Source organism: Micrasema longulum, unplaced genomic scaffold, assembly GCF_059751315.1.
Source record: "Micrasema longulum isolate JH-2025_06_02 unplaced genomic scaffold, ASM5975131v1 h1tg000260l, whole genome shotgun sequence".
Taxonomy (NCBI): Eukaryota; Metazoa; Arthropoda; class Insecta; order Trichoptera; family Brachycentridae; genus Micrasema; species Micrasema longulum.
Genome location: NW_028277464.1, coordinates 24947 through 169125, shown reverse-complemented (window position 1 = coordinate 169125; position 144179 = coordinate 24947). Strand labels below are relative to the sequence as shown.

General features: G+C 32.3%; 5 protein-coding genes across 17 annotated transcripts; 2 read left to right on the top strand and 3 right to left on the bottom strand.

The window, feature by feature from the left end:
* Nucleotides 1-13325: 13325 nt before the first annotated feature.
* On the bottom strand, nt 13326-51393 carry raptor (regulatory associated protein of MTOR complex 1). The gene is made up of 26 exons (XM_088223955.1): nt 51106-51393; nt 50607-50709; nt 49135-49256; nt 46799-46918; nt 45353-45499; nt 43346-43584; nt 40728-40910; nt 40018-40211; nt 38070-38311; nt 36359-36433; nt 35575-35655; nt 35317-35493; nt 33399-33555; nt 32830-32929; nt 32140-32303; nt 31451-31563; nt 29096-29240; nt 27777-27994; nt 26449-26524; nt 24690-24822; nt 22217-22500; nt 20693-20812; nt 19625-19814; nt 18794-18910; nt 18385-18513; nt 13326-17599 (listed from the first exon to the last, which is right to left on the bottom strand). The coding sequence occupies exons 1-26, from the start codon at nt 51286-51288 to the stop codon at nt 17533-17535; spliced, it is 3879 nt and encodes a 1292-aa protein (XP_088080081.1). The 5' UTR covers nt 51289-51393; the 3' UTR covers nt 13326-17532.
* A 2874-nt stretch (nt 51394-54267) lies between these two features.
* On the bottom strand, nt 54268-57991 carry lt (vacuolar protein sorting-associated protein light). The gene has a single exon (XM_088223954.1). The coding sequence runs from the start codon at nt 57852-57854 to the stop codon at nt 55269-55271; it is 2586 nt and encodes an 861-aa protein (XP_088080080.1). The 5' UTR covers nt 57855-57991; the 3' UTR covers nt 54268-55268.
* Nucleotides 57992-60356: 2365 nt separating this feature from the next.
* Nucleotides 60357-76377, top strand: LOC148283126 (DNA polymerase nu-like). 8 transcript variants are annotated; one of them, XM_088223947.1, is made up of 14 exons: nt 63236-63361; nt 63438-63528; nt 63690-65174; nt 65607-65759; nt 65830-65968; nt 67249-67483; nt 68149-68390; nt 70160-70290; nt 70360-70460; nt 72293-72401; nt 74118-74275; nt 74998-75171; nt 75906-76055; nt 76179-76377. In XM_088223947.1, exons 1-14 carry the CDS (start codon nt 63238-63240, stop codon nt 76283-76285), a joined length of 3399 nt encoding a protein of 1132 aa, XP_088080073.1. In that variant the 5' UTR covers nt 63236-63237; the 3' UTR covers nt 76286-76377. The 8 variants fall into 8 exon arrangements, 6 of the variants coding, with proteins under 6 accessions (XP_088080073.1, XP_088080072.1, XP_088080074.1 ...); XM_088223946.1 differs by having other exon boundaries at nt 72221-72401; XM_088223950.1 differs by lacking the exons at nt 63236-63361; nt 63438-63528 and having other exon boundaries at nt 65171-65306; nt 72221-72401.
* Nucleotides 76378-77080: 703 nt separating this feature from the next.
* Incenp (Inner centromere protein) lies at nt 77081-141863 on the top strand. 2 transcript variants are annotated; one of them, XM_088223940.1, is made up of 20 exons: nt 77081-77314; nt 77961-78096; nt 79163-79383; nt 80707-81007; nt 81693-81860; nt 82872-83009; nt 83203-83330; nt 83789-83909; nt 85652-85742; nt 86980-87247; nt 128429-128603; nt 129519-129681; nt 132408-132549; nt 132765-132893; nt 133655-133809; nt 134279-134435; nt 136002-136150; nt 137027-137136; nt 137309-137416; nt 139803-141863. In XM_088223940.1, the coding sequence occupies exons 1-20, from the start codon at nt 77228-77230 to the stop codon at nt 139997-139999; spliced, it is 3144 nt and encodes a 1047-aa protein (XP_088080066.1). In that variant the 5' UTR covers nt 77081-77227; the 3' UTR covers nt 140000-141863. The 2 variants fall into 2 exon arrangements, with proteins under 2 accessions (XP_088080066.1, XP_088080065.1); XM_088223939.1 differs by having other exon boundaries at nt 137306-137416.
* LOC148283125 (beta1,4-N-acetylgalactosaminyltransferase B-like) lies at nt 91064-127314 on the bottom strand. Of its 5 annotated transcripts, XM_088223943.1 has the most exons (9): nt 126993-127314; nt 119839-119920; nt 107190-107259; nt 104686-104749; nt 101871-102182; nt 95288-95427; nt 94006-94203; nt 92136-92294; nt 91064-91335 (listed from the first exon to the last, which is right to left on the bottom strand). In XM_088223943.1, exons 5-9 carry the CDS (start codon nt 102147-102149, stop codon nt 91149-91151), a joined length of 963 nt encoding a protein of 320 aa, XP_088080069.1. In that variant the 5' UTR covers nt 102150-102182; nt 104686-104749; nt 107190-107259; nt 119839-119920; nt 126993-127314; the 3' UTR covers nt 91064-91148. The 5 variants fall into 5 exon arrangements, with proteins under 5 accessions (XP_088080069.1, XP_088080068.1, XP_088080067.1 ...); XM_088223942.1 differs by lacking the exon at nt 107190-107259; XM_088223941.1 differs by lacking the exons at nt 107190-107259; nt 119839-119920.
* Nucleotides 141864-144179: the final 2316 nt, after the last annotated feature.

The following is a 144179-nucleotide window of genomic DNA, read 5'->3' as shown; positions in this document are numbered from 1 at the left end:
AGTCTTTTTTAACATAGTTTTTGCTGTAGTAAGGTTTCATTAAGGCAGATATTTTTACTTCAATGAAAACTATCTAAACTCACATAGTAGTTGTTTTTACTTGTAATAAAAACGTTGTATGTGAAATTGTTTTAGTAACGGAAACCAGACAAAGACACTTAACCGTTTTTCCTTGTATATTCGTTATTAAAAACATAAACTTCAGTTGAAAAATAATCACTCAAAATCATTTAAGTTATTTTCTTTGTAAAGATTTGAGAAGAAATGCTATATATACGTTTTTAGTAGCTCTACGACTGTCTGAAACTCAGTTAAAGGCGGTAAAATCATTTGACCGATTATACCTGTATATAGAGGATAAAAATTTGAAGTTAGTGGTATTCATAACTTAAATATGCCAAAAACGTAGTTAACCGGTTTTCCTTGTATACCCACGATATTTACGTTATTAGCTATACAATGAAAGCATCCACCCCTTTCCCAAAACTGTTCATAAAGACTTGAGTCTTTCTTCAGTTTCGCATATCAATATCAATTTTTTTTTAAAACTAATTAATCGAAAATTTAATATTTCTTTACAATCAAACCGCGAAAATAAGAAAACAAATAAACTTTAAAAACTTTCATTGTACCCCTCACTGCAGTATTGTCAGTTTGTGATCAATCAAATACACATGGTCAGCACAATCACCTTTTTCTAATTTCCCAGTATGACTGTGGAGGAATACAGTGTTAGTTCCAAATTGAGACCGCGGCCGCACGCTCCAGATCCCGCATCGGAAAGGAAGAAGAACGTAGTAATACAAACAAATCAATAAAACGACACGAAACCCAAATACATATAGGAAACATTAGAATAATTTGCCCTTTACAACAATCAACAGAAGAAAAACAATACGTATCTATAACAAATCACAGTGGAACATCAAATTATCAAGACACTACCGGCAAAATCCTAACACAGATCCTAACATGATCCATATCGAACTCAGCTATAGTTATTAGCTATAGTAACAATTTCCTGCGTGTAAACATACGACAATAACTTACGACCGCTCTCACCCCCCCCCCCCCCCCCTTTACGGCTCCACTGGCCTTATGGTTTATCGTTGAACTTTTATTCATAAGTAATTATTTTTATTAGATTTTTCCATTTTTTTTATCATCCAAATATAATATTTAGAATCAATTTGTTACAATGATATAAAAAGGTTAAACGTTATATTTTTCGTCCGAACCCTGGGGCGGATACCGATCGCGAAATAAATGGTTATCAAAATATTAGTATTCAAAGGCTTATTTAAATTTCAATCAAAGATTCGGAACATGGGTGCTTCGGAACATACTAGAAGCTGAGGCTTTCGATAAAAAATAACATTTTTATATTTTATTTCTTATTATAATATCAGCTATTCCAATCTTATTTCGGGGATTATTTTTATGGGTATGATATTTCAAACGAGAAACCGAGATACGTGAATACCATTCAAATCAAATCTGTTCTAGGATGGAAGGAATATTCGCGAATAAAGTGGTTTGTACTGCTTATCTAGCAAATTATTTATTGGAAATGAAATCTATGAATTTCATTCAAAACTAACCGCAAATAAAAATTCTTCATAACGAAATCGCATAATATGGTATAGGTACACGAGATATACTCATTCAATACGACTCGTAGTACTTAACATAAAAAATACATTAACTATCACAATACAATTGTATTTTAATATTTTCTCGTAAGCTTACCCTAAATTTTTATTTATTTATTTTTTTATTCCCGAGCAGTTTTTGGAAAAACTCAATTAGGAACGAGCATAATTTGACTTTAACGATTATGTACAAAAGCAGATTTTTTTAATACGAATTAATAACTTGAACGAAAAAATCATTATGAATTATTTTTGAAATTTAATGCGAAAAAAAGTATCAAAAACTACATTAATATAAAAAATTACACAACACAATAAATCAATATTATTTATCATCTATTAATAAGTATTTAATATTTTATAAATTCTCGAATCGTCGGTGTTTGTTCAGCTCATTACCTTTCTGGTTTTGTACACTGATAACAGAAGGAATCTTGTGGACTTTATAGAAATTGTACTCACTTTAAAATTCTTCCGTTTATGTTTCTTTTATGAAGCACTTCACTTTTACTATTGCACAGATACCGGTGTCGTGTAGATGTTGATGAGATGTATGTTTTAGGCTGTTTATGGAACACTAGTTTTACTTTGCCAGAAGTATCCAGATGCAGGTATATGATAAAGACTTATCAGCGTAATACACAATGTGACTTGTTCACTAAACGGTAGGACAACAATTTGAATTAGGAAGGATGTAGGTAGAATCGGAATATTTACAGCCGTAAATGAGTTGCAAGTATAAAAAAAATAATTTTAGTACTTAACAGTCAGACTACACCGGCTCGGAAATGAGTATGGAGATATTAATATGTTTCGTTTTCCATTGTCAGTTTTTTGAGTAAAAATTCTTACGGCGATAAAATCAAAATAATGTTCATTCATAGAATTAAGAATAGTCCAGAAGGAGCGTAGAATCATATTTGAATACAGCGGACTGTGTCCAATAATTCCCCCACTCCGGCTTACTTTCGCCGCGCGTATTCGTGAAGTCGCCGGGTAATGTTTCTTGATGGGAAAAAAAAATCCCAACACAAATGTTAGGTGAAAAAAAAGTAATCTGTTAATTTCTCTAAAATTTTATTGTGCGCGCGGAAACGTCGATTGACACAGCAGATTAGATAAGCAAAGGGTCATTTAATAAGAGTAATTGAATTAATGAACTTTGAACTTAAAATATAAAACAAATTTTATTTGACATAAAACGGATATTTTTATATCATGTGAAATAATATTTTATGTTTTAAAGATAATGTCGTTCAAATGTCCCCCACGGCGTTGTTTAATCCGAGGTCTAATTTTCATTGGTTCTTTTATTAGATGAGCAAAGTAGGGTAAAAAAAAAAACTGGTTTGCTTACCTACACTTAAATTGTAGGTACCTACTGTATACTTTATTTTTTAAACACATTTAATTATGTACCTACGTATTTCTATGCAATATTGTATCTTTATAAATATAAAGCATAATGTCATTTGATACTCTATTCTTATTCTTATTGTTAATTATTTTATTTTTTATTTTATACCGGGGCTAGTGGACCCATTTTTGACTTAGTGATTTAAAAAAGGGGAAAAAAGCTTCTTACCGACAGAACATTTTTCGAATATTGTGATATATATATTTGATTTTGTGATCATACAATAAAAAAATTAAAACATGTGCCTATATAGAAGCAATTATGTTTACAGAAAACCCCGTCCGGTGAGTCGACCAACCCCGGGTGGGGGGCAATTAGACTCACAGTATTAGGTTAGTTGACTCATTCCAAAATGAAAGGATGATGTTAGATAAATCAAGTAAAAAATATTAAAAGACAATATTTATAAGAGTGAGAGTGTGTTTGTACAGTACAATAAAACAAAACAATAATTGTAAAAGTAAATAATCGAAAAAAAACTTTCTTTTTGGATTTTATTGAAAATGGTAACGGTTAAAATTTTATGTTTAAAAAAAGTGAACATCAGATATAGGTTGGTAAAGGATATATCAATTAATAGATATTGTAATTATGCATTGGTTGCAAATAGCGTTCCCAAATTAGGTGAGTCGAGTAACCCCAATGCCGGTAAGTCGACTAGCCCAAGTCGTCAGTTTTCATTTAAAAGCATTATTTCTAGTAAATGACTTGTCCGACAAAAAAAAACAACTACCGCTTTTGACTCACGAAAGATACCAAATTAGCATTTGCTATACGTGTATATGATCTTGTATACTTAAGGGATACTAAAAAACAATGAAATAGAAGTAAAAAAGTTACACACAGAAGTAAAATCAGCTCTAAGTTAACCGAGTTGTGCGTTGCGATCCAAAGGAACACAAATACTATTCCGCACCGGCCACGTTCCAGGCGGGAAAAACTTAGAACGCCCTCTGCTGAGAATCGGAAGAGTTATCACCGACGAGTCTACTAAGGCCTATAGTCTACTAACCCCGGTGCCCCTACTGCTATCGCGGCTCAAGAGATTCATTAAACCAAAGTAGGGGTAGTGTGTCTATTCACACCCTTCACATTGATCGAAGACAATTTAAACATGTTTATGTTAGGATCTCGGAGCACCTATATGCAGAGGTTTGTACATGCTTGAAATATAGTCGATTAAAAGAATTGTAATTTAGAAAGCATGTTCTTTAAATTTTTTAAGTAAAGTAGCAGAGATGTGCGAATCTAAAACGAACTTTACAAAAAATATGTTCAGCTCAAATTACGTTCGGATTTTAACCACCGGGGAACCAAGTTCACATCCTGGGAAGGATAGGGAACATCCAACCTGTTGGGATGTGGTTGAAAGGTTCGGAAACTTTCTAAATTCAAAATTCCGCGGATTTCCGGATCCGTCGTGTGTTCGATCCCTAAAGCCCAATCCACATTTCAAACTTGCCTCAGGCAAAAAGCAAAAAGTCCTTAATGTTATTTTCTTTCTATTTCGTTTATCTTCTTTCAACTTCGGAGTAAAATGTTTCAAATATAAGCTACGAATCTGTCGGGATATGGGGATTTTTTCATGAATAATTTTGTATACGTAAGCGAGCTTTTACGCGGAAAATTAAATTATATAAACTTCTTAAAATGATCGCACACAATTTGATTGAAATATGTAAACTCTCCTTGTTATCTCGTTCAATATTGGTATTACAAATATATTTTTGAGTCTTCTGTTCTTCGTTTGGTAAAATAATTATTTGTACTTCCGCAATTGTTATAAGACACGGCACTGCATAAAATTAAAATTATGTAATGTTTTTTTTATTATTATTTTTTTATTTTCTTTTATTTAGGAAACATACAGTACAGTTACAAAGTTTAACATTTTACACAATTAGACTTAATTCTAATGGACCAGTGAAGTTTCCATATTAAAAAGCAATTATATGTTAGGTTAATTATGAAAGTATAAAATAGAGAAGGAAAAAGAAAAGCATAAATGAAAGTTGTTTAAAAATTAAAATTGAAGTGGAAAAAAGATATTTTAAAGGGAAAATTCTTGTAGAAATTCATTGTAATTTAGTATAGAAATAAAAAAACGATGGATTCTTAATAAAATATAAACATTATTTTTATTTTAAAACAATTACAGAATAATTCATATTACTTGATATTAGATAAATTGGAAATCCTTTTAAAATTTGAGGGGCGGGCGGCGTTACCAACTTCATGATTAATTATTCTCCTAAGAAACGAAACCATGAGGGAGGAGGGGTGGCCAGATATTTGCTGTCCACTCAAAAACCGTGACCAAAATTTAACAATTGCTAAAAAGGTCATAAATAAAACCATTTCTTTATTGTAATTTGATTATCTAAGTGTTTAAAAATCGGTAGAATTCGGTAGATCGGTTGATTGCGCCCAAAATCGGTAGAGTTTGCAATGCTGGTGGGAGGGAAATGATTCCACAGTCAACCCGCATGGACAGTATGGACACTATATGAGTAAGAGAAGAATGAGGAATTTTACTCGGCTTTTAATATTATGTAATACATATTTATTTATTTCTACGGATCACGCCATCAACAAAGTATACAATAATAATCAAAAACAATTATAATGAAACAAAAAACAAAACACCTGTACACAAGTGAAGAAAATATAGATGCATAAAATAAAGAAATTTAAACAAGAAGTTACAGCATAGGTATGCAGCAAATTAACAATAAATAAAGAGTTTAAATCTAAAAAGTATTGAAGTAACAGAGGCGATTTATCATAGTATAAACAGTCAAACAAGTATAACACCTAGTTCATTTTTTATAATTTAGGAAAAAAGTTATTAAAAAGTTATGATTATAATTTGTATAAAGATAAATGAAATAAATCTAAGTTTCCATGTTTGTTTGCTAACATGTGGAGCTATATATAATATTGCACTTATTTGGATATTTGATGTCGCTAAGGTAATTTTAACATCGACTAAACGGCAACAATACACTGGTGACGTGTGAAGGAAATCGTCTAAATAATTATCACTTATAAATAAATATAAAATGTAGTACATTATTTTTCTATTGCCTACCCTGGTTAAAAAGTCTCTGCACGCGACTGCCTGTATGCATTTCAAAACAGTATTTTTCTTTGTTAAATACCACATTTCCAGCTATCCATGGAAGCTCTCTCTTTAGCGGGATTCTCGTTAAATCCAAGAAATTCTCTTTATAATTCCAGCGCATTCACACAAGCGTAATTCACAGTTCCTAGTACCTATCCCGTACCCGACTACCCAGTACCCAGTACCCAATGGGTGGTGCAATCCGTTCACCACATACAACTCATTTCAAAACATCGCTTTGCAACTGAGGACCCGGTATAGAAATTCTCTATTAGGTATCCGGTTCGTGCAATAAAACACAACTCATTGAATAAAAAATGGGTGCACCCGAGATGAGATGCAACGTCGCGCGTCGTTTTAATGAAACCACTCTAGATTAACACAATCATCCCATCATCGTCATTCCCCTTTCCGCGCCCAGTGGTGCATAGGGCAACGCATTGGTAAACCAAACGCAGCGTATTTTGATCATTTGTTACATGAGTTTCAGGTGCCAGTCCGTAAACAATAAAGTTTAACAGTTTTTTTTTTAAATATATTTGGACCCCTGTATTTAGTAGCCTTACGTGTCATGTACAAGGCTAAGGTACTCGAAAAAAATTGTCGAATACAATGTATTATATTAAATAGAAAACGATGAGTTGCTTCTTAGGTCGACGCTCTAGGTAAAATCATTAGGCGCATGTGTGTGTCATTAATCTATGAACGTTGTCCTTCGCAGTCCCAATAAGTTAAAAATCGTTTAAAGATGTTCCAAAACATATAAAGAAAATTCAATTATCAATATCCCTAAGTTCTTTTTTTGTTTTTAGAGGTGTCTAAGGGCCCAGTTGAGCTACAAAAAGTTGAGGTCAACTGTCAATAAAGTTTAAAATTAAATAATTGTTGCCTTTTCGACAAAATAGGCTAAATAAATTGTTTTACCTATTTCCCTTTTTCGTGTGAACCCATTTCGTTCATTTTGACAGAAACATGAAACTCTTTATAACGTAAGTTTTTTGGGGTAAGTAGCCCTAAGTCAGTGAAACCAATATCAGAACCTTCCAGAAAAATATTTATTATGTTTTTAAACTATTTTGCAACCAGTAAACCCATCCATTTCTCCTTTTCCAGACATCTTCTCACATAAAAAATAGTAGTCTAATTCTAGCGCACTATGCATCGTGAATTACTGATTTTTAAAAATCATGCTACGGGATATTTGTATATCCGAGTATTATTATGTATCATTGACTCTACAGCCTGCTGTGAGCCTTGGCCTTCTCCAACGCCATCTCCCTTTTTCCTGGCATGTACTCCTCTAGTCTCCGATGCCAATAGTCAACATCCTGCTGCACTCCATACAACCATCGGAGTTAAGATCTACCAACGCTACGTCTACATGAGAACTTTGTGTGAAATAATTTATTAAGAACTCTCTTCACTCATTCTTTTTCGTGCCCTGCATCGCTACCTCCCAATTTTAATAAATTACACTATGTTGAGCTCATTTAAGATGTTGCAGGCTTCTTCGTTGAACCATATTCTCTAAATTCCGTTTTCCCACACAGCTCCAAATATATTTCTTAATGTTTTCCTATTTTTATATTTCTTTTTTTAAAATATGCGCTTAGTTATTTTTATTTAATGATTCAGCTTTTCTTTTGATCAGAATTGAAAGAAATGAAAAACAATTGCTTTGAGTTGTATCTTGTCAGAACAATATGTAGGTATCCATTATGTTGCTTCGCGAGCAGAACATTCAAATGCAGAATATGAAGGCGTATGTAAGTTGTTCTGGTATGAAACACAGTAACATCATAACATTTTCTTTGAAATGAGAAATGTTTTGTTTAATTTTGGGCCATTACGAAGTAACAGAAACACATTTATCGTCAGCGAAAAATTTAATGAGACTTTATTGCTCCCAAAATTTGTTTCAAAATATGCTTGACGACAATATTTTTTTGGGAAACATTGAGTTTTCAATTGTTCTCTTACGTTTATCTTTTGTTTAAACCGTGTATTTTTTATTACGCATAGTACGTGCTGTAAAGTAAAACTGATAAAATCATGTACTTATACACACGCACAGGCTATGCCGATGTGGGATTTTTTCTTTTATTTTTTTCTGCTTTATTTTATGTTATGTTCGTACGCTATGTAATGTAAGAAATTGTTTTCAATAAATATTTTTTTAAATAAATTAAAACGTGAACACGACATTTAAGATGAAAAATAATCAAATAAAGACGAATATTAAATTAAATTTCAACTACAATACGCATCAAAGAAATAGAAGAGCGTCAAATAATTTAACTTGCGAACAACCTAGGAGAAAAAGAAACAGTTTTGTGAATAAAGTTTTACAATTTACTTTCTAATTACTACGCACAAAACATGTACGCCCTCAAAAAACACCTTAAAAACAGTTCTTACAGCCTAATGTGACGAGTAATATGTGATGTTATTTTGTCGACTTTTAATAGTGTCATAATATATTATATCCCCTCATACCGGGTTGTGGTCCCGTGGCTAGTGTCTCGGACTCACAGACCAAAGGTCCGTGGTTCGAATCCCACTCTACCCCAACTTGATTCCATTTTCTAATAGTGAGTTATTTACAACTCGTTGAAAATGGCCCTCAAAATTAAATATTTGGGTAAATCATAAGAACGCAAATATTTCATTTAAAAAAAAAAAAAAAAAAAAAAATACCAGCACTTTTGCTGATTAGGAATATTTTGTGCAAATGAAATATGTAACGTAAAAAAAAAACATTAAAAATATGAATACCTACGTCCTAGTAATGTGCGAATTAATGTGAACACAGACAGATACGTTTTGAATATAGTTTTTTTTAAAGAAAATATAAATCTCTCCGTTTTATTCAATAGGAGATATACGAGTATGTCGACGCGCCTGAATGTTTAGTGTTTTTTTTTCATCAAACTAAGCCGAAAATTATTTTTTATTTTATGTCTCGTATTTTCAATGTGATTTTTTTCAATTTTTTAAATTACACCACCCGTGACGTTACGAGTTTAATTCAGTGAGTTTTCCTGACACTTAAAAAGAGAACCCCGTACCCTTCAAAACACGCTAAACATGGCTACCCGGAAACCGTAAATCTATCACAACACATAATTGATTGGCTATTCTAAACACATGTTGGCCTGATATCTGAAATAAATTATTTTTTACTCGAACGCATTTTTATCAATTTTTCATTCATTTTCGAGAAACTTCGCCGCGCAATTAAATGCTCTAATTCTTACGGCGTGTAAGAAAATATTTTTTATGTCCAATTTTCTGTAGCACTGAACTTCTTCATTACAGCTTCAATCACCTTGACGTTTGTCATACAATATATATTTCTTATGTTACACAAAAATATTATAACTGTCTATTTATTATAGGAGCGAAAATTCATTAACATTTTCTTGTATACCGGCCAGGCCATGTCTTTGTGGAATTTTTTGTTTACTATTTTTACTATTAATATATATTTCATTGCAATGTAATTATCCTTTATTTTTTGAATACTCTGTTTTACCTCTAATGTATATTAAAAAAAATAAAATTTATAAAAATATTTTTTTTTTTTAAACTAGCCTTTATCCCTCCTAGGATTAATATCTCGTGAGCTACGAAACGAATCAAAAGATTCACCTCGATGTTCTTGAAATAGTTCAACAACTTATTGGAAATATGACCAGGGCCTCGACTACAATGGGAAGTTAATATTTATCTTCAATTTTATCTACAAAGTAAAATTAAGTTTTCTGTATGAAAAGCAGAATACGCATGCATTTTTTCTTCTATATATGTTTAATTATAGATTACCGGCGAAGATACTTTAAATGTTCATGCAAATATACTCATTTTCGTACACAAATATCGGTTTTTCTTTATATAGTCGAAGATAACTCTGTTAACTTCCCCAATGGTGATTACAATTACAATTACAGATTACAATTAATCGGGGCCATGGTGTTGAATCGTGCTGGAAGATAAGTCTCCAACAGCTTGTTTTATTTATATCTAAAATCCACAAAAACACTATAACTCGGTGAACGTGACGAGCAGAACAACCGACATTAACAAAAACCTAATGCATAATAACAGGTTACGAGATTTTTTATATTAATAGTTGTCGAAATTGTTTGCAGCAGAGTACAGTACGTTCAAATGTTTAATAATTCTACGTTTTTTTTTTTTTTAGAGGAGGTCAACAGGTGGGATAGAGGAGGTATGGAAGGAGGTAATGAAAAATACACAACACCAAGACCAATTGAGAAAAAAATCTTTCTTGGATTTTTTTCTTGCAACTGGCGGGAATCGAATCCAATGTCAACGTGTTAGTGGCAGAACATTTACAAATAAAATATTCTAGTGTACCTACTAACACGAACGAAATTTGTATGTTTACTTGATGTTTATATACTCGAACAGAACGGATGTTTACGATGCTAATAAAATATAACTATCAATTATTAAAAAATGAAAATTTCCTTCATAATTTTCAGGTTTAAAAACGAGCACGTGCAAAACGGCTCGCAGTTGGCGTCACGTGACTTTGACGTCACAAGTCATGCCCGCCGAATACGTTTCTAATGAACATTACGTACAAGCATGGTGCGGTAACGTAATACGAGCCATTTGTCCTATAGGGCGCGAAACATCTCGTTTACAGGTAATTCAAAGTATGCGTATTTCAAACTATTATAAAAAAAATATCTGACGTACGTAGAAAATAATAATACCGTTGCCATCGTAATTTTTTGCTAATTTAAAAATGATAGTAAAAAAACGTGAAAATACTCTATTGTATGGCAATACCTCTTTAGTATAATATAACAGTATTTATCGATATTATTCCTGGCTGATTACTTGTTTTTCCTATCCTTCCTTTGACCCATACATCAAGAAATACAAAAATAGAAGATTTGGAACAAAACAAGCAACATTTTCAACGTTAAAAACATTGTCTAAAAATTCTTGGAATCGTTGCGCGTCGTTGTAAAAGTTATCATAAATCGTTACATAATTCATAGTGAACTTCCATCACCTAGTGCCCGAAACTGAAGAACATTCTCATTGTATCAAAGGTAGGTCCATTTCCGTGTTCCTTTCCTTTCTTTAAGTATTTCCAACCTTTTACAAAAATTAATGAAATTCGTTTTTTCGCTACGGTCCGCTTTTCGTTGAAATACCTCTATAAAATTAAACACATTTCCAAAGCACGTTTTGTGGGGTTATCTTTTATCCTTATTCTCGCCTATTAGTTCGCTAATCGTAATGGTGCGTAAATGACGACATAATGCAAAGAACCATTTTTTTATCCTACAAAGAACACAAACACTAAATTATAATATGGTGAACTAATGCAATTAGAAATATTATTCTTGTGCCTCAGAATATTACAAATCTTTTAAAAAATTAGCTGACAACATTACAAATCATTTTTGCTAAAAAATAATAATAGACTAATAAACTCTGGGACTTCAAGTTCACCGGGAAACGGATACCTACCCACTGTCATCTGACAGTGCAGAAATTTAATCATAAATTTCCTGTGTAAACAATTGATTGTGAATACATTTAATTGAACAATATATAACAATCTGGCGATACTAACGGATATAAAATCGCTGAGAAACACGGAATTAGTACATGACCTTTAAATCCCACCGGGAAGTAAAATGAACACTGGATGATAACAATAAGTCTATAGTTAGTCAAGTCAGGTCAGCCTCGGTCAGCCTCAGTAAGTTCATACAGTCAGTTCCATCATGTAGTCTCATAGTTTAGTACTTACACGGTTACTAGCTAATGTAAAACGATTACGTGGGTACTCTTTCTGTTACTCTATTTATTCATCATGTAATAAATACGCCTCAATGCATAACATTGTTTTCTTCTGTCAACCTCCAACTGGGTAGGAGCTCCTGTGCATCAAAATACATCAAATCCTACAATCTCATTACTATGCTAGCGGCGCACTACTACATATATGCGAACACGATACACATAAAAAAAACATGTTTATATTTTTATGTGTATTATTTAATATCATTTTTTGGTAGATATAATATGAAGTAGATAACATACTTTTTGAAAAATAAATTAAGTACCTATGTTAAATGTAAATCAGTTTTTTTTACTGGGGTGAATAGAGGGGGCAGTTGCACCAAAAGAATTGAAAAGTTGGAAATGAGGTCTGACTTTTCTTCATACAAACGTATTCCGTATTATCTTTCTGGATTATAGCATTAGAGCAGTGACTGTTATGATCTTTTTAATTAACATGGATGTTTTGTAGCTAAAGATCCAAAAAAAAGGTTCATGGATTATACTGATTACAGAATGAAATAATATATTGACCCTTCTACGTATAATGTAGTAACCCACAAATTGTCAATTTTGTTTTTTTAATGTATTTCATCTATATATCCTTTAATTCCAACGAAGAAAAAAAGATATTTTATAAATTATATATTAATAAATAAATAAAATATACAGAATAACAATGTACATTATCATCAGTGCTTCTTATGATTATGTACATCGTTTATGAGTATCAAATAATTATCATATGTTACACATACATTCGTACAATAAATTACTTTGTCTTTTACAAGACATAATATTGTACGTCATTCACAAGATATTTTACTTAACATCTTTTCCGAAGTGTAATATCGTAGGTGCATTTTTACAAAAACTGTAAAAAAAAATCAAATATTGTAACTGATATGAAATAAGATATAAAAATAAATACGTATTTTTCAAAAATCAGTCTATATTCAAATTTATACTGGACAAAAATATCTTTAAATCCTTCTCCTGTAAAATCATGTTTTGTGGGTTACGATATTATACATTGGAGCTGTCGATATAAGCGATGAGTTTACAACATCGAATATCAATTAGTTCATTTTGGCTGCAATATGCTCACATTGTGATGCTTTTTAATATAGCATACCTACCTATGTGTGCGGAAAATAATTAGCTCTAAATGAAGGTAATCAAACAAATTAGCTATTAGCCAATGTCTTCAGATTTTCCTCAGAAACCTTAGAAGTTCAGAAACATTAGGTTAGAATAATACAAAAAACTATCTTTTATTCTTAAATATTTTATTGCCAGCTTTATACAGATATATGTGATCATATATATGTATTAAAAAACATAATTATTTTAATTATGTTTTACAAATTATATGAATAAAAATTGACAAAATAACTTAAGTTAGTCCTGAAATAGTGTATAGCTAACATAGCACATTACGAATGAAAGCAAAATTATAAAATACATTACATACATACAATATGTACATATATTTAATATTAAACCTGTTAATATTATATTATAAATTTGTGTACATTTATTATTTATATATTTATTTATTTATGTACATGAATTTTTTACATTCAAATTTTAAACATTGGTATGATACATTAAAAAAATATTTTTTGGTTTTCATAGCATTTAGTTTTGCAAACGGCAAAAATACAATCGGACTTTTATATCGAAGTGATGGTTATCTATGGTGATGAAGTATCGTTGTTTTGTTTTAATATTAATTCATTTTTCCAGTAAGAATTTACCCGAGGGTTTGATATTTTTTGGGAGAACTGAGAATTTTTCCGGGGGAGTGGTATATTTTAGTAGTAGCGTGGTAGTAGCCTATTTCCCTTCTCAGCTTTCCAGCTATCCCTATGCCAAAAATCAATTCGATCGGTAGCTCCGTTGCGACGTGGAAACACAAACAAACAGACAAACACACTTTTGCATTTATAATTTTAGTGTGGATTTACATATATGTGCAATTTGGTACTAAATATTGAGTCGACAAATGAAAAATCGAGATGACTACACAAAATTTAAGATTTGAAAACAGTCCAATGCGCGTGTTCACGAAAACAAAACAATAAATTGCAACAAAAAGAGACTTATTAATTATTATGGTAATAATTTAACACATTTGACTAAATACAAATATTTTTGGATGACTTACACAATTCACATGTTTTAAAATGGCTCAACACTATCCAGTAGCATTATTAGGAAACATTTTCAGGTCAAATCCCCATCATTACTTTGTAATTATACAAACACATTTATCGTCAAACTTTTACTCTAAGGCATAGCGTCGTATCACTGATTATCATTAAGATATTTTGAAAATACACTTAAATAATATATAAAATATTCATATTCTATGTGTAAGTATCAAACAGAAATGACAAATCTCAATTTACATTTTTTGTTTTTTTACCTCATAAAATCAACTATTAAATAAATAAAATAAAATCATTGCATTGTCAGTATGAATTTTCAATCATGGACATGTATTTATTTTTATATCCAAACTATGCACAATCTTTGTCATATGGAAAATCATTGTTGATTTGTATTAAGTGACTAACTGTTGTTATTAAGCGATAATCATATTGTTTCTTGGTGTCAGTCTCTATAATGGATTATGATAAAGTTAAGAGGTTTTAGAGAAGTCGATCAATTTTTTTTTTCAGATATAAAAACATTAATTTTCAACACAAACAAAATATATTTTGGTAAATGTATAAATCTATTTCATAAATTATTTAAATATTATTTTCAATTAAAATACATATTATTCTCCACTCATTTGAAACAAATATGCGTCCTATATAAAAATATAAAAAAATCTAGTTTTTACATTACCATTCCAATAAGGTAACTCCTTCAAAATTGTCCAAATAATATCACAAAATCGACATTTTCAAAATTATGTTCAATTATGTTTTAATCAAGCTTAGTATTGAAAAAACAAACAAAAAAACCTTCTTTAGATGGATTTTTATAAGAATTTTGCTAACATTAATTTCGATGACATTACCCTGTCGTATGTTGAAAAGATCAACTTACCAAGATAAACAAATATTTTTGTTTATTTCAAAGTGTTGATTTTTGAAATAATATGCAAAATCATACATTTCACATTTGTTTCCTAAGTACATATAATCCTAAATTCAAATATGTAATTTGAAGTTTAATTTTAAATTGTAACAAAGGTAAATTTACACCTCTTTAATCAACTCTTCTGACAAACTGATATTTTCAATATACGATAGTCAAAATACACCTAATTCAAATATTAATATTCATAAGTTTCACAAAAATCCCCTTATCAAGAAATCTCCTTTTAATTTTATCAACTTAAAATTTTCTGAAAGAAAGAATAGCTAATATATAATGTGAAACAATTAAAATTACGTACAAGAGTATAAAAATCCCGAGTGCTTAGCATGCCGCATTTTCATTTCTCAAATTTGTTGGTATTCCATACAACATAAAATTATTTTCAAATTGTGTTTGCACTCGTTTCGGGCAATGCTTTTGTTGACTTTAGCTTAGCACGCAGCTTCTAAAGGATAACTGTGTCGCTATGGGAACAAAATTAACCATGGAACTTTTCAGAATTACCTTTATATAAAAATGGTTTTTTTTTACCAAGGATACCATACCAGTAGATAGAACATTACATTTAATTTCACCAATGATTCAATAATTATGTTACATAGTTTACTAATGTAATGAAGTTTAGGAACTACATGGACAGCACAAACGCTTTGATGACAGTATGAGGATAATCAGCTTTCAACAATTTTATCAATAAAATTACATCAAAATTTTATTTTAATAAATTGAGCTAAAACAGTCAAAGCCAAAAATATAAGCAATATTAAGAAATGTACAAAAACATTGCCACATCATTTTTAATATTTTTTTGTAAAACCATAAACATTTAGCTAATGTTTATAAAAGCACTTTTATTCATTATTTAAAGGATTTTATCATATTGATGTCATATTTCAATGTTAATTAGAAATATTCATACAATTTTAGTATACATAACGATAAAATGCAATCAGTAATCATTTTGTCACCAGAAGCAAAATATATAACAGCTCAAAATTTATAAGCTTCAATTTTGAATGAAGTACAGAAAAGGTGATGTTTTTCACTTTAAAACATATTTCTTTCAAAATGTATTTTTCAAACATCAAATTTAAAATCACACACCTGCATTATATTCGTAGTGACTAGATTAAAATGATGTTTATACATTACGTTTCACTTTACACTTTAAACTTCTTTCCTACATTGTACATAATATAATTATTTTATTTAATGTAACACTAAAATAATGTGCGAGTGTAGAAGTAACATCTTCAAAAATATAATCTATGTTTAATTGTTAATGAACACAATTGTTTATAATATTTTAATGCAGTAATATAGCTAATATTATCGATTTGTGTACATATTAGCATAATATACATACAAACGTATTTGTTGAACAGCATTTTCTGTAGTATAATACGTACATATTATATTTAGGTTTTGTTTGTTTAATTTACACTGTTTTTATTATCCTAAGTAAAGGCATAAATAATTGGTGACTCACATTGCAGTTAGGTGTAATCAATTATTATACAATGATAACACTAGAAAGGACTTATGTTAATTATACCTATGAGCATAAGAAATCAATTAGCTGCTGATTGATACAAACTTAAGTCTAGTAATCCTAAGTATTAATTAACAGACTGAACAAGAAATGGAGAACACTCGCCAAAATTATTCAATACAATAACAACAAAATCTTTAGTGTCTTGTTACCGAGTCAGATTAATCCAAAATATATATATATATATATATATATTCATTAAGGCGTGAATTTTGTAGGAGAATGCAAAATTCATAAAACTTCACAAGTTGAAAGATAATTTTATTGAGACGATTGTTCGAAGTTGTCGGCGGAAAACTAATTTAAAACACAAAAATATGAAGCAAGCCATCAATAAAATATTGGACAAATTTTGGTAAAAGTCTTAAAAGATGAAAAAGATCGTCCGGTACTTTTATAAGCTGAATAGAGAAATTAAAAAAAAAACATCTAAACCGCAAAGTACAGCCATAAAAGACTCCTTTTTAATGCTGTTTTTTGACAATACGAGCAATCACTTATTTCAAATACATTTTGACTATATTTTAGATGCACTCTTGCTTACAATAATCATATTGCCTGACTAATAAATAGTAATTTACACCACAAATATTTTTTAATAAATACATATGTAAAACAATGCGATCAATCTTGTTTCCATTGCTATTTTTGTGAGTTAATTTAATTTTACGCGAACCACTCATTTCCCTTTAATCTGAGTTGAAATTTCATCATATGAAAGTAATGCTTACTTCAGTATTAGCGGTATCGTCTGTGGAAGTTGAGTAAATGCACTGTTTCATGTGTCAGGTGACTGACACGCAAAGGCTAGAGGAAGAGGTATATAGTAATGCGAATATCACCTGCGGGGATCGGTGCTGTATACAGATACTGTAGAATCTCTAGCACCCACAGCCAGAGCGCATCTGAAAATAGAAACATTTTTTAAACCTAAAATACTATTTTATATAACTAAAAACTGCATTTTTATAAAATGAATTTCCTTACAATTACAAATAAACAGTAATCAAATTAAAAGATGTTTTGAGAATTCCCACAGCTTATTAATTATCTTAACTGACATTTTTACCCATATTTTTATCTATTGAAAATGTTGCTTTTTAGTAGATAAACAATATTTTAATCGAAATTCAGAAATCCGATAAATTTAAGGGGTCTACAAAAAAACCTATTTACTAATTTTTATTGTATGAAAGTGTCTCCCTTTTTTATACAATTACATAAAAAATAATAAGCATTATTATTTTATCAAAAATTTAGATGTTTGAGAGGTTTTTATATTTAAAAAAAAAAAAAAAAATGGCTTGACTTGAGCCAATAAGTTAATGACTTATGGGTTTTCTGAAAATTACAATTAATTTATTATTACATTATTTTTCTGTCAGCAAAATTAAAATGATATAAATGTTCATCTGAATATTTACAATAAAAAACAAGACTGAAAAGTAAAATATCAATTGTAACAGTAGAGATAGAAAATATTATATTTGTTGGAAAACTTACAAATGTATTTTTATAACTGTTTTTTTTTATTTTATTAGGCCTAGTGTTTGAAATCAATGACTATACAAAAAAATTATGTCTAAAGTTGTCACTTGTCTAGATTAGCATTTAGAAATGGATATAACAATTACAGAAAGTAATTAAATATTTATTATAATTAAACATATTTAAATAATGTATGAATTACCTCTCCGGGTGGAAGGAGAGACACGAAACAGGCCCAATGCGTGGCCCCATAAAGCCTTCGTGGAATTTGATAGAATTGAGAGTTGATCCACTCTTGTTGTACACTCCAATAAACTGATTAGAAAATCCACTGAAAATAAAACGAAATTTTAATGAAAGATTTTGATAATTAACCCATTTTTTACAAATTACAAAATAACTAATATTTGTACATTTTGTTTTTTGTTAGGAGTTCAAAAAAATAAATTGTGAAGATTTTACTTAAGTTTAGGTACAGACTTTCTAAAATAAAACTAAATATTTATTAAATGAATTCATATCATTTTTAAGTGTACTGAAATATTTAATTTACAGTTTACATGCTAAGTACATGGATATAATAATATGTTGTCAATATTTTAAAATCTCACCAAGCAAACACATCAGCATACTGATGCACAGCCATTGCAGTCATTCCCTGGGACGTCCTTATACAAGCTATGTTGGAAGGTTTTCTCAAATCGTATATTCGAACCTCGCCAGAAATGCTTGAAAAATGGAAAAAAGAAAATAGTACAGGTAAACAAACATAAGTATGTAAGTCAAACTTATTCGAACACAAAATTAATTTGAAAAATATTTTATTTTAAATTACTATGTCACAGTTTTAAAACATATTTTATTCTGAAAACAACACAGAACTCGAAACAATTTGAAAAAAATATATTCCAAAATAATATTAATTTACAAAGCCTGTTTTTAATTACATATTAAAACTTTCAGGAGTATTAACCATAGTTATTATATACTACGGGGAGAGGTGAATGTTTCAGACTCCTAAAAATGAGAATAAAGTCAACTCGGAACAATCTACCATAAAGGAGTACAGACGTTTAATAAGTTGCCGCATCGTTTCGTCGGATGGCGATGGTGTTTGTTAAAAACAAACATTCATATGGGCAGCTAAAGTGTCATCAGAGAGTATGAATTAAAATCAATCTTCTTTAAAATCATTATTGTATACAATATGTATTAATAAAGTATTAAAAGTAATTTTGGTTTTCGTACAAATATCTGCAAATTTTTATATCGTATTTAAAAAACATTAAATAATTATGTTACATTAACAATGTTGTGTTGTGTTCTATAAACAAATTAGTATTATAAATCGAAGATAAAAAAAATGGGACATTTCAATATTTTATTGCATTAAGAATGAGTAAAATAAATAATAAATTGTTAAGTTATGATATTGCACTCACCATCCGGTTATGAGATTGTATCCTGAAGGGCCGAGATGAGCCTGCAGGAGAGCACTCTGGTGATGGTGCTTGTACACCTGGGGGCCAGGCCGACGGACTCGGGAGTCCCATATACGCAGAGAGCCATCCGCGAACCCGCACGCCACCATGCGCCCGTGTCGCGAGATGCAAGTCGCTGCGCAGTCAGCCTCTGGAAATGCAAGACGCATTCCAGTTAATACAAGACTCCCTCAAAAAGCGTACTGTGATTATGATCAAACCCAATGAGGAAGTTCAGAGCTTTATCAGTTGCAATAATATTTGTGTATTTACTGAGATAATATAGAGTAATCAAACTAAATAACACTATTGTGCAAGGTAAGATGATTCATTTACGAACTAATCTCTATGATTGAAGTAGTGCATTCAGACTCATTGAGATAAAATGCAGAATAGAAGCAGCCCGAACAGGATTTAACAAAATGAAAAATCTTCTTTGTGACGATAATATAAACCTTAAGCTGAGACAACGAATGGTTAAATGTTATATATGGTCTGTCTTACTGTACGGTGTAGAGGCGTGGACTCTAAAATTTAATATTATAAACTGCCTTGAAGCATTTGAAATGTGGATCCACCGTAGAATGTTAAGAATATCTTGGACCGATATGATAACCAACAATTAAGTATTACGTAGAGCCAATACTAATAGAGAACTATTCACCACTATTAAGCTCCGTAAGATTTCATATTTTGGCCATGTGTTGAGAGGTGATAAATATGCCATGCTTCAGCTTGTCACCAAGGGAAAGATCGAGGCACGTAGAGGGGTCGGAAGAAAACAGCTTTCCTGGCTTCGAAACATCCGAGCATGGACCAGGATTAGAACTGTGGAGGAGCTGTTTCGCACTGCTCAGGATAGGGAAGCTTTCTCTCAAGTGATCGTCAACGTCGGGGGGACCCGACATGACACGTGAAGAAGAAGAAGATACAGACTCAGAGGCAGCAATCTGTATTCTTTTGTTTACAATATTTAAACTAACAGTAGTCTAACATACATATTTAAACAGAAAAAAACAGTATATTTACCCGTATTAATGTCCACAAGTTTTCTCTCACAGCACGCATCCCATAGCTGCACTACACGTGCGGCACCAGCCACTGCGAGAGTTTGGCTCCACTGTTGCCATTCCATTACCAAGCCGGGACCTGTTAATTATACATTGAATTTGTAAATAATTAGTAAAATTCTTATAAAATAAATATTTTTAACTCTTAAAAGACCATGCAAAAAATCCCTCTGGAAATGGTGCGGGACATTGTGTTACATAAGGCAAAAGATGATGATAAAAAAAAATTAACACATACATATCATATGCTGTTAAATAATCTTTTTTCCATAATTTGTAAAAACGATAATTTAGGCCTGCCCCTAAGCAAAATGTGACATCCTTATTGAAAATAATAATCTTGTATTTTATATAGACTCATGTGACATCATAGCCACGGGTTGATAAAAATACAAATATGGTATATTCATGACTGTATTGATTATTAAACATGGTAATACGTATGACTTAACACAAGCAAAAAAAAAAAACATTCGACCGGAGTTCGTGCAACAGTCAAAACAATGGGTTTCTCCGGACGAAAGTACTCCGAAGCGTCTAAAAACGCAACAATGGACGGGAAAGGTTATGGCCTCCGTATTTTGGGATGCGCATGGAGTAACATTTATTGACTATCTTGATAAAGGTAAATCCATAACTGGTGCATATTATTCATCATTATTGGATTATTTGAAAATTGAAATTGTAGAAAAACGGCCGCATTTGAAGAAGAAAAAAATTCTCTATCATCATAACAATGCGCCTGCTCAGTCATCGTTAGTTGCGCAAGCAAAATTGTACAAAATCGGGTTTGAACAGGTTCCTCAACCACCGTATTCGCCTGACCTGGTCCCCAACGACCTCTACCTGTTTCCAAGCCTGAAGAGATGGCTCACCGGTTTTACTAAAATAAGGAACTCATAGCTGAAACTGCGGCCTATTTTGGAGAGCTTCCGAAGGACTACTTTTTGAACGGGATAAAAAAGTTAGAAAATTGTTGGAAAAATCATTGTATTTACTTACAAAATTATTAATGTTTGTTGTTTTTAAATAAACATTAGAAAAAATATTAAAACTAATTTAATGAAATCATTGAAAATAAGTTAAAATATTCAACATTCCCATCTATTCCACTTTTTACAATTACATGAAACTTTTTTGGCAGTAATAATAATAATATTTTTATGTAATCATTGCATTTTTATTCTGATTTTTCATTTCCTAACTTTAGCATTTTCCTTAATTTTACACTGTTTTTTGTTGCTCCTGTGAAAAACGTAAAAAAAAGGGGTTTTACGGTAATCTCTTTTTGCCTTTTCTTGCACATAAAATACTTAATTAAAAGGCTGTTTTCCCTGCAATGGCGCCTAGACTAGCATCTGAATAGTAAGAGCGATTGATGTACCGATGCAGTGCCCTATGCACCGCACCTATGGGTGTGGATAAGTAGACGATAACGGTGAAATAGAAGGATAAATTAATTTATAATTAAGGATTTATCTACCTGTGCCTTTGGAAGCTTGGTTCGTAGGCAGCTGCGAACTGGGTTCAGCCAGGGCTCTCCAAGCTGTGACCAAGCGGGGCTCCCTGGCAGCCGCTCCTCGAGTCCCCGTGGGGGCGAGCCCGGGTCCCGGGCCGGGCCGGTACAGGGCTACCGCCCCGCAGGAAGCCCCGCACAGGAGCAGGCGGCCCGCGTCATGTGCATTCACATACTGCAGGGCGGTTAGCCGGGCTCCCGGACGCCATTGGCCATAGGAAAGCTTGGCGCCTGTGCCCCAATCCCATATACTGAAATTTAAACAATTTTAATATTAGAAATTAACAGAAGAAGATAAAAAACATAAGAAAAAAAAAAGAAAGCACGAACTGATATTGTATTAAATAGGTGCGAAGGTTTTCACGGTCACTGTTATAAATATTATGTATCTTTTTTGGGTAATACCGTGTATGTTGGATGGTTCCCAGCACTACATATGACAAAAACGAATAGATATGTGCCTACTGCCGGCTGCGACACAGTACAAATTACTAGTACATAAACATAATTATTCTTTCCTACAAAACTAGAAATGTGCCTACTGCTGACTGTGACACGGTACAAATTACTAGTACATAAACACATACATTTCTTTATAAAACACACAGTTTTCCCTGAAGATGGCTCCTGCAATGGTAGCCGAAACGTCGGATCAAATCCAACATACACGGTATTACCCAAAAAAGATACATAATATTGTATTGTTTAAATACCTTATTGGACATGATAGATCCGTGCACTATGTAAGGCTGTGAGAAGTTAGTAAGCAGAACTAGCAATGGTCCTGGTGCCGGCTCTTATGTATGAAAGCAAAGTATGGAATTGAAAAAACAAAAAAGTAGGCTGAATGCTGTCAAAATGCAATCTCTCAGGCGAATGTGAACAAATGTTGCGATCTGTGTATTGTGTAAGGCTGAAGAGTTCTGCGTTGGTTTGGACATGTAGAGCGAACGGACAACGAAAGAACAGGTAAAAAGATTTACGAAGCTAATGGATGCAGAAAACCAGAAAGTGAACAAATACTTGAAGATGAACATGTCAAAAGTCGGAATAATTGACGCGCGTGGATGATAAGATGAACGAATGTAGACAGGGAGATATGAGATATTCTATCCTCTCTGTCTACCCCTACAGTGAAACGGTGTGATGGTTTGTTTAGAACATTTAAATGTATGGCAAAACTTCTCCACAATGTATGAAAAACATATAAAAATTGAGACCATCTGTCCAAGTGAGATCCACCACCACACCATCAAAACGCTTGTTATAGGAGGCTGCTGCGTCCGTTCTCGGACTTCCATGTTAGTTATGAAGTCAAACAACCTTATGCCTAATATTCTGCTCTGCTGAGCCAAAAATTCGTAAGATAAAAAATGTAGTTTTGCATTTTTTTGTAATGGATATTTGACAGCCTCACATATTTACTAAACCATCAAGTCATTTCTGTTTCTCTTTCTTTCAAAACATATCTTGAATAAAAGGAAATCAGATTGGCATTTTGACTGAGTATAGACTCGAGTTCCAGACAGCACAAATCGTGTTTAAAGTTGCTCCAGCAATTCCAAAGCGGGTTGCAAGCTCTTTTTGCAAGCCACCATCCTCAGTTAAGTGAACTCCCAAATATTTAAAGCTGTCAACTATCTCAATCTATGGAGGGTGATCAAGGTCAGGACAGAATTTGTTGTACACAATTCGGGTCTTTTTAGTATTAATATTAAGACCCAGACAAGCGGAGTTTTCCTGCAGTCTGTCAACAGTTTCCTGAAGATCACCAATAAACTTTGGGGGAATTCACTTCTACACCTTGGTCAGGTAACAATGATTTACATAATATAAAATTAATGAAAAATGTAATCCTACAGGATTACAATTTGAATTATTTAATTCCAAAAACACGTACAACATTTGCTCAGAAGAATTTCTCATTTGTGGCCCCAAGAGTGTTCAATGTCCTGGATGAACATATTAAGTTCTCCAAAACGAAAGCCATTTTCAGGAGGAGTGAACAAGTCAGGATTTTATCTAAGAGAAGAGACCATTGCAGGAGACTGCTGCGAGGTATTGCATAGATTTATATACTATTAAGCGTGTTGTCCAGATGCCCTTTAAAATATATGTATGTATATGATATTATAATTTATTTTTATTTGAGCTATTATTTAATTATGTACATGCTTCCACTTTCCATTATGTTGTATCCCAACTCAACACAGGGCCCTTGGCCTCATAGAGTTTGGGATACGTTATTATTGTATTTTATATCTACATACCTACAATAGGTAAATAAAATACACATTATAGAAGCAGAGGATTATGAAATAAATTTCTTATTTCATTCACATAAAAAGTAATGCTATTTCAAAATTGTATAAGTATCATACAGTACAAATTTAATGAACACTTGTAAATTGACAAAGTATGATAAACTTGTTATACATACCCAAAGGAATCTTTAGCTGCTACAGCAATATGTTGGTCATACGGATGGAAAATAATGACTGAGGGTGGTAACGGACTTCTTGCATTGAATACTTGCGACTCCAACTTGCTCAGCGACATCCGATTTTGTTCCTCTGTTAGTTGAAAAAAAACGGTTTTTAATAAATATGTAAATAAAACTGAATTAGATTATAATAATTTATGTAAAAATTATGTATGAATCCCATCGAAAGGGTGCTGAACCCTGTTTGTTTCCAAATTCATTGGAAAGGACGTAATGGAATGTAATGTGGCACCAATTTTCTGATCACACCCCCCTATCTATCTGCACTTAATGGTGCATAATAGGGAAATATCACATACTACGAATACCGATAAAAATACGGTAACACCTCGTTTCTACGTTCCTCAATTTTACATTTTCCTGCTTTTTACACCGAAATGTTCAGGACCCATTTTTCTTGGTACATTCATATTTTTTTTTCATTTTTATTTAGAATTCATTGATATGTCGAAAAAGCCAAAATTACGTCGTAATAATGGTGCCGCGGTCCGCGCGCCACTGCAAGTGCCACGCGAATGAAGAATAAAAACAGGTAAACAATTACTAAAGGATAAATTATTGTCTTAACCTAAATTCAAAGCAGGTGCAGTTTAATTAACCCTTTTGTTTAAGTGTCTTCCTTTAGGGTTAGTTTAAGTTTTCATTTTAACAAAAACGTCATATTGACTTGTACAAATCATGATACGCAGTTAATAAACGCTTAGGAACAATAAAGTTTCGATATCAATAAATTGCGATGTTTAAAGAGTAACAATAGAAATATTTAAAATTATAAAAAAGATGGTTTAAAAAGTTGTCATAAAAGGGTGAAACAATTTTGCAGCGATCTATATGACAGTTGTTTTAAGTGATGCCATAGAAAAAAAGTGATACCGTATGAAAAAAATATACTAACATTTAGGGGAAAAAATATTGTACGTTATTTTATGCAAATTCAAAATTTCATTTTCGTTATTTTTTATTTACACAAAATAATTTTAAAGTGCTGTTTTTAAATCAAATAAAAAACAGATTAATTATTTGAAAAAATACAAAATATAAAAATATTTTTAGTAAAACCATTGAAAATAGTCAAAAAAATATTAACAATCCTGGTGATAACACCGTTTTTACGACTTTTCTGGAAGTGTATGTACACTAAAGTGTAGCAAATCATTTTTATTTTTATGTAATTCCTATTTTTCCCATACATTTTCATTTCCTCACTTAACCGTTTTCCTCAGTTTTACACTTTTTTCCTTGCCTTAAAAAACGTAAAAAGGGGTTTCACTGTATATGGATTTAGAAAAATGAATAGTGTTTTCAAAAGAGTGGAGTAATGTTTCGTGAAGATGTTATATTTAAATTTAAACCGTCAAAAACAAAGTTCACAATTTACATGAATCATGACATATTGGGCGTAGCAAATGTAATGACCATTAAAAATTATAAATTCAAAAATATTTTTTATGCTATTAATAAGTAGCAAAAAATACTTTTTTACTCGACAGTTTTTCATAAATTGTAAAAAAAGTGATATTTCCCTATGTATCCAACAAAAATAAATGTGTAAATTTTTTTGCACTTTATATTCTCTACATTTGTAAAATACCTGAATCAACTCTTTTATCTAAAGTAATACCAAATTTTAAAATTAAATTTTACTTTTTTAGGTTACTGTTGTTCCTTATTTTTTAAAAGTCAACTCAGTTCTTACCTCTGGCTTCTTTTCTGAGCGTTTTATTTCTTCCATACCTCCATTGTCTTTCTTGATACATACGGCTTTCTATGTCCTGCAATAGAAACATAAAATAATGAGATATAAAGAATAATAAAGAATAATATAAATAATAAAGAATAATGTTTTTATCCCGAAAAAATATATCACTATCGTGAAAGTTTTTATTGTTAAATAACAAAACTAACTATCTAATTTCTTCTTAATACCACAGGAGCGAAGCTGCGGGTGAAACAAGTGAATAATAAATACAGAAATGTATTAAAAACATGAAATATTTCCTGAAAAATACTGTTCACATTTGTTTTAAATGTAAAAATGACTTCTTTAAAAAAGAAAAGTACCTTTTTATTTCCTTCGTCTTTGGTGAGAGATCGGTTTATTTTGAGAGATTTCATAGGATATATTTTCATTAAAGCCCAAGGCATAAAAATTACCGCATTTCAAAAATACACTTTTCTGGGTGGGGATTGCAATCGGATGATACGGAAGCCATACCATATTTTCACTATGAAGGTATAGTTAAACATAAATTTTCCAGAGAGATTATGAAGATACACTATGAACTCTGTATCTTTGAGTTTTGATGTAAGTACATGAATAGCTATCAAGACACTGCGTGGTTATCTACGGGCTGGGAGTGACAACAATCATGTTCAAACAAGCACTTTTTGCTTTAAAAATTTATTTAAACATTAAATTGTTTTTGGGTCGGCAACTTTTTATCGCAGAAGCCTAATAAAGGAAATAAGTTGATTTTAATTTGACATTGAGGCAGAAAAGCTTCATAATCAAGGTAGCAGTGACAGTGCCATCTATTGGTTGAATTTAATAATTTGAGGTAGTAACAGCAGGCTTATTCTTTCACAATTTCGTTTGGTAAGTTCGTTAATTTGTCATATATATCCATCTCACTCTAACGCGATCAAAACTGTATTTCGCTCTCTTTCCCTCTCATACGATATGAATGAATTTAAAAAACTAATTTTACAGAATAAGGCCACAGGGTATGTGTCAGATCATGACGTTAGAAATAACATTGCCGCAAGATGCAATAGCAATACATCAGAAGAAATATTGCCCCTATGGAATTTAAATATTTTTATTTAATTTTAGGTAAAAGCAGCTTCATAATACCTGGGTGGAAAGAGATAATAGAAAAATTAAGTATACCGTCTAGATACATACCGATAGATAGAGTTTGTAAAAATCTCCTTAGCATTGTTCTACACTGTTTTAGTCATAAAGCGTATAAATGAATAAAAAGTGATTTTTATGCTTAAAAGAAAATTAATCTAGCTACCGACCTTCTGCCACTGTTCGTCATCGCTAGTCCCGGCGAAGTGGCTGCTGGCCCACGTGACGAACTGGGTGCTGACAATAGGGCGGCGCGCCGTCCCCTCCCCGGCAGCGCTGCTGCTCCCGCGTGGCGTGCCCGGGGGGCCCCGCCCCCCCGAGCCGGCCGAGCGGGCCGCGCCCTCCTCGGATATGGTGACAGGAAGCACTGATCGGCGACTGCGGTTACCTATGAAATAAGAAGGATTAGTGAGTGATAGACGAAGCCCTCGGTCTCGGGCGATGGTTTGTTGGCATATATTTGCCTGTCATACCTAAACAAGACCATTACCCCGGCTCCCGGGGGACCGAGTCACCTTCTCAGTTGTGCTTCTCACAAGCGCTTCGGTACGGCGGAACAGGTAGACGGGGCACAAATCTTCTCTCAGGCCTCCCGAACATACTTCGGACTATGGGCTGTTGGGAGACAGCGGAGTCGGGCAGGACATTGTGTTGAGGTTGGCAGCGGAGGGAAAATAGTCAACGGTGGTATCCTAAGCCCTAGTTAGCAAGTGGAGTTACTGTCTCGGCATCAGGTGACAACCGGCCGTAAAAAACAAAACAACAAATGTGCTAGTCCGACGTGTAGGCTGACGATTAGGAGGGCTGGGGGATATTTGGCCAGGAGGAAGAAGAGTTTTAGTTTCCTTTTAAAAAAAAAAAAAAATTTAAAAGTGATAGACGAAATTAGACGAAATTAGACATAGTAACTATAATTACAACGCAAATCATCATCATTCCCCTTTCCACACCTAGCAGTGCATAGGGCACTGATATGTAATCGAAGCAAACACAGCATATTTCGATCATCTGTAACACTTCAAGTGCCAGTTCAGAATAATTGCAACATTGCATTTTAAACAACCTTAGAAATCAATATTTCACATTCTACCAGCCAGGAATCGATCCCGGGAACCCAAGAATGGTAGGCGAAAACGCGAACCACTAAACTACTAGGCAGACATATTATCTCCACTCGATTTCCCTTTTCAGCATTTTTACCTGAGAGTAACCACTGAGTCGAAAACACTTGTCCAGGGTTCTGGTCTATTTCACACACAAAACTGTATTCATGTATTATACAAAAAATGATCTAGGACCTACGGTAACAATAATTGGAAAACCCTCCTCGTGACGCTTGAGTCTCCAAAGATATCAATGTTTCTCGCAGCGCCTTTGTGTAACTTGTTATACTGTCTACACATGCAAGATAGAGGGTTATAAAAAATTATCAACTCTGAATATATTTAGTTAACATAGTCGTGAATAAATATTGTTAAAATTTGATTACCTGGAAGTGGTAAAGTGCGAGCATGATCATTCAAATAGGTGGCTCGTGTATTCGGAGAAGGAGGGAGCGATGAGCTGTTGCCACTGCTGCCACCGCCAAACCTTCCCTCCACACACAACTCCCGAGATAAACTTAGTTCCAAAACCTTAAAAAACAAAACATTTATTTTACATAAATATAATCAGCGTCATCCTCCTTTCTGCACCCAGTAACGCATACCGCCATCATACGAAGAAGGGCCGTAACTACGTCGGAGTAAATTCTGAGGAAATTAGCGTCGACACCGCGAGCATACAACGAAAACTGGCCAAGTCAGAATTCTTGTTCTCTTAGTTTTGGTTCACTTTTGATTTTAAGTTTCTTTTGCTTTACACAGTACAAAGCATTATCAATGTATGTAAGTGTTTTGATTTTGTCAATTTTTCCTGTAGCAGATGTTTATAATCTCAATCAATATACAATTGAAGACGTGAGTGAATAAAGATGTTATGTGACAAAAACAAAAAGCAAAGATATCTGAGGTTAAAGTTTTGAACACCAGTACATTTTTTTTATTATTGCTAATAGCAATATCTTCCAGCCAACCAAAAGATAGGCTGGTCAAAAGAAGAGTTGGTTAAAAATTTGTACTAAAAAATAAAAACATCTATCAAAAGATACTGTGGCGCCTCCGTCATAAACAATCCTCAAGGACCTACCGAGGAGCGAAACCACGCAAGCGAATGCAGCTCGTTAAGTTACCAGCCTGCGGTTCAATACCCAGCCGGAAGTAGAGGGCGACCAGAACAAAGGCTATAAAAGGCGCGAAGTTCAAGGCCCGTCCTTCTCTCCTTGTCCGAAACTCAACTGCAGTACTTCCTCACATAAAATTAGTCTTCTATAAAACACGTGTTAGATATAAATTCGAAGTAAGTTAGATTTTATTGAACGTGTAATAAAATATCTTTGTATTACACGCCAGTTTTCTTATAAAATAAATAGTGTTATCCATGTAAGTAAGCCGTTCTTATTTCTTGTGTGATAATATATATGTGAATCCTTTTCCCCGCCACCTTCTGAAAAGAACGTAGTAGGGTGTTGAGCGAGAGGCCATAAGGCACCGACGGGACCGATTGCAGGCTCCGGCAGGGACGCGAGGCCCCGAGCGGATGGATGCAGGTAAAAAGGACGATTGCCTAATCCTACCTCACGCACACGCCTGTGCGTATAAAAGTTACACACAGCGTGTACAGAGAGACCCCGACAGGTAAGCCAAAGGCCGCAAACTACCCCCACAATACTTACATGAAAAAAAAACTAATTAATTAAAAATAACAGCTGTTTTTTAATGGGGAGATAAGGTGTGCTCATATTAACTTAAATAAAAGTATATTATGTTATACATATTAAATGATGAGGAATGTGGAATCAGATAATGAGTTTGGAAGGAGAAAGAAAGAGGTACCAAGGAAAGAAAAGGAATTAAAGATATATTTTTAAAAACAATAAAATACAGGGAGTTCGGGATTCCAAGGATACATAGTAATGTTTCAGGCATTGTATTTTATGCATTATTCATAAAATAACACTTTTATTCGTTCTCGAAATCGGTTTTCTGCAAAAAAAAACCACCGTACTATGTCTTGGGTATCGCAAGTCTGTCTAATTTCTTGATTCCGGATTCTGTCCTTTAGGGTTTTTGCTGCCCTTAGTACTTTCATCTCCGACCTTCTGAACAGAATTTTCGCTCTCACCGTATCTGCCCTTCAGTGGCAAATCATCAAAATAGGCAATTATGCACAGCTTACCATTATATTTGACTTTCGATAATATTTTTTTATAGTAAATATGTCTTTGGGAAAATACATAAAATATTTTTTATTTAATATAAATTACCAACACTATTTATATCTTCCTATAAAAAAATATCTATGAAGTGCGCCCAGCCTGTTCTCAGTGAACGATGAAACTAACTGATTACCTCAGCTTATTCATCCATACAAAAAAGTACACTGTATTTAACATAGTGTACCTTACGCTTAAGATACCAGTCCAACAGCAATGAAATATTGGAAATAAAAAAAACTTCAAAATCAATATTCCACATCCACCAAGACAGGAATCCAACCCAGGACCTCAAGAATGGTAGGCAAACGTGACAACCACTACACAACAATGCGGACTTATCTCCACTTGATTTTCTTAGTCAGAATTTTCACCTGAGGCAGCCATCGAGTCAAAAGCACTCGCCTAGGATTCTGGCGCATAAGAAACACAAACTGTATTCTTTATCTGCCTAGACACAGGGAATACATAAATATACCTTACACTATTTTGTTCATATGAATTTGATTTGTGAATTTGAATGTTATTTACCTGATTTTTTATAAAATTGACTACTTTATTGGCCATATCAGCAACTTGCGGGTGGGGATCTAATCCTAGAGTGGACATCACAGACCACAGCTTCATATACACCGACCCAAAACCTAAAAAAAACATTCAGGTTGTAAAACCGTGAATTTTGCCGATTTTGACATAAAATGAACATCATACACATTAATGTTTTCAATTTTTGTAACACTGAAAATTATATTTTTTTACCCTGGCAATACTTTTAAACAACTCTTTAGTGTATTTTTTTACAGCAAAAGCAACACATTGCAATCTTCCAGAAGGTTTTAATGGTTATTGTTTCTATCAAAAATCCATGAGCGTGAATTACTGAGTCCAGTTATGCAACTTTTTCACATTTGATAACAAGATTTTTTTAAAGAAATTACATTGTTAGAAAGATAAATAATTGTTAAATTGGATTTCATAACATATCTCTGTAAAGTTATTTCTTTAATCAATAAATATAATCATTTAATAATATTATAATACATATTTATTAATTTTGTAAAGATTTTTATTTATGATTTTGGTTTATTTTTATCACTCTTATTATTTGTGAAGAAAAATTAAGTTAACGTGGTGGCCAGGTTTGTCTCGGGTCTCAAAAGGTTAAAAAAAAAACACAAAAAAATATTTTTTAAATAGGTTAACTTAGCAATCATGATTACCTATTGTGGGAAGTCCCTGCAGAGTTCCACTGGAGCCGAGCGAGGATATGGAGCTGGAGCTGGACACACGCATGAGGCGTTCTGAGGGGCTGGACGGTAGGCTTGTGTCCAGGGCATCTCTCCCAGTGTCCACGGCACCACCCGAATACATGCGGCTTCTCTCTCTACCAGAAAACCAACTTTGTGAACATTTTATTTTATTTATTTAATACATATATTGAGTTTTGCCTCTTATTACGTTTCTGTAGATGTCCATATTGAGAGAAATTATAACTTTTTTTCATGTTTTGTGGTTTTTTTGTCTATTCCTGGATCTATTATTAACTCTATGGTTGCTTTTTCGTTTCTGACATGTTGTCTACCCTGTCCTGGACACCATAGAAGAGTTCTTGTCTCATAAAGTCTTTATGCAAAAAATCAACCATAGAGTTAATCATAGACCTGAAAAAAAATCTCTCAATGTGGACTCCAGACATCATTCAGAACACAATACAAAATATTTTTACTTCAATTTTCTGGATACTCTAATCGCTCTATTAAGTCTCCATCTAACATGGCTCAGCCCATTAGTCCAATTATAAGTAGTTTGTAAGTATATAGTTGAGAATATTGTTCATTGTTTCAGCATTAAGCTAAAACCAACTTCCGTCATTCAAAATGCACCAATAATTGCTTTAAAAAAATAATTACCTGCTTCCTCCACGCTGATGTGTTTGCCCTGGTGATCTTCCTTCTTGTAGAGAAACAGCTATGAAGTGTGGTTCAAACGTTAGCACCAACCATTGCAAAGCTGTAAATATTTTACATATTCAAATAATATATTTTTTCTAATAATTAGAACCCCGTTCAAAAAACAATACAATATATATTCTTTAAATATTTAAAGATTAAAAGTATTATTTAGACAGATAGATATTTCAACAGAGAAGGAAATTCTCAAATTATTTCATGTATATTATGTTAATTTTTGTGCCGTAAAAGAGCTAAAGACCTTATTTTTATGTATGTGAAACTTCTTCAAATTTAACCCAACTAGAATAAATCTATCATTATTTTAATAGATGTTTACATGTATATCAAAGAAATTCATTAAGAGCAAATTCCCATACCCACTTGCTAAAAAATACATATTTTCAATAATGGCCAAAACACAAGAAGCAGCTAATTAAATAGCCTCTGTAAACTTTTTTATTCACTCCGCAAATAATATATCCATCAAATAATTAAAGGTAACATCTAAACAATAAAAAGATGCCGACCCGCTAAAAGCTCAGCTCGTACTATGGGGCTCATGTCCTGATGAGCAATCTTGGCCAGCGTTACGGCAACTTGTTGATCGATACTATTGGCATGGTCCGTCCTTTCCCGCCCGGAAGATATGAATGTTCCGAGTGCATACACTCCAGCTGCACGCACCTATAATGTTATATAATACACAATGATTCAACACATTTTGATAATAAATTCTAAAGCCAGCTAAGCAGAATAGCAATTTTTGTAAAAAAAAAAAACCTTTACCCTTTAAATTAGTAAATTTATAGAATGTACTTATTTGTACATTCTATAAATCCGGTTTGTTTTCATTTACGCAGTTTATGCCTATCCGGAAATAAATAGATTGGGATGATTACAATCAGAAGGTATTTATTTTACATTAATGTATTCATTTTTTTTTCACATTATAAACAACGATTAATAGTAAAAATAATGTTACCTCACTTTACCCGTGCCGAGGACACAAAACAATATACTTTCTTTTTTTTTTTTACATGTGAGAATACACAAAAGAGGACTTAATATACAGAGAGAAATAACAAAATGTTCAGACAGTTTTAAACACTTTGTATTTATGTTTATATTTCATTTATGTATACCAATATTATTAATATTACAAAACGCACAATAAAAGAACAAAAACCTAACATAAACTATACGTTTGTGAAGCAGGTGATTCAATATTGGTTTGGGCGAATGAGACAATCTATTTTACTTCTACCCAGCTCCACTATCCATCTTTTAATAGTATTTTTGAACATTTTCTTGTTATTAATTGTTTTAATGGACAGTGGAAGTAGGATATAGATTTTAATTGCATAATACTCAAAATCACTTTGTCCGAAAGCGGTATTATTTTGTATTTGTTTAAGTTGTCTTTGTGTTGAGGATCTAGTGATTATATTATTTGCATGTGTTATATTGTTGGGGTTGTCTTTTGTTTGAGTAAGAATAGTTTTTGAATCTGTTGGCGAGTATTGTTTTAGTTTTCTTGCCATATTGCTTTGGTGTCAAAAGTTGTGATTTGTGGAATAATTCTACAGTAGATGTCTGTATCGGGACTCTTAAGTATTATTTTAACTATGGATTTTTGTGCAACAAATACACTATTTAAAACTGTGAGGTAGATAGACATAGTAGAAAAGTTACGTATAATGTCTCGATACATACCGATAAAGATAGCGTTTGTAATTGCCCCCCTGCTTATATTTATTTATTAACGGACATTGTCCATGAATACAATTTAAAGGGTTTAAATATTACAATAAAAGAATAGTTTAAAACATGAAAAAAAAGAAAAAAAGAAGCATTGACAAACATAAGGGCCATCAAGACAAGATCTGGACTATTTATTTAGTGCTCGTTTAAATCGTTGTAAACTTAAACCAAAAAAGTCCAGATCTTGTCTTGTCTGAAGACGGGAATAGAAATAGAATTTGTCAATTGATACATCTAGAATTCAATATTATCAATTATATATATGCATGTTGTCGGCCTCGCGGTGTAGTGGTCGGCGCATTTGCCTACCATGCAAGAGGTCTCTCGGGTTCGATTCCCGGCATGGTTGATATTAAATATTTATTTAAAAAGGGTGTTTTTACACTAGAATATTTCATAATCCCTGGATCGGTTCCTGAAGTCTAAGACTGATCATCTTACTCTCATGTAACAAAAATTATCAAAATACGCTGCAATTGGTGTACCAATGTAGTGCCCTATGCAGCATTAGGTGTGGAGGAATGATAATAAAATTGATGTATGAATGTAATTATTAACGTGTATCTTACATACTCACGTAGATTTAATTTACATGACGCTATTTTATTGTTCGCTTGCTTTGGTTTGTGGTAGGAATTTGTAGGTTGGATTAAAAAATTTAATTTAAATAAGTTTTTTTATTACCTCAGGAACAGGGTCTTCTAATAATCCATAGAGCTTTTCGTGTGCCATATCTCTTACCCCTGACCATCTCGCCTGGTCATAACCTTTCCATAGGCGGCCCAAACAGATGGCGAGCCACTGACGAAGCAATGGATTCGGATCTCTCAACTGCTCTAAGCAAATAGAAACCAGAGAACCCTAGAAAAAAAAATTCCATAAATCCCCAATCTTAATAAGGAGATAAACAAGTTAGGGTGCTTTAATTTGTATATTTTATACCTGTAATGCAGCTTCTTGACCTGGTAAATAATTATCAACAATTCCAGCAAGAACAAATGCAGCCAACGTTCGATGTTCACTCTAAAAAAAGCAAGAGTTGAAATTACAAACTTTGAAGTAATCATTTTATAACATTCAATTTACAAAGTTCATTTTGCTAAGAAACAATTTTGTTGAAACTCTTGTGTGGCTGTGATGTCACACTAGTCTACATAGGATACAAGACTTAATATATTTCTCTTATTTATTTTAATGATGAAGTTGTATTTTTTGTAATTTTCAAATGGACATTTTCACACCGGAATTGAAGAGTAAAATTTGTATAACTATGCTGGATTTGAATACAAAAAATATTTATCATTGCAACGCGAAGAATGAATGTGACTAAACAGCAATAAATCTGTGCAAGAGATAGCACGAAGATAGAACTCGTAACAAGGAAGACAGAGACACAGTTCTGTGGCTGATGTTTGTGTGAAACAGATTCAGTCGGTTAATGACAATGATGGGGGACGCACACATGCGAGATAATCAGCGTTTTTATAATTTTTAAATTTATTTTGCTTTAGGGCTAAATTTATGTTTATTTTTATAAATTATGAAACAGTATGTCCCCATCTTTTGTTTTTTTTAATGTCTGAACTTTAAAATATTCCAACTTTTGCTTGTGGTAACACGATGTTACATCACCACGCACAAAGGAATTATTTACCACAGTCTTTTAAGATTTAGTAAATACGATTTAAATAAATTAACAAGATCCATAATATTATGTATAACTTACTGGAATGGTTACATCTTGTAGAACAGAAAGGAAATACTTGTGTCCTTTGGCATTTACCAAATCTGCTTGACAGCTCTGCAATAATTGTTAAATAAACATTAGTCAGAAAAGGACATTATTATGATATTAAATAAATATAAAATTTAATTCATAAAACCATAAAATTATTTGCTAGCTAACCGCAGATATAAAATGTAAATTTTCCATTTTGCACGAAAAGATCAAAATGAAAATTGTAATACATAATGCTGAAAATACTCATAATCAAACCCTTATCCTCATCTAATGGTGCGTAGGACACTGCATTTGGAAGTACATGCTGTGTGTCTCGATCATGAGTTACAGGAAGATAAGGTGATCACTCTTAAAAGTCGTTTACACGTGGACAATACACTATTGTTTTTTCCCGGGACTCAACAATCTGTAGGACAAAACATTGCTCTAAGACAACGTCACGGAGATAGACAGGCAGGCTATCCCTTCCAGGAGTCGAACCCAGGATCTCAAACATGGTAAGCTTTTTTTTATGTATTTTTTAATTGTTTTTTATTTTATTTCTAATTTATTTTTAATGCTTTATAAACAGTAAAAACCCCTTTTTACGGTTTTCAAGGGAGCAAGAAAAAAAGTGTAAAACTGAGGAAAACGCTAAAGTGAGGAAATGAAAAATGTATGGAAAAAAAAGGAATTACATAAAAAATAAAATTGATTTGCTACACTATAGTGTACATATACTTCCAGAAAAATTGTGATAAGTGGAAATTGACAATATTTTTTTAACCTATTTTCAATGATTTCACTAAAAATATTTTTATATTTTTTTAAACAATATTATGTAATCTGTTTTTTTATTTGATTTTAAAACAGCATGTTAAAATTATTTTATGTGTAAATAAAAAAAAAAGAAAATAGAATTTTGAATTTGCATAAAATAACAAAAAATCATTTTTCCTCTAAATGTTGAGAAATTTTATTTATACGGTATCACTTTTTTTTCTAGGGCATCACTAAAAACAACTGTCATATAGATCGCGGCTTTTTGAACCATCTTTTTTATAACTTTAAATATTTCTATTGTTATGTTTTAAACATTACAATTTAATGATATTAAAACTTTATTGTTTCTAAACGTTTGTCAACTGTGTATCATGATTTGTACAAGTCAATATGATGTTTTTGTTCAAATGAAAACTAAGACTAACCCTAAATGAAGACACTTGAACAAAAAGGTAAATTACACTAAAATTGCTTTGAATTTAGGTTAAGACAATAATTTATCCTTTATTAGTTGTTTACCTGTTTTTATTATTCATTCGCGTGGCACTCGCGGTGGTGCGCGGGCCGTGGCATCATTATTACAACATAATTTTGGATTTTTTGACACATCAAATGAATTCCGATTTTTTTAAGCTTGAAACCGGGGTGGGTTATGAAAAATGTGAAAAAAATTAATTCGAGGGAATATTTGTATGAGAATGTATGAAGAAAAATGGGTCCTGAACATTTCAGTGTAAAAAGAGGGAAAACGTAAAATCGAGAAACGTAAAAATGAGGTTTTACTGTAAGTAATTTACCTAATACCTAGTTAAATAGTTAGAGCATTCTGTAACAAATGATTGAGATACGCTGGGTTTGGTATATGAATGTGATGCGTAATGCAACATCAGACGTGGGTAAGGTCGGTAAAATGTACTTTTTACATTACACTCACCCCGTCAACAGCCATGATCTTAGCCCAGATGAAGACCAGGAGAGGGCGCAACTCCTTGGCCGAGGTCTGCAGCAGCTTGACCATGTAGGGGAAGATGCCCACGCTGAGGATGAGGTTCACCGCCCAGGGTCCGAGGGCCAGGAACTTGCCCAGTATCTCCAGGGCGCGCACCCGGTGCATGGTACTGAGCAGGACTTGCAGTACCATGGGCAGTTGGTCGGGCGGTGGCCGACTAGGGGAACCTAGAGAAATCAAGCAATACATACATACAAACACATGTTTTCTCCATGGCAGAGCGTCTCTGCACTTCAAAGTAAATTAAGCTACGTCACACAGGCTATTGCAAAAGTTGCCAATCTGCATTTTGAACAGTTTAGATGTAGGCCCATTGCTGGTGAAGTGAACTAACTGACCTTTGAAGGGTAAGGTAAACTCACTTGATCCAAAAACCTTTTTTTCCTTATTCTTTATGTACATGTACAGAAGATTGACCATTTTGTCAGTTGGTTCACTTCGCCTGGGGTGGTATTCTGAATGCAAAAGTGCGCATAGAAAATACATTTTTAATGCGTATTTACATTCTAAATACACGCTAACAGAGCCATCTATTCGCGCGCAATTCCATTCAGAATACCAGCCTTGCAATAGGCTCATGTAGTAGACAGAATAATAAACACTATCAAATCAGTGAACACAAAATTCTGTAATAAGATCAGGGCCCCGATTACAATGGGAAGTTAACAGAGTTATCTTCGACTGTATAAATAAAAATCGATTTTTGTGTATGAAAATGAGTATATTTGCATGAACATTTATAGTATCTTCATCGGTAACCTATAATTGAAAATTTAAGCATATTCCGCCTTTCATGCAGAAAACTTAATTTTACTTTGTAGATAAAATTGAAGATAAATGTTACCTTAATGTAATCGGGGGCCCTGATATAAAATATGTAAATATATTTGCACCACAAAAACGCAGAAGCAATCGATTATTTGTTAAATTATTTTTTCTGAATTACATAATAATTTTATTAAAAAATTAATACAGAAATATGGCTCTTTAAAAATATTTGTGTAAAATCTATGATATAATCTTCTATTTTAAAAGCAAAATTTTTAATTTAACTCTGAAATCCAAAAACAAATTTAGCTAAAATTCGATAGTAGTTTGTTATAGAACAATAGGGAAATATCACATACTAGGAATAGCGATAAAAATATATGAAATGGATTTAGAAAAATTATTTGCATTTTCAAAATCAATATGGATATTGTGGAGAAATGTTCTCATACAGAAATTTAAAAATTAAATCATTAAAAAATATGTCTCTACAAAAACATGACATGTTTGGCCTTGATAAGTGTGACATCAAGATTTATGACGATGTTCTATTTTAATTTAAACGGTCACAAAGTTCAAACTTACCCAAATCGTGACGTATTAGGGGACGTGGACAATGGACCATTTTCACAGGAATTCAAAATTATAAATTTAATATAACTTTACTAATAACATAGTATAGTATTAAGTATCTATTATATCATTACCGTACTATTGTGTATATGACTGTTGATTTCTGTAAAAAAAAATGAAAAAAACACAAACTATTTCGTAGACTTTTTTTGTAAAAAAAATAAATATTTTTTTAAAGTGATATTTCCCTATTGTCAATGTTTATTTATTACTTATAAGACATATGTGTGTTTTTTAAATTTTGTTTATAAAATTGACATTCATATTACAGTTCAAAAATAAACATAATGTATGGTTGTGTAAAAAATATAAACAAAACTTGAAATATGTACTCCTTTTTAAATATAAAAAAATATCATAGATTCACTCTCATATTCCAAAATGTATATTTTCAGCAAAGTTAGAATTGTAGATGCAATCTTACTATTTGGTAGCATGATTAATCAGAGATTTGTATTGCAAATTATCTCACCTAGATCGAGCCAAACTTGGAAGGCGGTGAGTTGCTCTTCGAAGAAGGGTGAGTGGACATAAGGACGCTTGTTCCCCAACATGCCTGGCAGTTGTGCTAGTGCCAGGTCCAGGGTCTGCTCCCAAGCCTGCCACATCGGATGACCAGCCATTGATGGCATTGCGGGTGAAGACACTGGCGTACAATTATATGACCTGAAAACATTTGTAGAGTATAAACAAATGTATCTTAAAACTTTCTCTCTTAGGGTGGTATAATATTTAACTCTTAAAACCGGCTGGCTCAAAAAATACAGTGGTGGGTCCGATTACACCCTGTTTTAAAAGTCGGTCGGTCTATTGTCATTTTTGTGGGTTTTTCAATATTACTTAATCATCAAAATGTGCTGTCGTTCAATAAGAAGACATGTAGTAAAGTTTTGTGTTCTATTTTCCATGATTTTGTTAAATTATTATTCCAAATATCCAGCAAGGTGACGATTTAACACTCCAGTAATAGTAAGCATATGACATCTCTAATCAATGCAATAAATTTGATTTGTTTTCTACTGTCTGTGCCTAAATGAATGTAAAAAATCCTTTGATTTTAGACATACATAGGTTTTAAAATCTAAGCTGTTACCTTCCGACCAATCGATACAGAAGTTGGAAGGAAATTGCAACTATTGAATAAACAATGTCTACTTCTTCATGAAAATATCAATGTTTCACCTTAGGATCCTGTCAGCCAAAAGGAAATTTCTGCAAAGACTAGCTGTGAGTAAATCTGCCCTAAAGAGTTGCTGGAACAAATCAGGTGGCAGTGTATTCCAAGCTATCGTATCTGTTATAGCTGTAAATATCCAATTAAGTTCTCCGATCATTGTCCTTCTGTCGGTTAACTGTCCGGGGATTCTGGGAACAAAGTTAATCAATATTAAGATGACAATTGTAAAGATTGATAGACTAGTTAAAGGGTAAATAAGAATCGGGAATGTGCTTTTAATAATTTTGATAAAAAGCATCAATCAAACTCCTTGGTTTATTTTTACTTTGTGTTACACACCATTAATCACTTTTGTCCAAATGGGCATCTTCAAAATGAACAAGAACCATTCTTGAAGATGCAAGTATAAAATAATAAAATCTTCATTTTAATTTGAATTTAGTGGGTTGTATGCTGGTTTTATTTTTGATTTATTATACTGCCTCCGTATGTTTAGTCAATATTTTATATAGAGATATGTATTTTAATTGTAATTTTACTTCACTGATACCATTGAATATATAAATAATGCCACAAATGACGGTTATAAAACATCATTTTTATTTAGTGATGAGAATGGCGTGGTATATAATGTAGATAGTAAACTACTAGGAAATGGGAATAAAGTTGCATTTGAGGGGTAATTTTAAACTTATGACCTAAACTGTGCGACACTAGAACATTTATTGTACTGCAACAAAACCTTTAATTTACAATTCAGCATCCTTAATAAGACATAAAAAACAATTTTGTTAGTTTGTGGTCCTGTGGCTAGTGTCTCGGACCACAGATCAAAGGTCCGTGGTTCGAATCCCACTCTACCCCAACTTGACTCCCATTTTCTTATAGTGAGTTATTTACAACTCGTTGAAAATGCCCCTCAAAACGAAATATTTGGGTAAATCATAAGAACGCAAATATTTATTTAAAAAAAAACATATATATATATATATATTATTTAAAATATCTCAACTTCACTCACTTAAAACACTCGCACGTCAAAATGAGAAGCTTGACCATAATATGTATATCACGGAGTAATTACTACAGCTGGGTAACTTGGAAATCAGCATTTGTCAGTTACCCACTAAAAACACATTTTTTTAACCTCCTCCATGATGCTACAAAAAGAAAAGTCATGCATTCAAATCATCATATGATTTAACAAGTCACAACTTTCTTATTTGTAGTATTCATGGAGGAAGGTACAAATATATGTTTTTAGTGGGTAACTCAAAAATGCTAATTTTGAAGTTAAGGACCTATAGTCTTTAAAATAGTCCAGATCTTGTCTCGATGTCCCTTATGTTTGTCAATGCTTCTTTCTTTTTTCTTTAAATGTTTTAAACTACTCATTTATTGTAATATTTAAACCTTATAAATTGTATACATGGACAATGTCCGTTAATAAATAAATAAATAAATAAAATATAGCTTGATTAAAATGACAGCTGTCAAACTAATGTCATTAGTGATGGGAAATTACTGATCATTGATCGAATCGATTTTATCAGTTTTTTCATGCAAACATGAAACTCTGTTTCCAAAAATTGATATAAAAACGCAAAAACAAGCCTATTATAGTGTGTTTAAGACAATTGTTCACCAAAAAATAAGACATTTATAATTTTTTTCATGAACAACATCACATTAATAATTTTTTATTTGATCAATTTACATTTATCAATTTGTCCCATCTCTAACATCTTTGCAAAATGATGTAACCTTGTAAGAACATCGTTAATAATTAGGTTTACTTCAGTTTTCTTTTAGTTTTAAAGCTGATTTTATGCATTTATGTTGATTTATATGTCAAGCATTGTATTAAAAAAAAAAAAATTAACATGCCAGATACAAATGATTTTTCGTGTGTCAATATATTCACTCCTTAGACGTTACTACAAAGTTATGTCGTCACTTTTGCTGACAACTGTCATTCTTATCAAGCTATATTTTAAGGACTATAGTAGTAGTAATTACCCCACGATATTATGATATCATAATTAAGACAATAATATTATTTGTGTTGTTAACTAGGATGATTTTTTAGCTAAACATTTAACATCCCTGCACGTCTTGCAGCTATTAAACACATGGGCAGTTGGGATTCTAGTTCCTTGTGTACAATAAAAAATATCTATATTTTTAAAAACTGTATTGCTAGAAAATTAAAGTTGCTTTAAATAGGCATCTAACATTTCTGACACAACCATGAATATAAATATATTGTATTAAGTTATAACATTTACAACTACTTAATGAATGAATGAAACATCGGATTATTTTCCCCTCTGCCAAGGAGCCTAAAAACAGTGAACGAAATCTCATTAAATGGTACTGTCGATGTGTTCCTACAGCAAGGGTAAGCATTCAAGAAGCAAGCGGTGTTGTCACTCCTTATTCGCGATGACACACTTGCCGTGTCCGCCTAGATTATGCCATAATTATACCTTTGAAAATTTAAAATAGTTTAGATTAAGTGTTACTTTATAATAAATACTCAATAATGCCAATCTGTTAGGGCTTTCATTAGCCTGTTGACTGGCTTAAAAAAAAGAAATTAAATGTGAAAAAAAAAAATTACTTGTCAATGTGTTCGATGGTAGTTGGTGGTGTGATCTTGGCAGAATGATTTTGCATCACAAACCACTTAAGTGCCATCTTAATGGGAGTGGTCAGGCACGATGTGAACAGATCTGCTGGAAGCTCTGGATTCATAGGCAGTATCTGATTGGCCGCACACGCAGCCAATTGGATGCAGTTCTTGAAAGAGGGCGGCGCTGCTGGTGGAGAATCCGACTGGCTAGCATTTTGACGCGACATCTGAAAATAAAATCCTGTAATATGTATTTAGATACTTCGGCCACATTATGAGGCAAAATAAATTTTATAAGGAGCTACTTCTCGGACATACCAAAAAGAGTTCACATTTTACACAGACTTCTTTTTTTTCCAAAAATAGGCCAATGTACGCCTCTGTTCCCTAGGCGAATGGTTCGTATTAGTATTAGTATAAATGCCACCATTTTAAAAATGTAAACAAAAAACTGCTTTTTTATTTTCCCGCTGGTGTGTAAGTGAACCCACAAGAACTCATCAGGCAGAAAGGATAAAAAATGCTAACGGTACTTGGACTTACTTAGATATAGGGCTGATAACTTGGCAGGACTTACAAGTTCCATCAGGCGGGAAAGGGTTAAAATCATCATTTTTTAAAATAAGAACCTGAGTAATAAAATCTAAACGGGCGGCTAACTTAGGACCGATGCCGCTGAGCATCGGAATCGGATGACGTTTATGAAACTATGTAACTGCCTAAGTACCTAATTGGTGTTTTCCCCGGCAACATTGAAAAAATATTATACACATGGTTGAAATTGCGTGTAAAAAATCCAAGCTTTGTGAACCCAGTAAGTACCCGCTCGGCACCACATTGCAATTTACAACCTATTTTGTAGTTTATGAATAACATCCTTATTTTGGGGGTTTTTACAATGCTTTTTAGTTTTTAAAAATGTTTAATGGTCATTGCATAATAAACAGTACGAGTGGCTGATGTCAGATCAGTTAAAAACTAACCCTTGATTTATAAACATGTCTACTAACAAGAAGAAGTTTCTCTCGATTCGTGAGAAAGTGGCGATTATTTGTGAAATAGAATGTGGCGCGAAAAATTTTGAGGTGTGTAAAAAATTATCCTATCCACAGTGTAAATATTGTGGAAAAATAAGAATGTTTATTTAGCTGCATTTTAAATTTAGAAAGTAGTATGTTTGTAAGCATTTATTATAATTTTCCTTAATAGTTTTATTTTTTTAATTATCTGTATGAACTAAACGTGTATTTATCTGTTTACTCGGTGACAACATGCAATGGCGATTGGATTTTAAAAAAACCTTTCTTTAGTGTAATGTTTAAACCTGCGGGATCACGCTGTCCTGGAAGGCCGTCAATGACGATCTTTAGACTTTATTCGGCGAAATTAAAGGGCGCTGGTTTGACATGGGAAGAAGCGAGAGTGCTGGCTGGCGATAGGGTCTCCTGGAGGCAACTAGTGATGTCCACATGCTCCACTTAGGAGCGGATGTGGAAAAGAAGAATAAGTGTAACGAGTAATGCTTATAATGAGAAAATTCAGTCGATCCCATCTTCCTCGTAATAACCAAGTTTGACTGTGTATATATGAAAATAAATAATAATGTAGAAAGAGAAAGATCAAGAAAGACGTGGCATGATCAGATAAACCAAAATCACAAGTCTGTTTATGTAGAAGTAGACAGAATGAAGGGCATTCATGACAAGATGTATGAGTGTCGAAGATGCTAGGAATGTATACCAGGATAGAAGTGTGTGACATTCCATCCCTCTGCCTACCCCTACGGAAAATGGTGTGATGGTAGTAGAAGTAGTAGTCATGGGAAACATTATGTATTTAGTGATCTTATTTCACAAAGGAATCCCCAAAAAATATACACTAGGCAATAATATTCATTTTGCCTACACACACTGTCGTATATAACTTTTGTATTAAATCAAAAAAAATCCTGCAAGTAGAATTTGAGAAACAATAATAATTTCAATAAATGGGTACCTCATAGTCCTTTTCATGTTGTTCAGCAAATATTTTAAATTGTTCAACAATAACCCCAGCATTTGAACAGTCGTATACATAAAGTGATGGAGCTCCCATCCAAGTTTGTAGCTCATACACTGATAGAGGTATGTATTGAGTATATGCCTGAAAAAAAGTCATCATTACAGGAATAAAATGAATTATTTCTTTGCATGGTTGGTTTACTACAGTATATAAGAAACTGCTGACTATATTCCTTCATAATATTAGTCACAGGGAGTCTGAGAAATTAGTGATAACTGATAGATGGTTAACAGATGTTTACAGTATAAATATTGACAAGTATTCAGTAATGATGTTAATCTAGAAATAGTAACACAAAAAAGGGATTTGGGGATAATTTTTAATGATAAATTATCGTTTATTCCTCACATTGATGCGATCACAATCTAGGGTATGAATGAAATGTCTCGGGTACTTGCAGCAAACTGTAAAGGATTTTTATTATATCACTACCCTCAAAATACTGTTTAGCACTGCCGCAGTTAGAAGTAACATAGAATTTAATTTAACAATTTGGTCACCTTATTATAATGTTCATATATTAAATTTAGAAATAGTAAAACATAAATTTCTGAGATTCATAAAGTACAAGCTTAATATACGCACTGAACAGATTGACAACGGCTTTCTATTATGTACATTTAATATTTTGACCCTCACAAGAGAAGAATTATTAACGATCTTATAAATTAAAATAAAAAAGCAAAAGTAAAAAATTGGAGGTCCCTGAGTTAACAGGTCTTATCAGTATTCAGGTACCTGCTATCAGTACAACACATCAATCTATATTCTTCCAAGTCAAAGTTATTCTTTCAACTCTCCAATTCTTAGATTACGCCAGCTCGGTATTAAGTATGGAGGGATTTATATTTTTAATTTTTCTCTGCATAATTTTTAAATCAAATATTTATATACTCGAATACAATTTCCATATTCAGGATTTTCAGTTAAGAGTAGCCATCGAGTTGAAAACACTCATCCAGGGTTCGGGTTATATTTTACACACATAATTATATTCTTTATTTTGCCCAGATAAAAGAAAAAAATATTTATTTTTACATTTTTTTAAGCATTGAGAAAATTTTCATACTTATACAGAAACTTATTTGCAATTAAAAAAGGTTTAAATAATTATTAAAATGGTGAGTCTTCAATGCATGAAGTTATTATGCTATATAAATATTTAAAAATCTAGTCACAGACTATGTTGGACCTTGAACTAAGATGCTTCATACATAGTTCAAAAGTCAAAACATACCTCTCACTAATCGAAGGTTACTACATATAGATAAAGAGTCTGTATAATACATACGTATTACTATATTTACAAAGTTTACATTTCAACAATTCTGGATTCTGTGTTGCAGAAATCTAACGGCATGATATAATAATATCACTTACTCTATTAAATACCCAAATCTCTCCCTGACTGGTTGGTTTAGGAACCCCGTGTCCATTGTAATGAAAAAGTACTCTCTCATCTTTTGCATTACGTCGTAACGAACAGCACAATTTTTTAACCTAAAAATATTATTTTAATTAGTACATAAACACATGAATTGTAGATAAATATTTTATAACAAAAAAACTAATGAAAAATTACTAAATGAAAGTAAATAATTTTTAAAGACAGCAAATCATATTTTTTCAGACCTCAGTGAATAAATTCAATAAAAATAAATTTAATATTAAAAATCATTGTTTAATTATTTGAATTTATTGCTTGAATCAGACACTAATTCTAGCTTCCCGTACACATCCTATAGAAATATTAAAATCGTGTTACAATATTAATGGTCTAATTAGTTTGATAATTCTTACAAATGACCTCTAGGGTCAAATATCAATTAAATATCTTCAGCAAATATTTTTCGACACTTTTAAAAAAATCCATCTGAAAGAAAAAATAATTACTGGATAATGCATTTAAATATTTTTGAAAATATGGAACAACAAAAGGAACTTAAATCAATTGAATATCATACGAAGACGGACAATTTTAAAATATGAAATGAAGGCACTGGAGTGACACGTTACTACTTATTATTTTTTTGTACCTCGTTACCATAGACACAACACTAACTGGCAGCTGTCAAAACGTAGAAAAATGTAGTTAAAAATATACCTAATTGTCTACTAATTCAATAAATTGGATTGTATTTACGAATTAAACAATATATCTGTTTTCTTTTTCAATTGCAGTGCAATAGTGCTTTCTCATCACACACAATGGAATATTTCTACATAGAATCGTGTCTGATAATGTTGAAATCCCATTAAAAATGAAGGCACGGAAGGCAGTTACTCACAAATTGAATGAGATTTTCTTCGCGCTAGTAACGTGCCTATTTAATTTTACCTCATTAAATGAAGGTCCTTCCATTCATTCATTCATCCCAAAAAATGGCAGTAAAATTTTAAGTTATCACATAAACCAGCCAATGACAGGTCATAAGTTATATAAATCAATTATAAAATCAAATTATGAATAAGTCATGGTTTGGGTTTATTTTTATAATTAACGAGCAAACCCAGCAATGCTTTGCTATTGCTAGATTTACGTACTATATACACTTGTATATAGATTAAATGAACACAATCGAAAGTTTGATTTCAATATTATTGTATTTAGTTCAAATTGAATATGAACATTTACATTATTATTTTTGTGTTTCGGATTACATAAATTGTGAGGATATGCGGTGACAGGGAATTTTGATAAATACGTATTTGTAGATTATTATTCTGCCCCTGTCAAGAAGTGTGCCACTGTTGTATGAAGAAAAGTCAGTCTGGGTTTCCTCTTAAGGCTAAACATTGTTAAGTTTACTTAAAAACTTCATTTCATAATGCTTTTATGTAACCATAGAATCAGATTCGGTGTTCTTATATAAAACTATAAACCTATTAATACACATAGACGCACCCTGAGCCCTCTAAAATTATGGCACTTAACTCATACCCAAACGCTCAGTCATGCCCAACATGTATTTAGTCGTTCTTTAACAGCCAGCCAGGTTTTGACCTGAACTTGACATTTAATTTGAAACCAAAATGCCTGATTGTGTCGTGAAAGAGTGTAAAAACCATTTGGATAAATGCAAAAAAAATGGCGTAACTTTTCATTGATAAGTAGGTACCTAGGTACTTGTTTATGATTGAATTCTAAACCTTGAAATAATTCGTTTTCATTTACAGATTTTTTTTCCAAGAGTCAAACTCCTGTCTTCTTACCAAAAGAGGTGCACTTGAAGTAGGAATATGATTTTCAAAAAAGTATAAAATGTCAGTTAGTATAATTTTACCATTTTCAAAAATCCAGTTAAACAAAATTAATGGGTAGAAATTATAAGAAATTTAAGGAAAGAATCTGATCGGGATCCATAAAAAACTAATGTTGTTTGTAAACACTCAAGGACAAACTTTTCTATTTAAGAAAAAATTACATCCTCCCAAGTTTTTAGTATATGCATTCTCGTCGAATGAAACCTTGGTAGGTCGATGAATGGTAGGACAAATCAAATTGAAGATTTTAAATCTATAAAAAAACCCAGAGTCCCTATAAGAAAACCCCTCATTTTGAAAAAAATGCACATAAATCAGTCCAGTAGTTATTTAGTCTATCAAGGACACACATAAGAACATTGCCTTTTATATATATATAGATAGATTAAATTAATGATGACGTCAATGAAATGTTTATTATATGGACTACGGAAAGAGGGAATTTGATTTACCTCATCACTAGTAGGATCTAATGATTGTTTATAGCGGGCTCGCGGTTGCCATTGTTCATACTGCACCCTAAGGTTTGTTCCGATTAACTCCAGGGACTTGGCGGGTGAGAGTGAAAGAGGATCTACAAAAAACAATAAATTACACGTTACTATTTGTAAAATTACAAATTGAAATTACGATCGAATTCGTTACATAATTCTACATATTATTAATGATAATTTAGAACAAAGTTATTAAATTTATTAATTATTTATTTGTAATATTAACAATACCCTCTAGAGATGGTGCTGTAATGTCGTGTTACATTCACCCTTTGATCCCTAAACATAGATTTAGTCGTTTTTGAGGATTTTTCTTTTTGAATTATGTTATTTATAGCTTGAACACAATTACACATTATTCTTGATTAAAAAAAAATAGTATAAATTTATACTAAATAGGTGTGAAGATTTTCACGGTCACTGTTATCAATATGTTTCTTTTTTGGGTGATACCGTGTGTGTTGAATTTGTTCCGACGTTTCGACTACCATTGCCATCTTCACTAAGTTTACCCTGAAGATGGCTCCTGCAATTATAGCCGAAACGTCGGAACAAATCCAACAAACACGGTATCACCCAAAAAAGAAACATATTGATAAATTTGCTGTCAGGGAATAGGGAATCAAAAACATTTTTTGCTTTGTGGTATGGCATTTTATACTTATTTATAAATTTGTATAAATCACTTCAACTTTTGAGTTCTACGACCAGTTTCAAGGCTAAACAAGCTTCTTTAGCAAGGTATATTTAACTAATGAATTCTATCCTATTTTATTTTAACAGTGATTACTAAATATATCATCGAACATATGGAGCTAATAAGTAGTCTTTTTGTCATGTTGTTCTTCTAAAGATGGAAAGAGTGAACTGAGGTGGGTAGAATCATTAAAACTAGAGAGGATTGGACTAAAGAAATTATTGTTTATTTGGTTATTTATTATTTTTTTCTTATTATTATTATTCTAAGATTTCCAAGTTGTTTAAATTTAATATTTTATTTTCAACAAGAACTTTTAATCCTAAAAATAGTATAGAACTCATTAGTTAATTATACCTTGATAAAGAAGTTTGCGTAGCTTTTAAATCGGTCGGTAGAAAAAATAAGTGGTTAAAAATAAAGTTGTTTCATATATATTTTGGTTCATTTATAAATAAGTAAGTGCAATATTGTGATTATTTGAATGCATGATTTGTCTGTTCGCAGTATTCATGGAGGATACAAAGATGTGATATTAGTGGTAAACTTAAAAATGCTGATTTTGAAGTTAGCTAATTGTAGTAATTACCCCACGATATGAAAATGAAGAAAATCGTCTAAAGAAGAAGAGTAAATGTGTCTTCAGGGGTGATTAAAAAAGAGATGAAGAAAAAACATGTCAATTGTCCATAGAACATAATTATGTGGTCATATTTAAAGAAGAAAGTATTACCTATCCAACATTCCAGTCTGGCGCAGGGCTGAGTTTTGACAATATCGGGAGGATCCACGCCAACATTCAAACATAATACCAAGGCGACGCAGTGTGTTTTATACTGAAAAAATACAATTTAAAAAAACCAATTCAAGTCTCATTTATTAATTACTAATATCTACGTACGCAGAGTACTTAATCAGATAACGATTAGCAAATAATTTAATTGGATAACAGGATACTTAGAAATGTTAAAATTTCACATAAATTCATGTTTGACATATTTTCATCGAACCGACCATGAAAACTATTATCCACTATAAAAATAAACTAAGATTAATTTACGAATTCCATCGAATAAACATACATAATATGTTTCTTTACAGATAACTTCATTAAGCGCTAGTTCTGTCAGAAGGCAGTTTAAGATGAAAAATAATACAGGATAAAACGACAAATAATACTAGATATAATTTTTAAAACTTTTAATTATTCATAGATATTCATTTATTCAAACCTTTTCTTTCATTCTCCATGTCTGTTCGGTATTTTTTGCGCCTTCAATGGGTTCACAGTGTCTATCGTCCACGAAGCTCAAGGGAAGTTCCCAATCAGTAAGTTCATTTGAGGGGTCTACTTTGTATCCTTCAGAACTTTCGTCTTCCTCATCAGAAGGTAAATGTGGAGACATATCTGTCATCTTCGAAAATCAATATAAATGTCACAATTCTTTTATTTACGTCTTCGTAAAATTCATAAACAATCAACACGTGACAGACATTCAAACATTTTTCTAATGTCGTATAAAAAAAAAACTCGATGCGGCTATAAGGTTTAAATAAAAGTAGCCAGTGATTAAGAGCGTAAAAATTTTAAGAAACCTACTTAGAAACAAAAAAAGGGTGTATTTGTTAAGGGTAAAGTTAGATAAACTATTAAATCTAGGTTTACCCTAATGTATTTCAGCTTTAAGGTACAGATATATATGTAGGCGTAATAAATATAGCGTAATAGGCGGCCTCCGTGGTTTAGTTGTTAAGATGCTTGACTCACGAACGGAAGGTTCTGGGATCGATTCCGATGACTGTTGCCTGCTAGTACTTGCATAAATATGTGTAAAAAATCATAAATAAAAAACATCAGTTCTTCGCATATATTTAATGAAATATTTTCGGACAACAAATAATGTATATTGGTAAATGGTGTAATAAAAGGAATCTAAAAAAAAATTAAACAAAGCAGGTTTCTGAAAAATATTATTAAAGTAAAAAATTTCAAACTGTGTTTAAAAAATGAAAAAAATAATTAACCGACATTTTTTTTATAAATAAAGAATTAAAAAAATACCTGACGTGTTGCTGATAGTTGTTAAATATGTATCTAATTTAATTACTTTTTTTAAAAAAAAAACGTCAGCAACCCGCTGTTTAAATTATTTTTATAAAATTTGCTAAAACCAAAAAAATTAAAATAATACGATGAATTAACGCAAGCACATTTTTTAATCAATTAAAATTATTCAACCACTAGGTGCCGCAAGTGGCGATTGTGGGAAACTCTACAAATATCATTAAACACGACAATCCGGAGTTGTGTTTTTGGGTGTAGTCATCAAATATTGCTGTGAAAATACATTTAAAAAGTATATAACAAAAAATGTACGTCTGTTCTGTAAACCACCCTCCAATGTTTTACCCTTGTTTATGAATCTCACCCGCGAGTAGAAACTAAATAAATTAAACCAAAAAAGAAAATAATAAATAAATGTCTACCCACCTTAATTTTACCGGACTGAGTGGATTGGCACAATACGTGTGAAACAGGCCTCTCTCTTTAGAATTATAATATATAAGATCAGATTGCATATTTATTTTCATGATTGCTTTTAATTCAATTCATAGTTTTTTTGGAAACACATATTCTTTATCTACATGAAAACAGAAAATAAAATATTTATTTATCGAAATCCCGAGTAAGAATCGAAATGTAAACATTTCATCCGTAGTAAATTATTAAAATAAAAGAAAATATTTGAAATATCAGAAGTTTGTGTACAAATATAATATTATTATTTTAATGACTATCATAATTATTTTATCAACTTATTTTATTAATGTGTATGGTACTCCAATTTTATAACTAAATAGTTTATGCTATATTGGCTATGCTTCGTCGTTTTCATTCTAAGTTTTATCCACAGACTACAGAAGTTTTGTCCGTGGTCTTAGAAAAGCGGCAATATTAGAAAAGAAAAAAAAAATTAGCTTTACAATTTCAACTTTTTAATACATTCTTTTAAATTTTAATACGAAACAAAGGAGGAGAGTATACAAGGTAAAGTAATATGATATTTTTCGTTTATACTAATGATATTTCTGCATTATGTACTGTCTCTTATTTTTTTAAATTTCTGTGTAAATGTGCAATAATTAATAGCCTAATAGGCGTGGAATTTTGTTTCAATGTACCAAAACATTATTAAAACATCTGTTTTTGGATACTGGAGATATATCTTAGTAATATTTTAACATTCTTTAAAAGAAGTTAGTAAATTAAATTGATGGCTGTTTACTTCAATAGCATAAAATTTATTATCAAAATGCACAAGTACGCTTATTGATTTTAACTCAAGTTAGGATGTACATTCTAAAATACATAATAAAAAAAAATAATCTATAAATATTAAATCATCCAGAAAATGTTTTTTTGATGAAAAATAAATATTTGCATTCTAATGACTATTCAATATTTCAAGTTTTGGACCATTTTCTTTTAGTCGTAAATAACCGTGTTAGAAAATAGGAAAACAAGTTATGGCAGAGCAGGGCTCGAACCTCTTGATCCAGGGTTCACAAACTTTCTTTGTGTGGTTATTTTCTTTTTCTTCTCTCCTCATATTTAAAGCCTATAAAATGCCTATAAAACTTTAATGTCAACTTTTACACACAATCAAGGTGATGGATGAGTCTCTTTGGAAAATGAAAATTGAACCCACAACCCTTTAGATTTGAAAAAAATGCAAATACTACTGATTCAAATAACTTCAACCAGTTAAAATCGACAGAACTTTTCAATACAGTATAATATTGTGGGGTAATTACTACAACAAGGTTACTTCAAAATCAGCATTTTTGAGTTAACCACTAAATATACATTATTGTATCCTCTTCCATGAATGTTACAAACAGACAAGTTGTGCATTCAAATCATCATAATATTACAGTAGAACTCCAGTCATGGGGATTGTCAAATATCCGGATCGTTGTCAAGAAATAAAAATGAGATGTTATTTTTTAAGGATTTTAGATCATTAAAGCAATTAACTTTGCTGGACATGCTTATGTAAGTTGACTATAATATGACTCCAATTCGTTTTATTATTTCGAATGTAATTTAAAAAAATCTTAGAGTAAATTTTGTGTTTTCTTCCAAAACATTGCCTTAATTTAATGGTAAATCCAATTATCGGGATTTCTGCATAACCGGATAACGTCTGGCACTCGTTAATACAAATAATCAGAGTTTTACTGTATTTAACTGCATCACAACTTGTGTATTTGTAGCATCCATGTGATACAGAGATGCGTTTTAATGGTCAACTTAAAAATCATGATTTTGAAGTAACCTGGTGTAAATACACTGCGATATGAAACTCCAGTTTTCAAGAAAACAATTATTGACATAAGTGCAATAGATCATTTATTTTTCAATTAAATTATTTTCAAAAATAGTAAAATCTCAAAAATATTTCATGAATCAAAAATTTTCGGTTATAATTTTTTTCATCACAGATTGTAAATTCCATTATAGTTGTTGAACTTCGACGAAAAGAAAATTGTTATCAATCTGTAAAACATTACAGGGAAAAAAAACAACTTTTAATGCAATAGTTGATATAATATTATTTACAAGAGCCATTGAACACACTATATAAAATTCTTATCACAATATTATATTCACATACCAATATTGTTATCATTTAACAAAATTATTTATTAACTATTAAATTTTATGATATCAACTTATAAATATGTAATGTACACAATCCATTTTCTATCCTTTCCATTAAAAAAAAATTGACTAACAGCAAAAAAAAAGTTTCAGAAGATTAGTAAAAAATATAAATAAAAATATTTACTTAAATCCAGCAATTGTTTTTCCAACAAGATTCATATTTAAAATGATTTTAATGTTATTAATAAGGCCTAACAAGTTTACATCTTGTATGGTCATTGTAGCTATTATTTTAATAGATTAACACTAGTTAGTATTACAAAACTGCATTGACTTTATATCAGGGTCTTACAAAAATATTTCATAACTATAACAGTGCAAAGACATGGCTGACAATAATCATGTTTTATTAACGAGAATCATAAATATAAATAGAGTAAGGCATTAACAGTTAGTACAATTATTTTTATTAAAGCACTTATATTGAGGATGTAATATTGACAGTTATTTAGAATTATGTATTAGCTAATTTTGTATGGCTACGAATCAGAAGCACTTTGATTATATTATATTCAAATGATTGCTAATAATGCCCTTACATAATGTTGATGTATTTAAGCTATATTTAATATTGTAAAATAAATTTATAATTTTTTTTTTTACCGGTACCTAGATAAAAAATTTATAATATTATTACCTACAAAACGTAACAAAAGGAGAATCGTTTTACAACGTTTTGATAGGTTTACAAAGGGCACAGGTATCGTGGTATTGTTGAGCTTCGGGTAAACATCCTATGTGGAAAGTATGTCTACAATTATAAACAATCATATCGCTAGCGTGAGAAAGATCTTTAATAATAATCTTGCAGTGACAAGCGCTGCACAGGTATTCGTCGGTAATACAAATCCCTCGCTCATGTCCTCTTATGAGCTTCTCGTGTAGATCAAAATAGTTTCTCAAGGTGATGGCTTTACAAGCTTCTTGAACAGACAACTGGAGATTGTAATCGCACATCATTTTCCCTAAAGAATCTTTAAGGTCGACTATTTCACATCCTGGTTTAATCCCTTGAATGAGTTCTCTAGGGTCAACGTAATTACCGATTCGTTTTAAAAGTAATGTTATATATTCGGGCTTATCCAAAGAATGCGTTATTAAATCGAGCCATAATTCCTGATCATCATGTTCTTGGCAAAAAATAATAGCTTGATTAATGTCTTTTAAATTTGTTATTATAATATTAAGCGCATCTTTAGTACTACCAATGCGACCTAGTAAATAAACAGTTTCAGGGTAAAATTCATTTTTTTTGCAAACATCTAAAGCGTCTTGTATAGGATAATTATCGCTTGATTTTAAGAACGTAAGAAGTTGATCTCTAGAAAATTGGGCATAAAGTTTAACTAGCTTCCCATGATACTTCCCACCAGGATCGACTTTGCTAAGAGCATCAAGATATCGGTAAAGGTAAAAATCATGCGATTTTAGTTGCTCTTCGATTACTTCTACGGGAACTTTGGTTTTATCTAGAAGTATAGCGATGGCTTTGTCGCAATTCAATTTTAAAAGAGCTAAAATTTTGTCATGAATAAAATTGTAAAGATTGTGTTGTTCTATAAGCTTAAATACTTCTTCGTGCTGTAATTTGAGATACATCGATAACGCTTTATCGTATTTCTTTTTGTGACAGTACAATACGGCTAGTGACTCCATGTAATAATTTTTATCAACCCCCGTTAAAAGCAGTTGCTCTAAAACAGCTTTTATGACCGCGCTTACATTATATAGCAATGGATTCCATTCCTTAACGAGTTTGAGAAAGCCCTGGGGATCGAATTTTAAGTATTCGTACAAAATCATTTCATAAATATGAGGTCCAAGATTCCTATCCAAAGTTGTGGGTATATACAAACTAATGGATCGTAAATTATTGATATTTGAAAACTTGTAAATCTGTTCTTCCCAAAGAGATCTTTCAGCGGAACATACTTTGGAACACAGTTTGGCCGCCTCTTCGTAGTTGTTACTCTCGATTAGTCGATCCATATGCAATATTCCAACAGAGGACACGGAATGCTTAGTCGTTTTCCCTCCAGCCTTTTCCAATACACTCATGGCTCTTTCGTAAAAATCGTGATCAATCAGCCACTGTACCCTATCATCAATATCGTACTGACTAGCGATTATAATATCTTTCGGGGAAACGATAAAAAATATTTTTTCTTCAATGACAGAAGCCAAATGATATTCGTTGCACGAGTACTCTTCGTAGCCACGTATGTTTAGAGTATCGGAAGAAATTTCCGCATATTCACAATCCTTATAATCGGCGATATTTAAGGTGGGCCTTTGCAATTTTCCAGTTTTAGGGTCTGGCTCTTTAGGATAGCCTAGTATTACTAACTGATTTTCTAGCGGAGCTAATCCGCAGATGAAGTAGTCCGTCTGGAACGTGTACATGGGATCGACTAGATACTCGGGCACGGCTCTACTCTGAACTTCTAGACTGCTCCGTTTTCTAACTACGCAGATCCTTACAGTGTCCACCCACCCGATCATGAGTGTTCTGTCAGCAGCCCACACAAGGTTGCAGCGGTAGTCCTCTATGGGGACGCGGGAATGCTCCCAGCGGATAAGACCGAGAGAGCAGCGTGCCACCATATCATACACACGCACACCGACATCACTGGCCCAGGCTACGAAGCGGTCCTGCCAGGCCACAGCCTGTACGTAGCCCTCGCATTCACATAACACAGTACTCTTTACCCGACTGAGGAAGCTCTTTTCGTACAGAGTAAGCTTGTTGTCTCCGACGAGGAAGCGTCGCCCAGAGCCAGGCTTGTGATAGTTGGGGTCTAGCGCTACCGATTTGATGACACGGCCCAGAGGCAGGTTGTGGTTGTTGTCCGTAGAGTAGAGACCGTGCACTACAACCTTTCCATCGTCAGAACAGGTAGCAATATAGTCTCCGTTGAAGTCTACAGATATAGTGTTGACGGCTACGGTGTGTATGCGTAGGCCATGGTCACGAGGCGCCGAGCGATCGCCATCGGGCGCCTGTACACGCTCGGGGGACGCCAAGTCCCTATCTCCAGGCGCCAGACTGGTAGTATTACCTTCATGATCCAGTAAGTGCAGTACTCCCCACTGGGACCCTACACACACGAACTTGGGATGCACGGCTATACAGCTGACGGCGTCTTTCAACAATATATTTAGCACGTCATTCACCATGCGATGGTACTTCAACTTGGGCTCTTCTTCCTCGGGCGGTAAACTGTCACAACTTTCAGAACCGATCTCCGCCATTATACTATGATTATTCCATTGGTTCGAGGCAACTATGCAATACACTCTCTACTGAACAATCTCAACAAAAGTTAGATTAACATATAATTTGTAAACAAAGCTGATGAATCAGACATCAGACTGCAACGACTCAAACGTCAGACGAATTTTTAACAATTGTCTATATAAATATAGACTATCAACGTTGTCTATGAATTCTGGTTGACAACAGCTGATTGGTGACTGGGGACTAGATTCGTGATATGTTCGCAGAGGTTGACAACCTTTTTTAGAAGTAAATAATTCAATAACCCAAAATAACAAAATCTGCCGATCAGTGTACCTGCTTTTTCTTCTTGAGAGGCCTTGTCAGGTCCCCCTGACGTTGGCGATCACTACAGCGAAAGCATCTTGGTCCTGCGCTACTCTTATATTCCACAGTCAAGACAACTGCTTATTTTATTGGATGTAATCGTCATAGCGATTCCTGGGAAAAAATGAAGAGAGTAGTTTTCTGTTGCCTTCTCTGGTGGATTATTTTGTTAGGTAACCATCCCTTAGCTGGTTGGTTTTGGCTTTAAGTGTTCTTTTGTTATCTATTGTGATCACCGTTATTAGTGTAATTCATTGCACAGGGTTTACGATATGGTCGCTAACGAGTTGGGCTAGTTAGTAGTGTTGCCGGCGAAATACAACTGGACGTTCGCAGAATTTTATAGAATCACACCTGCCAGCAATACGTGACTCAACGTGACTTTACTGACAGTGTGATCACCTCGACAGTTCGAACAGTAGTTAAGTGCCTACTAACATAAACTAAATTTGCGTTTACCCTAGGTTCACAGTAGAGATGTGTAGTTCGCGAACGACCCTGTCATACTGATAAGGTCAGAAACATTGAACTAGAGACATGTTTCTTTTATCTCGGTCAGTTAGTTCGCGAACTAAATGGCTCTTTGTGTCATTTGGCTCTTCGTGTCATTTGGCTCTTCGTGTCATTTGGATCTTTCATATCTTCGTGTCTTATGGATCTCTAGCTCATTTCGTTCATTCATTGAACGAGATTGTGTCCTTATATATGTGGTTAGTAGGTAGATCAGGTACCTACATAAACACTCTGTATCTATAGTAGGTACCTAAATGTTTATACTGGCTGCTTTGTTCTTTGTTCCTTTATCGATAAAATGTCGCGATAAAAATGCTATTTTATGAATTATTATTTACGTTGAGATGAAAACATTAGGTATTCGTATTTCATTAATGCCTTTTAATGTGAACAAGAGGTTAGTTTGTTCACTCGAGTTTGGGATTATATATTTTTCTGTTCAGTATAAATAATTACAGAAACAATTTAATTTATTTATTAATTCATTATGAAAAAATCATATTCACTAACCTAATAATGGCTTTTTAGACTGTGCCCGTGTTAAACCATTAATAATTTACATTAAAAAATATAAAGTAACTTAAATTAAAAAGCAGTTAAAATATATCAATTTCAGAATAACAGTCCAATCGGACGATATAACATTAAAAAATAATTACAAAAGAAACAATGTAAAAAAATATCAACCTTATTGTGGAATAACTTATTAGGTCAGTTATCTATTTTGTGCTAGAGGCCGATTAATGTTTTTTTTAAAAATTTTATTTGGGTATATTTTTTCACTAGCCTTAGTTTATTTAATAATATATATTATAACTGCACACGCTAAAAACATAAGAACCTATTTTTTTTAAATGTAAACCCGATGTAAAATGTAAAGGGATTTTAAAAATTAATTGTTTTTACTTTTGTAAATAAAAAATAAATAAACCTAGCATGAAATATAACTTTCTATAGTAAATAAAATAATTTATCTGTTTTCTACTGGTTTGTGGTATTATAATATCTAAAGAACAATACTTATTATTAAATTTATAAAGAAAATCATGCTGACAAACCAGTTAAAGGTTTAGAATGATTTGTTTGATTCACCGCTCGTACGCATTTAGCGCAAGCGAACGAAAGAACGAAACGAACTAGAGACATGAAAGACACGAAAGATATGGAGACACAAATGATACGATGATGCGAAAGATGCGGAAATATGATGACCTAAATGAGCCGAATGAGCAAAAGACACATTCGTTCAATTGAACTACTTAAAAGATTCGGTCACTTTGGTGATGCAGATCAAGTGACACGTATCCTCTCGGTGACAGAGTCTTACCCTCGTCTAGTTCACAGACAAGTTAATGACACATTAATGTAGGCCTATGATCATTCAAACGCACTGTTCATCCATATCCATAAAATTTGAAAATGGGTGCTGCAGATATTATTTAAAAGACAAAGGAATAATTGCTTTTGTGTAACGAACCCGCAAGATTAAATTTTGGGTCTATTTTAAACCTGTCATAAATAAATAAAGAAATCAACTTTTGGTAGAGTGGGGTCCGATCCTTAAATCACTTATTTGGGAATTTATGACTACCACGCAACCACAACCGAAAATTATAATTTAAAAAAATATTTACTACAATGCTTCATAGTCCCTGGACTGGCATCGTAATGATAAGACCGATGACTGATGCTTAGACTGATGTATAAATGCAGTGCCCTTTGCACTATTAGATGCGGATTTTAGAATATTTTTATTGTGCCATCTATGTAGTTTAGTCTATGAAACTAAATTACTAGTTGTTTAGTCTACGGTGTGTTGCTCATATAAAATCTGTGAGAATAGAGAATTTGGTTTGTAGGTTATGTTTGGTTGTTATTGTATTTACGCAACTGGCATTTGACGCTGACGTTGGCGGCGTTGGCGCGTAACGGTTGTATGGCTTTATTGTTATATTTTGAACCAAGATATTCCGTGATTTCAATCAATAATGCCCAAGATAAAAACTGCTATCATCCTGACTATCAGAGAAAGTATATAATCGATACACCTTACGGTTTTAACTTTAAACCCTGTTAAATACATTTAAAAAATGACAACAGAAGATGCAGATTATGATGTGAAGATGAGAGCGATTGAACAAGAGTTGTCTCAGATTGAAACAAATCTCGTAAAACTCAAACAGCGTCAGAGAGAACTAATCCAACGTCAAGATCTCTTAAAAGACCAGCGTGATATTAAAAAGTCAAAAGTACTCAGCGGTGAAAATTGGGAACGTGCTGATTTCGAGTGGTCGGAACGCCTCGATATAAGTTTACGAAATGTGTTTGAAATCAAAGAATATAGACCTCAGCAACTGGGTGCTATTAACGCGACCCTGTCAGGGCATCACGCATTAGTGGTCATGCCAACTGGAGCCGGGAAGAGCTTATGTTACCAGCTTCCCGCACTCATCAGCGAAGGAATCACAGTGGTAGTCTCCCCACTGATATCGCTTATGGAGGATCAGGTGATGAGCCTCACTAAGAGAGGTGTATCCGCCAAACTTATGACCAGTACTACTTCCAAAGAAAACACAACCGCCACTCTCAATGATATGGCAGACAAGAATTCGCCAGTCAAATTATTGTATGTTACACCGGAGAGATTTGCCAAGAGTAAGAGGTTTATGGCCAAGTTGCAGAAGTGTTTCGCAGAAGGCAGACTGCAGAGAATAGCTATAGATGAAGTACATTGCTGCACTCAGTGGGGTCACGATTTCCGGCCAGACTACAAATTCCTCGGAGTACTGTCTGCCATGTTTCCAAGTGTTCCTATACTTGGCCTCACTGCCACTGCTACGGCCAGAGTATTAATGGATGTGCAGAAAATGCTGGATATACGAGGATGCTTGATTATCAAATCTTCCTTTAATAGACCCAACTTGTTTTACCATATCATCAATAAGCCTAGCTCTACAGAAGAGTGTATCGATATCTTAGAAAATCTACTCAAGTATCGATATAAGGATCAAACTGGTATAATTTACGCAACCAGTATAAAAGACTGCGAAGATCTAACGCTCGGATTGAGGAAGAGATCTTTAAAGGTGGCTTGTTATCACGCTAACTTGCAGCCAGAAAGGCGGTCAGATATTCACGCCAAATGGTCTCAGAAACATTTTCAAGCTATTGTGGCTACTGTCGCTTTCGGTTTGGGGATTGATAAACCCGATGTTAGATTTGTAATCCATCACTCCCTCAGTAAGGCGATGGAAAGTTATTACCAGGAAAGCGGGAGAGCGGGTAGAGATGGAAAGAGAGCAGAGTGTATTATGATGTACCGCATGCAAGATTTGTTCCGTGTCAGCTGCATGGTATTCTCTTCCGCCGGAAGCTTGGAGCACCTCTATGGAATGGTAAAATACTGTCTAGAACCATCTTCGTGTAGGAGGAATATAATAGCCAAACACTTTGATGAAGAATTTGTTTCCGATGACTGTCGCAGAATGTGCGATAGGTGTTGTCAGGCCACCACACCGGTGAAAGAGTTATTTGTTGATGATTATTGCAGAGATTTGTACAAAATTATTAGATGGTCCACTAAACAAGACAGTAAAGTCACAGCCCAAAAACTTGTTGATTCGTGGTTTGGAAAGGGAGCGACTAATCTTCGTGTATCTGGTGTGAAGCCTCCTACCTTATCTAGACCGCAAGCAGAAGCTGTTGTTGCTTTTTTTATCGTGGAGGGCTACCTAAAAGAAGATTTTCACTACACAGCCTACTCTACAATAAGTTATTTAAAATTAGGTTCTAATTCTAACTTTGTTGACGAAAAATCTTATAAAATCAAGATGAAGTTTAAAAGTTTTGGGATTTTGAATACAAATGATCCCGCTCCCACAATTTTTTCCAAATCGGAGTACAGTACACAGAACAGTGATAAATGCTCAACAAAGATACAAACTCAGTTAGTAGAAAGTCGCAAAAGAAAATCTGATGGTCATTCAGATAAAGCTCCCAAAAAGTCAAATAGCTCTCGCTCAAAAGAAAAAAAGAAAAAAATAATTGAACATAGTGATTCTGAAATTGTGATTTTAGATTAGGTAATATTGATAAATAAATTTTGTTTTTCAATTTCATTTTGTGTTTTTCAATAAGAGATGAGTATAAATAACTAGTACTTCAAGTTCCATTGATATTCTTAAAAATATATATCAATAATGCACCTTGCATTACATAGCAAAAAAATAATTATTTATATGGACCATAATATCTGTTGGTACATAAAAACCTCAATTAAATTATTCATTGATTTACTTTTGAAATACATAATATGTGCATTTTTATTTATCAGGTTTTTAAAATGTAAAATAATATATTATTCAGGAATGCTGTACTTTTCGTATTTTCATTGCTATTTAATTATTAAAATATACTTATATAAATAAGCTGATAATACATACATATTATATTATTTGCTGTCCCTTTTTATTGTATAAAAGTACTTATTTTGATAAATAATTTGTACTTTTTAGTACCATGACGCAAGTAAGGTGGAAAAATTATTCATTTGATCCTGAAAAATATTTAGAGGGTTTATCACCCTTCGGATTGGAAGTTATGAAAGCTTTACTTGGAACATGGACAGCTAATAATATTAATGGTAAAACACTGAACCTAGTTTACAAAATAATTTAATTATAAAAAATAGATACCAACCTTAAACATTTCAATTTCAGAAAATTCTAACAGTAATACAGATAATTTAAACAAAATTATTGTTTTTCAAACACCTCTTAATGATAATAAAACATTTGGTTATGAATCACGGTAAGTTCACATTTATTTTAATTGCTTTTAGCTCAAACATTTATTAAACGTGTGTATATTTAGAAAACTTCATTTTTCAACAACAAAAATCTTTTGTATTAGATTTTTATCACATTAAGGAAAAAAATTTTTACTAACAATTCAAATACATTTTTTTTCAGACATCTAGGAGATGTGATGAATACTCAGTGTAATTATTCACAGTTAAATTTTGAAAATGGTAAAGAAAACCTTCCACTCAGCATGTTTTCTGAAAGCAATTACATAGAGAACAAAGAAACTTCAGATTTGTATTATGATGGATTTGTATCACTATTGTCTACACAAATTACATCTTCTCCACAAAATCAGTGTGAAATAAATGATGTTCTGACGCAGGAAAATATGTCTACCATGCCAAATTTGAATATACGGTTTCCCGCCTCGCAAACTCTCCATGCTCAAAGGCCTATTCCTAGAATTTCCAATACACACACTTCAATTCCTAAAACTATCATTCGATTTCCACAAACTACCATTCTACAAACTTGCATTCCGCAAACATTCTTTCCTAAAACTATCATTCAAGATCCACAGCCTTCCATTTCACAAAATTCTCTATCTCAATCTTCCAATACTTATTCTCATATTCTACAAACTTATACTCCACAAAATCCCATTCCCAATTATCACTCTTCCATTCCTCAAACACGCATTTTACCAACGTCTGTTTTAAAAGAGAAGAATATTGCTGAAAAAATGAACCTTAAAAATACAGATGTAGGAGTTAAGAAAAATAAACAAAATTACATTGATAAGTTAAATCAATTTGCTGCCTCTCCTATGAAAAGAAAAAGCAAAAATAATTGTCTGCAATTTATTAATACTGAAAGTAGAAATGAGGAAGTTAATGATGTTGGCAAACTACAAGGAAGTCAAAAAATTCATTCTTCACAAAATACTTGGATTTTAAAAAGAAATATATTAGATTGCGATAATGTTACTAATTCAAGAAATAGTTTAGGAGATGTGATTGAGAATTCATTAACCATTCCAACAGAAAAAGTATCCAAAGTCTATATGAAAAGAAAATGTAATTATAAATTAATTATTGAAAAAAATGATAAGGATTCAAATGATAAACACTTCAACCAATTGAAACTATCAGATATGCTTCCTGTTAAAAAAAGTAGGAAATCCGATGGAAAAAAAGGAATCGGAGCAAATGACAATTTACATAAAAGGAACGTAAATAATAATGTAACAACGTGGTTAAGTAAAATATCTGACTTTGCAGACTCTGAGATGATGGAGGATATGAATTTGTTTGATAAAAAACTCAGTAGTGATGTAAAACCAAATGATAAATCAATTTCTTGTGAAAACTTGTTCATTCCGAGTTCATCGGATATGAGTATAAAAATTCAAACAATCATTTCAAACAATGGTGGTAAAATGAAATTTAAGAAAGCTAATGTTCCTGCACCAATTATAAATCAAAGTAACGCTATCAAGAAAACTAAATTGGTTTCTGCCATCAAAAAAGACATTCCCAAAAAGAATGTTACTTATGTAATTAAAACCTTGCAAGAAAAAAACACAAGTTTACTTCAAAATAAGTTTATTGCGGTGACCCCTGTAGAAATTGGCTTGACAATGATTTTTAGGTGTGTTTTTCTTATCTACCGAGGCCTAAAGACAAACAGACATTCTTGATTGTCACTATCTGTGATCACATTTAAAAACTGACTTTTGTTGCTTGTGGATGTACTAATTGTTTCAACCGCAACATAATATAGGTACATGCTAAAGTAGCTATGCTTGAGTCAATCAACTGATTTTATAAATAAATATCTCAATTAATAAATTGTCTTCTGAAATTCCTATAATATATCTTTGAATCTTTCAAAATTAAAGTTAAATCAGAAAAAAACATTTAGCGAAAAATGATAACATCAGTTTCCTATTTGTATAAGAGTTGATCAAATAACCTGTTTGGATGTATAATAAAAATTTAAAATTATGTTTATCTTTGGCTTGAATTTCTTACTAATATTTTTTATAGTACTTATAGAGCTATAAATTTTTACTTCTTTCAGGGAGGGATTTGGACAGCTTGAAAAAATAGCAGGCAATAATGAAACAGCGTGTTCTCCGAAAGGTTTTTTATTCAGTATCACATGGGCTGATGCAGTTGAATATTTTTACATGAAAATTCGTGGAATATCTCCTGCTGAGAAGCAATCAAAAAAGTAATATTTTTTCATGCATTCAAAAATCTAATCATATTTTTGTAATTCTGTCTAACAATTATTTTTTTAGGTCTTTGATTGATTGTATCATGAAATTAGAAACTAGAAAGATTGGTTTTGAAGCTCAAGATTTGATGATGATATTCATTGACTTATTTGATTTTAAAAGAGAAGAAGTGTGCCTTAAGTGGGTAATATTGGATCCCAAGGTATGAAATTAACATACATGACCATACCCTGAAACCTCTTTTTGCACAGGGAATACGTTCCACACAGTACCTTGTAAAAAAATAATATTAAAAAAATACCAATGCTGGATAGATTTCCTCGTATAAAAATAAATTCGGGATTTTGAATCATGAAATTGTTTATTATTTATTGTATCTTCATTTTTTAAATTAAATATAGCATGAACATCAAAATACTTTATAAAATCTTAAAGATTATTCACTATCACAAAATATGTACATTATACGTCAAGTAAATAAAAGAGTGATGTAGGGCATTCCAATAACGAATAGTATGATTATATTACTGTCCAGTTCAGTGCCGAAAATCGGCGTTTATTATTAGCATAGTATTATATTATGTTTGCAAAACAGCGAAGAAGGTAAAAACAAATACAAATAAGCTAAATTAAAATACAGGCAAACATATTAAGCATCGTCTATTCTCGCTAGGTATAGTAAATACCTGTTCTGAGGTAGACAGCATTTCTTTTTACTAAAAATATAAAATACAGAATAATATGTTTTTTTTTTGTCTAAAGAAAATTAGTACAAAATTAAATAATATATAAAAATATGATTATCTTTAAAAATTTATGAAATTGTAGTTTGATGAATTATCGACTTTTTTGGGTGGTGAAATGTTGTTTTAATACTAACTGCAGTGGTGTAATGATCAGAAATAGAGGTGCGAAGCACAGCAGATACAGTGGGGTTAATTGTTTTAGCAAAAATGTGGTCGATACAAGTTTCTGGCTCATGTGTCACTCTTGTTGGTACATTAATCAATTATGTAAATCCATAGTGCAAAAGAAGATTAGTAAATTCAATTACAACAGAGTTTTCATATTATTACGCATTGAAAATTAATGACAAACAATAATTTAATTTTTTTTGGACCGTGTTATTTTGAAACCGTGTAAAACAAGGTTCCAGTGTAATTTTACTCTTTATTATAAATTTAATTTACCTCCACATTAACAAAGTTGTGGTGACCGATCAAATGGAAATAATCCATATTTTTTTTTTAGTAGAATAAATAAACCAAAGTTTTCCTAATGCAACTAAACACAGCTACCTACTTTGAATATTGTGTAAATGCATCTCTATATAAAGGTTAATATAATATAAATTTTTGTAATAGATTTACTGAATTAGGAATTTAAAATGATTTCAGTTGTTACTTGGTAAAAAAATTGTCATAAATTTATGTTTTATTAAGGTTTAAATATTAATTTTTTGTAATTTTAAAAAAATCTTAGATTGGATGCTTTTTATTAAACCCTGACAAACCACCATGTACGTTTGATGATGTTTTATTACAACTGGCAGTGGAGATAGATTTTGAAATAGCAAGTTTATGTGTTAAGCAAAGATCTGCCCATAAACTGATACTCCTCTCAGAATGCTGCAAGGAAATGTATATTAAACTAAAAAAACATAACATTTGGCAAGTTTTTTTGAATTTGGAAACAAAAATCATTACGATTTTATCAGGTAGACAAACAAATATTAATAATTCATAGGTTTACTACCAGAAGTCACCATTGAACATTTCAAATATGTACCAAAAAATCATCAATGTTTTCATCATCATCATTCTTGTATTCACGTATAAGGCACTGCAATGGTACACCAATCGCAGCCTATCTCAATCATTTCGAACTAGAGATAGAACGGAATAGAACTCGTGTGTTATTGCCAAACTTACTACATACTAGACAATCCTGACAAGTCCAATTTCTTACTCTTTTGTATTATCTGAGATACATTTTTTTGACATAATATTCATTAGTATTAATGCATAAACATTATTGCATACCAAATTGCTGTTTCATTGGATGTGGTCCAGAGTATTATAAAATTCGTAATTACAAATAAATAATTGGTAGTTTCTAGTTCTGTGATTTGGTATGCGTATGCTTATCCCGTTTAATAAAAATGGACAGTCCAATATATCATAGTCCATATTATTCAGTGATTTTCTTTTGTTTATTTCATTGCTGTTGCTGCATATAAAATGACTTTCTTTGTGACAATTGAAATATAAATTCATCAAAGTGAAATAAATATAACATTGGTTTATCAAATTATTACTTGATGACTTCTCGCAGTAGCCTAATTATTTGGATATTTGCCATTATTAATGTTTATTTTTTCAGTCATGGAGCTCAAAGGTATATGTATAGACACTAAAGTTCTAAATGAAATGGGTTCTATTCTGGATCAACGGTTAAAACAGATAGAGAACAAATCGTTTATTGCCGCCGGTAAACCATTTCAAATAAATTCTCCCGTACAATTGAGAAATATATTATTTGATGAATTGAAATTGGATATAGCACACAATATTTCTATCAAAGAAACATCAAAACTTGGAGCTAAATCAACTTCAGAACCTGTTGTAAGTGACTAAGAAAATATTCTATGGAACACAATTCATTTTTACACAATCATGATGTTAATGTTTGATAAATGTATTATTTTTTCAACAATGTTTGATTATGTCCAAATGCTTGCAGACTGGCTGGATTTCCTCCCTAGGGAGTTGTTCATATTTAAATTCATTTCAACAGAGAGGGAAAAATTTTTGAGAAGGGAATATGGAAGTCTAGGCATTTACAGGGCTTATGACCTGTCATTGGCTGGTTTAAGTGGCCACTTTACACACTGTGTAACATTCACTATTCTGCCCATGTTTGAACATCAGGTCATAAGCCCTGTAAATGCCTCAGAACATCAGGTCATAAGCCCTGTAAATGCCTCAGAACATCAGGTCATAAGCCCTGTAAATGCCTAGACTTCCATATTCCCTTCTCAAAAATTTTTCCCTCTCTGTTGAAATGAATTTAAATATGAACAACTCCCTAGGGAGGAAATCCAGCCAGTCTGCAAGCATTTGGACATAATCAAACATTGTTGAATTACTACCTGGTAAAAGAAGAAGTATAAAAATTGAAAAATTGTTTTCAGGCGTTGCCTAGTAGGTGATTTGGTTCAGCCGGATGAATCTCACCCACGTGATAAAGGTTTCAGCTCTTTTACTTCACAAAAGTCAACAGATGGAAGAGTTGAGGAAATGTGGATGTTCAAACATGGGCAGAATGGTGAATGTTACACAGTGTGTAAAGTGGCCACTTAAACCAGCCAATGACAGGTCATAAGCCCTGTAAATGCCTAGACTTCCATATTCCCTTCTCAAAAATTTTTCCCTCTCTGTTGAAATGAATTTAAAGTATTATTTTTTATTTAAATTGTTGTTTAGAAAACGTAATACGTAGTAAAACAGATCATATTGAAATAAAAAACAGCAATCAATAAAAAAATTCAATCACTAGAGATATCCAGAGCCTTCCACATACCTCTCTGTGCCTACAAATTGGTAAGTATATGCAAGGGGCGTAAGAAAGTCCAAAAATGTATAAATCATGTTACAATAAAATAAATAAAAACAACTTTGTTTTTAACCACTTATTTTTTCTACCGACCGGTTTTAAATCTATATAAGCTTCTTTATCAAGGAACACTTAACTTATATAGCTTTGAAACGTTTAAGTATACCTTGATAAAGAAGCTTGTAAAGCTTTGAAACCTGTCGGAGAAAAAATAAGTGGTGAAAAACAAAGTTGTTTTTATTTATTTTATTATAATGAATATCCACAAAGTTAGTGCTTCAAAATGTATTCAAAAATATTACTGTTACGCGTTGTTAAAAAAAAACATTTTTGTACCGTATAAAATGGTCATGTACACATACTCGTGCATCACAAATATATCACCCTTGTTCAAGAAAAACCTTCACCTTCTTCAAAATTCACCGTAATTCTGGAAAAAGCGAATCTATTATTTCAAATGTGTTTTAAACCCTTATGCACATTTTAGCAAAAGGATTTAAACTGAAAATGTCTGTCGACTTAAATCCTTTTGCCAGAATGTGTATAAGACCTTTGCAGATTGTTTAACACATTTGAAATAGTGAAACTGCTTTTTCCAGTGTTGTGGTTTGCAGCTTTTCTCCTATGATATGTATGTTCATCCAGCAACTATCTCAAATAATCAACTCCATGATGGAATTTTTCATAATGCACAGTTGTCTACATCATTGCAGAGGTCATTAGAGTTTTTACTGGTATGTCTAATAAACTAACTATTTAATAAATGTGTTATTTTCAGTTGCGACAATTGGTACCTCTACACCCTCTTCCAAGTTTGGTTTTGAATTACCGACACATTCACAAAGCAAAAGTAACTTTTGTGGATTCTATCTTACAACACGCCAAGTCAGGAGTTGTGAGAACAACTTGGTAAGATTATTCACAATGCATTAGAATTATTTTTTGGCTCTATTCTTACAAGATTATTTTTCATTTCAGGGAGCAAACGTCAGCTGCAACCGGCAGACTTGCATCTTGTTATCCTAATTTACAAGCCATACCAAGACAACCATTTATATTAGACCTTTTCCCTGAAAATGGTAAAAACGTATTTTTAATTTTTATTCCTAATGAAAACACATTATTCTTATATTTTTTTATATCTTTAAAATACTTAAATAAATTCGGTAACATTTGTTTATCATCATCATTATTCCCTTATCTACGCATCGGTCACTACACTGGAACACAAATTTCAGCATATCTCCATCATGCGGCGAGGTCAATCTAGAGCCCTCGCTCCCTACCTAATAGTCCAATATTTTAAGGATTTGGGCTTTGAGAGGAAGATTTAGCAATATGAGAACACTCGCCCTCCACTCATTAGCCAGAGATCTGGGCTTGGAGGGCGAGAACTAATTTATGGGGACCCGTAGATCTACACGGGTCGTAGTGACGTCAGAAGCATATACGAGGTGTGTTCAGAAAATAACAGGAATTTTTAAATTTTGCAGATTTGGAGAGTACGACTGTCAATTTTTCATTATATTGGTATACGTGCCCCTGAAGTTTGCTCAAATTTTCAGCTGTATTAATTGTTTACTTTGTCTGTGGCAGCAATTAAGGTTGGACGTGTTTTTATGAGCTCGGCCATTTTCATTTGTTAAAAAAATGGATCAAAGAATTTGTATCAAGTTTTATGAAATAAAGTGTAACAAAGGTCTATGGTGAGTCTGCTATGAGTAAAACAAGAGTTTACGAGTGGTATAAGTGTTTTCCAAGATGGCCATGAAAACGTTGAAGATGACAAACGGCCTGAACGCCCCAGCACATCAACAACCGATGAAAACGTGGAAAAAGTTAATGAAATGGTTACGAACAATCGCCGATTCACAATCAGAGAAGTCGTTGACGATGTTGGCATATCGATTGGCTCATGCTATGAAATTTTTTCGAATGTTTTGGGTATGAAACGTGTGGCAGCAAAATTTGTTCCAAAATTGTTGAATTTTGAACAAAAACAGCAGCTAATGGAAGTTTCTCAGGTGTCACTAAATGAAGTCAACGACGATGCAGAATTACTGAAACGTGTTATAGCAAGTGACAAAACAAGGGTTTACGGATATGACGTAGAAACTAAGGCTCAATCGTCCCAGTAGAGGCATTCTGGATCGCCAAGACCGAAAAAGGCACGACAAGTGCGGTTGAACATGAAGGTGATTACGAGGTCAAACGGTCAATAACAAGTCCAACGCCGTTTGCGTGAAGCGATCATGGCTTCACAAATTCATGGCTTTTGCACCACAATAATGCACCTGCTCACACTTCATTGCTAGTTCGTGAATTTTTGGCTAAAAACAATGCTGTTACGATGCCCCAGCCTCCATATTTGCCAGATATGGCTCTCTGTGACTTTTTCCGATTTCCAAAAATAAAGAGAATCTTAAGGGCCGTCGTTTTACAAGCATTGATGACATTAAAAGCGGATCGCTGAAAAAGCTACAGGCTATCCCAAAGATCGAGTTTAAGAAGCGTTTCGAGGATTGGAAGAAGCACTGACACAAGTGCATAATATCTAATGGGGACAATTTCTAAGGTGACAACATTAATGTAAACGAATAGATGAATATTTAAAAAAAAAAACGAAAATTCCCATTATTTTCTGAACACACCTCGTATATTACCAAACTCTATTTTTCAGAATATAATAAGGTCAGTCTATAAATTCAGTTACAGATACCAGTCACGGGACTAAGAAATATTGCAGTGTGATAACACTTTTTAAATAAATTACTAATAATAAATAAGGGAAACTTGCAACGATAGTTTCTTAATTAATTTTATAAATAATATCTTTCAGATAGCACTGTTTTAAGTATTGTGTTAAGAAAAGCATTTATTCCTCGACCTTCACATACATTTGTTGCCGCAGATTTCCAGCATATTGAATGTAGAGTATTCGCCCATATGACTAATGATCCGGTGCTGATAGAGAGTCTACAGGCAGACAAAGATATCTTCAGTTCTCTTGCATTGAAATGGTAACTGCATTCTTTATATGTGTCTTTCAACCCGTGGGTCACGGTCTCATGCGTGGCAAAAGTAAAAAGCAAGGGTTTTAGGCCCTAAACTACAATAATTTCAGTAAGAAGGCCACGCCTGTTTATTTTTTATCAATTTTTTGTATCATGGTTCTATTTTTGAGACGCAAATAACCAAATTATATTGTAAAAGGAGTCTTTTTACCTTTTTAGTTTTATGTCCATCATTGAAGAGAACGTCAACATAGGTAAGATGTGGCGAATAGCACTAATGATTTCAAATCTTCCCGTGCCAGCTCTGAATATTCTGCTTTTTTCTTTATCCAGAAAATGACAATTTTATACAAATTAAATTCTGTTTTAAGCATGCAATCTTAAAGATCATTCTGCTGCTCCTACCTTGCACTTGCATCTATGATGATATGGTCTCAATTATAAGAGAAATAAATTTAAATATTTGGACTCTTACGCTAATACCCGTATGCAGAGACAAAACTTAAGGTGAGGAAAGTACATTCTAATCCCAAATGCGGAGAATAACCCAAAGGTGAAGACAATAGAATGTACTTTCCTCACCTTAAGTTTTGTCTCTGCATACGGGTATAAGGGTAGACCAGGGGTTGTATCAAAACACTTTTTAATAATATGTGTGGTTTATTGAATCTAAGATTACATGTATTATGATAACCGCCTCGCTTCGGCGAGGTGGCGCACGGGTGCGTACACCTGTACACACGTGCTAGCCTCCTCGCGTGAACTACCAGACTGTCGCTCCGTAAAAATAAATGTAATATTGAATTCAAATGTTATATTCAATTGTAAGCATCGCGCGGGTAGCGACGGGGGGGAGGGTAGATGCGGGGGCAGAAGAGTTACGAACGTCGTGCGGGGAGCAACGAGCGAGCGACAGTCACACCCACAAATATGCATGCAAAACAATAAGGATAGAGAATTCAAAATCATATTAATGTAATTGAATTTCAGAGTAATAATTCTCTAGAGAAGCCCTTTAGCGTTCCAAATTTTTGGTTTGGTTTTAGTTTAACAACAAATGTGAAATGGAAGGTTTTGGTTTGCGCCTTGAAATTCTCAACCCAAGTACATGCGGCTTGTTGTATTGCTGTAATCTGTTGCTAACTTCGTGGTCAATTATCAAATAATGGTTTTCTCCTTATGGGCGACTATTAGGTTAATACTATAAGAATTTAATTTAATTGTTTTTGTCTGAAGGAAGTGTTTTAGGGTGAATACAAGTGTTGATATAATGTTATTTTAATGAGTTTTGGACACACTCAAAATATTGTACATAAATATATCGATGTAGCTCAGGTTTTGACTGTCCCATTCCGGTGAGGCCAGTGACTATCTAAATGTTTGACCACAAAGTAAATGCTTTTAATGTTAATGACTATCAATTACGACACCTGAAAAGTAAAGGATTAAAAATAATGAGTAAAGTTACTACTAAAGGTATAATTTTGAATTTTCTATCCTTACAGTTTTTGTATAAATACATTGAATTTTATAGTAAAGATACCAGTATTGAAGATGTCACAAAAGTGATGAAACCAGTCTCTGGTTATTCAAAATTTGTGGATTTGTATCCCTTATCTTTTTTTCTATAGTAAATTATACATAAATTATATAAATATAACCATGAACTGCCACCAACAATGTTCACTAATAAACTTGAATAATTTATTTTGTTACTTAAAGGTTAAAAAAGGTTTCGTTTAAAGATATTCTTCCTGAAGAACGCGACAGAACTAAACATTTAGTTTATGCCTTAATGTATGGAGCTGGAACCCACAAACTCATGGAAATATTACGTTTAGATTACAATCAAACATCAAGTATAATTTCTAAGTTCCTAAGTAGGTATTTTATTTTATTTATTTATATTTATTCTCTTACAAATCATAATTAATAATAAAATAATATACCCCTATATACTTTTTAAAAAATATTTTTAAACAGAGATAATCAACAAAATGTTCAGACAGTTTTCAACACTATGTATTTATGTTTATAATTAATTTATGTACATCTATATTATTTAAATTACAAAATGCACAATGAAAGAACAAAAACCTAACATAAGCTATACACTTGTGGAGCAGTTGATTCAATATTGGTTTGGGCGAATGAGACAATCCATTTTACTTCTACCCATCTCCACTATCCATTTTTTACAGCCCTTTTGAACATTTTCACGTTACTAATTGTTTTAATAGATAGTGGAAGTAGGTTATAGATTTTAATTGAATAATACTCAAAATCCTTTTGTCCGAAAGTGATATTAGTTTGTATTTGTTTAAGTTGTCTTTGTGTTGAGGATCTAGTGATTATATTATTTGTATGTGATGTATTGTAGGGGTTATGTCTTTCATTAATAATATATGAATATTCCAGTTTCTCAGAGGAAGTTTCAAATTGATTATCATATATTATGATCTCTTTTCTCTTCATATTATAGTTTTTGTGAGAGAAAAGCATTTTTTAATAGTATTGTTTAATCAAAAGTAAATTTTTCTTTTCATTGTTGTAAATATAATATTCTAATTGAATTTTTTTGTTCATTCTTATTTTCAATCAGCTTCATTCCCTTCACTTCGTACTTTTGGAGAGAGTATAATAATAAAATGCAAGTCTCAAAAGGGCATTCTTCATTCAATTTCTGGACGTATGAGAAAGTTCCCGAATATTTTCAGTTCAGATAATGCACTCCGTGCACAAGCAGAGAGACAAGCTATTAACTTTGTTATTCAGGGTAAATATTTTCATTTTACTAAAATAATGTACATATTATCTTTAAGTAGGTACAATGAATTATTATAAAATTTATATGTGAATGAACAGGAATAAACTAAAACAAAATCTTTTACTTTGCGTTCTAATCTTCTATTGATATTATCTCTCTTTGCTTTGAATTTTTTAACCACCTGTGTATGAATGCCTTACAAAATTATATTTACCTAAATCAGCTAACCTCATGCTAAATACTAAGGTAAAGAATACAGTTGTTGGCACTTTAAGACATTATATATTGTAAGTAAGTACTAAATTTAGATAAGTACTTTACCCTAGTTATTCGATTTTTATTTTGAATCAATAATTAAACTTAGAATACTAGCTTACTTAGAATACTAGCTTTTTTAGACATGGAAATATATTTTCAAAGTAAATTTAAACTTACACAAATAAAATCTTTTGGAAGTAAATTACAGTATTATTTCGTTGCTACATGAGGTTTAATATATTTTTTCAATTGTGTTCTTATGATTTACTAAAATATTTCAATTTTTGGGCAATTTTATTTTAATCAAAATAAGTTGTGGTAGAGCGAGACATGAATCCCGCAACACTTTAATGCGACAACAACCTATCTCTCTGAAGAAAAAACTATAGAAAAACTTGAGTTAATTATGTTGTCATTCCTTGGATTAAAAAAAATAGTAGAGAATTAAACGACCGTTAGTTTTATACCATTTTCTTTTGTCACAGGATCTGCGGCTGATTTGTGTAAAACTGCAATGGTAGCGACAGAACACCGACTCTCCAATCTCCCTGTATCATTAGGTCACCATCTTTTACTTCAAATACACGATGAGCTGGTGTGGGAGGTTCCAAATACCAATGTCTGGCAATTCAAAGGTATTCATTTTATTTAATGTATCTACTATCTACCTACTGTCAAAAATGTGTGCGTATTTTTCTAATATGTCAGTTGTATCTTTTACTAGACATTTAAAACTTGATATTTTATTATAATTTCAGACCTGGTTCAAGAAGTGATGCAACACAGTGGAGAATTTTGTGGAGGCCTTTTAGTTCCTTTACCAGTAGCAATAACATGTGGATTGTCATGGGGAGAAATGAAGTAATTAAAAAATTTCAAGACTCAAATCACACTTTCATTTGTTTTTATTTTATTTCATATTTTTTCACCATAAATAAACTTTTTTGAATTATGCAATTATTGTTTTTTCTTCTAATATAAACAAGTGTAAAATAATCAAATAAATAATTATTACCTACTGGTAAACCAATGCAATCACATTTATGATAAAATTATACAGGTGTTCCTTAAACCCTGTCACATCCGAAATCACGATGATCAGTATGGGCAAAAAGACATATTAGCATCTTAAAAAAATTTATTTAGAACGAACAATTTCTTTTAACAGAAGATATTAAAAAACAAATGGTTGCGTACTTCTGCAGGGGGGGTGCCACCACGCAGTTGACGGTATATCAGACTCCCCCTTCCCCCCTTCTTGTTTCACCCCCGAAGAAGTAAGCAACCATTTGTTTTTTTAATATTTAATTTTTGTAAATCTTATTCGTTCTAAAAATTTATTGTAATGTGCCAATATGTATTCTTGCTCATACTCATCATCGTGGTTTCGGATGTGACAGGATTTAAATAACCCCAGTAAAACGTTAGGTACCTTTTACTATAACAAAGTCAGAAATGTGAAATAAGCAAAAAATTTTAGGATAAATCGATGCTTACTTTATTTCTAGTTTTTTTTTTCAAATCATCAATAAAAAATTAAAAAACAAAAGTAAACATATTACCCCGCAAAAAATGAATGAAAACGGTACTAGTACTTTGTATTTTATTGCCATACGTCATAGCATTTTTGACGGCATAAAAATAACGGACGAAAACGAACGATGCATTTTGAAAATGTTTCCGTGCCGTTGTCTAACTTTCGTAGTTGTCATGGATTGTTAATAATTTATCCTTTATATTTTGTTAGTTAACCTTTTTCGCGTTTATTTTAAAGTTTTGTGTATTTAGTTTCGTTATTAGCACTGAAATGGCGAGTCCACTGGATATTTTTTACGAACTTATGTCTAAAGAATCAGGATCCATAATATCGAATCTGATTGAAATTGAGTTTGAGGTAAGTTTGCTGTCAACGAAAATCTTCATATTATAAAACTAGAATTTTTGCCCGTCTTTGCTTGGGATCAAGTTAAAATACATTTGTATTGGTAATAAAAAAAAATATTGTTCTGTTATTTTAATTTTGTAAACCTCGCTATGTGGAATTTTGAAACACGTCGTTACAACTTTCCTTTGAGGAGATCGTCGAACTTCTAAGTAACGCCTGGTAAATTTTATGTTGAAAATATACAAATAAAATTTGAAATTGCTTTTTAAGTGTCGTTTTCACGCTGCTGTAGCTTAGCGATTGAGAGTTGTTCGAATTTAGATTTATATTTCGGTAAGACAATCCCATGAAAACTTTTACATAGGAAATAATTTAGTTGACATGGAAATAGCATTTTAAATGTTGATTCTAAATTTCACATCGCTACCACTTACTGTTAAATAGATCAATTCTATATCGGTGAAGGCAGAGAAAATTTTGACGCTTGAATTGCACCATTGATCAGGAAATTGTATCATAAATTACACGTCCAAAATTCTTCGCCGCCATGCCTCGACGTTTTGGAAGAGTGCCTGTGACAGACAAACTAAAACATAATAGAATAAATGATTACATTCTCCAAGGTTTCTCAATTTGTTTTAATATTCCATTTCAGAAAGAGGTAACATCATTAAATGCTTTACAAGATCAAGCTGTCACAAAATTTAAACTCGAGAGGGCTAAGCTTACTAACAAGAAACAGAAACCTCCCAAAAGGAAATTAGAAGGGATTGATGAAGGATATGACGAAGGTGAGTGGATTTATTTCATTTGGCATTATCAACATTAGAAGTTGACATCTACACCCAAATTTAGCATATCGCTAGCCCAAAGCGACGGTCGAATTAACCCGAAATTTCGAATTTCCACATGCACATGCTGATATGTTAATAAATAAATGTTTCAAATATTAAATAGTTAACTTATGCGAAAATATGGTATTCATAATCTACTCCAGTTGGACCCTTTGCTCACCTCAAAACCCCATTATCTTAGAATATGTTCTTCAGAGATATCTCACTGTTGCTTCGGGCTAGCAATATCGACGGTGGAAAGCCTATTTGACTAACGTGTGTATCAAATAAACTTTCCACCATCGATGTTTTGTTCAAATAAACCCCAATATTGCTTTGCCCTAGTCTGAATTCTTAAAATTTATAAGAATACCATATTTTCTAGTTAAGATTTATATCATCGTTTCTACCATATTTTCTAGTTTAGATTTATATCATCGCCTCTCCATCCACTTTTTCCACAAAAATGGCGATGACTTGATTTTTAAATAGGTTCATTAATGAAAAAATGTGTAAATTACCACCCGTTGAATAATATCATATTATTTGTTTGAGTCATTATCAGGTGGATTAGAAATTGTTTTATCTATACATTCAACTATCCTGTACCTGCAAAATTACAAGTCGTGCATTTAAATCATAATATTATTTTAATGCACGGAGACCTGTTTATTTGTAACATTCATGGAGGAAGATACAAATATGTGTTTTAGTGATTAAGTTGAAAACCCCGATTTTGAAGGTACCTAGTTGTAGTAATTACCCCGCGATATGTTTCTCAAATAAAAAAACCAACAGCTAAAAAGATTTAGGGTGCAAATTTTGATAGATGCTAAAATTGAGGAAGGCTGAAAAAGACATGGCATGACTAAAACCAATGAATACTTGAAGTGATCGGCGATGGAGAAGATGTATGAATGTCGAGGCATTCTATTCTCTCTGCCTACCCTTATGGGCAAACGGCGTTATGGTTTGTTGTTGAAATAAAAAATATGAATAGAAATTCACACATTACTCGTTATAGATGGAACCAAAAAGAAATCCCGTCCTTCACGAGAGAAATTATCCAAGATGGAATTAGTTATTGATAAAACTTTCGCATTGGAGAATCACCAGCACTCGACCCCAAATAAAGACCCAGAAGTGACCAATCAGACAATACAAGTTGATGATACAATGTCGGTAGACAAACCACGTACTAAACGTAATGCTTCTGTTTTAGCGACTGTTATGAATAATAAATTGGTGAGTAACGCTTCAAATCATTATCATTTATTCTTATCGCATTTCCTCTCGCTTTATTCCCTTTTCCCATGAAGACTAGTATTGATATTGATTAATTTATACACATATTACTAGTTCTACTTTTGTATTTATACCTAAGCAGGAGCTTGTCATGTGTGTGACACAAATGACTTTTACTCAATGTACCAATCTTAGCAAAGAGCTTCGGTTATTCCCAAGAACTAAGTGACGTGAAGATGTCGTTGGTTTACAATTTTTTTGATAAAATTGAATCTTACAATCATTAGTAAAATTATAATTTGATAATTAATCCCCTAATAGATTATTGATAATCAACAAGGTTTAAATATCAAGATAATTATGATTACCATCTTACAACAGAGATGGAGAACATTTTAGAGAAGGGAATTTGGTAGTATACACATTTCCAACAATTATGATCTGTCATTGGCTGAGTTCACGTTCTCCGTTCTTCCTATTCCCACGCGGCTGATTGTCAGACTCAACTAGTGCATTTGAAAAAACTCTCATGGCCGATCATTAACTTATTTAAGTTTATTAAATACTCGTATCTTTTTTTACAGTTTTAGTCTGTTATTATTTGCCTTACTAGATAAGTTTGTATTGATGCAGAAATTAATTTATTTTTAAATATTTTGTTTCATTGGTTTGAATTTTTTCATACATTTTTTTATCCTGAATATATTTTTCAGAATTTTAAGGTGATTCAGTGATATATTTTGCAAATTTTACTGACTAACCAAAACTCAGTAGGCAAGAAAACAAACATTTTTTAGAACATTGTTTGAGATTTTTTAGACATAAGAAAAATCTGATTATTATTTTATTAAAAGCTCAACTAAGTACGCCTTTAAATGTCATGCCTATTCAAAAAAAATTAGGCCCTCGGTATCAAAGATGGCCAAACGCTAAAAATAGTATCAAAAGCGGCCAACTGTATATTTAATACTGAATAAAAATTGCGTTTCTTGCTATGTTAATCTTTAGGTTAATTGTTCAAAGTGTTAATGGCACCAAATATCATTAAAAAAAATATTTACAAAAAATATTTAAATTAAAAAGTGCTATTACAGATTTTCGAAATTTTTCTCAAAAATATGTATGGAATCGTTTGACCATCTTTGATGCTGAGGACCTCAAGTCTGATTCCTCTTTAATTTAATAAAGCAAAAAGTTTTTTTGTCCTGTAAAAAGAATGAAAACTACTTACTTGTTAGCTAAGCGAAGATATGTTGTTACTGTTAAAATCTATCTTTATCGACATATTCAAAATATTGTTAATCATTTTTTCTATGTTTCCAGTTGAATGAAAAACTTAATAATAAAATGCGACGGCCGGGATCTCGAGAGATAAACAACCAAGATTTGCTTTTGGACAAATCACCCTATGTCCTGTTGAATGATGCACTTAAAAATAATAACATGCTGCAGAAATCATCTTTACCCAAGAAAAACTCCATACTGAAGAATGGGCTTACTATAAAAATGGATACTACTTCTCTTGTGGAAATAATGAATGCGATGAGCCCAGATAAGGAGAATAATCCAAATACTATGAATGTTGAAGATGTTACACTTAAAATAAATTCATCCTCTGGAAATGGTGATTTATCTTTTTTTTTTATATGATAAAACGATTTTGAAAAACTTAAATATATATGTAAACAATATTATTTGACCTACCCTTAAATACTTTACTGGAGACAAACATGTATTGTAATATTTTAGATTTGATTTTTTTTTATGACAATTTACACACACAGTGTTCTGGTGCCAATTCCATGTGAAATCTGTTGGGCCCGTTGTGTTGCAAAAATAAGAATTAGGTATTTTTTAAATAAATAAATTTAATATTAAATTTAATGTTTATTTTTGTAATGCAAAATAATAATAAAATTTATACATTGAAAACCCACTATTTTTATTATTCTAAAAATATGTGTATTTTATTTATCTTGATGTTGATTACTTTGTTTTTTTTCCACCACAACATGCCAGAAGGCCCAATTTCAGTAGCGAATTACAGAACAGAACACCTAGACTTGTGAAAAACATATTTTATTATTGTGATCTCACTGGGAATCAAACCTGGAATCCTCTGTGCGTGAGGTAAACGTCTCAGCTATTACACCACAGACCACTAGAAAACGGAAATCGAGCTGTGGTAGAGCGAGGTTCGAACCTCGGAGCTTGGCTCTGTAACATTTCATTTCTTTAGCGCTATGTAGGGTTAGAAAAAGCTTTTCCCCAATTGATATGTATATGTTTTCATTGCTGGTTTGTTTTAGCCACTCTTATTAAACATGGTGACGTCTCTATGAAGTCAGTATCACCTTCCACTGTGCTTAAGACTCGGAACACTCGATCAGCAGCCATTAACTTGACGGATGTTTCTACACAGAATGAGAATGATGCTACCATAATGCCTCCTCCGGTGATGCCCATTAAGAAATCCAGTAAATATTTATTCATATTTTTAAAGTTACATCTGTTCTATGACATTGGTTTTATATATCATTTTTAAGTTCCTGTAATAATCATTTATTACGAAAATAAAAGACATGTGATCCTTAAATCCACAAATTTGGTCAAATCCGAGGCGCAGATATTGTGTCTGTAAGAAAACAATCGGCAGCAAGAATGTCCCAGTATGTTAGTCAAATAAGATTTACTTAAAATTATCGACTACAGTTAAACCCTAGAGGTGATTTTCACATAAAAAGTGCTATATAAATTATCTAAATATATATATAAACAGAAGTGAAGCATTAAAAAAAATAAGGATGTTTTGATATATCCACTCATATGGATCCTCTGAGAAAAATGTCCTTGAACATCATAAAAAAATATTAAATTCAATTACTATTATTTAGAATTTTTTATCTTTGTTGATTTTGGATAAACAGATATTATTATTTTATAATAAAGGTACTAGTGTTAAGTAAATAACAGCATTTATCGATACTATTCCTGGCCGATTACCTTTCGTTCCCATCCTTCCTTTGACCCATCCTTATGGTACCTACCTAACATCAAGATAGAAGATATTCAAAATTAGAAGATTCGGATTTAGAACAAAAACCAAACAACATTTTTGACTTGACATAAAATCGGATAAAAAGTGGTTGGGATCGTCGCGCGTCGTGGAAAACATTGTTATATTTTATAGTTTATTTTGTCATCCAGTGCCAGAAATTGAAGAACATTCAGATTATATTAAAGGTAGGTATCCATTCCATGTTCCTATCCTTTCTCAAATATTTCCCATTCACAAAACTGAATGAAATTCGATTTTCGTTAACAACTAGTCTTAAAGATATCGCTGTTCCTTTTTTTAGTTATTTGTAGATTTAAGTATCACAATTTTTTTATTCCTATAATTATTTAGAGGGAACTTCCACCAAGAATTTTCACTAACAAACTTGAATGTTTTTTTTTTTGTAAAAATTATTGTTTGTTTACTATAGAAAGAGGTCGCCCCTGCCGTACCAAGAAGACAAACAATGATACAGCAGTAGATTCGGAGGATAATAATGAAGTTAGCCAAAACACTTCTACCAGGAGTTGCAAAAATGTTTCTTCAAAGATTGTTGACACATCAAAAGGTGAGAAGAGCCCTTACTTATATGATTTGGAACCTTTATTTTAATATGATATCTCTCACTATACATATAAAAAGTTGTATTTATGCAATTAACCTGTCACCTGTAAAAACACATCATTTAAAATCTTTCATGCGGTCAATCTTTTTGCTGTTTTGTAAGACCGGTTTTTATGAATAATTATATGAAATTTTAGTGGCAGATGAGTCTATGGGTCGCTGTACGAGAATCACAAGAGCAAGCTCTAGAAACAACATCTCTATGGAACCTCCACCTCCCCCACCACCGCTGGTCGAGAAGCCGAAGAGAACTCGCACGAAAAAGGTGAATAACTATGGTTATTCATTTTAATAATTTTCATATTAAACGCAAGCATGTCAAACATTTGGTAGGAACGATGGTAGCAGAAATGGTGTCAAGAATCAGGCATATAAAAATAAATTTTTTCCCTTTTTCCTACTGAACCAACTAAATTGATATACATTACAACCGAGATTGAACATTTTGGAGAAGGGATATAAAAATTCAGGCATGAACAGAGTTTATTGCCTGCCTTTGGTTAGTCTAAGTGCATTCACCATTTTGTTGATGTTTGAACATCCATTTTTCTTTGATTCTGTTTTTTGAGAAGTAAAAGAACTAAAACATTTATTGACCCCTACAAACATTTTGACATTGAAACCATATTTTATTGTTTGATTTTTCTATTGCAAATTTTTTAATGATTTGCTTTTTAAATTATTTATGAAAAATAATAATCTTCAAGTTATGTGAATTTTCAGGGTAAAGCTGCCACTATAAACAAAAGTGAACCCGTTGCTGAGACCGTTGAAATAACTATTGGCATACCACAGATTAAACTTCTTTCCCGAGTAGAATGCAGCAGCTCGGACGAGGAATTCGGTAAATGTCATTTATTTCTAAAAGATATTGACCGTGTTCAGGTCAAAGGCTTCAAACCGCAGCCCTGGAAAAAGCAGTATCATTATTTTGTGGTGTTGTTATTGCGTGTATAAACTGACTCAGGATTGAAAAGATAAGTTTTGGATTACGTATAAAACATTTATTCTATAAAGTACACACTTGAACACCAAAATTCATTCAAAAGGAATTTACAAAATAACCACCGGAAGAAAGGCCATGTGGTCAGTCAGATTGCTTTATGGAAAATGCCACGAGCTGTCGTTGCTCTTGTCCCAAGTTTGGAGTTACATTTTAAAATTAGGTTCATACAAGTATTGCCAACCGCAGAACGCTTCAGTGTTGACAACCTGACAGTGTTCGCTGGATGGCATTCTGATCCTAAACAATTTTAAATGGGTTTTAAATCATAAATTAAAGGATTTAAGTCAATAGATGTTTGAAGTTCAAATCCTTGTTACGCATAAGACCTACGCAATTAGATTGAAACACATTTGAAATTATGAAACTGCTTTTTCCACAATTCTGATTTGAAGCCTTTAACCTGAACATGGTCGATACTGTAATAATTTTTTATTTTTTGCACTACAACAGGCCAGAAAGTCCAATTACAGTAATGAATTACATCACAGCACACCCAGGCTTGAGAAAAACCATATTTTAATTTTTGTGTCCTCACCGGGAATCGAACCCTGAACCTTCTGTGTGCGAGTCAAACCACTACACCACGGATGCTGCGGATATATTATAACAGTGATGGAGAACACTTTTGAGAAGTTGATATGAAAGTTTTTTCTGCGTCCAGGCGGAAAAAGATTACAGTTATGTGTGAAATAGAACCGGAGCCCCGGACGAGTGTTTTCGACTCGACGACTACTCTCGGATATAAACCATGAAAAATGAAATCAAGCAGTTATAAGTCCACATTGTAGTGTAGCGATTTGCGCTTTTGCCTGCCATGATTGGGGTCCTGGGTTTGATTCCTGGCAGGGTGGATGTGAAATATTGGTTTTAGAGATGTAGTGTAGCGATTTGCGCTTTTGCCTGCCATGATTGGGGTCCTGGGTTTGATTCCTGGCAGGGTGGATGTGAAATATTGGTTTTAGAGATGGTTGTACACTGTAGAGGTGGTAAAAAAATTGTAACTGCCGTTTTAAAACGGCTAACCTGCCGAAACACCTAAAACAGTTTCACAAAAATAAATGAAATCGTTTTTTAAAAAAACTAAAACTAAATCACCAATCGCAGAAGAAAATAAAAAAAACATTTCGCTTAGCGCGAAAAATTCAACGCCCCGCGGCATTCCGTACCGCGCTTCGCCCTAACTTCTAATCTTTATACATAATACCTACTTACTCATGTTGTAATCTCCCAAGGAAGAAGTACATACACATATACGCATGAAAACTCCCCGGCCTGTCTCCACTCACCTGCGCAGTCCTGTGATCTTGTCCATCCTTATTCCGAATCATAAAAATCTAAATTTTAAACAGCACGAAATCGTTAGTCTTTACAGTTATAAAATAACACCAAAAACTGAAGGTGTTCCGACAACGGAGTAGCAAATTAAACTGAAACAGTGTCATAACCAGTTGTAACTTTTAAGACATTTTAAAAGAACGGGAAAACTTCACTGTTTTAAATAAACTGTGAGCCTACACCGTTTAAAAAAAACTGCGTTTTAAAGAAAAGTTTGTAGATTTTTTTTTATTTGATTGTTATAGAACAAAAGAAAAAGCAGCGGCCAAAGCGAACACGGAAGGGGAAGAAAACCGCTACTCCAAAACCAGCATCACCTCCACCTGCTGAAGAAATGTAAGTTTTGTTTTTGGATAGTCACTCAAACATTTTTATTTATACCAGCTTACAATGTGCTCTTGCTCTTGATAAAGTGTGTTAGTCATCATTACTACATTAGGTGTTATATTAACTTATCATTGGCTGCTTAGTACAGCGAACAGAGCATCCAGTAATCAAAGTGATGCTGGCCGGTTCTAAGTTTAGGAGAATTTTGTATCTTTTACCTACATATGGTTGTCATTTAAAAAAATAAATAGGATATTCAAAAATATATTAAATAAGATAACTACGTCGCACGCACCATAAATAGCCAAACTCATATAAAATATCAATGATTTTAAAAAAAGCTTTTCTTCCTGATTCAATTTTTAAATATATTTTTTAACCTCATAGCAATCAGGTAACATTTACATGGTTTATTTTAAAGAAGCATTAATTTTAATTGTACTGTTTTTTACTTTATTAATTTGAAATATGTTACACAAGGAAGTGTCTTATGACATAATTTATTGTCAAAAAATATAATATTAATATTTAGTTTGACCACCTTTGTTTTTGTCCTTAATCGCATTATTTATTCATCTCGGCGTGGATGTATAGAGTATATTTAAAAGTTCTTTTGAAAAATCCCCTGGAGCATTTGACGAGATCTTTTTCTATTATGATTTATAATAATTGCTTAGTTATGTTCAAATCTGGGATATTTCCTAGTTAAATCTCAATGATTATTCGAGCAGCGATCCTGAGGAAGAAAAACACAAATTGATCGCAAAAATGTTAAATGCCAAAATATATTTTTAAATATAGCACACTCACAGAACAAGCCCGATGCCAAGACTCAGAACTCGGAAATCCTCAATTGTTGGCAAAACCGCCTCCAAAATAATTTACTCGTATTTTTTAGTATTCACTGACCCAACTCTTCTATCATGATTGAATGACTAACACCCAGTGTCATGATGCATCCCTTTATCATGCCTAATGTTTAACCGTCAGTGCAAGGCATTCGTCGCCATTGTTCTCCAGATCGCCGTCGCACTGTTGGCAAATTGTCTGAACTGAGCAAATAAAATTTTTGATTTACCAGAAAATACAACTTTTCCTCAATCTTCCCCTGCGCAATTATATTTTTATTTCTATAAATTCTAAATGTAAAATTATAAAATATTTTTTGGTCAGTCATATTTTCTAAAAAGTTAAGTATTTTCGTATTTGAAATAATTGATGCTAACCATTATTATTCTTGTTTTAGACCTGATGTAGCAGATACAGTAGAGAAACGTCCTTCTAACGACAGCGGAGTGAGTTCATCCGGCCGTTCCAAAGCTGCAGAGGAAAATGAGAAAACCATAACACCAGTGATTACGAACGACGGGGAGGTGGAGAACCCTACCAATAGCATGCGCTCATCCAACAGAGTTCGTTCCAAGAGCAACTCCGTTGTCTCCTCACCTCACACCCCTAAGAATGATTCCTATGTTGTGATGAAACAGGAACCGCCCAACTCCAAGAAAAAGACGGTAAGTCATATTCCAAACTTTTTTTTTTTCTTTGTAGAAATCTATCGCAATATAATGTCAAACTATAATAACGAATCTTTATAACATGTTTTTTAAAAAAAAAAAAAAATGTGACTGCACTGGGGTGTTTATCTCTCGTGCTGAGTATTATGGTTTTTACAGAAATCAAGACCCAAACTTTTCATATCGTATTACATATCATATCCGCAAGATCACCCTTTTTTATGTGATAAGTAATACATAATTAAAAAACACCAGTTAAAAAACATAAGAAATTAATGTAGAATATAAATACATATGTAGGTTTGTGTGTTTTTAGCATGAATTTTATTCAGTTTTTAAAATATATTTTAATAAATATTCTACATTAATATTTTTACAAATAATAGGAATAATCTTAATTATTTTATAAATCAATCCTTATAGATACATAATACAATAAAAAAACATTCATAAATGTGATAATCATCACAATTATTTAAGGCATTTTATTTTCTATGATCAAAATATCAAGAATGTTACGTTACTTCAGTTTTTTTATAGTGCTAATCAATTACGGGAGTAAGTAGGCACAACAACAACAATAATGAACTATTACGCTATATTGCCGTAGGCATTGCCAGAGAATAGAACGCCATAACTTTTTGTCTTTGAATACAGGCCTTGCTTCCTTTACATTCATACATCCCTTACACCCCTGCCGATTTTCTTGACTGGACATGTCTATCTTTAAGTATTTGTTGGATTTTTTCACACCATGTCCTTCCAGTCTTCCTCGATTTCTGCATCTATCAACATTCGCATCTTTTTAGCTGTTCTTTCATTATCCATTCGCTCTACATGTCCAAACCAATGCAGAACCCCTTTCTTGATTTTGTCGATAATGCTTATCTCGGCCTTACGCAATACACGGTACTCGACATTTGTACACCTATCGTGCATAATTTTAGCACTCATTCACCCGAGAGGTTGTATTTTGACTGCATTCAGCCTACTTTCATCCTTGTTTTTCCAATTCCATACATAAGGGTCGAACACCAGGACTCATTGTGAATGACTATTTTCGTCTCGTAGTAGGTAACTCTTAAAATTAACACATCAGTCAAATGGCGATTTTTATGCTAATATATTTTGAAAACAAATAACGAGTGGTTTAATGCGCAATATATTTATAACATAAAGGAATTAAATTTTATTTTATTTCCACTGCATCATAATAAAATGTTCAATAAATCAAATTCAAACAATTATTTGGCATGCTTTAAACCATATTCATTTTCCTCAGGGCGTTACTTATAAACCTGGTATAAATTTGAACCGGGCTGAGGTCCCGTAGCTAGTGTCTCGGACTCCGATTCAGAAGTCGGTGGTTCGAACCCCACTCTACCACAACTTGATTCCCTCTTTCTAATAGTGAGTTATTTACAACTCATTGAAAATGGCCCCAAAAATTTTAATATTTGTGTAAATTTTAAGACTGCAAATATTTGTTTTTAAAAGAAGGTAGTACCCAGCAGTACCCTATGCAACACTAGTTGCGGATAGGGAAATTATTATGAAATATATTATAATAATGTGAATGCTTATGATATTGTTATTTCTTTTGTCAAATACATAAGTTAATAAATCTCGTAGATTACCAGACCTGTAGTAATGCATTATTAATACAGTAAAACCTCATTTTTACGTTCCTCGATTTTTTATTTTCCCGCTTTTTACACCGAAATGTTCAGACCCATTTTTCTTCATACATTCTCATACAAATATTTCCCCCAATTAACGTTTTTTATATTTTTCAAAACCCCGGTTTCATGCTTAAAAAAAATCGGAATTTATTTAATGTGGCAAAAAATCTAAAATTTTGTCGTAATAATGGTGCTACAGCCCGCGCGCCACCGCGTGTGCCACGCGAATGAAGAATAAAAACAACTAATAAAGGATTTGTCTTAACCCAAATTCAAAGCAGTTGCAGTGTAATTGACCTTTTTGTTCAAGTGTCTTCCTTTAGGGTTAGTCTTAGTTTTCATTTGAACAAAAACATCATATTGACTTGTACAAATCACGATACACAGTTGACAAATGTTTAGAAACAATAAAGTTTTAATAACATTAAATTGCGATGTTTAAAACATAACAATAAAAATATTTAAAGTTATAAAAAAGATGGTTTAAAAAGCCGCGATTTATATGACAATTGTTTTTAGTAAAATTTCCCAACATCTAGAGGAAAAATTATTTTATGCAAATTCAAAATTCTATTTTTGTTTATTTTTATTTACACATAAAATAATTTTAATATGCTGTTTTTAAATAAAATAAAAAAAACAGATTACATAATATTGTCTAAACAAATGTAAAAATATTTTTAATAAAATCAATGAAAATAGGTTAAAAAAATATTGACAATTTCCACTTATCACCGTTTTCAATTTTTTTCTGTATCAATCACTATAGTGTAGAAAATGTTTATTTTTATGTTATTCTTATTTTTTTCCATACATTTTTTATTTCCTCTCTTCCTCACCTCGTTTTCCTCAGTTTTAAACTTTTTTTCTTGCTCCCTTGAAAAACGTAAAAAGGGGGTTTTAGTGTATGTTACACTGCTGTTTATACAGATACAGTATGTCGGCATCTTTTATCTGACTTAATCTATTTCTAATATGTAGCTAGATCTTAGACCGTTATATTTTCATAATAAAATACCGTATTTCACTTTTATGGCAATGGTGTATTATATATATCAAAATAAATGTACTCTTTAGATTTTGAAATGTCAATGTAAATGTGCTGGGAATTCAGAGGAGTTTCTTGTTTTCAAGCAATGAACAATAACCGCAGTATTAATAATATATCAGGCATTAACAAATAATATTACCTTAGTGAAACATGTCGACTTTTACAATTTCACTGTTTCCGATTTTGTACGCACATTAGGTGTAAAGCGAGAAAAAATACTACAAAATGTATTCATAAGAACGCAGATATTTTATTTTAAGAAAAGAGGTGGATAAAAAAAAAAAAAAAACTTTTTTCACATAGGATTCATAGAACTTCCTGCAAATGTCAAGCAATTTTAATATTATACTATTAAAATTAACGATATAATACTGAAAAACATAAATTGCCAAGCTGTTCTTAAATATTCTATAATTTTACAATAGTTTTTTTCTAAACATCTTGTGTTTAAAAAAACTTTTAAATTTGGTTGTTTACTAAGAATGAATATTAATTGGTATTTTGTTGTAGATGCCTATATTACAAAGAATTACTAATTTTTTGGAGTCTATTAGTTAGCTCAGCTATTTTTTTTTTTCTTTATTTCTAGTATTAATACTATAGAAATCTCTATTCCTTTGAAAATAATTAATATTTTTGTGCACGTATATTACATTCCCATAAATATTGAAGAATAAGAAAGGCATAGTGATATTTCTTACTTATAAACATTGCCTAAGGGTATACCCGGTATAGAGCTGGAAAAGCGACCATACAAGTTTATTTCATGCTTATTACCTGGCTCCGAGGTGGTATACAATGGAATAGACTCACAATCTGCTATATGTCACATTTTTCTGTTGTAAAATGGATTGATTGTATTCAAACTATTTCGAAAACTATCGTGTATCATTTATGTCTATAAAAATTATGCTCAAATTTACACGAATCTAATGCAGTATTAAAATATTGTCTTTATATATTTATGTACATTTTTATAAATACTTTATGTGTATCGACACTTATCACTTTTTTCAATAAAAAAAAAAGTATTTACATACTTCGGGTAAATTTCAATATTGACCCAAGAATCAAACTCTGTTTTTATCAATTTATAATTATTTTGTTGATTGACAACAAATTTGATTTATTTATGTTTTATGAGTTATACATATTATGTACCATACTATAATTCAACTGTAATATTTGTATAGAGCGGGTGGCTTAAGATCGTCATCCGTTTGTATTGTAAAGTTGACAAGCCATCATCTTTGTGTTTTCCATAATTTTCCTTTATCACCTTAAATCTATTTTCATTTATAGGTTCTTGTTTATGCTTCATCATTGTGTATTTGGATCTCTCTGGTGGAAATCTGAAAAAAAAATATTACGTCAGAATTAATCTTTAGCATAGATTGAGTTAACATGAAATTCATATGTCTTATAAGTAGACTGGCTAACAAATAAGAATGCGGACATTCATAAGGTAACAATGGTTTAAAAGTGAAAAAACATTTCATTTTACATACCATGATAATGAAAGGACAAAAATACATTAAAAATTATTTATAGTTTGAGAAATGCGTTCAATATAAAAACGTTAGTAGACAACGTGCAGTTTTTTTATTCATTCATTACTCATAGAAATTAAGGAATATAATCCCACTTTATTTGCTCTAAATTGAAATTACTTTCTGTGAAAAGCACATCTATATTTTCAAATAATAATTTGCACTTCCCATATTACTTGGCTTGTCCTTATGTATACTATTCATATATTTAAGCAGGAAAATGATATCTAATCGCTTCAAGCGTGTCATCGCATTCGCCATCAGAAATGTTAAAAAATAAAATGACTTTTCGATGAGATCATCAAATAATGCAATTTCCTGTACCCAATATTTAGCTTTAGACATGGTCAGCATATTTTTCTGTCAACAATCACATGTCGCCTACTACTGCTTTTTATAATCCTAATTGCTAAAATATTTATGGGTTTTATTTTTATAACTTAGTATTAACCATTGACATAATACATAATCTCACCCGCGCGTAGCTATTTATATTGTAGCAATTATTTTCCAAAATACATTTGACAGTGATACATCATTGTCTATTTTATTTGAAATATTTGAGCAGTTTTTGTCTGTGTTAGCCAGAAATCTGTACCCACCTTTGTATGATGAGATTTTCACTGGCTATTCTGTCGCTCAAATCGTCATCTTCTCCGCCCCACTTTTCAAACTTATTTGAAAAGCCATTTATTGCTTTGTACTGCTCCGCTGTTATCGCCAAAGCACCGCCAATCAAAAGTTTATAGGGCAAATTGTATCTGTAAAGAATAAGACTCACGTTAAATAAAACCTCACTACAACAGTCTAAAGAGTTCTAGTAGAGAGAGTATTATGCTCTTACCGGGAATCGAACCCAGAATTCTTAAAATAAATAAATTACTCTCATTTTACCCATACTATGACTGGTTGATAGACTTTTATCACGTTATTGATTTATTGGTTCAACTTTTGTACATTGGCGGGTTGGTTGCCAAATGGCAATTAATTTCTTCCATCCAATTAGTAAAATAAAAGGTGTTTTTTATTCAATTTTAGTTTCTAAACATATGCGAGAAAAGAAAATATAAAATAGATACTGAAATACAACAATCAATAATATGTTTATATGAAAAAACTCATTTTGATATTAGTCTTCAATGGTAAAAAGGGAGAGGAAAAGAGGAGAGATCAAGGAAGAGAAAGGAAATGTTTGTTAAGGCGTCATTTAAACAAAGCTACTGCAGAAACATCTTTGATAGTGGATGGGAGATTATCTATTTAATATAATTTTTTTTTTTATTGGGCTTATATTTATAATTAGCTCTTACCCGCGGCTCCGCTCGCGTGGTATTAGCGAGAAATTAGCTAGGTAGTTGATTAGTTTTGTCGTTCTCTAGTAAGAATTTTATCAATGGAATAATGTATTTTTTCAGTATTAAAAGTAGCTTGTATCTGTTGCCGGTCTTCCAAATATCACTATTAAAAAAATATGACAATCCGTTAGTCTATTGCGTAGTAACATCGTTTTCTGTTCGCAAATCCAAAATCCGACTTCAAAATCAAAATGAAAAGCAAACAAAACTAACCATAGATAAAGCAAATCAATTATAGAAAATTAAAGAATTAATTTAAAATTTGTTTTTTTCGACATTCCACCTTATCGCCTACTGATTTTCAAATAATGTTTCTCATTATTGGTATATTTTTTTTCATTCGGAATGAAAAATAAGTATCCTATTTTACTTCCCACCTCTCCAGCTATCCCAATGCCAAAAATTATGTCAATCGGTCGCTCCGATGAGACGTGAAGCAAACACACTTTCGCATTTATAATATTAGTATATATGGAAATTGTATAGTGTTTAAAGTAATACCAGCCGATGATAGGTCATATCCCTTTAAATGCCTAGACTGATTTGAGACATTGAAAAAAAAATCATAACTGATACTTCTTCTCTAATTTGATAAAATATGTTGATGGTTAAATCTGGAGATGAATCGTTAAAATAGTATTCAAATGAATTAAATTGTAAGTATTATTGATTTGAATTACAATCCGAATGACAGGCGCAGTTGGTTAGACGGCTATCTGTGAAACTGGCGTTGCGGGTTCGATTCCCGCCAGTTGCAAGAAAAAAATCCAAGAAAGATTTTTTTCTCAATTGGTCTGGGTGTTGTGGTGTATTTTTCATTACCTTCTTCCATATCCCCTCTATCCCACCTGCTGACAAGCCTCAAAATAGAGGCTTAGCGGGTTATTCCTTTAAATTAATAATAATAATAATAATAAATTAGTTGTTTTATTGAGTTATTTACGTAACTGCGCCAAAACAGAATTTCATTCGGTGTAAAGTTGAATTAATTTATTCAAATGCAAATATACTAATAGCTTAATAAACTTACAAAATTACTAAGACTTCAATGAATTTGATCTCTCGTTAAATCCACTTGATTTTGATATTTGGATAAATACTAAAACAATTGTTTTACCGAAACTTGTCAATGTTGGCGCTCATGTGCCTCGGGAAAGTTGTGCAGGCAAATATATTCCCCTCGTGCAGCGGCAACAAGTCCACATCGTGCAAGATTAGGCAAGGGAAACCTAATTCCATGGCCACTCTAGCTCCGGCGTTGAATAGTTTCCCCTTGTTCCAGGGCTTGTCGTCTCCTTGGTGTATTACAAATATCCTGAAATGGTATTTAGTTTCATCTAAATTAAAATGGCACCAAACATCAAAACACAGGCCAAATCAGTCGGCCAGACAAGTCAGTCGGTAACAAGAAATATCGGTAAGCCCTATAAATGCCTAGATTTCCATATTCCCTTTTTCAGAAGTTCTCCGTCTTTGTTGGCTAAAAAGTATATTATTTATTTTAAACAAAAATAATTTATCTTGAACAATATGCAAAATCAATTTATGTAAAACGGTGTCAAACTGTAATACCGCGTAACTATCGATTGATTTTTTTGGCTGGGGAACCTAAGAAGCGTTCTGTTTATATATAACTTACGATTTGAGTCAACCAAAAATACCACAGGAGTATCAGAAAAACGGTCATCATTTAGAGTAAAAATACCAATAATTGAAAACTAACTGCTCTTACTCCTTAAAACGAATTTATTTCAGTAAAACATTTTCTTAAAAAAAAAACAGGCTACACGCAAAACGATATCATAAATGTCTCCAAAATAGAAATATTTACGCATATTCTAAAAACGCAAATATTTAAAAAAAAAACTAAACTGAATTAGTATAAACTTGCCAATGAGAAGTTTTCGTTTTTTTTTTACTTGCCCATCATAGTTTTTCAAAGCTCAGCTAACCATTTCTTATGGCTTGAAATGTTAAGCAAAATCTGAAAAGTATTTGCAATGTTTCATAAAATAAAATTATTACCAGAGTATTATACTGCCCCGCTAAGTCAAAAAGTCATAATTAAAAAAAATTGTTTTGCGATTTTTTTTCGGTAATAGGTATTCGATAGCCTCATATATTTACTAAGCCAACAAGTCATTTCTGCTTCTCAAATATGAGATATTCTCTTGTAAAAGAAATTAAACTAAAATAAAGAATAAAAATCAGATTGGCAAAGCATAAAACTGGAATGTCCTGTAAAATGTTCAATTTAGCAGATTCTTTGTTTGTTGTTTGACTTAGTCTTAGGGCAGTATGGAACGCGAATCTTTTTACTGCGTGACTGATGTTGTTACTATTTCGAGTGCGTCTCTCGGAGTTGAGTTTGCTCAGTATATCTCGAGTATGGTTTATACCTGTAATGGATCTCTTGCCGCATTAGGAAGTTGTGCATGTAGGGTAGGAACATCTCCAGCTGTGCCGTCCTATTCCTGTGTGGGACCAGCACTGCGCTGCTGTACTGTGGGCGGCAGTGCGAGGGAGCGTACTGGCCTGCCTGCAATAAGAAATTCATTGTGGAAGTTCAGTGCTATGAGAAATTGGATTTCAAAAATGCTTTCTTACACGTGATAATAATTAAGCGCATTTAATTTTTATCCCATTTTCGCTCATTCCGTGCGCGCTTACTTACAAATACTATGTAAAAATTGCGAAGTAGGCCCCCATTACATTTATAAGACGGTGGAATCCATATATAAAAGACAACGTTCGCATGTGTGTCCTCGATAGACTAAATAACTGCTGGACCGATTTACGCGTGTTTTTTTTTTTTGCATATTGATGAGCTTTGTCCTGGGTATTTTTATAGCTCTTAAAATCTTTTATCTGTTCTGTAGAGAAAAAGTTAAGAGCGTAAATATTTTATTCAACATTCACCAGGGCTGCATTCGACGAGAATGCTTATACTAAAACTACTAAGATTATTTCCTTAAATTCTTTATAATTTCTACCCATTTTTTAAACTGGATTTTTGGTAATACTGAAACACTATAACTGACATTTAATACGTTCTTGAAAATCGTTTTCATATATAAAGTGCACCCCTGTTGACAAAAAGAGCAGTTTGACATTTACAAAAATAATTCTAAATTTGAATATTTATTATAAGTTATGGAATTCAATCATAAAAAAGTACCTAGGTACCTACTTATGAATGAAAAGTTACATTATCTTCTTTACGTTTATCCGAACGGTTTTTAAACGCCTTCAATTCACAATCGGGCATTTTGGTTTCGAATTAAATGTCAAACTCACGTCAAAACCCGGTTGGCGGTTAAAGAACGACTAAATACGCGTTGGGCATGACTGATCGTTTGGGCTTGAGTTAAGTGTCATAATTTTAGAGGGTTTAAGGTGCATCTATGTGTCAATGGTTTTATTTAAGTAAACCGAACCCGTCTCTATAGTTACGTGAAAGCATTATGAAGCAAAGTTTTGTACGTATACTTAATAATGTTTTATTTTAAGAGGAAACGCGGCCTGACCTTTTTTTCATACAACGTATTCACGTATTTTCTCCCTGGATTATGGCACTAGAGCAGGGATTTTTTTTGCACACTATAGATATTTACCATTGGCGTGTTCCTGTTGTTTTGTTTTTTCGATCAGTTGTTTATTATGGGAACTAGAACCATCCAACCCACAAAAGCGCCCAGTTTTATTTGCTATCTTCGGGCGCACGGTATAAAAATATGAAAACCATTTTTGAAAAATACAAAAAGAAACGAAAAAGAAATTTTGCCTATTCTAACAAGAGGTCTGACATGCAATTGTCTTTTTCGCACAGTATCGGGGAGCCATTTGTAAGACAGTGACAGAAAAAAATGTTCAAATACCTATTTATTAAAATTCCTTTTCATCGCATATCCTCACAATTATTAATGTAATCCGAAACAAAAAAATATTAATGTATTATGTACACCAGGCGCGTGCAGTGAATATTATGAGTGGGATGCTGACAATTTTCGAAATATTTTTTTTACATTTATTAGGCGTGATAGTACATGTAGGTACATACATCTAATTCAAATAAATATTGCATCTAATCACCTTTGTAAAGTGCGCTTGAGATTGTAATAGGAAAATGATCCCATGTAAGTTTTCTATTATAATAGTAATAATAATGAATAGTTGGTCATATATAAATTAACTGAGCACAAGACCAGGCGAGTCTAGCGGTGAATCTGTAAGCATTTGGACAGTAGGTACCCAAAACTCGAGATGTTCTAAAATGTTGGTTAAATTTCAATAACACGCTATTTAAAACTATTATTATAGTCGATTTTTTCTTTGCATAACTCAAGTTGGATGCTCTTATCTCCGCGAGTCTCGTAGAACAATACGACAACGGTATGAACTTGAATGCGCGTGCGCGGAAATTCGGACATTCGTAATAAGACTGAACTTAAAATAAAGAGTATCCAGATTCTAGGGTATCAAACTAATACCATCAACTATCAAGGCCACGGTACCTTCATATATAAAATACGCATACCTATTTAGGTATGTAATCAATGTCTCCCATTCTGGGTGCTTTTCCTTCAATGCTCTTATTGACCGAATCAGTTGTTGTCGGTACAGCTCTCCATGAATGGTTTCACCCGGTTTTAGAAGCTCATAATACACAACTCCCTTTTGGTCCCACCAAATACAGAGCATTATCTTGGCAGTGAGAATATTCTTCTTCGGTGTCGATTTGGCTGGTTGGCCGGGCTTCACATACGATTTGTTGCGTTTCTGGCGGTCGTAATGAATCCATTTTTCGTCGCCAGCAACAATTTGATGCAACGACTTCTTCTTATGACGCCCGAGCAGCATTTCAGACATGAAAAATCGCCTTTCCACGTCTCTCGGCTACGACTCTTATAGCACTCAATTTTCTTGCTTTTGGATGGATCCCAATGCGCTTGGAAATGGCTGCTTGAATCACGCCCAATGATTCCGCCAGCTCTTCTTGTGTTTGACACGAGTCTTGATCGACGAACGCTTCCAATTCTTCATCTTCAAACCTTTTCGGCTGTCCGGGCCGCTTTGTCTTTGATATCAAAATCACCACTTTTAAAGTATTAAAACCACTCTAAACACTGATTTCGCAAGAGCATGTTCGCCATACAATTCCATGAGCAAACGATGACTTTCAGATGCAGTTTTGTTTGCAAAAAAGTGACTCAGCAAAACTTCCCGCAAATGCTGTTTTATTCGCAAATTTAAATTTTTTTCCAAGATTGAAAAAAACGTGATGCGCACAAGTAAATCAAACTCCGTTGACTGATTTTGACAGCTTATGAATAGAGTTTTAAAATGACATATATGCCAATGATTTGCTACAGCGCGTGCTGACATCTAGTGTCAAATTCCGATTTTTCAGTTATAGACATTACAATTCTTGATATCAAACTTTCGATGGAGTTCATTTAATCTATATACGAGTATTTACTCAAATCTAGCAATAGCAAAGCATTGCTGGGTTCAGCTCACGGACAGATTTTGAGTCAGAAAATGAACTGTGTAATACATGAAGTTAAAAATTGACAAATTAACTAAAGGTTCTTGCTCAGAATTCCGTCTAGATTACTGAACAATTTCTTATTCAATTTTCCGATCCGTGTAATGCGCCTTTACATAAAAACTAATGGTTGCATTCATCCGGACTTACAATAAATAAAAAAATATATTTTTTAAATAAACTATTTATATTTGAAGCACTAATTTTGTGGTTATTCATTATAATAAAATTAACTTTGTTTTTAACCACTAATTTTAGATTTTTTCTACTGTCCGGTTTCAAAGCTATATAAGCTTCTTTATCAGGTATACTTAACTAATGAACTCTATCCTATTTTATCCGTGTTTACTAAATACTACACGTGGAGCTAATAAATCAAGTACTTTTGTCTTGTAAGGCTGGGAAGCGCGATGTGAGATGAATACAATCTTTAAAACTAAACAGGAGTAGACTAAAGTAAATATTGTTTATTTGGCTAATTTTTTTTCTTGTTATTTTTTTTTTTAATTTCTAAGATTTCCAAGTTGTCTAATTTTAATATTTTAGTTTTAACACGAAGAACTTTTCACCCAGCGTCTTAATTGAAATTATGATTATTTTCTATCAGATGGTTTGCGAATTCAGAAAACAGTTTATTATTTGGGCACCTTATTATTGTGATTTTTTTAACAATGTTCCTATATCATTAGTTGTGTATAATGCAGGTTTTTTTTTTTATTTGAATTTTTTTATATAAACCCTTACGGATTATTACATAAAATGTTTAATATTTAATGTTTTATAGTAGAGAACAAGATAATTGTTTAGAAAAATTGACATTTATAAAAAGAATCAGCCTCCATTTTTTAGGTGGATTAGCTTTGTTTATTGTGGAAGTACAATATAAATATTTATAAATAAGTTTGCTTTTTGTTTCTCACTTAACATTTTATCAATTAAGTTCTCATCATTTCCATTATTATTAGCTATCTGTTTTATTGTATTAAGTTCTTTAAAAAAATTAGTATCATCTAGTGGAACGTCAATTAACCTATGTATATCATTGAATGGAATGCGGAATGTTTATGGGCAATTGGATGATTTAAGGAATTATGAATAATTGTGTCTGTATATGTTGGTTTACGGTAGATATCGAAATCAATTATTTTATTTTTTATTGTTAAAGACAAGTCAAGCAAGTTCATTTTTTTATCATTTTCTATTTTTAAAGTAAATTTTATTTCTTTACGTAATGAATTCAGGAAATTAAGGAATGTCTGAAGTTCTCGGCCCGCTCCTGTAAAGAGGTATAAAATATTGTCCACATACCGTCGCCATAAAAATGATACGTTTGAGAAGTGGTGAATTACTTCAAAATATTTCATTCTCCGGTTCATTCATAAATATGTTAGCAAACAATGGGCTAATAGGCTGTCCCATTGGCAAATCCTGAGTTTGGCTATAACTTACATTATCATACTGAAAAAAGTTTTCATCCTAAACAAATATAACAAAATCTACATAAATCAGAAATCAATTTGTTATCCAAATCTGAACTGTTAAGTAATTCAGAGAGAATTTTTGGTATCTACAATTGGAATGCCGGTGAAAAGGTTAACTACGTCGAATGAGATTTCTATATCCTTCAGTATATTAATCAGTTGAAAGGAATTTCGAAGTGTGTAACTTTGGTATAAAAACGTTTAAATTATTAATTAAATTAAATAAGCAAGTTTGACTGAAGGGGTATTATTATTTGATACTACTGGACAAATTGAATTATTTTCTTTGTGAGTTTTTAATAAATCATGTAATTTAGGGGACATTGGATTAGGAAAAAATAATTGATTTCATCACTAGAAAAAAGTCACTTTTATAATTTCAATACAGACACTGAAATTAGACAACTTGGAAATATTAAAAATTAATAAAGCGATCCATAATGAGAAAAACTAATAGCCTAATAAACAATATTTCATTTAGTCCACTCCTATCTAGTTTTAAAGATCGTATCCATCTCACATTATAATTTCCATCCTTCCAAGACAAAAATACTTGATTTATTAGCTCCACGTGTAGTATTTTAGTAAACATGGATAAAATAAAATAGGATAAGGAAGCTTGATAGCTAAGCTAAGCTAAGCTTGGTAGATAATCTTGTATAGCTTTGAAACCGGTCGGTAGAAAAAAATGTGGTTAAAAACAAAGTTGTTTTTAGTCTTTTATCATAATATATTTCATTTATAAAACCAGCCAAAAAGATTACGCAACATGGGGATGTTTTTTTGTCTCTAGGAACTCATGGAATGTCAGAGTATTTTGACAAATCTGGAATAACGTTATAAATATATCTACATATTTATTATACTGCACAAGTGTCTTTTACAATACTTATTAGTGGCATTTTTAAAAAATATTCATAATTTTGAATTCCCGAAAAAACGGTCATTGCATTTGCCACGCCTTTAATATATCAACATTCATTTCAATTTTGATTTAAATGTAAATAAAGAAGGGGCGGGGCGTCTCTAACATTAGTGGGTAGATTATTCCACAATCGAGCGGCTACTACTGTGAAAAAGGAGGCAAGAAAATTAGAACATGACAGGGAATTAAAAGGGTTCTCTCGTTACTAGAACGAAGAGATAGTCCGTGTTGTGAAAGAGGTTGGATGAGCTCTCTCAGATAGTTGCGTGCGATACTCGGTTATGAGGTCGAATTTGCGAAGATCAAAGATATAACGAATACAAATATTCTGCATTCGTCCTAACTTATCAAGTAATACAGAGTTAGCATCTGGATAACATCCGCATAGTCAAGGAGTGGAAGAAGTAAGCTCTGGACTAATGTTTGCTTAACATTAATTGGCGAGAAATTCTGTAATCTTTTAAGTGAGTGCAAACTGCTATAAAGTTTACGACTAACTTCGTTAACCTGATCGTGCCACCCTAAATGCTTTATCACAGCGGGGTAACTACAAAAATGCACATTGTGAGTTAAGCTTAGTTTCATTGATGCCATAATCATGGGGTTAGGATCACAAGGAGATAACTACAAACATTTGGATTTGTGAAAAACGCAAATATATATTTCGATCCAACGAAACTCAGAAAATATGATTATGGCATCACTGAACTAAGTTTAACTCACAATACATTTTTTTTGTAGTTATCCCCCTGTGATCCCAAACCCCGATATACGAGTCCATTCCTACATTATATTTTATAAATATTAAACGTTTTTACTTCTAATGGAGCAAGATACATGTGTTTAGAGAGGGGTTTGGTTTACAATTTATACGGCATATTTTTTGTAATATTTATATAAAAACATTTACAAAAGTCGATGAATAAAGCATGGAAGTTAGGATGGAGTGGGTTTCACACGATTCTGTTGGAATTTGCATACTATATATACAAATAATATTTTTTTTAAACTTGAAAAGACCCTATTACCTGCAAGGTTCCCGCGGGGGGCACGCCCGCGGCGACGGTCGCGGGCGCGGGCACGGGCAGCAGCCGGCCGTCGCGCAGCACGGCGTGCCGGCACGCGGGGCCGGCGCCCGCGCCCGGCGCGCGCACCAGTTCGCGCGGGATGTCCCCCGCGGGGATGTAGTCGTAGCGCACGGAGAAGCGCGGCTGGCACACCAGCAGCACGGCCAGCGGCACGAGGCACAGCTTGCCCCACAGCGGCAGCGCGAACTCGCCACGCTTCTGTGCGCTCTGCACTTTCATACTAACCGAAATCTGGGTCGGTTTGTCCTCGCTCTGCAAGTTGTAATGTTCAATTTCTAACAATATCTTATTTAGGTTTTTATTACCTTCATACCGGTTCTGGATATTACAACCAGAAGTATCTTCTTAAAAAAAAAAGAAAATACAACTCCATAAAAAAAGGTTTCAACTAAAATATTTCAATAACTACTTTTTTTAAAGTATTACCGACAGCATAATTTTACGTAGAAATAAAGGAAAATGTCACAATTTTTTTGTGATTTAAAATGGTTGTATTTCTTTTCAGAAACAAAAAATTAAGATTTTTGCTTCCGCTATTTTAATGTTTATTTATTTATTCATTCAAAATTACAAAATTAAATATTTATGAACTTATTAAGGCTTTTTAGGCTATGCCCGTGTCAAGCCACAAAAAATAACAATAAAAATACACAGTAAATTTCATTATATCAAATTATAATGACATAGAATAACAATCTAGAAAAAAAATGTAAATGTAATAAATAATCAAATTCCAAAGAATACAATGCAAAAAAGATAATCAGAAATAATTTTTAAAATATAAATTATACAAATTAAGAATCACAAATAATCAAATATACAAAATAGTGGTATCATTAAAATCAACAAAATAATAGTAATATATAGTAGTATTAAAAATATAAAAAAAACAAAATAAGAGTATTATTTAAATCAACAGAAAAAGAATATATATATATAAAAGCATAATTGAAATGATAATTGAGATATGTTTTCTAGAAACTCAGTCAATACCATAGTAAGAAATATAAGAAAAAAGAGCAATAAATCATATGCCAAATAATAGTACGTACTAAATTAAATTATACAAAAATACATAATGAAAAAAACATCAAAATTATCAAAAAAAAAATAAAAGCAAATTAAAGTAAAAAGTATGGAAGGAAAGCAGATTTGTAACTTTTTGCTCAATTTATTATCTTTAAATCATTATAACAAATTTTAGTTAAATACTAAGGGCCGGTTGCATCGACAAAAGTTAAGTTAATCTCAGGGCTAAAGTCAAATAAAAGTTACTTTTATGTCAAAATGCGTTGCATTGAAAAAAGTTAACTAAATATTAACAGAAAATGTACTTTATTTAACCGGCCGCTAGGGGGCCGTTTAAAGTTAAATGCGATCTGCCATCTGTCAAAAAAGCATCGTGAGTGTTGAAATCCATTGATCGATCTGTGAAAAGTTGCACGAAATGTCAATTTTATCTGATTTTTCGTCTTCCGATGACGAATTTATCATCGAGTATATTCTAAACCGAAAAAAAAACTGTTCAAACCACGAACGGACCATTTTTTGTGGGAAGAGTCCGACTTTATCGCAATATTTCGAATGTCAAAAAAGTGAAGAACTATTAATTATTTGAATTTTTAATTGTTAATTATTTTTCAAAACACGGGACTTGATCATCAGCGGGCGTGGTGTAAAATAAATAAAAATCATCATTGTATTGAAATGCTGTTTATTTATTTTTAATTAGAGCTAGATTGAGCTCAACTAACTCTTTCTGGGCATTTAAGGCTGCCATAGTTGCCCGAAAAATGTCACCTTTTTGCTCTATTTCTAGAGTAAAAAGTTCTTCATTTTGTTTTAGCTTTTGCTCTTTTAATTTTTTATCTAGTTCAAAAAGGACGATGTCCCTTTTGTTATTTTCTTCTCCGGATGCGCAGTGTTGCTTCGCCCTTTCGCACACACCGAAAATCGGAACGAAATTTAAACGTTTGTGCCCAAAGACGCGTCGCGGGGCACGTGTATTGCTACATGTAAATAAACAAGTACGTGCTTGCGCAAAAATCCCAACAATTTTTAGGGTGAAACTTGAACCTTTACAGTGGCAACATTCTTAACTTTAACTTAACTAAAATAATGTTGATGCAACGGAATTTTTCAGTTACCAGATTTTGAGCCTTAACTAAGTTTAAATGTTTAACTTTAAACTAAATTTATACCAACTTTGATGCAACCGGCCCTTAGTCTTTATATTATATGAAAATCGAGATTCCAAAGTTTAGTCTAAATTTGAAATAGCGTAATCTGCCGGTCGAAAAGTAATTTAGTTATACCAAACTTTTATATATATTTTAAAAAAGAAATACCTTTAAAACATATTGCTTTTATCTCATTTATGTTTTTTTATTTTTTATTGCGCGATTTTTAAAAAAACATTCGTTTTAAAATGGCAAAATCGTATGATTTCCTCATTTTTCGTGCGTTTTACCAGACTACAGCCTTAAGTGGCGAGGTGTTTTCTAAAAGTATTTCCCGTTTATTTCACCTGGCATACCCCACTCTCTTCTGTTGAAATATATCAATCTAACTCTAAAAAACTATTTTTTTAATGTTTACACTATCAAAACACTTTTTGGTAATAATAATGAGTTTTTATTTGTAAATCCAAGTCGTCTTTTTGGCTCCCATTTTCTTGCGCGAGGAGAATGTTGCCAAATGTGTCACTATTGCCATGAGTGAAGGTTATTACTGCTTATCCAACCCACGAACTCACCCCTTCCGCGGCGGGTACGCTGAGAGGATCGAATATCGCCGGCGGGTCCGGCAGTCTGCGTTATCTGGAACAGAGATAAAAATCTTATAAAATATACAGCGATCCACAATAGTTACTTATTTCCTCATGGCCCAGAATTAATTCATCTCTAGTCGCGTATAATATCGTCGCGCGCTGATTTCATAGCAGCTGTTTCCAATTAAAGTGAAAAAAGGTAAAACGCGTTTTGGTGTGATGGGCTAGTTCGCGACTTTTTGACAAAAAAAACAGGCCGCATTGATTTGCAGCCTACGTATTTACCGGGCGTCGTAAAAAATGTTATAATATTACACTGTTTGAGAACGGCGACGCTCAAAGATCAAATAAGTGTAGGTGTGTTATACAGCCATCGATCGTAAAGCTAGGATTATGGAGATTTTTTAGCATTTTTCATAATTTATAATGTACACTTAGCTGAAAAAAATTTTTTTATGAGTTATGACCATTTTATCAGACACGCGATATGTATTACTAAAGAATGTTGCAAATGAAAAGTAAGTGGTTAAATCAACTAAAGATAAAAATAAATTGTCCATATGAGACAATGTAAAATAAATAAATAAAAATACAGTCGAACTCGGTTATAACGATCAAGGAAATAGCGAGATCTCGGATGTAACGAGGAAACATTAGTTGACATTTTAGTTCACGGTTTTCTCCATACAATTATTCACTGTTATAACGAGCTACTTCTCGGACATACTGAACAAAAGTATTGTCAAAAATTACACAAAAAAATCTTCAGTTGTTAAAAACATCATTCTCGAAATAAAACTCTTAAGTGATAAATTCCAAACGGTCGGCTAACGTAAATGTTAAATACCGCCGGGCGTTGGGATCGTATTATGTTTATGATAGCTATATAAGTGTCTTAAGTACCTTATTGGATTTTTCGCCGACAATATTGAAAAATGAACACACATGGTTTTTAAAAAATCCAAGTTTGTGAACTTAGTAAGTGCCGGTTCGGCACATTGCTACAATTCACAGCTGTTTTTGTAGTTTATGAATGACATGCTTGTTTTGGGGGTTTTTTACGGGTTTTTTAAAAAGATTTTTTAATGTTCTATGCTTATTTCAATACACAATAAACATTACAAGTGGGTGATTTCAGATGAGTTCTAGACCTGATCACTTAAAGCTTAACCCATGAATTATAAACATGTCTACTAACAATAGGAAGTGTCTCAATTCGTGAAAAAGTGGCAATTATTCGTGAAATCGAACGTGCCGCGAAAATTGTGGAATTGTGTACAAGGTTTTCTCTACTTAATCCACAGTGTCAAAATTTTGGAAAAATAAGGATATTTATTTGTCTGCATTTCAAAAGAATATAGCGGACACAAAAAATTTAGAAAGTGCGATTGTACTAATGTCGATGACGCATTGCTTCAATGGTTTTGTACCCGAAGAAACGCAGGATTTTCCATTAATGTACCATATTTACTTGTTTACTTAGTTACAATGTGAAATAGCGATTGTATGAAAAAAACATTTCTCTGGTATAACGAGTAACGTTTATAACGAGCAAATTCAATCGGTCCCATCTTCCTCGCAATAACCAAGTTCGACTGTATTTATTTTTTCTATTGTTAAAATAATTGCATTTGCATCTGTAAAGCTGTACTAAACGCGATAGATAATTATTAGTCCATCGCTTGATACATATTACGTGTCCAGAATTTGTTCATTCAACTCCTCTTCGCGCAGCTCAGTTGGCATTTGAACCCTGACCTCTCCTAGTTCTGACTCCTGACTAGTGTGAGAATGTAACTACAACTTCTAACTATGTACGCGATCCCGCATCGTGTTCTTATCAATAAAATCTCAGTGTTGTATAAAAAAATCTAATCGATTTATTCGTTTATTTAGTCACTAATGGAGTGCAACATGCAGGAGTTTTACGAGTCCCGTATCTCGTATTGAACCCTCGCGTAATAGTGCATTTTAAAAATCCACATTCAAATTTTTGTCGTCGGTCAACTTGATGTAAGTATATTGTGCCAAATAAAAAAAAACGCATTTAACGGGTATCAATAAATCAACGAATGGTATTTATTGATTTAGTTTTAGTTTTTTGAAAAAAGGCAAATAAACGAAACAATATGAACGAAAAGTATGTTTACATAAATACATTTTTCAAAATTTACTAGTCTTCGATAGGAAATAAAAGCAGAAGAAGAAAAAGCGTGTTTAAGGAAGAGATGGGAAATATATTTTCTGTGCGAAAAATGCGACTTTGACTTTCTTTTTTATTTGATCTTGAAAAGGTTTTATAAAGGCTTTATATTCTAGGATTGAAATATAGGAGTATATATATAAAACATCATGTTCATTAAACCTCGTCACATCCGAAACCACGATGATCAGTATAAGCAAGAAGACATATTGGCACATTAAAATATTTTTTTAGAACAAATAAAATTTAAAAAATAAAATATCAAAAAAAGCAAATGTTTGCTTACTTCTGCAGAAGAGAAGCGAAGAGGAGGGAGGGAGAGTCTGATACTGCGCCGCGCTCCTCTCACTTCTCCCCTGCAGAAGTAAGCAACCATTTGTTCTTTTAAATTATATATTTTAAAAAAAGATTCTTTGTTCTAAATATTTTTTTAAATATGCTAATATGTCTTCTTGCCCATACTGATCATCGTAGTTTCGGGTGTGACAGGGTTTAAAGAACACCTGTGTATATATATATATATATATATATATATATATATATAAATATATATATAAATATATATATATAAATATATATATAAATATATATATAATTAATCAATGAATCAAAGGATAGACTTTTGTACTTATCGAGTTGAGACATAAAGTGTCCTAAAAAAAAACCGCTCCCGTGTAAAGAATGGAGAAAATCACATGCGTCGTTGTTCTACGATCACGACGACATTATTATGCTGTGGAAACATACTCGGTAGAAGAGAATTGATTCCGTAATAAATGAATTTGTGCGTTTAATGTATTGATTCCTGCTACATTTTGAATATTCTTTTTCACATTTTCCCACCACAAAAGGCCACGAGATCCAGTTGCGCAGTAGGAAAATTATGACATTTTATTATTGCGATCTCACCCGGAACTGAACCCTAAACTAACCCTCTTGCGTAAGGCAAGCACCTTTGCTATTACAACTCAGTTCATCAATGCAATTTATATAAATATATATATATATATAGATATAAATGGCACTTTTGGAGCCATTTTTGGCTAACTGTAAATAACAACATTGTTAGAAAATGATATCAAGTATTAGCATGTCTTTTTGTGTTTGAATCTCGGATCTCTTATCAGTAAGTCCGCGCTTCTGCCAAATAAAAAATATATAAATAGTATCTACAAATTATATGTTTTCGTTGGTTTTCAAGCAACAAACTACGCTGGCAATATAATGTGTCGCGTGTTCAACTCACCTTTTGATTTAAAAAAAATGATTTTCTTTGTACTTTTTTATTTTATTGTGTGTTAGCGGCAGCGGGGTGCTCCTTGTGTCAACATGGAAAAATCACGATATAACTTGCAAAACACCATTGTTAGTGATGTATGCAAAACATTAAGTCTCCCCGCCCCCGTCGAGTGTATGCAATAGTGACATGTCTCTTGCTTAACGTAATACTGCTCTATGTGTATTCTGCAGCGACAAAATATTTATATTGACTTAATACTGCATGGGATAGAAAAATAGGGCGTTATTACTCATGCGAAAATGTAGATCCATATGTTTTATTTTGAATTGCACGTACATAAAAAAAATCGAAATTGCACTTACAAATTGTCAATAAAATGTCCCGCTCTAATATTTGCCATACGTTTAAACGTAACTTCCATCAGTTCAACACTCGACAGATCGACAAACTGCATACACTTACTCTCCGCGTAACAAAGTTCTGCTTTATTTTCCTGCGAGCGAGTTACCGGATTTCTACATTTAAAAATAAAATAATGTAAAGTACACATCTTCGGGTTTCTGGCACAAGTTGGTAACTACAATTTTTCGAACAATCGGATGTCTTCATAAATGGCATCAATTAAACTTTGTTTAATAAAAATATTCCTTATTTTTTAAATACAAAAAATAACATTTTACAATATTCAGCTTACAGTTTTATTTGAATTGTTGATTTGAGATGAGCTTTTTACTTTAAAAGTGAAATATCTCATAACTAGTAAAATGTAGTTACCAATTTGTGCCAGAAACCCGACGATATGTACAGAATGTTAATGGAAAGTGTTTCCGGGGTTTGAGTTTATGTTTTATGTTTTTATTTGTGTTTCTTTTTAACTAAATTTATAAGTTGTAGTGTTGGAATAGGTCCCACAGTGAGTGGTAATACAATTTCACCCTTACGTGTAAGACTCGCAAATCCACAAATAGTAAATAAATGATATTTCATCGTTTTCTGTTAGTACTTGTATGAATATGTGTGTAAAACTTATATATTCGTATATATACAACTCATACATTACACTATTTAAAAAAAAATCTTTAAAAAATTTCGAGGCGATTCGCTACTAAAGTAAAAAATTATTTTACTCTCCCCTGAACTAAAGTGGGACTGTTACAAGTTAGGCCGACGATATTTCATGTTATATTTTTTAAATAACATCGGACTGCTGCAAAACCTTGCAGGACAAAACAAATGTATAAAACGATCATCAGATTAAACGAGTATATTATATTTTTTCCTGCGCTAGTTTTTCCCCCCCTTCGTACAAAGTACTACTCCTTTCTTGTTGTTTTTTTAATTATTGAGGATTACAATTGGAAATAATTAAATTAGCGTACGCAATAATTTTTTGCCACAGTCGCTACAATTGTTTAATATTCCCGACTGCGCGCCCCGGAGTCTAGAACAAGTGGCGGCGGGATGCCAAGTAGATGAGTTTGTCCTGTTTTTTTTATCTTAACCTGACACAGTTAACTGCTGGAATACTAGGATATATTCTTTCTACATTTTTTTAAATTCTAATATCTTGCTATCGTGAAAGAAGGGGCCTTATTGTACGACCGCAATTGTTATATGTATATATCCCAAAAGCCTGTTTGTTTTGCACCTGGTCCGGATGTTAGTACTCGCAGTTTCCATTCGTTGCTCTTGCTACTCTCCACTACACCACATCACGTATCATATCACACTAAGGACATCGTAGCGCACGTCATATATCACCGCTCATTACCGTACACTTCACATCACATTACACACAGTACATCACATCACACACAGTACATCACATCACATCACACACAATACATCACATCACACACAGTACATCACACACAGTATATCACATCACACACAGTATATCACATAACATCACATCACATCACATCACATCACATCGTATCACATCACATCACATCACATCGTATCGTACCGCATCACATCGCATCAGAACAGAACATTGTAGACAGCAAACTATATAACATTACATCATTGCTCATCACAGTAGATAAAGCACAATACATCATAGCACTTCACACCGCTGCATGCACATTACGCCACACTAGGTAGGTACAACACTATAAAACATTACGTCTTAGCACAGCACATCACATTATAAAAACCATTGTACATCATAATAATAAATCACAGGAATATTATATGACATTTTATTTTTTAGTTATGGAATTCAACACACTTTCATCATCTACCGTGGTAACACTATCTTAAATTAAGATAGTGTTTGTAATATAATGCAAATTTTTCCAGCACCCGGACGCGCCTTTGCGTGCCGGAAGTCTGTCTACCCCGCAATGAAATTACTATCGTACTAGATGTATTTAAGTTCTGCCGTTAATTAAACCTAATGTATTAAATTGCTGCATTCTGAAGTAAGAATTCATGTAGATATTGTACAAACTGTCTTAATTAAATGGTCTTGGTTATCAAAAAATATTCTAATGTACCGCAATTATATCGGATTCTTATGTCTATGGATTGTTTTTCCGCCATCTATTCTAAAAGAAATATCTATTCTAATGTAGAAAGAATGCACTAAGAAATTGACTTGCTCACAGTAAAGCAGCAAATGAAATATAATGTAGCAATTTTTATACATAAAATAGTTAAGGGGATGAATAAAATAAAAACAATAATTAAATTTAACCAACAATGTCATACATATGAAACAAGAAATAAAAAAAAGATAAGATTACCATTGAGGAGAAAAACAGAATCTCAAAACTCACTATACAAGGGGTGAAGCTGTACAATGAGTTACCTGAAGAAATAAAGGAGATAGAAAAGATTGAAATATTTCAAAGTAATTTGAAAAAATATATTATTGAGAAAATTTTGATAAAAAATTGTAATGTTATTAAAAGTTTATATTAGTTCTTAAGATGTTATGAACTAACTTAATAAAACATGAATAAATAAATAAATATTTGAACAAAATATATTTTCAAAATAAAGATTATAAATCAAACATAGCACCTTAAAAGGACTGCATTCTACGAGAATGCATTTACAAAAAACAATTAGAAGGATGTTGTTTATTGTGTAAAAAAAGTTTGTTTTTGAACGTTTACAAACAACATTCGCTTTCATCATTTCGCGCATTCAAAATTCCCGGTCACCGCATATCCTCACTATTTATCTAATCCGAAATACTAATATAATCATGTATATGTACATATCTAATTTAAACTAATTACAATAATTGATATCAAATATTCGATTTAGTTTATTTAATATATATACGAGTATATACTCAAATCTAGCAATAGCAAAGCATTGCCTGGTTCAGCCCGTATTATATTAAAATCACAATTCGAATATTTTCTCCCCGAGATTCAAAAGTGACTCGAATTATTTATTTATTCATAACATCTTAAGAACTAATATAAACTTTTAATAACATTACAATTTTTTATCAAAATTTCTCCAGAACATATTTTTTCAAATTAATATTGAATACATATTTCAATGCTTTCTATTTCTTTAATTTCTTTAGGTAACTGATTGTAGAGTTTTTCTCCTGAAATAATACCTACGTGCCTCGCTTATTATTGTTAATTTGTTAATAAACGTAAAAATTAGAGGTCAAAACTAAAAAAAACAAACATTGTTTTAATCGGGTTGTGGTCCCGTGGCTAGTGTCTCGGACTCACGGACCAAAGGTCCGTCGTTCGAATCCCACTCTACCCCAACTTGATTCCATTTTCTAATAGTGAGTTATTTACAACTCGTTGAGAATGGCCCTCAAAATTAAATATTTGGGTAAATCATAAGAACGCAAATATTTCTTTTTTCTAACAAAAAAAAAAAAAAACAACTATTAGTCTTATAATATATACAAGTTAGTGTATTAGTATTTATTATAATATATGCATATAATAAAATAACATATTTACAGCTTAACACCATTTATAACTAGATATTTACGTAGGATTTTAAATACACGTTTATTGGATGGAGACAGGAGAGTTAGAATGTGAATAGGGAATGGGATTTTAATATCAAAGAGGTCGGATAACAATCATTTATGGGGCATTAAAAAAAAATAGGGTTTTTAAATCTTCCTCATCAAGCTGACATTCGCAAAATGAGTCCCGGACATGGATTCTGAACAGGTGAGAACCATTGCAGCAGTGCCCAATGCGCATTCTGCATATGGAGGATGTCTCAAACTTGTTCAGAATCACTTTGGAAAACCAAGGCTTTTCTGTTACATTTGGCTTCAGTTGGAAAATATGTCTACCCTTGGCTTGGGAGGAGGCTACCCAATATTCTTGCCATGTGCGAAGTTGCTTCTCATTCGTCATAACAAGGAGATCACCTAGTGGTAGTAAATTACCGTAGGCAAGATCCCCGGAGTGGAACGCCTCCTTTGCTAACGCGTCCACTTTTTCGTTCCCGGGAATACCACAATGGCTAGGGATCCAGGACATAACAATACTCTTATTGGATGCCTCTGATAAAGAAAGAAGAAATCTACACATGTGTAAATATGTAAAAAAAAAAAACAAAAAAATCGACACTGCCCAGAACACCCGAGTTGAGATGTGAAAAGGCCACGAATAAACGAAGAAGAAGAAACAACTATTAGAATAATTTCTGTATCGAATCATTAATTAAGTTTATATGCATTTTATTTTGTTTACATTGCTTTATGAACAAGCAAATCTCCAAATAATGGGTAAACTTTCCTTTATTTGCGCACTGAATTGAGTTTCTAGGCCATTCTAGGGTATTAACATTATATCCTCCACGATTAAAAATATGTACAATACGTTGTTGAAATTCAACTGTGTAAACTAAACATAGAAAAATAGTGCCAGACAGATACACTCATAAAAAAATGTGTAAATATTGTTATCTTTATACTTTGTTTAATATTCGTTGCCTTCGTAGTCATTATAATAAAAATGCGCGTTTTCCACTCGATTTCACATATGAAAAATGTGATTCTTTTATACATATATTATTTCTTAATTTTCTACATTTAGAGTTATCTCCTTAAGGCGATTACTTAATTTAGTTGGTTTGAAACAAGGGACCCTAGAACTAAATAATCAAATTATAGAAATAATAAATAAAAAAAAACTATTAAGTAATATATCGACGCTGAAAAGGAAAAAGTTTCCAAGCGATGCAACTTTACAGAAGAGCCAATTAAAGCTTTTTTTATCGATATAGAATCTGTAAAGTTGCTAGGTTGCTACTTGCTACACGTCGCTTGGTAACATTTTCCTTTCCAGCGTCAATATGTATGTATTTAGAAAATGCTTTCCGTTCTGTGTGTGAAATAGAACCAGAACCTGGACGAGCGTTTTTGGATCGATAGCTGCTCTCAGATAAATATTCTGAATAGGGAAATCAAGTGGAGATAGGTCCGCCTCGTGAAGTGGTTGGCGCGTTCGCCCCCCATTATTGAGGTCCGGGATTCAATTCCGTGGACGTGAAATATTAATTTCAAAGATTGTTTAACGCTGCAATATATCACTATTCCTGGTCCGGGACCCGAAGCGTAAGACTGATCACCTTACCCTCATTCAACACATGATGGACATACGCTGCCTTTGGTTTACCAATGCATATATATATATATATATATATATACGGGCGGCCTCCGTGGTGGAGTGGTCAAGACTTTCGACTCACGTTCAGAAGGTTCAGGGTTCGATTCGCGGTTCGATTCCCGGTAAGAACATAAAAAATAATGTGATTTTTAAAAAAATTCTCCACTGTAATTGGGCCGGGCCTCCTGGCCGGTTGTGGTGCAAACAAATAAAAAATAATTTAATTAAACACATTTTTCTATATTATCTAATACATTACCTCCGGATTCCCTCGGACTATGCAATCACTTGACGAAATTTAAGTACTAAAAGCAGTAGATGATGCCAGGCAGTAGATTGAACTACAATGGAAGTAAATAGGACGAGTATGCCCCATTAAATAAAGAAAAGAGTGTCAGTATTGTAATGGCAACTTTTCATTAGTAAAATTATTTACTTATTCGTAATTGTCCTGACTTAGACATTTGGCTTATCATAGATTGGAATCAAGCCACGTCCATCATTTTTAATAATAAAACGTATTTCCCCTCACACATCAACAATACATTCTCTGTTATTTTTTTCATTTATAAAAAGGGTGAGGTGTCATATTAACTTAAATATTTCCACTAACCCCTTGCCGCATGAAAATATGTAAGTAATTTGTCGTAAAATGAATGTATTGTGCCAACTTAATACTCGTATGTTACAATATGTATTTACAACTCTGTAACTCTGTTGTATTATCTACGTCTTATTTCCCAATCTTGTAAATATTAATACTATCCCAATATCGGTACCGATAAAAAACTTTCCTAACATAAAAATTAACCGTTTTGCAAACTAGTTGTAACTTTTTGAAAACGCCTCCGTAATGTGGTCTCCTTCATATGTTACTCATATAAATCGCATCGAATCAGTTCAGCATAAATTAATAAGAAAAATTGCGTACAAACTAGGAATTACAAGAGATATACTGACATGGAACTTTTCCTTAATCTCTCACAACGTCGATTTGATGCAGATTTAATTTGCATGTTTAAAACACTCGATAGTTTATTTGATGTCCCGACTATTCTCCAACAAATATCTCTTAATGTTCCTTCACGAAGACTTAGAAATAATGAATTTTACCGACATTTAAGGATATATTCGGAATCACGGACGGAGCTTGCTTCGTAAATGATAAGTCGCTTTGTTCGGTCAGTCTTACGGCTTGTAAATTTGTAAATATACATAAGATTTACGAAATGGATTTTTTTTTTTATTCCTATTTCTAACGGCTAATTCGTCATAAATCCCTCTTTGGAAAGATTATAATTATTTACTCTAAATTTAGATTATTTTACTTAAAAGCCATTTACAGGATTTTTTTTCAAAATCAGGATTGTTCCCAATCCACAGGACGAAAGAAATAAACAATTAATTTTAATTTAACCACTGACTTATTTTCTCTAATAATAATAATATCATAATCATATTTATTAGGCATTTCAAGATAAAAAAACAAATTAAATTAGTCTGTAAATTTAACTTTAATTATACTTTAATTATACTACGAGTATACAACCCAATCAGACCATTTATGGCACTGAGGCTAAGTTATGGAAATATAAGAAATTAAGAAGTTAATTAAAACGTGAATTAAGTCTTTTAAATCGTTTTGTACGGATTATTTATAGTTTTGTGTATTTGACATTTATTTATTTTGAGTTGATAAAATGCGAAGTTTTTCACTAATTTAATATTCCAAGCCAACTCTGTTGAGTACAAAACTATTAACATTCGTTAATCGGTTTAAACTATTTAAAGAAAATTATTGAATGTTTTAATCTCGATAAACTAAGCAGTAAACGTGATTCCATTAAAAAATTAAATCAGTGGTTGGCGTAGAAAGAAAACGTTGATATTCTTACAATATTGCGAATATATGTGGTTCCTTATGATTGTTGGCACATTCTTCCTATATGTAAATCGTGGTGTATTCAAATCAATACTGATATAGAAACTGAATCTATAGAAACACGAATAATGCTAAGTATGTAACAATATACATAACAACACGACGGTGTCTAGTAATACATATAATATATCGTCTACATAACTATTAATAGTTGTAGGTAAAGAACTCAACCTGCCTCTGGGAACGGCATTTCTTTGTCTACTGATAAGCAGGGTTGACACATCATTAGCGCTGTTAATGACAGGTTTTCAATTGTTTCCTTTGAAACATATTATGCATTCAACTATTTATTTTATTTTATATATTTATTGTATAAATAAGTATACATACTCAATTATAAAACTAGTGAATAAGAAAATGAATACAGAACGTGCTCTGGTAAGGATACTCTCCATCTAACACGGCTCAGCCTGTTTAAATATCCATGGATGTGCAAATTTTTGATGCCTGAATGTTTCTTTAAAAAAACTGTTTTTGATTGAGTTGTTAATATATTTTATTCAACAATATTTTCTTCTTGCGGTGCCTTATCAGCCCCCCCCGACGCTGGCAATCACTACAGCGAAAGCATCTCGGTCCTGCGTTACTCCGAGGCCAGGACAATTGCTTGTTGGATGTATTCACCATATTTTATATTTATACGAGTATATAACAACATTTTAAGTATGCTTAAATATATCGACAGATATTTAAAAGATGGTGTAACTTTTCATTTGTAAGTAGGTACCTAGGTACTTGTTTATGGTTGAATTCCAAAATTTTAAATAATTAATTTTTAAATATCGAACTATTTTTGCAAATATCAACTCTGCTCTTACTAACAGGGTTGTACTTTATTTAGGAATGCAATTTCCAAAAATGTATTGAATGTTAGCTTATATTATTATGTAAAAATAAATTTAAGGAAATAATCTCATTGAGATCCATAAAAAACGAATGTTGTTTGTAAACATTCAAAATCAAGCTTTTTGATACACAAAAAAATAACGTCCTTTAAATTTTTTGTATATGCATTCTCGGCGAATGCAGCCCTGGTGACAATGAAAAAAACATTTACGCTCTTAACTTTTTTCTACTATATAAATTGAAGAATTTAACTGATATAACTATGCTCATGGCAAAGATCCACATTTCACTAAAAACCGTATGTAAATCGGTCGAGTAGTTGCTCAGTCTATCGAGAACGCACATACGATGATTGCCTTTTATATATATATATAGATTATTAATCTTTTTTTTTAAATAAATCATTCAGGTAGTTTTGTAGCAGTGTTTAAATTAATAATTGAACAAAGTTTATCTGTAATTTATCTAATACGGCGGCATTACGCACATAATTTATTTGGCGGCCCCCGTGATCTAATTAGTAAGACGCTCGCTTTACGCACGGAGGGTTTCGGGTTCGATTCGATAAGATCGGATCATTAAAAAAAATTACATGATCTTTCTTACGCCCCGGTATTCTGTGCTGTAATTAGGCATCCTGGCCTGTTGTGGTGCAAAAAAAAATCATAAATTACAATCTTAGTGCTTTTAATATTAGTTTTATGCTCGTATAACGAATTGATAAACACAAAAATGTTTCACAAACACAATTTGACAATAGTGTTACTTCATCCCTGTAAGAAAATCGCTTTCAACAAAAGCCACGGTTGGAGGTTGGATCAGTATTCAGTATTATTATTGTCTAAACTTCGAATAGGTATTATTTTGAAGCCAATATGTGACTATATATCTATTGACCATAAACATCGCGGCTACTGTCTGCCCGAGGTTAGTTCAGACATTAACCGGTTTTGTAGGTCTGGAAGCTACCAGGACTACTATACGTAATACCACTATCGTATCACTGTAAAGTGGAAAGGAATTGACCCGCGGTTTCGAACAATCGACGTGTCTGTATTCCCGCTTGACAGACTGACGTTAATTAACGTGTTCATAGTTATTTACATTATTAGCGAGACATAAATTAATCACGTTCGCCTCGTGGTTCAGTGGTCAGCGCGTTTGCCTACCATGAAAACATACAGATGGGCAATTTAATAATACAGCGATTTAGAATTTTTTAGATCTTTAACTTCATAGTTTGGTTATTGTATATATTTTTATTTTCAATTTCTATATTTCTTCATGGACCAGGTGGATTTATCAACTTATATTGTTGATAAATCCACCTGGGCCTCGATTATGATGTGAAGATAAAGACGTCATACCTTAACCTTGACGTTATAGTTGAAGATACATTCCCTCTAGCGATTACAAAGATATACTACCGGCCCCCCTCCTTCGAGTTTTGGGTAGGTACATCGATATAAAACAAGGGGAAGCGTACGCCACGGTACACATATTAACGCTCTTTTTTTGGTGGCGTCATGAGATGGGTAACCCACAGTACTGGGAAGTTTGTAGTTGCCGGGTTCGGGACCTATTGGTTTGCCCAGTATGACGTCATAGTTGAAGATAAGTCTCCCGACCGACTATAAAAGGTACACTTCCAATACCCCCACCATTAAGTTTTGATGTAAGTACATCGGTTTATACCGACGGGTCTAGAACCCCTCGATACGTTTATCTACGCATTAAAAGTGTAAAAAAAATTTTCCACCGAGCACGTTTTCCTTTAATTATGATTCATTAAAATTTTTAATCGTTTTGAGGTCGGCACTTTTTTTCTTAAAAGCCTATTAAGAATACGAGGGAGAAATAAGTCAATTTTGAAGTCGAATTAAATTCCGTCATAACTGTCACTTTCATAAAACGAACGCTTAGGTGTGAAAATAATGTCGCTAGATTCTTTCCTATTAACAAATAAGAGTATCTAGCCGTAAAATCTTACCAATGTAAAAAATAAATTGAGTTATTATATTTTTGCCATCTGTTTTACTATCTTTCCGAGTGTATGTATTGAAACGTTAAAGGAGCCGGCTTTGTAGTCGGTCGGTAGATACATACAGACGATCGTGAAGCGTACCGTCTGGGTGATTTCCAAAAGTCATACAAAATCGTTCGAGCGAGCATTTTTTGCTTGAATTGGGATTTATTGGAGTTTATAATCGGTTTAAGTGAGCACTTTTTATTACAGAAGCCTATTTAAACTATAAATTAAAACCATTTTAAATGTAAATGGCGTAAGTAACGCGGACTAATTGTTTGCGGTCATTCCATTGGCTTGTTTCGATCATATGATGTCGATATGACAAGTAGGTAGAGCATACCGAGGTAAGATACAGATAGTACAGAAGTTAAGAATACCGTCTCGATATATACAGATGAAGATAGCGTTGATAATCGAGGCATTGATCCATGAAGAAGTATAGAAATTGAAAATAAAAAAAATAAAAAAAACATTTTTAGGCGTTGCTTAGTACGTAGGTGAAATAATTCAATTATATGAATCTCACCCGCATAAATAAAGGTTTCAGCTCTTTAACTTCACAAACATCAACAGATGAAATAATTGAAGTAATGAAGATGTTCAAATTTGGGCAGAATGGTGAATGTTTTACAGTGTGTAAAGTGGCCACTTGAACCAGCCACTGACAGGTCATAAGCCCTGTAGATGCCTAGACTTCTGTTTTACCTTCTTTAAAATGCTCTTCATCTCTGTTGTAATATATTAATATTAACAGCTCCCTAGGGAGTTGAATCCAGTGCTTGTCTACAAAAAGTGCACCGGAACCTCGTTTTACACGTCCAAAAATGTTATAAAAAAATATATATTGAAAAAATTAACAATGTATACTAGTAATGTATAATTAATTATATTATTCGTTATTGGAATATCCTAGATCGATTTTTTACTTACATGGCCTAGAATATGATGATAATGGTAGTAAATAATCTGTGTTTGAAATTAAATAAGTATTTTGACTTCATGTTATATTTCAGAAATAAAGATAAAGTGCATTATCTACACAAATCTTTTTATAATCCCGAATCGATTTTGATGCGTGGAAATTAAAATCCAATATTGTTCGTTTTTTCCCCTATACAGGAGTTCTTTAAATCCTGTCAAATCCGAAACTACGATAATCAGTATGAGCAAGAAGACATATAGGCACATTTAAATAAATTTTAAGGATTAATCAAATGTATAAAAATAAAATGTTTAAAAAAAAAACAAATGGTTGCTTACTTCTTCAGAGGAGAAACGAGGAGGGAGAGGGGGGAGTCTGATATTCCGTCAACCGCGCTTCCGCGCCCCTGTCGCTTCTCCCCTGCAGAAGTAAGCAACCATTTATTTTTTTAAATATTTTATTTTTAAAAATTTTCTTCACTCAAAATATTTTTTTTAATATGCCAATATGTCTTCTTGTCCATACTGATCATCTTGGTTTCGGTTGTGACAGGGTTTGAAGAACACCCTGTATATTTGCACGGTACTGCGTGGAACGTATCTCCCGTGTGAAAAAAAATCAGAAATTTATGATTTTAAAAATTTCATTAATAAGTAAAAATTGGAGCATTAAATTTTACGGCAAAGTTTCCTGAAGATGTACGAAAAAAATATAAAAAACATTTTTATAAAAACGGACTACTTTGAACGACGTCACTGGTTCATACAAATCAACCAATAATAAGAGAGTTATGGAAGATTTCCGTTTTGCTTGCCGTGAATGGACTAATGGGAGAACTGATCGAGAATAAGCGGAAGAGAACCTCTGACCTCACACACGGAGTTATTTCAGAAATACAAAACTTAAAAAATCGTAGCGCTGACAATACGATATGTAAAAATTTAAAAAAATAATTTGGCTTAGTTTAATAGTACATTAACAAATAAAAAATATACAAAAATAACCACTGGACTTCCTCATTGCGTCGTGATTGGTCACAAACACATTATTTTCGTTTTATCCTCTTTTGAAATGTGTTAATTTACACTTTTTTGAAATTTCCAAGCTGTTGATTTACTTGTTTTCTTTTGCATTTTATATATATATATATTATAAATTTACTACATATTTACCCCTTTCAAACTACTTGAGTTGTTTGTTACAGTTATTTAAATTTTCTTTTAAAGTGTCATTTTTTATAAATAACTGAACTCTATCTTGTATATGTATATTTTATAGACTATTTTTCTCACGCAATGTGCCGTTTATTTAAATAAAATAATAAACAAAATACTGAAAAGTTTAAGCGATGATCTCATTTTTCTTATTCTACATACAATGTAGATATTATGATCTGTTATTCGCCCTTCCACGCTCGGGTTCAGCTATTTCCATACGTCATATTGATATGAATGCTAACTTGGCTAAATCTCGATGTTTTGTTTTCGAATGCACACATTTTTTTCATTATTTTTCACACACGTTTGCGCAAACCGCAACGTTCTGGTTATTTGAAATTATGCAAACAGTCTATGGATAAAGTAAATGCGAACCCGACGGAATGACGCGCCCATAATGCATCATAAAAAAGTATTTATATTCGTCGTTTGTTTTTTTTTATTTTAATTAATATGATATGAAATGGGATAAGACATTATACACGTCAAATATTTTATCTAAACGCTAATAATGCCAAGGTTTCATAATCAGTATATTTTTAATTGACATTTGCACCGGTCAATTAAAACTCATTTACTTTTGCGATTACCTGTGGACTGTGAAATGGTTTTTCATATTTATGTATTCGTCAATAATCTATACAAACATTTTTATATATTTTCTTTAATCTATTTAATGAAAAAAAATATTTACGTTACAAAAATATATGATAAGATCTCCGTCTCCATCATTGACGTTAAGGACAGGCAGTAGGCTAGCGACCACGCGTGATTTTTATATTTTATACCACGCACAAAAACACGTTTTTCGTCGGTTGATGTATCAACAATACCTCGAGCGACGCGACGTCTGTCATGCTCCGAGATTCATTTTTAAAGACTGCGTTTGAAAGTAAACATTGATAAGGAATTTGTGATAGAAACTAGTTGGTTGTGACAATAAATAAAAATGTTTTTCATAAAACAAAATAATTTTATTTATACCTTTAAAATGTAACAATGAACCACAAAGTTAGTGCTACAAACGTCCAAAATACATGATAACTGTGTCTGCAATTCAGGCATTTTTAGCGTTTTCGGTCATTTTTAGGTATGAGTATCTGCGCTCACGTGTTACATAGATAATAAATAGTTTGTTTATAGTAAACTTGACTTCTTTTTCTTAGCGAACTTATTATTTTTTTTAAAGATATTTAAATACTTTACTATAATATACCCACAGAATACCTTGTTCTCCTATTTTGTGCCGTTAAATACCTTAGTATTATAAATGTTATTTAGCATAGAGAGATCACTCTTCCAGCAGGCAAAACCATCGTCAGTTTGGTCTTGTAGGCCGGAACTTAACATTTGGCATTATTGATCTAGTCAAGATGATAAATACCCGATCGTATTATTTTTTTTAAAAAATGAAATAAAAACACAAAGTAGCAAATGAAATGCAATGCAAAAATAAGAACATCATAATTTCCCTTTCTGCTCCACGTAGTCCAGAGGGCACTGCATTGGTGCACCAGATGCATTGTATTTAGATCATCTGAACATGAGGGTGATCAATCTTACACTTCAGGTGCCGGTCCATGGGCAGTAAAATATAGCAGCGAACCTTTTGAATAAATATTTCACGTTGACCGTGCCGGGAATCGAACCCGGGACCTCAAGCATGGCTGGCGAACGCCTATGAGACGGACTTGTATCTCTTTTCGATCTCCCTTTTCTAGGATTTTTACCCGAGGGCCATCGAGTCGAAAACGCTCGTCCAGGGTTCTGATTCTATTTCACTCACAAAATTGTATTATTTATCTGCCTGCACACGGACACGGAATAACACACTATTATAAAAACAAATGCATGAAAAAATTTGGAAAACATAAATTATATTATAGTAATATTTTTAGAATTCTTCAATATTGTCTTATTTAGTTTTTATGCCCCAATAACCAGAATGTGTAGATAAGTCAATTCGTTACACAACTTAAAATTCTTCGTAATATATCTTCCGGCTTTTCGTAGATTTTTTCGCCATTAGCGCTGTGTGGAATGAAGATGGATTGGCGCGGGTTAGCTCGAAGTCTTATTTGTTGATCGTGTTTTTAATTTATTGCCCTTGTTTGTCTTTGCTACATAGTTTTATGTTCAGTTTCTTCATATATCTGTTGTAATTGGCCCAGCATTACCTATTTCGAATAGTTCTTCTTGGGCAATATAATAAAAAGCCCGAACTATCATCTGACTGATATGATTTTTATAACGCGATGAATAATCACAAAACACAGTCCAGTTAAATTCCCGATCAATTGTTTTGACACCTACCTAACGACCGACTAATTAAAAGAATTGCGAAATGCAAAATTGATTGTGAAATTTTGCCTCGCACTTTTTTGCGCTTCTTTCATTATGGAAACGGCGCCATTAAAATTGCCTGTGATTATTATTCCGATTAATAGATCCCAAATGAAAACCAGATCTACCTACTCAATCGGTTACTTAATTTTTACCTATTTATGTACTTAACCCAATTATTGTTATTCGTCTTTCAAACGGTACTTGATTTTTAAAAATAAATAAGCATAAAATATAACACCGGTACCTCTTCATACGGGGGTTATGTTACACGCAGTACCACTTAAAAAATAAATTCGGGATTAAAAAAAATTTCGTTTACCATTTATTGTAGCATAATTTTGCTACTTTAAAAAATCGCAACAAATAATAATTTTAATCATATAATACGCCTAGTAAGAAAAAGAGCGATGTGGGGAATTTCAAAAACAAATAGTACGATATAATTACTATTTATTATGCACTGTCAAATTATTGTTTTTTTTTTAAAATTATTTTTTGTACCTTGTTATTTTAAAACCCCGTTAAAAGAGGCCAATATATTTATTTTTATTAATTTTGTCTAACTTTCTTAACAAACCTTCCGAGTCATTCAATTGTAATGGTTTAATAATGGTTTAATAACAAAAAATATTTTTTCTTTATCTAGGTAATAGATTTATCTGGATTGTGACTAGTCTTCCTAACTAGGTACAACCTGTTTTAAGGCAGACATTTTTATGCAAAAATAAATAATAACATGACTACCTACTAGTCAATTTATTATAAAGTTATACAATATATATACCATTTATTATTTTAGAATGTTTTTTTAGTAAGATATCAGATTTTTCTCTATCTAAATCCAGTAACCATTTTATTACAAATTTATTTAATTGAATTCGGGTCATGGTTTTGTAATGTTCGGGTAACATATTGAATCTTTTGGGGCCCAGAAACCTGAAATTTTTTTGCCCGAATTCAGAGTTTGTGGTAGACCCCGTGACCCATCCTTTAGTTTGACGTCTAGTAGTGTGGGAGTGTTCCTTTTGGGATTTAGAAGAATAATTTGCTTTCACAAACATAATTGTTCTAGATATATATAATTGCCTTATATCTAATATATCGAATTCCTCGAACAACTTGACGCTGGGGTATAATAGAAAATAAATCTTCATAGAAAAATTCAACGTTGTCTGTCACAAGAATTAATGTCTGAATTTCAACGTGTCGCATATATGCATTTTATACATATAATATCATATTTATTGTCTCTATTTTGGAAATGAAAAATACAAATGTACGACTTTCAAGACTAACAAAGAAATATTCCGTCAGAATCCGTTTATTTTATATATCATAAACTCGGCGTAAAGTTACGCCTAAATATGGACGGTTTTCCCATCCGAATTATACCACTATACTTAAGTGGAACTTTATGCCAAGTTTATTAATAAGCCTCATTGACTTTCAGTCGAGAGAACACTTTTAACGATTGGAGCGACTGGAGCGACCTTAAGTAACAGCTAACTTATCATTTGCATGTATGTGTTTGCAAGTCCATTGATAAGTTTGATTTTATGACTAATAAATCATTTGCATAATGGATCGCGGGGGACGAAATAGACCAGACGCTTACATACAGATAATAATAATAATAATGTTTTTATAGTCTTAGCTTAAGCTTCGTGGCAGAATAATGATGGTATACCCATCTTAATTTTACCACTATGCCTAGGCGTAACTTTATACCGAGTTTATGTAAGGCCCGATTAAATATTCTTCGCGAAAGAAACTAATTAATATTTTTTAATGTAATCAGTTCAAATTTCATCATAAATAATAATTATCTAACACTGGAAAAATATATAAATTTGCAAGAACATATTTGTGACGAGGGCTATTTGAGAGGTTACCACTTGACACAAGTTTTTATTGACAGTTTACGCAAAAAGTAGAAAAATAATCGAAATAACATTAGATACGGTCAGTTAGATTCAATAAACATATTGCAACAGAGATGGAAAACATTTTTGTGAAGGGAATATAAAGAATAGGTATTTACTGGGCTTATGACCCGTCATTGGCCGGTTTACGTGGCTACTTTACACACTGTTTAACATTCACAATTCTGCTTATATTTGAACATTTATTTCCTTGAATTCTTTCATGTAGGTGAAATAATTCAATTTTGTTATATATAGGTGAAATAATTCAATCTGATAAATCTCACCCGCATCAATAAATGTTTCAGTTCTTAAAATTCACAAACATCAACAGATAAAAGGGAAGAATTGAACGAATATAAATTTTCAAATATAGTCAGAATGGTAAATGTAACACTGTGTGAAAAGTGAATACTTAAACCAGCCAATGACAGGTCATAAGACCTGTAGATGCCTATTCTTTATATTCCCTTCACAAAAATGTTTTCCATCTCTGTTGCAATATGTTTATTGAATCTAACTGACCGTATCTAATGTTATTTCGATTATTTTTCTACTTGTTGCGTAAACTGTCAATAAAAACTTGTGTCAAGTGGTAACCTCTCAAATAGCCCTCGTTCACTTAAATGGTTTTAATCTCTGTTGTAATGTGTTTATATTATCAGCTCCCTAGGGGGTTGAATCCAGTTCTTGTCTAAAAAAAATTGGACGAACTCAAAATATTGTTTAGATTCAATAATAAAACATCATTTTAAAAAAATAATGTAAAATGTAATATTATCCGTGTCTGGGCCGATGAAGAATACAGTTCTGTGTGTGAAATAGAACCAGAGCCCTGAACGCGTGTTTTTGATTCGATGGCTGCTCTCAAGTAAAAATTCTGAAAAAATAAATCGAGTTGACATAAATCCCTTTCATAATGCACTGGTTGGGGCGTTCATCTACTGTTCTCGAGGTCCCGGATTCGACACTATGCGGGGTCGCCTTGAAATATTATTTTTTTACGGTGGTTCTACACTGCAATATTTCACTGTCCTTTGGCTGGAAAATCCGAAGTAGAAGAAATCTCGTAGATTACCAGACCTGTACTAATGCATTATTAAGGCTGTAGTCCGACCGAAAACGAAAAGGGCAGGTCTGAAGGTCATAAAAACGTAAATAAGATGTTGTTATAAATTAAATTTACAGCCAGAATTATCTTCTTTTTTTCATTTTTTTTGAAGTATTACCGAAGGCATAATTTTACGCAGAAATAAAATAAAATGTCATAAAAATGTATGTGTGTGATTTAAAATGCTTGTATTTCTTTTCAAATCAAAAATTAAAGTTTGGCTTCGGCCACTCCCATGTTCAACTTATTACCTTCAAATTATTGCAACAAATTTTTGTTCAATGCTTAGTATTTTATGAGATCCCAGATACCTAAGTTTAGTCTAAATTTGAAATGGCATAATCTGCCAGTCTTAAAGTAATTAAATTTAAGTTACATAAAACTTTGGAGTATATTTTTTAATAGATTTCTTACCTTTAAAAAATATTGTTTTTATCTAGTTTATGTTTTTTTATTTTTTTATCATTGCGCCATTTTTTAAAAACATTAGTTTTAAAATGGCAAAATCGTATGATTTACTAATTTTGCGTTCCTTTTACCAGACTACAGCCTTAATATGTTACACTGCTGTTTATACAGATACAGTATGTCGGCATCTTTCATCTGATTTATCTATTTCTAATATGTAGCCAGATCTCAGATCATTACATTTTCGTAACTTTATTTTATGGCAATGGTGCATTATATCGAAACAAATAATGTACTCTCTCTAGATTTGAAAATGTGCCGGGAATTTAAATGAGTTTCCTGTTTCCAAGCAATGAATAACAACCGCAGCATACATAGCAAATAATATTCCATTAGTGAAACACGCCGATTTTTTAAATTTCACTAATGTTTCCGATTTTGTACGCATATTAGATATAAAGCGGGAAAAAAATATTACAAAACGTTACCTGAATTTCCGATGAAATAAACGCATTTTTACTATCAGTGGTTATTTTATGTAAACGTTTTTGCAAAATGTTTATTTTAAAATTCGCGCCATTGTTTCAACCGAACTTCTGGAATTTCAACAGCAAAAATATTAATATTAACTTTTATTATCACTTTTCATATTGTTTTATAATTTTTTTTTCTATTCTGCACCTAAACTATTTTATTAACACTTGCAATAAATTGCTGTAACAAATATATTTATAAAACACGTGATAATCCGATATGCTATCCGTGTTACGCGTTCACAACCGGTGCGGTTCGCCTCCAAGAAACGTCACCAGTCACGACCGTTTTTTTTTTTTCATTAAGCTTCGTGTTGGCGCTCAAATCGCTCGAACATTCGAGTCAGGTTGTTGATCTTTTTAGTTCTGGAGAATTCCGCTAGGGGAAAATTATAAAATTTACGCGGTTTTTAAAAACTTTGAAATATTCCATTTTCAACTGAAATAAATGTTTTTTGACCGCCGCGCCGCCCGCGAAGTTTATTTTTTTGTAGCTATAGAATAATTTGCATTAAATTCATAATAATAGCAATATCCCGAACTCCATACAGTAGAAAATTGTGTCACTTAAAATATAATATCTCATTTTAAGGAATCTGTTTCAGATAGTAAAAATGAAATGTAGATAAAATATCATCATCATCATTCCCCTTCCGCACCTAATGGTGCATAGGGCACTGAATTGGTACGCCAATCACAGCGTATCTTGATAATTTATGTTACACGAAGGTAAGATGATCAGTCTTACGCTTCAGGTACCAGTCCAGGGACTATGAAATATTCTGGTGTGAAAACACCCCTTTGTACAAATGTACAAATTATGAAAAAATATATCTTACCTATTAAAAAAGTCACAGTTTGCCACTGCTATGTACATGGTTAAACATTGAATGTGATTATTTCAGTTCCACATGTTTGTTGGTTTACGCCACTTCTGCTCTGACCGCCTCATATTTTTATAGATATACATTTTTAGTGTTTATTTGCATGCAGTTTGTTTTTTTATTTATTAAATAAGTAAAAAGTATAACATTTAAAAAATATATTTTTGCATCTAAACAGGTACTTATTGTTATTTTGCACATATATGTGTAATTTAAAAGTCCATAATTTAGAAACATATTTTTATGGATGTATATATATATTAAATTTTGAGGGCCATTTTCAATTCGTTGAAAATGAAATCAAGTTTGGGGTAAAGTGGGATTCGAACCGCGGAACTTGGGTCGGTTAGTCCGAGACACTAGCCACAGGACCACAACCCGATTTATTATTTTCTGATTCTTTCTGAATTCAATATTTTTCACATCATTTTGTGTATTTAAAATTAAACATCATCGAAAATATTTTTTTCTTTGACATTTATTATCATTGAAAAAATTATGTTACAGGCTTTGAATGAGACTAGAGTTTTGGAGAATTCTAAGGGTCTTAGTCGAGAAACTATTGTCATTAACAGCCCTAAACAACAACAACATCATCCCGATGTCCAGCCTTCCAAAATCCTTAATGAGACCGTCACACTCCCTTCAAGGCAGCTGGACCAGACGATTACCATCACTAAAGGTAATCATATATTTATTATTCTTCATACACCTCTAGGCAATTTGAAACCATGATTTATCGTTTGTTTTAATTTTTTACATATTGATAATTTTCAAAACCATTTTTATATATACATGTATCGATGCCGGAAAGAAAAAAGTTCTAAGGGACACGTGGCGACTTTACAGAAGAGCCAATAAAATTTTTTTTGTCTTTTTTTTATTAATAAAAAAATCTCTCACATACGTATCATTTTAGTGTGATTTCTACATATTGTGTATATTATGCTTCGAGCATGTTTAAATCTGTGTAGACAAGCACTGGATTTTACCCCTAAGGGTGTTTATCAATTTATACATATTTCAACAGAGTTAAAAATCTTTTCGAGAAGTGAATATAAAAATCTTAAACATATGTCTTTAATTATAACCCTAAATAGTACAGAGCCAATTTAAACAATAGAGATCATCATCTTTCCCTTTCCGCACCTAATGGTGCATAGGGCATTGCATTGGTACGCCAATTGCAGCGTAACTTTATCATTTTAGTTATATGAAAGTAAGATGATCAGTCTTATGTTTCAGGTACCAGTCCAGGGACTGTGAAATATTTTAGTATAAAAATACCTTTTTAAATGAATGTCAGGAATCGAACTTGGGACATCTTGTATTGTGGTTAACGCGCTGACCACTATACCATGAGGCAGACAATAGACAAAATTGATATGAAATACATTGAAACAAAATCAGAGCGAATCGAACAATGTAGTAAAAAAAAAACTAATTCTTACAGATAAGTTCAAACCTTGACCAACTTATCCAGTCTGTTTTTGGTCGGATGGTTGACATTCCTTAAAGTAATAAGTTCGTCAATGCACATTGTGCGTTGAGCAAAAAAAAAAATCAGTGCTTCTGAATAGTGTTTTTTTCTTTGCAGGTCAATTCATTCAGTGTGATCCAAATGAATCTCTGCTTACCGATGACCTCAGCGAAGTGGAAGAAACTCCACCTCCTCCTCAGAACAAACCCGGAACCAAGAAATCTCATGTATCTAAAATCTTTACTAAAGGATTTACCAATCTGAGAGATTTGATTGCAGAGTAAGTCACACCCATACGTTATGTTTCTATATATAATAAAGTACATTCAATTGAACGTAGTTATGAAAGCAGCCACAATTTTGAAAAAATGATATATTGGTGTCATCAGATGCAGTAAGCTAAATTCTATGTTCTGATAAAAACAACCAGGCCGCTTTCATACATATAACTGTAATAATCACCTTCTGAAAATAGTGCCGATCACAAAAACGGCATTTCTCAATTTGCAGAAAAAATCCAAAAAGCCAAAAATCTTCCGATACTTTAAAAATCATTAAAACTGGTAAATAAGATTCTTGTTTGTAATATAAATAAAACTAATATATTCATTGTTTATTATTTGTCAAAGTCAAAAATATTCCAACTGCTGTGTAGATTTGATTACTCATTCTTTTTACAAACATGCTATTATCTCAGTTTCACTTTTCTATGGCTGGCTGCTTTCTGTATAGCTGCGTTCAATTCATGTTTTGATCACATACTATATTGGAGATACGCGAACTGTATGAAACAGTTGCCTCTAAATATATTCTTCGAGTTTTACGATTTAAAACACAACAAGACAAGCATGAAAATTTAAATCTTTAACACTTTACGAAAAAATGAAGAAAAAAAAAGTGCTGGAAAATGAAGGAAGTTGTATGATTGGCTGGGTACTTCAGCTAAGCTGGTAGTTAAAAATTATTATTGTTATTTATTTGTATTTATTTATTTCGTTTGTAAATTTACAACATTGCATAAGTTTACTTACGAGTATAACACTATATTAATAATTAAAAAATATCATCATCATCATCATCGTTCCCTTTCCGCACCTAATGGTGCATAGAGCACTGCATGGGTACACCAATCGCAGCGTATCTTAATCATTTTTGTTACATGAAGGTAAGGTGATCAGTCTTACGCTTCAGGTACCAGTCCAGGGACTATGAAATATTCTAGTGTGAAAACACCCATTTAAATAAATATTTCACATCAACCATGTCGGGAATCGAACGCGCTGACCATTACACCACGAGGCTGCCAATAAAATATTCCTAACTTAAATTTATGTATATTTCTGCATTATAACACGCTATTCATCCCTAATGTAAACAAAGCATTTTGATCTAAAAGTGGAGGCATTTCCAGCTTCCTTAAGGCTTTCTGGCAACTCATTCAATATTTTCAAACCTTTATAGTAAGGTTGTCTCGAGTCCCCGTCAGTCTCACCTTAGGTAGCCTGAAAGCACCTCCACCTCTCATTTCATACTTGTTGACATCCTTACGATATTTAATGCCTTTTAACATGTATCCAGGGCTGGTATTCCGAACGCGTTTACAGCGCGCTATAATGCGTATTTAGTACGTAAAAACGCGCTATACCGCGCTATAATTTCGATTGGAATACCAGCCCAGGGCGCTGTCTGTTTTTCAACTTGTAAATGAAAGTCGGAGCATTGAACAGAATACTTTTTTTAATGTCCAGGTTATTAATTTTATAGTTAAATGTGTTAATGAATGTACTGGGTTTTGTTATGAAAATGTATTATTTGTACACATATTAATGTGAAATTACAATGTATTAAGGTGAATATTTATGTATTAATGTGAAATTACAATGTATTGTGTGAAATTACAATGTATTATTAATTTAAATAACAATTGTTATCAAAATACGAGTCGGGTTGTGGTCCCGGGGCTAGCGTTGCAGACTCGTGGATCAGAAGTCCGAGGTTCGAGCCCCACTCTACCCCAACTTGATTCGATTTTCTAATAGTGAGTTATTTACAACTCGTTGAAAATGGCCACCAAAATTGAAATATTTGGGCAAATTATAAAAGCTCTAATATTTCTTTAAATTAAAAAATAAATAATAATAAACAGTTAAATAACAAGATCATTTATTACAGGCCATACTTTGCACACTCATTGGCTAATTACCTCTGCTCAACCTAAACCTACTTGCAGCGCTCTTCTTTTTATTTTCTTATATTATCTTCGTATAATTTTATTTATTGATAATAGAGAAGAAACCTCTTATGGTTTATATAATGTCTTTGGTGGCAGAGTAATAAAATATGATTTATTACTTGGTATATGGAGAACTTTATTTCTCAATGTTTTCTATGCTAGCTGTATGTCAGCAGAAATGAGAGAGAGCTCGCTTGGCCCGTGCAACGAGGCTGACACGCCACAGTAGCCCTACCCGTGAGGTATCCCCTCCCCCTTTCATTCGTCAGCGCCATCTATGGAAGATTATTAATAACAACTTATATAACAGTTTATTTTATAATAAAAACAATGCAAATAGGTTTGTGATTTATGTTGTTGTGATATCAGGATCCGTATTATAATGGGATGTTAACGTTTATCTACAAAGTAAAATTAAGTTTTCTCAATGAATAGAATATCTATAATTTTTTTTTTTTTTAAACATGTTCAATTGTAGGTTTCTGATGAAGATACTTTAAACTTTCATACAAATTTACACTTTTCATTCATAAATATCGATTTTACTTTATTCTGTCTCAATTTTTCTCGATATTTTAATCTAATGTATATACTTATGTTACACTGCTGCACTTGAATGTATAACCAATAAATGTAAAAGCCCGTAGGGCGTATAAATAAACAAATAAATAGATATGTACCGATGAAGATAGCGTTTGTAATCGTAGCCCATGAAAGTTTCAAAATGTGTATGTGTGTAATAAAAAGAAAAAATATCCTTCTCTGACCATTAGAAGTCCAGTGAAGAGCCGTGTTCAGCACTTTGAGCGCCTGGCAGAAGCAGCCGCCGGTAGTCCCAAAGTAACGGTTGTGGATGGTCCTACCAGAGTCACAAGAACCAAGACCCGAGCTATGGCGGCTAAGGAATCAGTACTGGTAATTTTAAAACTCATTATCATTAAAACCATATTCACTTCCTGATGGAGCATAAAGCATCGATGAGGAAATGAAACGAAATTGGTAGAAGAGAACAATAAAACAGAAAATTATAACAATATAGATGGCGGCTTTAAATCATCTCCAGCACGTCCGGAACACCGTATAAACTAATAAAACAAAGCAGTAATTATAATTTGCCATTGATTTTATAGGAGGAAATCAAAGAACCTAAGCCAGAGCCACCACCACCGAGTAGGAAAATCAGCAAACTAGCAACGCCCATTAGTGCACGAACTATCGCACAGCTTAAGCTGCCTCTACCAGTTCCTTCCTCCAAACAGGTATATTTATTTACTAAAGGAAAATTCAAAATATGTAAAAAAGAATCTTGTATTTTTTTACCTCTAATTTTCTATATGCGTGTATCGTTTTTTTTTCTCCCAAATCATTTTGTTATTTATATGTATTATATTATTCTAAGCATGCATTTAAAAAAAAAACATATAGGCACTCTTATAATTTACTCAAATATTTCATTTTGACGGCCATTTTCAACGAGTTGTAAATAACTCACTATTAGAAAGAAGAAATCTAGTTGCGGTAAAGTTGGGTTCGAACCACTGACCTTTGATTTTTTTTTTTTGCACAACAACAGGCCAGGAGACCCAATTACAGTTGTGAATTACATCACAGATAACCCAGGCTTGAGAAAAATCACATTTAATTTTTTGTGTTCTCACCGGGAATCGAACTCAGAACCTTCCGTGTGTGAGTCAAGCGTCTTGACCACTACACCACGGAGGCCGCCCGAGTCCGAGACACTACCTACAGGATCACAACCCGATTCATTTTCATTTAAATTCTCAGACATATATTAGGTGTGTCAAAACAAAGACGGCAATCTCCACCATCGGCCAGAAATAAGTAAGATATGGTGATGGATAGAGAAATAAATATACCGTTGACAACTGAAAAGTTTTCGGAACATAAATGCCAATGTCATACATTTTTGATTCAGAACATTTAGTTCCGTAACAACAATGGTATTAGATTTATATTTTTGTTATTTATTTGTAAATGGTACCATCTGATTATTTTCTAGACCTCTGTGAAGCTGGGGCCAAGCAGAGCCATCTCTGCGGACTCGTTGCTTTCTCCCAAAGGGAAGTATGTTCCATTCGTGCAGGTTGGCGGAGAAGATGATGCACTGCGCAAGAAAGATGCTATACTGCAAGCCAGGGTTGAAGAAAAGAAAAAGTATGTGTAACATTTTTTTTTGTCGACAACATGAAATCCGTCAAAAATGCTACTCAATTTCCATACAGTATCTTGCATAGTATGATTTGACTTTACTACACAGAAAAGTTAACGGATAGCGCTATTTTGGAACTTGCATATAGCCGTGACATTTATATTATTTAGATATCAAACATTATAACTAGGATCATAAAATAAAGAATGTAAATTAATGCCTCGACATGAGTTGTGCCCAGTGAGGTGTTCATATAGAAAAAAAAAGTATAGTGGAAAATAAATAAAATAAAATAAAGTTATTTTTTTTCATTGAAAATAATATTTTAGCGATATAGCACGGAAAGTTAATAGTGTAAATATAACCATTCGAGGACATGTATTCTGTTCAAAGAAGCATTGGAAGCATTCAATATTTTTATTTTTCTTTGTGAGAACGAAGGAAGACTTAATAATACAAATGTTTATTTTACAGGAAACGGGAAGAAAGGAGTAAAGCAGCTGCTCAAGCGAGGGAACAGCAGGAAAAACTGAAGAAAGCTAATTCAGAAAGGGAGCAAAGGGAACGAGAAGAAAAGAATAGGCAAATTCAGATGGAGAGGGAGGAGAAAATTAGGGAGGATGCTGAATGGGTAAATAACAAACTTTTTCATTTGTTTATTCAATTATATTTTTTTCTTTCCATTTCATATCCTTTTACTTTCTTCATTTTATACTTTACCTTTACATTTTTCCTTATCTGTCCGATATTAAATTTATCTTTAAGATTTTATCTATCATTTGTACTATAAACTAGCTGCCCATTTATTTATAAATAACAAATACACATACGCAAATGTGGACCAATATGAAATACAGTAAAGCCCCCGTTTTATGTTTTTCAAGGGAGCAACAAAAGAAAGTGTAAAACTGAGGAAAACTAAAAAGTGAGGAAATTAAAAATGTACGGAAAAAATGAAATTTCATTGAAATATAATTATTGTATAAGACTATACTAAATATACTACAGAAAAATTGTAAGAACTGTCACGATTGGGGATTGTATATATTTATTTACCAATGATATAATTAAAAATATTTTGTATTTTTTCAAACAACTTCAATGTGTTATTTTTTATTGAATTTTAAAAAATACACGCAATTACTTTATCTAGGTACTTAAACCTTAAAATGAGAAAATATTTTTTTTAATTTACAACGACTTTTGCCCCAAATATTGGGAATTTTTATTTATGTGCTATATATTTTTTTAATATGGCACCACAAAATTTCAACTGTCATACATTGCGGCAAAACTGTTTCACACGATAACTGTTTAAACATTTTAAATCTGGAAATGTAATATATCACTTTAGTTTAGTTAGAATTTAAGTTTAGGTATGCAATTGTAAAGCGCCCTTGAGGTGATTTTTTTTACAAAAATTGCGCTATATAAATCAGCCAAATATATATAAATATATCTCCTTTTCAAATTATTTTTATAATATTGGCGGCCTCCGTAGTGTAGTGGTCAAGACACTTGACTCACCCATGGAAGGTTCCGGGTTCGATTCCCGGGGAGAACACAAAAAAATAAAGGTGATTTTTCTTAAGCCTCGGTGTTCTGTGATGTAATTCACAACTGTAATTGGGCCTCCTGGCCTGTTGTGCAAAAAAACAAATAAAAATAAAATGAAACATCAAATAATATTTCTATTGCCAATTTTTTAAACTTTCTGCAATGTAATTTATTGATGTAAAGACTTTATTCTTCCTAAAATGCGTCAACTGCATGTCACTATTTAGTAAAATGACAAAATTTGACACTTAAACAAAATGTTCAATTACACTGCACCTACTTTGAATTTAGTCTGAGACAATAATTTACACATTTGTTTATTTACCTCGATTTTATTCTCCATTCACGCGGCGGCGCGCAACTCGTCTTTTGATAGATCGAATGAGTTAGGAAAAAAATTTAGCGTAAAACTAGGTTTATGAAAAACGTGAATTAGAATATTTTAAAGAGAATGAATGGAAAAAAATAGAACCTAAATATTTCTGTGTAAAAAGCGGGAAAATGTAAAATCGAGGAACGTAAAAACGAGATTTTACTGTATATCATTATACTTTATAAGTTCGACACTTTATTTTCTTCCTGTTATTATAATATTATGAGTCAGTTTAGTTTTGTGTAACATGTTTTGCTTTGGTTTTAGAAACGCTATGTATCGGAACGTAAAGCGGCAGAGTTAGAAGGGAGAAGAAAATTAGATGAAGCTTTAAGGGTGGCGCGTTTACAGGAACAGGAAGAAGAAGCTCGGCGGATAGCGCATGCCAAGGCCAAGCAGCAGAAGGAAAATGAAATGTAAGCTACCAACATCAGTATTTACTTATGAACAGTGAATGCCAAGAATTTTGAAGTGCAGAAATCGTCACCTTAAAAACAAAGGACCACCTATGAAATTTTGACAACTTTTATGAATACAGTTATACAGGGTGTTCTTTAAACCCTATCACATCCGAAACCACAATGATCAGTATGGGCAAGAAGACATATTAGCATATTTAAAACAATATTTAGAATGCAGAATTAAAAAAAAAAACATTAAAAAAACAAATAGTTGCTTACTTCTGCAGGGGAGAAGCGAGGGGGGCGTGGCCATGTGGTTGATGGTGTATCAGACTCCCCCCTCCCCTCTCCACTCTTCAACCTTGCAGAAGTAAGCAACCATTTTTTTTTTTAATATTTTTTTTTTGTAAATTTTATTTGTTCTAAAAATTTGTTTTAATGTGCCAATATGTCTTCTTGGTCATACTGATCATCGTGGTTTCGGATGTGACAGGGTTTAAAGAACAACCTGTATTTTATATATAAAACACTTTGTATTTTATTTATTGTGTATTTAAAATGTTATTTCGCAAAGTAAATGCCGAAACAATTAAGTGTTAAGTTATGTTTCTCTTTTTGTTGTAAGATAGGTAAAAGGGTGTAAAATGCCCCTTTTCTTTATAATCACCTCTTGCCCAGATTAATTTTATAGGTCTTGTGGTCTTCTTTCAAATCTACACATTGCAAAAACAAATTTTAAGGTTGATTTGTACTGTAAAATTTCAATGAAATGTTATAAATAATTCAAGAAAGTTATATAAAATACTGTATCTTAAAATGGTCTCGAGTTATTTTAAATGACGCAGTAAGACAAATTGAATGTTGTTATAATATAAATATTTTCTGTTTTAGATTGCGTAAGAAAGTGTTAAATGAGGAGAAGGACTTAGCTAATGCCAGAAAGTTACAAGAAGCAAAGAGCCAATCTGCTGTATCCAAATTGCTAGGATCCAAAAAGACTGGTAAGAAAATACAAACATGTACTGTCTAATCCTGTCCTATATTTAGCAACTAATATTGTAGTTGCTTTGTTATCAATCAACTATGAAATACTTCTCTCGGGATTCATACTCCAGACAATACAATTAAAAAGTATTGTGTAGTTTTAAATTATATATTTTCTTTATTCAGCAGTACCGCACAGACGGTTGGAAAACTTTAAGACATTCGAAGAGCTCGGAACTGACGACGAGAGTGAGGATGAAAAGCATACTAAGCGAGTTATCCCCACATGGACAAGACGTAAGTCAAATCTTCATACTGTTATGCTTTTTAAATAACTTGGGCATATACTAATCTTTTGTCTTTCTTTTTGACAATGGAATAAATCACGCGTGTATAAGCTTACATGGTTATACATTTTGTTTCTGTCCAGTATGTATGGAATAATAAGTGTATATTGAATAATTGCTATTTTTATCCATTGCTCACAATGAAAAAAAAATGCCCTAAATTGAATTTTTTGGTCAGGTTTTAAATTTGAATCAGGTTGTGGTCCCGTGGCTAGTGTCTCGGACTCACGGCTCAAAGGTACGTGGTTCGAATCCCATTCTACCCCAACTTGATTCCCATTTTCTAATAGTGAGTTATTTACAACTTGTTGAAAATGACCTTTAAAATGAAATGTTTGGGTAAATCATAAGAACGCAAATACTTCTTTTTTTAAAAAAAAAACACCAATAAAAATTAATCTTAATACAGTAAAATCCCCTTTTTAAGTATTTCAAGAGAGCAAGAAAAAAAGTGTAAAACTGAGGAAAACGCTAACGGAAACGGAAAATGAGGAAATGAAAAATGTATGGAAAAAATTGTCATTACATAAAAATAAAATTGATTTGCTACACTATAGTGTACATATACTTCCAGAAAAATAGTAAAAACGGTGATAAGTGGAAATTGTTAATATTTTTTTAAACCTATATTCAATACTTTTTCTTTTTTTTTTCCTTAATGATCTCACTAAAAATATTTTTATATTTTTTCAAACCATATTATGTAATCTGTTTTTTAGTTTGATTTAAAAACAGCATGTTAAAATATTTTATGTGTAAATAAAAAATAAAAACGAAAATTGAATTTGCATAAAATAACATAAAATAATTTTTCCCCTAAATGTTGAGAAATTTTATTTATACGTTATCACTTTTTTTTTATGGCATCACTAAAAACAACTGTCATATAGATCGCGGCTTTTTGAACCAAATTTTTTATAACTTTAAATATTTACATTGTTATGTTTTAAACATCGTAATTTAATGATATTAAAACTTTATTGTATCTAAACATCTGTCAACTGTGTATCATGATTTGTACAAGTCTATATCACGTTTTTGATTAAATAAAACCATAGACTAACCCTAAAGGAAGACACTTAAACAAAAAGGTCCAGTACACGCACCTGCTTTGAATTTAGGCTAAGAAAATAATTTATCCTTTATTAGTTGTTTACCTGTTTTTATTCTTCATTCGCGTAGCACACACGGTGGCTCGCGGGCCGAAGCATAATTATTATGACATAATTTTGGATTTTTTGACACATCAAATGAATTCCGAAAATTTTTAAGCATAAAACCATATTTTATGAAAAATATAAAAAACGTTAATTGGGGGGATTATTTGTATGAGAATGTATGAAGAAAAATGGGTCCATAACATTTCAGTGTAAAATCTAGGAACATAAAAACGAGGTTCTACTGTAATTAAAATCAATTTTCAAATGAAATTTATTGAAACAAAGATAAAAAATATTTTTGGTTTATATTGTAATGTAAATCTTTTTTTGTAAATTTGGTTTTATGTTTTTATTTCAAAGTATTTATGGAGACAGTTTCTTTTCTACAGTATTTATACCAAAAACCATTATGTAGAATGACTATTATGTTTTTATGCCGGAAACATAAATAATAAACTTAATTGTGCATTTTTATCAATATCTGCATTATTATATTGCTTTTTAACATTATTTATGCATATGCCAAAGGTAGTTTCTTTGGTATTAAATTATTATGTATTAAAATGTAATTTCCTAACTTGGAACGGGGTATGTACCCTTGTTAACTGGGTGAAGTTTTTAACAAAGAAATGTAAATACGATAAAATGTATAAATAAATAAATAATAATAAAAAAATGACCTGTCGTTGGGTAGTTTTAGTGGTCATTTTACACACTGTATAACATTTACCATTCTGCCTATGTTTAAACATCCACATTTCCTAAACTTTTCCATTTGATTTTTGTGAAATAAAAGATTTAAAATTGATGTTGGTGAGATTCATCTGGCTGAATTATATATATATATATAACCCCCCCCATCAATAAAGGTTTCAGCTCTTTTACTTCACGAAAGTCAACAGGTGGATGAGTTGATGAAATGTGGATGTTTAAACATAGGTAGAATGGTGAATGTCACTCGGTGTGTAATGTGGCCACTTAAACTAGCCAATGACGGGTCATAAGACCTGTAAATGCCTATACTTCAGATTCCCTTCTCAAAAATGTTTTCTGTCTCTGTTGCGATAAATCTCAATCTAGACAAATTCCTAGGGAGTGAAATTCAGCGTTGTCTACAAACGTTTGGACATACTCAAAGTATTGTCAATTTTCAATAAATTTGTTTTATTTTTACAGAGGAACATCGTCGAAAGCAGGTTAAGGTTCAATCTCTGCTAAAACCTTTAATAATTGACACTTTCTACTCAACAACAAAGTTCACTCCTAACTTGGCTGACATTTTCCCCAAAATAGAGAAGAGAAAACTTGTCAGGTCTTCCAGTGCTCACTGGAGGACTCCTCCGAGATATTCTATGATGCCCAAGGAGGAGTGAAGGATCCAGTATTGTTAAGTTAATGGTATAAAAAAGTACTGTGTCCAAATTCTAAATCAAGAACCCGTGACTAAAGGGAAAACCATAGATTTGCCTGATGTAAAAGAAAAACTGATATAAATAGTTTATATCATGAGATCGGAATGTTGTATTTTACTAAAAGTTGGTCATTATTCTTATTTTGGTTATTGATGAATGTCATGGCACGCCGGTGATTTTGGGATTTGATCCACATATCATTTCCATTGCTCTCTTGTGCAGTGTTGGTTGTGGCATTTAAAGAAGAAACAAAGAGACCACCGAAGATGTGTTTTTTGTTGAGCCTCTGTTGACATGTGTAGTTTCTTCCGACATCTTCAGGCTGAAGTTTCGTAGTGTACTTAACATATTTACTAAACAGTGACCGAGGAAACCTTTTTACCTATTTGACAATCATACTGCTAGTTTTACTCAACGCAATCATATTCAGAATATTTCTAACTTTTTAGAATTTTTTTACTTCTTAGAAAAAAGACATCTGTGAGTGGTTTATCGATTACATAGTATACATAAAATTGGTATTGACTGTTTTGAGTTTTTGATGAATTTTACAGTTACTTTCAAATGAACTCTTATACAAATTATCGAATCATGTATTATATCTGTGATTTTGGCAACGATTACTTTGTGCTCCTTAAAAACTAATGTAAAATATTCCCAAGTTTTAATAGTATTGAATACTTCTTCCAGCCTCGAAGTGTATTTACATTTAGGATAATCTCTTCTTGAGAAAATATGTGTCGTCATGAGTTTGACTGATAAAATCGTATGTATAAATCTTTTGGATCTTGTTTCGTTTCTAAAATGTGTGAAGTTTTATAATTTTTAAGTTAAAGTTTGCAGATTCGAAAAATAAAATGACACAACGTGAAAACTGTATTTAATATATTTCTAATATAATATTATTATGTAGCTTTAAAGGTTTCATCTTGTTTAGAATACATTCATATTTATTATAGTCCTGATCGTACCTAAAGTTTATTTCTATTAGTTAGATGAAATATATGAGCGAAAACTGTTTTCCTTAAACATTCATTTTACAGTCGAAAGGTATAGGTCGTTACTAGAGTGGTATATTATGATATAACATCATTTTACACCTCCGTGCCCTCATTTTAACAGTAATCATTACATAGCACATGCTTAGAATATAATAATCATTAATCACTAAGAATTCTAAAGTTAGGGTTTTATTGAATAATTTTAATTTGCTTCCGCGATTTCTAAGTAAAATTATTGATGAATTAAAATTATTTATGTCACGTGAAAATAATATTTCTGGGGTTAACTTTATAAAATTATGTGTTATGGGGATGAAAATATCTATCTGTATATTTTAGAAATTAAAAATAAACCATTTAAAAATTGAATTAGAATCTGTCAAATAATAATGATTTCTGTATATTTTTTTTTACTTCATTGTTATTTATGTTAAGTTTGTAAATACTTTTACTATTTTTTTTTGTTTATGGTTGTAAAATTTAGTTGCTGTTTCTTACTGTCAACTAAAATCTTCAGATGCACTTTTTTGCCTAGTTTAAACAATTTTAAATTTTACATTAATAACTAAATAAATAAATAGTCTGAAATTTTTTCTGGAAATCTAGATACAATTTCTAATGTTGTTATCACAAAGTAAGTACTTTAAATATTTGTAATGTTTTCATTAATTTTAAACGTACGCATACTTTCACAAAAACCCTTTACTGTGAATTTAATTTCTATTAAAATTGATACATTTCTTATTTGCCTGACCTGATCGTTCATTAAATTATTTATTAATGTAAAGAATATATTCCTCCAACTTTTTGTAACCTTTTAAGTATGTTTTATTTAGGAATTGATATTAATTATAGATAGATTACTTCAATAAAAATCCTAAAAAGTGCAATTACTGTGAGTTTTATTATTTACTAAATAAGTTATGATATTTACATAGCAAAACTGTTCATAAAGCAGCATTATCTAAACTGTCCATTGTTAAAACATGATTTTTCAATGTCAACGTACATAAAAATGCATCACTCAATTTTTGAAAAATAAATTTTTAGTAAAAAACTCTCAAGAACGCAAAAATTAATAAAGGAAGAAATTGTAGAAATATTGATGTATACCTCCACATTCCCCTCTCAAAAATGAAAATATCTAACAGTGTTTCTTATCGGCATGCGTGCATGAATATAGGGGATGCAAGGCCTGTGTGAAGTGTGAAGTGTGATGTTTCCCCTTCTTACATCTATGGGAAAATGGCTCAATGGTTTGTTAAAGATTTGTTTGGCTTCACTATTGAGATTCGACACCATTACATTTGACATATTACAACAGGGACGAAGAACATTTGCGAGAAGGTAATATAGAAGTCTAGGCATCTACAGGGCTTATGACCTGTCATTTGCTGGTTAAGTGGCCACTTTATACACTGTAATATTCACCATTCTGCCCAAATTTAATCTGTTGATGTTTGTGAAGTTAAAGAGCTGAAACCTTTATTTATGCGGGTGAGATTCATGTGATTGAATTGTTTCATTTCATTTCATATTGAACCATTACATTTACAACAACTATACTACATAATAATAAATATTTCCTTTCTCAGATTCTTTAGAATATTGCTATCAATACAATTGTGCTTAGTAGTTTGAGGCATTACGAAATCTGATATATTGTGTAATATTGTCCAAAATCCTGAATCAGTCACTGAAAAGTCAAGAGCTTAAATTGCCTGGGAGTGTGAATACGAAAAATGGCAGCTTTCTAAAGGAATTGTGATAAGCTATCGAGCTCTAATTATCAAACTGTCATTTAATTATATGTTCCGTTCAATTGCCGGGCGGGTCTATAGAGAGCGTTTCATAGATCAATTATGCGGAAAGGATATGACATCACAAGTATAACTGAAGGCGAGGTAAAAGAATCTAAATGTTCAATAAACTTTTTTATTGCATGTTGAATTTTGTGATGCAACAATAATACAAGGGGAAATAATGTGAAATAAGTTCTGAAATAAATTAATAATTAATTTATTTTTTAAATAGCCAGCCATAGAAAAGTGAATCTGAGATAATAGCACCTTTGTGAAAAGATTGAATTATCAAATCTACACATCAGCTGGAATGTTTTCGACTTTAGCAAATGATAAACAATGAATACACTAGTTTTTTTTACATTACAAACAAGAATCTAATTATGTATTTGACAAGTTTTAATGATTTTCAAAGTACCGTAAGATTTTTCCAGTGCTGTGGGTGTTTTCTGGAAATTGAGAAATTCTGTTTTTGTGATCGACACTATTTTCAGAAGGTTATTAATACAGTTTTTTGTATAAAAGCGGTCTGGCTGTTTTTAGCAGAACATAGAATTGACCTTACTGCACCCGATAACATCGATATTAGACTTTTTCAATATTGTGGACTGGCTGCTTTCTGCAAACTATGCACATTCAATTGATCTTCAAGAAACAGACTTCTTTGTGTCGTTGGAATAATTTTAACATTGTTTAATAAAATTAAAAACAGCAGATGAATATGGATAACTATATAAATATGTAATCTCATTATTATCATTTCCTTTCTGCACCGAATGGTGTATAAGGCACCGCATTGATACACCAATTGCAGAATATCTTGGTCGTTTTTGTTACATTAAGGTAAGATGCTCAGTCTTACGCTTCAGGTGCCAGTCCAGGGACTATGAAATATTCTAGTGTTAAAACGCCTTTTTAAATAAATATTTCCTTTCAACCATGTCAGGAATCGAAAACCTCTTGCGTGGTATGCAAATGCGCTGACCATTACACTACGAGGCGGACAATAATTGTATTCTCACAATGCATTTATTATTGACCTCACACTCAATGTGATATCTATTTGTAATAGATACATAGGTACCACAATAAAAACTAGTTTATGACAATCCTAGAAAATAGGACAAAGGCAGGATGTGGCTTGTAATTATTGATTAAATTAAATACTAATTTGCATTATGTTTTGATCAATATTTTGAGAACATGCTTTTTTTATTTTATTTTAATATGTTGATATCATCAACCGTAGGCATGTATAATTTTTTTCCTGCAAATGTTTTTAAAAACATACAATACAGTTTGTAAAAAAAAGTAGATATCAATTTACTGAATTGTACC

What these genes read in the sequence shown, in the direction of transcription:
- Incenp (XM_088223939.1), top strand. Translation starts at nt 77,228, where the DNA reads ATGGCGAGTCCACTGGATATTTTTTACGAACTTATGTCTAAAGAATCA. An exon ending in CTGTTATGAATAATAAATTG is followed by an intron (nt 79,384 to 80,706) that starts GTGAGTAACGCT and finishes CTATGTTTCCAG; the next exon opens with TTGAATGAAAAACTTAATAA. An exon ending in GATTGTTGACACATCAAAAG is followed by an intron (nt 83,010 to 83,202) that starts GTGAGAAGAGCC and finishes ATGAAATTTTAG; the next exon opens with TGGCAGATGAGTCTATGGGT.
- raptor (XM_088223955.1), bottom strand. Translation starts at nt 51,288, where the DNA reads ATGACAGATATGTCTCCACATTTACCTTCTGATGAGGAAGACGAAAGT. An exon ending in TACAAGATGTAACCATTCCA is followed by an intron (nt 35,656 to 36,358) that starts GTAAGTTATACA and finishes TGCTTTTTTTAG; the next exon opens with AGTGAACATCGAACGTTGGC. An exon ending in ACGAGCTGAGCTTTTAGCGG is followed by an intron (nt 32,930 to 33,398) that starts GTCGGCATCTTT and finishes AAATATTTACAG; the next exon opens with CTTTGCAATGGTTGGTGCTA.
- LOC148283125 (XM_088223943.1), bottom strand. Translation starts at nt 102,149, where the DNA reads ATGAAAGTGCAGAGCGCACAGAAGCGTGGCGAGTTCGCGCTGCCGCTG. An exon ending in CGGCAAGAGATCCATTACAG is followed by an intron (nt 94,204 to 95,287) that starts GTATAAACCATA and finishes ATACCATTTCAG; the next exon opens with GATATTTGTAATACACCAAG. An exon ending in GAAAATCTCATCATACAAAG is followed by an intron (nt 91,336 to 92,135) that starts GTGGGTACAGAT and finishes TTTTTTTTTCAG; the next exon opens with ATTTCCACCAGAGAGATCCA.
- LOC148283126 (XM_088223946.1), top strand. Translation starts at nt 63,238, where the DNA reads ATGACGCAAGTAAGGTGGAAAAATTATTCATTTGATCCTGAAAAATAT. An exon ending in ACATTTGGTTATGAATCACG is followed by an intron (nt 63,529 to 63,689) that starts GTAAGTTCACAT and finishes ATTTTTTTTCAG; the next exon opens with ACATCTAGGAGATGTGATGA. An exon ending in GGAGTTGTGAGAACAACTTG is followed by an intron (nt 70,291 to 70,359) that starts GTAAGATTATTC and finishes TTTTCATTTCAG; the next exon opens with GGAGCAAACGTCAGCTGCAA.
- lt (XM_088223954.1), bottom strand. Translation starts at nt 57,854, where the DNA reads ATGGCGGAGATCGGTTCTGAAAGTTGTGACAGTTTACCGCCCGAGGAA.